Source organism: Argopecten irradians, chromosome 4, assembly GCF_041381155.1.
Source record: "Argopecten irradians isolate NY chromosome 4, Ai_NY, whole genome shotgun sequence".
NCBI lineage: Eukaryota > Metazoa > Mollusca > Bivalvia > Pectinida > Pectinidae > Argopecten > Argopecten irradians.
In genome coordinates, this window is record NC_091137.1 from 21,494,472 (window position 1) to 21,606,819 (window position 112,348).

At 35.4% G+C, this 112,348-nt stretch overlaps 4 protein-coding genes across 7 annotated transcripts; 2 read left to right on the plus strand and 2 right to left on the minus strand.

The window, feature by feature from the left end:
* Nucleotides 1-3,957: 3,957 nt before the first annotated feature.
* Nucleotides 3,958-14,005, minus strand: LOC138322429 (uncharacterized). Its single transcript, XM_069266456.1, has 2 exons — nt 13,447-14,005; nt 3,958-4,721 (listed from the first exon to the last, which is right to left on the minus strand). The coding sequence occupies exons 1-2, from the start codon at nt 13,652-13,654 to the stop codon at nt 4,156-4,158; spliced, it is 774 nt and encodes a 257-aa protein (XP_069122557.1). The 5' UTR covers nt 13,655-14,005; the 3' UTR covers nt 3,958-4,155.
* A 14,316-nt stretch (nt 14,006-28,321) lies between these two features.
* On the minus strand, nt 28,322-57,329 carry LOC138320940 (calcium-binding mitochondrial carrier protein Aralar1-like). Of its 2 annotated transcripts, XM_069264262.1 has the most exons (19): nt 57,253-57,301; nt 57,061-57,129; nt 50,511-50,564; nt 49,965-50,110; nt 49,618-49,733; nt 49,018-49,157; nt 48,339-48,485; nt 47,096-47,237; nt 46,256-46,349; nt 45,883-45,967; nt 45,433-45,526; nt 38,549-38,757; nt 38,149-38,229; nt 37,521-37,661; nt 37,127-37,265; nt 36,718-36,876; nt 36,384-36,474; nt 32,191-35,604; nt 28,322-32,119 (listed from the first exon to the last, which is right to left on the minus strand). In XM_069264262.1, exons 1-18 carry the CDS (start codon nt 57,268-57,270, stop codon nt 35,445-35,447), a joined length of 2,085 nt encoding a protein of 694 aa, XP_069120363.1. In that variant the 5' UTR covers nt 57,271-57,301; the 3' UTR covers nt 28,322-32,119; nt 32,191-35,444. The 2 variants fall into 2 exon arrangements, with proteins under 2 accessions (XP_069120363.1, XP_069120364.1); XM_069264263.1 differs by lacking the exon at nt 57,061-57,129 and having other exon boundaries at nt 57,253-57,329.
* Nucleotides 57,330-57,389: 60 nt separating this feature from the next.
* Nucleotides 57,390-76,205, plus strand: LOC138320941 (histone acetyltransferase type B catalytic subunit-like). Of its 2 annotated transcripts, XM_069264264.1 has the most exons (11): nt 57,390-57,455; nt 60,762-60,839; nt 61,069-61,144; nt 61,422-61,545; nt 62,024-62,165; nt 67,931-68,084; nt 68,914-69,018; nt 70,439-70,545; nt 70,932-71,083; nt 74,198-74,314; nt 75,702-76,205. In XM_069264264.1, the coding sequence occupies exons 1-11, from the start codon at nt 57,449-57,451 to the stop codon at nt 75,870-75,872; spliced, it is 1,233 nt and encodes a 410-aa protein (XP_069120365.1). In that variant the 5' UTR covers nt 57,390-57,448; the 3' UTR covers nt 75,873-76,205. The 2 variants fall into 2 exon arrangements, with proteins under 2 accessions (XP_069120365.1, XP_069120366.1); XM_069264265.1 differs by lacking the exons at nt 57,390-57,455; nt 60,762-60,839 and having other exon boundaries at nt 61,076-61,150.
* Nucleotides 76,206-86,601: 10,396 nt separating this feature from the next.
* LOC138320942 (aspartate aminotransferase-like) lies at nt 86,602-102,050 on the plus strand. Of its 2 annotated transcripts, XM_069264266.1 has the most exons (12): nt 86,604-86,988; nt 89,001-89,135; nt 90,324-90,451; nt 91,388-91,451; nt 92,128-92,167; nt 93,718-93,808; nt 96,017-96,082; nt 96,362-96,475; nt 96,926-97,008; nt 97,537-97,690; nt 98,306-98,482; nt 100,871-102,050. In XM_069264266.1, the coding sequence occupies exons 1-12, from the start codon at nt 86,769-86,771 to the stop codon at nt 100,907-100,909; spliced, it is 1,311 nt and encodes a 436-aa protein (XP_069120367.1). In that variant the 5' UTR covers nt 86,604-86,768; the 3' UTR covers nt 100,910-102,050. The 2 variants fall into 2 exon arrangements, with proteins under 2 accessions (XP_069120368.1, XP_069120367.1); XM_069264267.1 differs by lacking the exons at nt 96,926-97,008; nt 97,537-97,690 and having other exon boundaries at nt 86,602-86,988.
* The last annotated feature ends 10,298 nt before the right edge of the window (nt 102,051-112,348 follow it).

Consider the following 112,348-nt stretch of genomic DNA (forward strand, 5'->3'; position numbering starts at 1 on the left):
CTTAACATGGTAATTTTTCGATTTAAAGCTACCTTCATTTAGAAATGATAATTGTGTTGTCTTAACATTATGCAACCCTACTGGATCTGAATATACCGGCTTCACACCAACGGCACATTGTTGTATAACATAAAAAATGAATTAATTGTCTCGCTAAGACATATAAACAAATTGATCTTTTAAGAGACATTTTTTAAATAGTACATAGAATCCCTTGATGATGGACATTTTAAGTCTAGTTCGTGTGTATTGAATTTTTACTATTTAAGGTTTGACATAATGTGCTTGAACGTTTTAGGAAATGCGCCGCACAGCGGAAAATTTTCTAGAATGAAGTACGAAAAATGTGCAGGAGGACCCTTTTTTCTTTCAAATAAGCATTTTTAGAAAATTTCAGTCGGCAAAAATGAGGAGGGCAAAAAGACATGTTTGCCCCCTCGTCCTGAGGACCGGGGGAGTAGTTGCCCCCCTGCCCCCCCTGCTTCCTACGCCTCTGTTGTGTGAATGAATATTATTATGAAACAAGTATTGACGATTTCAGTTTTACTGTGTGATCAGTATATAAAGTGAAAATCTACAATTTGAAACTTTCTGTTATTTATCGTTTTTCAGAGGAATTGAAATTACTGGGTAGTCTTTAAGGTCACCTGAGACAAAGTCTCAAGTGACCTATTTTAATCGCCTTTTGGCCATCGTCGTGCATTTGTCTGTCGTCCGTCGTGTGTCTGTAAACAATTACATTTTCAGCTTCTTCTCTTAAACCGCTGAAGCAATTTCAATGAAATTTTGCACAAACCTTCTAAGCCATAAGGCCAATCCAAATTGTGAAGTATATGACCCCCACCCCCCACGGGGCTGTGGGAGGGGCCAAAAGGGTTAAAATTGGCTAAAATTGAAAAAATCTTCTTCTCCACTCAGAGATGTGGTAGAATCAAATACTCTTCATAGATAGAAAGGTCTTAAGGCCCTTTACAAAAATTGTGAATTATATGACCCTGGAGTCTCATGTTTCTCCCTGGGGAGGGGGTCAAGTTTACTATAGTTTATATAGAAAAACACATTTATGAACGTTATTTGTTTATTCATCATAGGAAATGAGTCAAACTGGGTTAGAATGATTAGCCTGAAATAGCATTTTAACATCATATCCATATTGGTCCTGGCCGACCCCCAGGGGCCAAAAAGGGGTCAAAATGGTTAAAATTTTAAAATCTTCTTCTGAATTCACAGATTTGATGGAACTAGATACTAGATTGGAAGGTATTAAGGCCCTTTACAAAAAATTGTGAATTTCATGCCCCTGGGATCTCAGATTTTCCCCTGGGGAGGGGGTCAAATTTACTTTAGTTTATATAGGAAAAACACATTTAAGAACATTATTTGCTTAGTTTTTATAGGAAATTAGTCAATCTGGGTTAGAATGATTAGCTTGAGATATCATTTTAACGTCATATCCATATTGGTCCTAGCCAGCCCCCAGAGGCCAGAGGGATGGGGCCAAAAGGGGTCAAAAAGGATAACATTTCTAAACAAAAATCTTTCTACTGAATTCACAGATTTGATGGAACCAAATACTTTTAATAGATTAAAAAACAAAATTTATAAAATCACTGACTGACTTCAAGGGTCTGATGGGCCAATATATAGTGTTTATATGTCTTTGTTTCATTCTGTATCTGAACTCAGGTGACTGTTACAGTTAAGTCCCATAGGCCTCTTGTCTTGTTATCTCCCGCCCAACGAAGTTGGCAGGGGATATACAAATGGGTTCCGTCTGTCCGTCCGTCCGTCCATCCGTCTGTCCGTACGAATGGTTTCCGGAGCATAACTCTAAAACCAGTAGAGATATTTCCACGAAACTTCATACACACATTGGTCTTATGGTCTAGTAGTGCCTTTTGCTATTTTAAGGTTTTCATTTTTTGCATTTTTTCCGTAACCATGGAAACATTGCTGAAAATGTCATATTTTTGTACCAGGTTCAGCATAACTCCAAAACCAGAAGAGATATTTCCACATCTTCATAGACACATTGGTCTTATGGTCTAGTAGTGCCTTTTGCTATTTTAAGGTTTTCCTTTTTTGTACTTTTGTCTGTAACCATGGAAACATTGCTGAAAATGGCAGATTTTTGTGTAAGAATCGTTTCCGGATCACAACTCTAAAACCAGCAGAGATGTTTCCATGAAACTTCATAGACACATTGTTCTTATGGTCTAGTAATGCCTTTTGCTATTTTTAGGTTTTCACTTTTTGTGCTTTTTTTTGTAACCAAAGAAACATTGCTGAAAATATCATATTTTTGTAGCAGGTTCATTTCCGGAGCATAACTCTAAAATCAGCAGAGATATTTCCACTGCATAGACACATTCATTTTATGGTCTAGTAGTACCTTTTGCTATTTTTAGGTTTTCATTTTTTGCACTTTTTCCTGGTTTTTTTCATACACATAAGTCTCCACAATCAAACTTACTTCAGCTTTGATATCTCCATTGGCGGGGGATCTGAATGACTATGTCCTTGTTAATTTTTGATTATGTATCTATTTCTCAATAACTTGGTAACAAGGATTTATAAGTGAGAAGGATTTGTCACTGTCTCTTTACTAAACACACGCGAGACGCCAATGAACTGGGAATAAAAAAAAATTCTAAAAGAGAAATACCAATGTAAAGTTTATTAAATTTCACAATGTTTATATATAGTTTACGCACTTGCTTTAAGGACAAAAGAATTAGAAGAAATGTCTTAAATTTTTGTTTTAAGGATTAACTTGAATAGATTTTTTATGTTATGGAGATATAACACAAAAGTCTTAGTGTACTCTAAATAAACCGCTTCGCGGTTTATGATGAGAGTACACTCAGATTTTTGTGTTATATCTCCATAACATAAAGCATATATTCAAATTAATCCTTATAATTCAATTTACTAAAAGGATAATCTCTTCAATATTCAAAATTCATTTTTGGACTCTTTTGTCTATGAAATCATTATGCCGTCATCTCAGCCAATCAGAAGCAACGTTATATACGGCGACGCCATTTTTTCCCCTTTATGGGCTGATAAAGTAAATTTTTAAGCCAATGAAAATGGTCGTAACAAGCAAAATTGAATTATTAAAAAATACGACACGACATACGGCCGATTTCAGAAAGTAAGATGATAAGCATGGCACCTGCAAGCTACATCAAAGGCTGCACCGGTAGATATCAAAGGAAAATCAGTTGTTGCCCAACGTCATGGCTAGTGCACAAACACAAAAGGTCTTGCAACGTATTCGTCCAACACCCCAAGTGATAAATCCTTCTCACTTATAAATCCTTGCTTGGTAAGGAGACATTTATTACTAATACTAGTGTTCCATTTTGATCTATCAGAGTTACTTCCTTTGGTTTGTCTGTCAGAACTGACCGATAGGTTCGAGTACTAGTAATCATACCAGATGTTGTTATGTTTCAGCCATGCTAGCAGCTATGACATTACCACACAATATCTAGTTGTCATTTCTGATGTTTTCATTCGTAGCCATTTTATTTCTGGTCACTTTCTAATATTTACATTGGAAAAGGACACATCATTATCTTCACAGTCTAATTAGAATTATCTGTTATTTGCTGAAGGTATGGTACCACGATCACATTCAGATGACCCAAAAATTGATTATTTAACTAAAATTAGTTTGATAATTTTGTAGAGTGACAAAGGTTATTGCTCACTGTTAATTAGATAAATCAAATTTCCATAAAACGGGTCGTCTGATGTTTAACATTCCCAATGGCATTCTAAATATAGGTGACAAAACAGCAAAATAATCCTCTCTAAACCTAGATTTACACCAGGAATCTTGTGATGATTGCTGCTGGTTGTTTTGGCAGAAAAGTGTGAAAATTATATGTATATATATATAATTATGAAAGGACAATACGAATCAAGATAAGATGATATGAAAAACTTTATTAGGTTTAAACAAGAGTGTTTTATTGATTTCTGCCCTAAATTTTATCTATCGTCTTGTACACATATAAAAGGAACTGTTATTCCTTACACATTTATATCCAATCTAGTAAAGTCCTCAGGATTTAAGTCTAGATCTGATCACAGACAAATGAACACAGAATAAAAAGCAATGTCATCAGGTACCTATAACAATGTTTACATGTCCTCGGATATGTAAAATCCATATCTTAATTCTTCCTCATCACTCACAGAAGGATGCCGCGCAATTTTTTTCAGGGTTGAAAAAAGGTTGTTTTCACCACAACTTCTTTTAGGCTTACAATGAGAGGAGTCACAGGATCGTTTTCTTTTCTGGTGAGATAGTCTTTCTTGTGAACAGATTTGAATATCAAAGTCAATGGAGTCTGTGGAAGATACAGAAGCTTGAAGATGTGACGAAGGTAATGACTGATCTGGAGAATCCGCAGATGATGATGACGATGATGATACAGATCCAAAAAGACAGTCTAAAGATGATGATAATGACTGGTCAGGAGAGTCCACAGAGTCATACGATGTCAGATCTCCACCTATGTAAGGGTCACACAAGAAGTCTATCAGGGACTCACCATCAGAAAATCCTTCTTCCAGGATACGATCAACTGAGTCAGCAGATGGTGAAGCTATGGGCTCTGTCAAATCATTGGCTGCCAGACTCATCTGATCAAGTATCTCATAAAGGAAGCTGTCATCCTCATAGCACACCATATCCACATTATCATCTGTAATATAAAAATGACATTACTGTTACTAAGATAGTACAAATATGTCTGCTTACACTAATGTGGTAATGTAGAAGGAAAAGGACTGTTACTATGGAACTAGTTGTCATGTTTACACCAAAGTGTAATTTATAAGGAAAAGGACTGTTAATATGGTACTAGTTGTCATGTTTACACCAAAGTGTAATTTATAAGGAAAAAGATTGTTACCATGGTACTAGTTGTCATGTTTACACCAAGGTGTAATGTATAAGGAAATGGGATTGTTACCATGGTACTAGTTGTCATGTTTACACCAAGGTGTAATGTATAAGGAAATGGGATTGTTACCATGGTACTAGTTGTCATGTTTACACCAAAGTGTAATGTATAAGGAAAAGGACTGTTACTATGGTACTAGTTGTCATGTTTACACCAAAGAGTAATTTATAAGGAAATGGGATTGTTACTATGGAACTAGTTGTCATGTTTACACCAAAGTGTAATGTATAAGGAAAAGGACTGTTACCATGGTACTAGTTGTCATGTTTACACCAAAGTGTAATGTATAAGGAAAAGGACTGTTACTATGGAACTAGTTGTCATGTTTACACCAAACTATAATGTATAAGGAAATGGGATTGTTACTATGGTACTAGTTGTCATGTTTACACCAACGTGTAATGTATAAGGAAATGTAATTTATAAGGAAATGGGATTGTTACCATGGTACTAGTTGTCATGTTTACACCAAAGTGTAATATATAAGGAAAAGGACTGTTACTATGGTACTTGTCATGTTTACACCAAAGTGTAATTAGTGCATAAGGAATGGTCTGTTACAGTACTATGGTACTAGTTGCCATGTTTACACCAAGATGTTACACCCAGTATACATAACAGCATTTATTTAATTACTAGAGCTCGCTAACGATTTGTGCATTTGTATTTGGTTCTAAAGACGATACCATTCTCTGACTAAAAGTGTTTTGAGCTACCATATTGCAGCTAAATCAGCCTTAATGGTACATAGTGGAGTTTAAGACACTGGGTTTCCGAGAATGTACTAGGCCTAGATATACATATAGAGAGCTGAGATGTTTATGTTTCTGTCATACCAGTAACAAATGCAGGCAATCGTGCTGATTATTATAATAGAACAAAGGACCTCTTTCACGAACAATGGAAATTTGCCCACGAACCAATTTTATTATAATTAAATGATACATGTAGCAACATTAATGCAAACCCTTGAAATACGGTAAGTTTGTCGTTTAAAAGTTATAATATATATATGGCAAGGTCTATTTTTAGTAACGTTACATAATGATATGAAAATGCTTATTTTGGATCATTAATTGGGAATCTAACAGTGTCAACATTGAAATTAAAGAGCATATTTACATTGAAGAGAGTAATTAAAATGGGATTTAATTCTGTAACTGTGTGGTTTGAGAGGGAAGAGTTACCAGGTTACAGGGTCGATCATGTCACAAACCTACAGTAGTTCAATTATTTGCAGGGCTAACACTTCTGATAGATTAACATTTATGTTAATTAATGCTAACAGTTGTAAAACTCATCACTTTTACATATATATTGTTTTAGATTTTAAGTTTAATTTGGTCGGGAAACTCATTTCTGCATCATTTTAGATTTAGATGAATTTAGATGTTTAACTGAATCTAGCAGTTTTAATAATGAAAATACATGTTATCTGTAAGTACATCATCAAAACTTGATTATATCTTTATTGTCAATAATCATATTTAAATTCCATGTTAGTATTTTATTTGATAATTAGAAAATTAAATAGCTGTACTTAAGGATTAACTTGAATAGATTTTTTATGTTATGGAGATATAACACAAAAATCTGAGTGTACTCTAAATAAACCGTGAAATTATTACGCCGTCATCTCAGCCAATCAGAAGCGACGTTACAAACGACGACGCCATTTTTTCCTTTATGGGCTGATAAAGTAAATTGTTAAGCCAATGAAAATGCTCGTAACAAGCAAAATTGAATTATTGAGTATTAGACACAAAAGAAAGGCTTCGACCATAGTACATACCCGGTATATACATGATGTATATCCCCATGGTAAAGTGTGTGTGGCGATGAAACCGTTCTATTCCATACTATATTAACAAACTTTGAGTTTAGAATTGTATGAATTTTATTAGTAATTTTGAAGTAATCCTTATGTACAAAAACATCTCTAAAAATGTTAATTGGCGGATATGGTATTGATCGTAAGGAGATAATGGAGAAGCAGTCAAACAGAAAATGAGAGTGTCTGATCAAACTGGAAATCATTTAGATGCAGTGTATTACATATACTGTATGTTACTTAGCTTTGTATCATGCATAAATTAATTCATTTGGCTCCACTGACATGTATAATTCATGTTGTGATAACCACATTTCTGAAATGATAAACCTTAAGCCATTTTTATTGATAGTATAATGTGTTTAAGATACACAAAGCTAATTATGAAAAATAAAACTGTGGACCTCAAAAACTTTGACTGTTTCATTAACCTTAAAAGATAATGTTAGTTTTTAAACTGAAAAAAAAATCTTAGTTAACCTTTATGGAATTCATGAAAATTCTGAAGAAAATTAAAAAACTCAAAAACAAATTTCAGTTGATTGATCATAAAATGTTCTGAACAATCTAAATCTTAAACTGCCAAGAAATATTAAATATGGTAGCAAAATTAATACAATTTTGAACGGAAAAAATTTGAATATTAAAATTTTCTTTGTGTTTTTTTTTTTTTTTACACAAAAACATGCAATGGTGTGATTTGATGCCATTACCAACACTTGGAAAGCAAAATATTTTGAAAACCAACAACATTTTACATATATGTACTAATATACTGGATGTGTGAAAATTGCTAAAAACTGGATTCTCTTACATAATAATCTACTCCCACCCATTTTTTTCTAATCTTGGTTGTTATTGTAATTTATATGCCTTTCAGCTTCAAATAAAAACAATATTTCTGAGAATGCAGTTGCAATCATCATCTAGCTTGAAAAGTGAATGATAATGCCCTAAAATTCCAAAAAACTTATTGTGATTTAATATTTTGATTATTCTATCATATATAGGTCATAACATTATATATTGTTGTAACTAATGATTATTAAAGGATTTTTGCAGTCAAAAATGATAATTTCAGTTTATGCTGGAAATGGCTTTATTAGACCGTGTAGAAACCTCTCCGTGCCGCGCGCGACCGGAATAACCTGTAAACCGCCCATATCGAGGTCAAATTTTCTAGCTCTAAACCGTGTGACGTCATAATATAGTCCGTGGCTTATAGCTGTACTATAACAGACGTGCTATCACTTACATAGACGGTCACAGGAAAAGCCGATCAAAGATTTTTTTATGATTACTTTTGAGTGAAGTTAATCGTACAATAACTTTGGCTCAAATATAATAGATAAAAGAGTGAAACTCGATGTTTCAAATACTCTAATTTATGCTCTAATAGCAGGTATCTTCGTGTAATTATGAAAGAAACAGAAATAAAAGTTTCATTTTTTTTTGTCGAAGAGTTCAGCAACGAATAAGCTTTAAATTAGATGATATTTTCCTGTAGTCTGTATCTTTGATACATTGTGAATTGCAAAGTTTGTGACTGTAAAATGAAATTTTGCGTAACAATTTAAGAAATCCTTGATTAAAGCATCAAAGATATGATGCGTGTTGACATACGTACACACCGATGATTGATCATTACAAACATTGTGTTGTGTGTTGCTAACCGAAAAAATCGAGATACATTTATTACAATACCGTAAAACGTTTCAACATGTGGTAGAAAGAATTTACTTTTGATATTATGTAATTATAAAAGATCAAATAATTGAGATATTAAGCAAAACAAACTATATTTTCAGACCGTGCGGTCGCTTTCAATTTTTAATCGATATACGAGTAGATACACCGATATTGTAGATATATTAGCCATGCCTTTGGTTTGATGGTTATGTAATACCTGAACCAGGATGTTGTTTACCTGTACACAACGCCATTCATCGAACTCGCCTGTAATTACCTGGCCGCTGACAGTTTGCTATTCGGTGTATTTGCTATTGTCTTACTGTCAATCAGGTTAGGACATCCGTTTAATTGGATTGTGATTTGAATTATGGAAACCCCGTACATCTATGCTCGAGGTTTTTTATTGTCACCTCCATTTTTAAAATGAAGATGTAAAAGCAAATGGAAATAAAATATTCCTAATCATACCTAGGAATATATATTACATACACATATATATATATATGTCCTACACAGGTAAAACAAAAATGAAAGGTGACTTATTCAGATACAAAAATGGTTCTAAGAACTATTTCAACTAAAGGTTTAACCTTAAAAATTATTCCAGTCTAGTACTGTAATTACGGAATCGTGGCATATAGCAATCTTCCGTAATTTCTAAGGTATTAGTAAAAATTCTAAGCATGTATTTTCACCGTTTCGAATTTAAATGTACATGTATAGTTATACAAGAAGGGTTACAACATTATCACACTAAATATACTTATTTAAATATCATTTAGTATATTTTTAAAAAGGTACAAGATATAATATCTATTTATAATGCCTGTATACAAGTAATTTCAATTTTCACTTGAACACTTTATGTGGTTACTTTTTGGATTATACGATAAATGTTCATATATCATACTATTAAATCTCGGTATGATACAAAACTGTCGACAATGAATATACTAATTTAAGGATTTAGTATAATTTTGAAATAATGAATTGAAATCTACCCTTAAACTGTAATTTAGGAACATATATCAGAAATACCATTGATGTGTTTCTGCTTTTTAGTAAACGTTATGGATAAAGTTTTAAAGGCAACAAAATAGATATACATATTATTTTCGGTATAAGTTCGGTACTGTAACTCCAATATCACGTAACTGATAACCGTCCACATTTTATTTTTACTCAAAAACTGTGCCGTGTTTGCATCGTTATAGCAGAAGTTTGAAATAAAACCACGGATTCTAGATATATTCATGCTAAATTTTGGGATTTTACTCGTAAAAAGATAGTGTAACATTATACTGTTTATTTATTACACTGAAATTTACATCATATGCTATCTCAATCTCAGTCCAGACTGATCCGAACATCATTTTGATATCGCTATCAAATTGGACTGATTATCTATTCTGAAGTATAGATATATACTTGTTTGAATTTTTGAAGTGGTGTAAATGGAATGTTTTGAAACTGAAAATATCTACATTATAAAGCTAGAATAACCATTTACTCGAAAAACTAAATTTGTAGATCTAATGTATACGTATATATGGTGTATACATGTATAGTACTATATTGTAAATCGGTATACCCGAGGAAAAGTGGTATTGGTGTCGGTGTAGTGATATTCTATAAATCATGTTTATCAAATAGGATATCTGTCGTAGAAAATATTTATGATAGTATAATATGGATAAAAATTGACGATAACACGATAGATAGATACATCGTGTTTTGTTATTTCCCTCCCGAAAACAGTGTATTTTATGGAAATGATGAAGTAAGAGATATTGATATGTTTCAAATCCTACAAGATTCTTTAATAAGATATAGTGATCTTGCATGGAAAAGTTTATATTACTGGGGATCTCAATGCACGAACTGGTTGTAGACTTGATATGATAGCAAATGATACTTTAGCTATAAATACTAACCAATCCGCTAATTATGTTTCTGATGATATATGCGATATTACTGAAGGTAAAAATATGGATAAAACATGTACAGTTAATTCTTTCGGTAGAAAATTATTGTAATTCTGTAAAAATACTGGTTTTAGAATAATGAATGGACAACATCCTTGTGACCGAGAGGGAAGTGTTACATTTTTTAATACGAATGGTACTAGCCTTATTGATTATCTGCTTGTGGAGACTAATAACTTTCATGACATAGTAGAGTTTAAGTCTGGAAATTTTGAACCTGTCTCCGACCACGCACCTATATCTTTTACGTTGAGAATAGAACAAATATCTGAAGTAAGACAAATTAAAGATGATATTCATACTAGATGTGTATGTGAAAATATACGGTGGATGGATGGAAATATAAATGAGATAAGACAAAATCTTATGGAAAATATGAATTCATTTAATGATTCACTTAAACCTTCATTGACAAACCCGGTTGATATTGAAAGATGTATTGAACGAGTTGGTTCTATTCTACGTGATGTATGTTTACCGTTGTGTGATGTTTTTACTTGTAATTTACATAAATCTGATGAATGTCAAAGGAAGAAATCAGCATTGAAAGAAGATAAACCCTGGTTCAATGATATTTGTAAGCAAAAGTACAACGAATACAAAAGAGCCTTGTATAATTTTAATAATGAGAAAAATGACAGTAATCATAAAGCGCTTGCAGAGAAAAAGACCGCTTATAAAAAGTATGAAGTAAGACTTAAAAGAGAATATCAACGACATGAAGGTAATAAAATTGGTTCGTAGGCAAATTTCCATTGTTCGTGAAAGAGGTCCTTTGTCTAAATATAACAACATGATCCTCAAAAAATATTTCATATGAAGTATTTTTTATAAATTCATTCCTATGGGTTTTAATCAGCAAATCATGTTTAACAGTGATGTATTACTTTCTGGAAACCATATAACCTACTCCAACAATGTTAGAGGTATAGCATGACGAGACACTTTTGATCATTACGTCGTGTCTAACTTGCACATCAGAAGTTTTTCAATATCGAGATCTAATATTATTGGATTACATATAAACGTGAGCATTGACCGCCCAATTCCGCACGAACTCTTCATTTTCCCTCCGGTCCTAGTTTGTTTTCAATTACACAATAAGATTTATTTCCCTTTGATCGCGTTTATACCATTTCGAGGATCAAAAGTCTTAATTTATATAGTGTTCGAAGAAAATGTTGGATTTTTTTGTCGAGGTTTGCCCTAACAGTTTCGTTAGCAGGCGTTCATTTTACGAATAAGAATTTTTTTCGGTTTCATTTTTCAGGTACATGTACATGTACAAACATGTGTTTCCTTGATGTAATATGCAACCAATACATGAAACATTTTGCATCAATATTATATAGTGAACGCAAAAAAAACCTGTCGAGTCACTTAATTTCCAGTGTCAACATGTGTACATTATAATCATAGATATCTAACGTGACGCTACCCAAATTGGAACAATATTTGAAGATAATTGTGAAAATTTTCTAACATGTGCTTATTGTTAGTTTAGATTGTTAACTGATCATAATTCTGAATCATTAATTTTAAAACTGTTTCATTTTGGGTAGCGTTGCAAGTTGGGTAGCGTCACGTTACGCTCGACCGCCGAGAGAGCATAAACGATAATTGGTGTATAATCGTGTTTGTATATGTGTTAAATACCTCAAAAATACATATAAAATAATTCATTTCCATTTAGAGCATGTACAATCAGTATTTTTAAATCTACATATACGGCGTAGTGCCATGGATTTTTTCGAGACAATTTAATTACTTTTTGGTTCTTTTATCTTGAAAAAATTAAAGCTCAAATTTTTCAAATATAGTAATGGTGCAAATTTAACTTTTGTAACTGAAGAAAAATACATATTCGTCTGCTCCTATTTTTGGTAGAGAAAAAAGTACTATTCGTCAGCGGTGTAGCATCTAAAACACTGACGATAAATTGTTTGGATCATGATATTGTGTCTCTTTATTAATTTCTTTTTAAAAAGAAAGAAAATGCACCTGAACGTGAAAATACTATAATCTTTAGGAAAGCTGGAAAAATGTTTATTTTTATATAAACACTAATTTAACTACAGATATTGTAACGGAAAATTGTACACCAGAAGTCACTGTTAATTAATCAGTGACGTCATATGTTTGTTTCATGTCCAGCCCCGGTTTTACGAAGACTTCGATTTTCTCTAAATCAAATTCTTTATGGATGATTAAGTTATTTCCATTTTTTTTCTTTTTGCGTTTTTAGATTGAAAATTGTGTCTATTATGTACGATAACATATAAAAACATAACTTAAAGTATGCGCATTATAGTTATATACTACGTACCCTGAAATACTACCCAAAGACAAGAAAAAAATCGGGAAAAAAGGATTCCAGAAGTAAATTGAAGTAGACACCCTTTTTGAATTACATACATATTGATATTGGAGTGAAACTTTTCAATTGGAAACTTTACTATACAAAATCTAATGATAATATTTTCAAAGCATTATTTCTGTGAACAATTGTGAATAAAACATGTTAATTTATTTGATCTGTTAATAGCTGTAGCATGTATTAACTGTTTTGCGAACGTTAACCATTAGATTGAAATAGTGTCTGTTATGTACGACAACATATAACCCTATTTAAATTAAGAGCCTCATATACATATAGTATTGGGTTGTAATGGGTAAATCGACGCCCCTGCTCACATAACAATTCTTTTGAAACACATCTTACTTGTATTTTGTTCTTGTGAGAAAGCATATTAAAAATCACTCTTTTTTATTTTAAAATCGGAATAATTCACGGTTTTCGTACGCAGGTTTTCAACATCAAGTTAAAGAACGTCATTCTGAATAATAACAAATAAATAATAAGAAAGAAGAAAAAACACAATTAAAGGGCTGAAATTTACCATATTATATTTTCTAGTGACCAGCGGTGTGAAATGTGTCAATGTTTTTTACTTACCCAGTATGGACGCCAGTTCGTCTTCAGTAGGTGCCAAACAGGGGCTGGTGTCCGTCATTAGGAAACAATCGCACGTGCAGGAGTTCGAGAGATGAAGCTTCAAACTAGGGTATGTTGTGTCTTTGACTGATGTAGAGGACTGGACAGTGTCCACTTCCATGTCGCCTTCCTCGGACAGAAAGGGGAGTAGGCCTAGAGAATCTTCCATTTCCTCCGAGAAATGTGTAGCACCTGTGTCGTTCTGTTACTTCTAATGGACTAACTTCTTACTTGTCAAGTGGTCGTCTGTCACGTGACGGGACTACTGGCCGGAGTCTGACCACCGCGGTACTGGACATCAATCGGTCGTTAGGACACGCGTGTTCCTCTGATGTCAAACCGACGTCCATCACTGAACTGACCACCCGCTGACCGCTAGGTAAGTGCACGATGACCACATACACGGTCTAGTCCACTCCCAATTAACATCAATTAACAGTGGGTAGTTAACGGGACAGCTTTTTGTTTAACAGCTGCCCCGAATTCACTTATAAATTCTTGATCTCACTCAATCGGTCTTTACTTCTAAAAGCCCTTAAGCTGATAGGTACATAGTAGAATACATACAGTTCAATAAACAGATTGTTATCATATTCAGGAGTGAGATCGTACACACAGTAACACAAATAACTTAAACTTACACACATGTTACGTATCTTGGTTTAAAGTGCTTGTTAAAATCATGTATGGACAAATATATTAACAAATGCAATATATATGAGGAGTACAAATCAAATACGTATACAAGATATTTATAATGGTTAAATTATGAATTGATAGTTATTGTACCACAATTTACTTACAAAAAAACAACTTGGAATGATTATGATAAATTTGAATATCACTATACATGAACAAATTTGAAACCCGCAGTATTTTAACAAATAATAAAGTAAATTTTTGTGAATAATTCAACCTTTATTATATAATTATTTGTCGATCTAGGTAAGGACGTATATCGATTACAAGGGACGTAACATCTTTATATACTAACAATGTAAGGGTTCCATGCTGGTAATGGTCCAAAATATATCTACTTGCATGTAGTATGTTTATCATAAGATTTGGAGTTGCAAATTCAATTATTTACGCGCGCGTTTCAAGTAAATTACAAACAACTCGAGTTGCAACAAAGACTGCATCGAAGAAGGGACTTTTTTCGTTTATGATGTAAAATGAATAATGTTTGCCATTAGCATTGCTATTTACAATTGTGTTATCTTTTACTTTGTTTGTCGCATCAAAAGCACTATTTGGGAGATTGGAATATGATGTATACTAAATATTCATTTTGAAAATTTAGAAAACCATTTATCTCTGACTATACATATGTACATGTTTCTGATATGACAGGTAGAATACCGGATAACATTGCGAAGTACAGTAGACTGAAATACGAATTTGTGACGTTGTCCTTCAACTGCACAGCAAAATCTTCGGAAAAATTCTTGGACACGATATCCCTATCAACCCTTTATAATTATATTCTTGATAGCTAACGATATACAATTCAAAATTCCGGTCAGAGTATGGGTATGGAGATATAGACTCGCTAGTCATATAAAAAACAATACATGAACAGTAATGATTTTAGAGAAGAGTGCCAAACAAAACATATATGCAAGTGCTCAAGTTCTCAAATATATTCTGTGATCATTTGAAATCTTTAAATTATTGATATCAAAGAAAGACTAACAAAACATGACATAGACATTAGAATGTTATATACACAAAGCCAATAATTGGCGAGTTGCATGTTGTCTTAGGAGTGGCACACCTAACTAACAGCTTGATGTTTTTCTAATGGTTATGTAGATAATTGTAGATAATTAGGAAAGCGTTAAATTGTTTCCATAGAGAACACTTTCAAAATATTTTTATAATAAAATATCAACTTTTTGTTTCTTTTCACTGAAATAATTATTTCGATTGACCGTTACTTTTCTGCACTTGGCTTATTTTGAATAAAATTGGAATATGAAAAGAGTGCCATGGGCAAAATCTCTGATCAAGCTACTGTGGAAACTGGTAGATGGAATAATATGAATAATCAAAATAGAATCTGTTCTTATCTTGATACCTGCAGTACCCACTATTGTCCTTAGAAAGAATACCAATATTATTAAATTTTCATAGGTAATGAACTCTACAATTATTAAATCGTTAAGAAATTTTGTAAAATCAAAGTTTTGAAAGTTATACTAAAGAGTATAATTTGTCCTTCTATGTTGCATTTGTTGAATGTTGTAAATGTTTCTTTAAACACTGTATTTTGTAAAGAGGCTTAGTACATACTGAAGGATTAGAACAGAGGAATAGGTAGATTACGGTGAGAGATGAAATAACAATCACATATTTAAGCCATACTATCCTACGTAACTATATATAAAAGAATGTTTATAATGATTTCTTCATGACTTTGGTACAGCAGTTGTTGAAAGTTGATACTTGTAAATATGCCTCTATTTTAAACTGGTCGCCATAGAGGTTACGATTATTGTTGCCATAGAAGTTACGATTATTGTCGAACGGAAGTCGTAAAGTACCTGACCCGTTTCGGAAGAGTTCGGACAGGCATTACGTAGTTACATAGCGTTTTCGGAAGAGTTCGGACAGTCATTACGTAGTTACGGTAGTTATATAACGTTTTCGGAAGAGTTCGGACAGACATTACGTAATTACGGTAGTTACATAACGTTTTGGAAGAGTTCGGACAGACATTACGTAGTTACGGTAGTCACATAACGTTTTCGGAAGAGTGCGGGCAGACATTACGTAGTTACGGAAGTTACATAACGTTTTCGGAAGAGTTCAGACGTTACGTAGTTACGGTAGTCACATAGCGTTTTCGGAAGAGTTCGGACTGACATTATGTAGCTACATAACGTTTTCGGAAGAGTTCAGACGTAACGTAGTTATGGTAGTCACATAACGTTTTCGGAAGAGTTCGGACAGACATTACGTAGTTACATAACGTTTTCGGAAGAGTTCGGACAAACGTTACGTAGTTACGGTAGTTACATAACGTTTTCGGAAGAGTTCAGACGTAACGTAGTTACGGTAGTCACATAACGTTTTCGGAAGAGTGCGGGCAGACATATTACGTAGTTACGGAAGTTACAAACGTTTTCGGAAGAGTTTCAGACGTTACGTAGTAGTTACGGTAGTCACATAACGTTTTCGGAAGAGTGCGGCAGACATTACGTAGTTACGGAAGTTACATAACGTTTTCGGAAGAGTTCAGACGTTACGTAGTTACGGTAGTCACATAGCGTTTTCGGAAGAGTGCGGGCAGACATAACGTAGTTACGGTAGTTACATAACGTTTTCGGAAGAGTTCAGACGTAACGTAGTTACGGTAGTCACATAACGTTTTCGGAAGAGTGCGGGCAGACATTACGTAGTTACGGAAGTTACATAACGTTTTCGGAAGAGTTCAGACGTTACGAGTTACGTAGTTACGGTAGTCACATAGCGTTTTCGGAAGAGTTCGGACTGACATTATGTAGCTACATAACGTTTTCGGAAGAGTTCAGACGTAACGTAGTTACGGTAGTTACATAACGTTTTCGGAAGAGTTCGGACAGACATTACGTAGTTACATAACGTTTTCGGAAGAGTGCGGGCAGACATTACGTAGTTACGGAAGTTACATAACGTTTTCGGAAGAGTTCGGACAAACGTTACGTAGTTACGGTAGTTACATAACGTTTTCGGAAGAGTTCAGACGTAACGTAGTTACGGTAGTCACATAACGTTTTCGGAAGAGTGCGGGCAGACATTACGTAGTTACGGAAGTTACATAACGTTTTCGGAAGAGTTCAGACGTTACGTAGTTACGGTAGTCACATAGCGTTTTCGGAAGAGTTCGGACTGACATTATGTAGCTACATAACGTTTTCGGAAGAGTTCAGACGTAACGTAGTTACGGTAGTTACATAACGTTTTCGGAAGAGTTCGGACAGACATTACGTAGTTACATAACGTTTTCGGAAGAGTGCGGGCAGACATTACGTAGTTACGGAAGTTACATAACGTTTTCGGAAGAGTTCGGACAAACGTTACGTAGTTACGGTAGTTACATAACGTTTTCGGAAGAGTTCAGACGTAACGTAGTTACGGTAGTCACATAACGTTTTCGGAAGAGTGCGGGCAGACATTACGTAGTTACGGAAGTTACATAACGTTTTCGGAAGAGTTCAGACGTTACGTAGTTACGGTAGTCACATAGCGTTTTCGGAAGAGTTCGGACTGACATTATGTAGCTACATAACGTTTTCGGAAGAGTTCAGACGTAACGTAGTTACGGTAGTTACATAACGTTTTCGGAAGAGTTCGGACAGACATTACGTAGTTACATAACGTTTTCGGAAGAGTGCGGGCAGACATTACGTAGTTACGGAAGTTACATAACGTTTTCGGAAGAGTTCGGACAAACGTTACGTAGTTACGGTAGTTACATAACGTTTTCGGAAGAGTTCAGACGTAACGTAGTTACGGTAGTCACATAACGTTTTCGGAAGAGTGCGGGCAGACATTACGTAGTTACGGAAGTTACATAACGTTTTCGGAAGAGTTCAGACGTAACGTAGTTACGGTAGTCACATAACGTTTTCGGAAGAGTGCGGGCAGACATTACGTAGTTACGGAAGTTACATAACGTTTTCGGAAGAGTTCAGACGTTACGTAGTTACGGTAGTCACATAACGTTTTCGGAAGAGTGCGGGCAGACATTACGTAGTTACGGAAGTTACATAACGTTTTCGGAAGAGTTCAGACGTTACGTACTTACGGTAGTCACATAGCGTTTTCGGAAGAGTTCGGACTGACATTATGTAGCTACATAACGTTTTCGGAAGAGTTCAGACGTAACGTAGTTACGGTAGTTACATAACGTTTTCGGAAGAGTGCGGGCAGACATTACGTAGTTACGGAAGTTACATAACGTTTTCGGAAGAGTTCGGACAAACGTTACGTAGTTACGGTAGTTACATAACGTTTTCGGAAGAGTTCAGACGTAACGTAGTTACGGTAGTCACATAACGTTTTCGGAAGAGTGCGGGCAGACATTACGTAGTTACGGAAGTTACATAACGTTTTCGGAAGAGTTCAGACGTTACGTAGTTACGGTAGTCACATAGCGTTTTCGGAAGAGTTCGGACTGACATTATGTAGCTACATAACGTTTTCGGAAGAGTTCAGACGTAACGTAGTTACGGTAGTTACATAACGTTTTCGGAAGAGTTCGGACAGACATTACGTAGTTACATAACGTTTTCGGAAGAGTGCGGGAAGACATTACGTAGTTACGGAAGTTACATAACGTTTTCGGAAGAGTTCGGACAAACGTTACGTAGTTACGGTAGTTACATAACGTTTTCGGAAGAGTTCAGACGTAACGTAGTTACGGTAGTCACATAACGTTTTCGGAAGAGTGCGGGCAGACATTACGTAGTTACGGAAGTTACATAACGTTTTCGGAAGAGTTCAGACGTAACGTAGTTACGGTAGTCACATAGCGTTTTCGGAAGAGTGCGGGCAGACATTACGTAGTTACGGAAGTTACATAACGTTTTCGGAAGAGTTCAGACGTTACGTAGTTACGGTAGTCACATAACGTTTTCGGAAGAGTGCGGGCAGACATTACGTAGTTACGGAAGTTACATAACGTTTTCGGAAGAGTTCAGACGTTACGTAGTTACGGTAGTCACATAGCGTTTTCGGAAGAGTTCGGACTGACATTATGTAGCTACATAACGTTTTCGGAAGAGTTCAGACGTAACGTAGTTACGGTAGTTACATAACGTTTTCGGAAGAGTGCGGGCAGACATTACGTAGTTACGGAAGTTACATAACGTTTTCGGAAGAGTTCAGACGTTACGTAGTTACGGTAGTCACATAGCGTTTTCGGAAGAGTTCGGACTGACATTATGTAGCTACATAACGTTTTCGGAAGAGTTCAGACGTAACGTAGTTACGGTAGTTACATAACGTTTTCGGAAGAGTTCGGACAGACATTACGTAGTTACATAACGTTTTCGGAAGAGTGCGGGCAGACATTACGTAGTTACGGAAGTTACATAACGTTTTCGGAAGAGTTCGGTTAAACGTTACGTAGTTACGGTAGTTACATAACGTTTTCGGAAACGACGTTACAATATCGGCTGACTTCGGTTTGTTTGTTCAGTATTTATTTGATTTTTATCAAAAGTTTCCGAATCATTATCGTTCATCTTGACATCGATTTAGACCTGTCTCTGCGTGACTTACAAAACGATTTTTTCCATCTAAATCATGAAAAAATAAGACAGATACGGATATTGGGACTTTGTAGCTGCAATATTGTAGTTCAAAAGGCAAAAAATCATCAGGAAAGATGAATAAGTTACTTTATTTCCCATAACCTTTCAAAGGTTGCGGGGGCATTACAAAACCAAATGGCATTGTATACAAATTGTCCAAAGTCCTCTCCCCCTGGGTATGGAAAATGCGTTTTTGGCAGTTACTTTTAGACAGAAAATGGTGTCGTCTACGCCTTTGTTGTGCCATTTCTTCTATCTCTTTCTCAACCTCAAACTTCTTATTGATAGAGGAACCCGCCTAGGCGGTTAATCATGGATATTTTGAGAAACTATCTTTGTACTTTATAGTATTTCTTTTTAATTGACCACCTTGATTCTCATTCAATATACACAAGATTGCTCCTTAGAGGACTTCAATTTCCGGAATAACATAGTTTGGGTTTTTTTCCCACAGTACTTCCATTAACTTGCACATTTTCGTGCTTTTGATCCACAATTTCATCAATATATCCAAAGTCCGCCACCACAGAATTCTTGTATACTTTGTGCGTTCCATATCGCTAAAGTTCAGAATTCTTTCAAAGGGACATAAACCCATACGAGGGTTTACCAACAGCTTTGGCCAAAGCACCTCATTTTTGACATGAATCGCCTGGTGAAAGGCTCAATATCACTGAATTTTTGTCTACATATTGGTAAATTTCCATAACAATCATCTCCTCACAATTAGAGGTATTAATAATATCCTCTGATAATGAACTCTACAACAAGCTGCTTTGCTGCTTCAGCTTGATATCGGAAACATTGAATTTCGTCTCCATCTAATTTTCCAAGCAATTCTTGTTAATAAGATATCAAGAGAATGCGTGGTCAGAAAATCTAAACCTATATCCCCTGTGTGTTTAATGTTCGCTATCAAGGACTTCTTGTAACAAAATTCTGTTCCCTAAGCCAATAACAAGCTTACATTTTCCAATAATGGTGTATTATCTCCAGTAGCGGTTTATCAAATGTAATTTGAGACCGTATCTAACAAACATTGGAGTTCTTTATACCTAAATTTTGGAAGCAGTTATTGCTTAGAATAACAGTACACCTGTATCCACTAGTACGAAGGTGCAAAGTCTTTATGCACAAACAACAAACCGGTGTGATCCTCTTATTTAATCTGCTCAACTAACATATCTGTGTCCTTCTCCACCTCTTCTAAACTGATTCCGAGCCCTCGAAGTCATAATCCGATAGTTTCCCTGAATCGGAGTGACTGAAAGTTTTCCACCATTTGACTGGGAAGTGGTGGTGAGGGTTGTTGATAGTTTGACCTTGTGGGACAAATGACCTTGACCTCTGTGTTTGGTTCCAATTTGAACCATAAAATTGTCCATAGTCCTGTGTGGTCAAATCTGAACTTTTTTTCCATTATTGGGAATTCAAAACTTTGGTTTATCCAACATTGGAACACTATTTTGATTTATGTGTTTTGGGTAAATTGGACCATTTTGGTGTTTGTTTTCCTTAATATGGATAAACACTTGGTTTTTTTTTACCATTTCCTTCCCATTTACCTATTCCTAGTTTAGATTATGAAACCCGAGTTTCTTTGATCTACTCAAATTTTTGGTAGTTTTGTGTGAGGCTGTGTATGGACTTATTCAATGTCACAATATCAAAGCCCTCTTGATTTCATTTTAGCAGGAGATAGCATTTGGTGTGGCACATCCAGTGCGATCTTCCTCAGAGATCATGTGGTATTGCCTACCTTCCCTTTGCTTATCAGCTAACCTAGACCTTCAGAGCCTGAGTGGACATGTGTGACGTTTCGCTTCATTAAGGTTCTTTTGGTCTCAGTTCCCTGAATCCGTAACACGTATCAAGTCTGGTATAGCATTGAAAGTAATCCAAACTAGGATATTTACATTGATGCTTGCAGCCATAGGTATGCTGGCGAGTCATTTTTTCGGATAAGACTGTAGCATCTCAGAGAGTGTCTCCTCCTTTCCTTAACTCTTGTTTGGATAGTCGACTCTTGTAAACAGAGCGTTCCCAATGACCAAACCATACATTGTACCTAACTAAGTATCAAAATCTCGTCTCCTAGCATTGAGCTCGGTGAGGATGGCTCTCCTCTCTGCACGTTCCAACTTAGGCTTGCTAGCTAGATAGAGAGATTTTGTTGATAGTCCCCACCCATTTATTTTTGCTACTAATTCAAATTGGAACAGATATGCTTCTAATTTTCTCCTCCAGAATAATTGTTGAGGTTTTTTAACACTCTGTCTTGTTTGTTGCAGTGGTCGTGTGTTCGATCCACGACTATTGTCATTATGTCAGCCACTGGTGAACTACAAACATTAGCACTCTGTGTTGCATGAGAAGATTTCATTTCCCTATGAATATGATTAATTCTATACTCTACAAGAATCTACTGTTTCATAGCTATACTATTAATTGTTCTTGTCTAAGCTCCTATTTATTCCCATACATCCTCGATTGTCTTCTCAAAACCTATCAAACGGTTTTGTTTAATTTCTCCATCAGAATATTAGCCTAAACTATTTGCAATTTGTGTAATTTCAAACTTTAACCATTTCTGAGCAGCTCGATTATCACCTCCTTCATCTCTGTACCAGACCATCATTCCTAACCGAATGTTACCTCAGAAATCTGAATCGGACGTCTCTACAGATTTTTATGATTTTCAGTAAAGAGTAACTCAAACTCCAGATTCAAATTTTGTGATTTTTTTGATGCGTGAAACCAGCATTCGTAGTAGCTCTGAGAGCCTGTCACACAAAACAAGAACCACTCCGCGATGAAAATTTAAAAGATGTTTTGTTCATGACACTAATACTTGATGTAGGAAAAAATAAAACCACCAAGATTCAATACCACAGTAATAAAATTTGGTTCAAATGTATACTCACCATGGAGGGGAGTGTATTATTGTTGCATTGGGACTGCTCTATGATATTGGTATTATAAACGAGAAACATCCCCGAAAATTCACAACCAACAGGAACTTTCGGATGGATTTTTGGATTGTGTATGTTTATTTTAAATTTTACGTAATTTTATGCTAATGATCGATTATGTAATGCAAATGTTAGGAAGGTAACTACAAAAAGAAAGTTCTTATAACGCTTAACTGTTTTTTTGTGTTGGTGCATTGACAGAACTATAATCCGACTGATACACTGTAATATTGCGGTTAATAGTATGTTCTGACAATATTGTGTCGTTTGTTTTCGACCCATCTCTTATATTGAAAGGGAAAGGTACTACAAAATACAATGAGATAAGATCTAAATATGTACGACCATCTGTAAAGTGACAACTAAACTTAATTGCCGTGTTGTAACGTCCGTAAAAGTCCGAAAGGGGGTATTAATTGCTATGAAGTTTTTTTGATGGTACCTTCTTATGAATTTCAAAAGAAAATTTGATGTTATAAGTTGTACCAAATAATGGACAAAAGATATGACCATGTTTCATTCAAATCCAAAGCACAACTCAAACGTTAAAATGTTCTGCACGATAATACTCGCCAGCCAATTACTGTTTATCGCTGTCTTGTGAATGTAAAAGAAATCCGATGATTACGTAATGAAATAATGTACCTTTTATCGGCATTCTGGCCATGACCCTATTAGCAAAGAAGTCGTCACAGCAACCCACTGTAAGTTTTTCTAAAAAGGAAACCAAACAACATGTCCCGGAATGGTAAATATTCTTATTTTATTTTTTTTCCGAAAATATTCTTCAATGTAAGTGATATAAGATACGGATATGTTTTACTTATTATTTTTTGTCTTTGAAAAGAACATTGATGAAATGATAATTTAGTAACTTAAAAAAGAATATAAAAAATATTACCCGAGACTGAGATGGTTTCATTGTTGTCCGCAAATTGTATTTCAAAACGAATTTAGATATAGAACATTTAATTACAGGTTATTTCTCAACTTATTATCTTGAAAAAACTTGAAATAATCAATAAAACTTAAATATATTTATGTTAAACTCTAAATTTTCAACACAGCACACTTAAGTATACTAAATTCAATATTTAATGAAAAACCAATTTCTTTATTATTTGGGTGGTGGGATCCTTCATCACGACTAATAGTGTGGCCTTGCACTTTGATTTTATATACCAATTTTAATGTTCTTTTTATGGATTCACTAGACACTGGAAAGTTTACACTTTGACACCAAGTGTAACTTTTCGAGTCGGTCGTATTTCAGCAATCAACCAAGAAAAAGTAATATATAAGGGATTCGGTTCCAAGCCTAGCCTAACTCCATAAAAAACAAAGTCAGAATAAAAATCACTTATGAGTTATTATAATCATAAATCAACAAATACAGTACGGGATACATCGAGATTTACAAAGGTTTATACAAATATTCTTAACTAAACACTGATCTTATATCCCTGAATACATTATTGGAATATGAACATTTCCATAGATTGAGGTGCTTCCATCTTAACTGTGTATAATGTCTCGTCCGAATATGGAGAAAGTAAATACCTACAATATAAAAGCTGATTATAATAAACATTAATATTAATAAGAATATGTAATGGACAGTCTTCCGTCTACAAATATGTTTCCGATACGGAGACACGTTTCCCCGTTTTTCCGCCAACAAACAACACTCATAGCATTTATTCCCCTGGAACATTAAGTTCCCTTTAGCGGAGAAGCCAAAACATCTTTGATAACCACTAATAGGGCATTGGTTTCGAGGAGACACAAGGCTTTCCAAAGTTTTTAGGGCCAGAAGGAGGCGACCACCTCGGGGTACCAGTGGTTTTTTTTTTTTTTGCGGGTATGAAAAAAATTTGCAAACTGGTGTGAATCCGTGTACCGGATTCTCATAAAAGTTTACAAACAAATGTTTTTTTTCTTCATAACCCGATAAGAAAAAAAAAAAAAATAATAAAAAATAAAAAAAAGCAAATTCGTAGAATTTCCATCCCCCGCTTTCAGGACATATTGTAGGTAAATATTATTGAGGTAAGGTTTAAAATTTGTTAAAACATGAAAAAATAAACTGAAGTCTTATTCGGAAGTAAGACTTTTAACTTTGTTACCAAGTTTGAAGAAAATTGGTTAATATTTATTACAGTTATTGTACGGAAGTGGCAGAAAATGACTTTTTTTTTTCTATTAAAGCAAAGGGCCATAACTCTGCTAATTAAAATATGACAAAAGTGGCGATTGAACTTGGCTATGCCCTCAAGGCATTTAACTTTGTTACCAAATTTTAACAATATATTTTAAACATTTGTTAGTTATTACACAGAAACTGCAGAAAAATGACATTTGTCATAAATCAAAGGACCATAACTCTGATAAATAACATCCGCTGAAAAAGTTGATCGAACCTGGCCAGACACTTAAGGTATTCAACCTTGTTACCAAGTTTGAAGAAAATCGGTTAATATTTATTACAGTCATGTATGGAAGTGGCAGAACCTGATTTTTTAAAAATGTAAGCAAAGGGCCATAATTCCGCTAAATAAGGTCCGTTGAAAGTCGCAATCGAACTTGGATGAGTCCTTAAGGCATCTAACCTTGTTGCTAAGTTTGAAGAAAATCGGTTTACATTTGTTACACTTATTGCACGGAAAAGGCAGAAAATGACGTTTTAAGTAATTCAAAGGGCCATAACTTCGCTAAATAAGGTCCATCCACAGTCGCGATCGAACTTGGTCGAGCCCTTAAGGTACTTAACCTTGTGATTAAGTTTGAAGAAAATCGGTTTATATTTGTAATATTTGAATGAAGATCAAGGTCATTTTTTCAAAATAAATATAGTAGCCCTTCCTCCCAGCATAATACATGCCAAATATCAGATCTCTAGGCCTCTTAGTTATTCACAAAAAGTTATTTAAGATTTAAGCCTATTTGACCCCTGTGACCTTGGATGAAGGTCAAGGTCATGCAATTGAACAAACTTGGTAGCCCTTCATCCCAGCATGCTACAGGCCCAATATCAGTAAACTGGGCCTTCTGGTTCTTGAGAAGAAGTCGTTTAAAGATTTTAGCTTTCTTGACTCTTGTGACCTTGACTGAAGGTCAATGTCATTTATTTGAACAAACTTCAAAGTCCTTCATCCCAGCATGTCAGGGGCCCAATATTAAGTCTCTAGGCCTCTTTGTTATTCACAAGAAGTTGTTTATAGTATTTAAGCCTATTTGACCCCTGTGACCTTGAATGAAGGTCAAGGTCAATCATTTGAACAAAGTTGGTAGCCCTTCATCCCAGCATGCTACAGTTCCAATATCAGTACCGTCTGGTTCTTGAGACGAAGTCATTTAAAGATTTTAGCTTTTTTGACCACTGGACCTTGAATGAAGGTCAAGGTCATTCATTTGAACAAACTTGGTAGTCCTTCATCCCAGCGTGTTGCAGGCCAAATATGAGAACCCTGAGCCTTTATGGTCTTGAACAAAAGTCGTTTAAAGATTTTAGACTATTTGACCCTTGTGACCTTGAATGAAGGTCAAGGTCATGCATTTGAACAAACTTGGTAGCCCTGCATCCCAGCATGCTACAGGCCAAATATAAGTATCCTTGGCCTTCTAGTTCTTGAGAAGAAGTCATTCAAAGATTTTAGACTTTTTGACCCCTGTGACCTTGAATGAAGGTCAAGGTCATTCATTTGAACATACTTGGTAGCCCTGCATCCCAGCATGCTACAAGCCTAATATCAGTACCCTGGGCCTTCTGGTTCTTGAGAAGAAGTCATTGAAATATTTTAACCTATTTTACCCCTGTGACCTTGAATGAAGGTCAAGGTCATTATTTGAACAAACTTGGTAGCCCTGCATCCCAGAATGCTACAGGCCAAATATCAGTACCCTGGGCCTTCTGGTTCCTGAGAAGAAGTCGTTGAAAGATTTTAGCCTATTTTACCCCTGTGACCTTGAATGAAGGTCAAGGTCATTATTTTAACAAACTTAGTAGCCCTACATCCCAGCATGCTACAGGCCAAATATCAGTACCCTGGGCCTTCTGGTTCTTGAGAAGAAGTCGTTGAAAGATTTTAGCCTATTTGACCCCGTGACCTTGAATGAAGGTCAAGGTCATTTATTTTAACAAACTTGGTAGCCCTTCATCCCAGCATGCTACAGGCCTAATATCGGTACCTTGGGCCTTCTGTTTCTTGAGAAGAAGTTGTTTGAATAACAAGAGGCCCATGGGCCTTAACGGTCACCTGAAAATTTAAGTCATTTGGACCCCACTGGGCACCACCCCTCAGCCTTTGGGGATGAGACAGGGTCAAAATGACATAATAGCAAAATGTCCTCTTGTGGTTATAATGTGAATCAAAAGTTTGAACAATTTCCAGTAGAAAATAAACAAAATATACCCAAGAAGTGTTCAATATAACCTATAGCAAACTTAGCCTCCTCCCCAGGGGCAAACAAAGAGGCCAAGGGTTATAAAATTCACAATTCTGATAAAGCACCACAATATCTTTAGAACACAAGGTCCAATAATAGCATTATTACAAAGGACATGAACTCTATAATTTAATTACCGTCGAAAAATTCCCTTTTTCAAACTCATCCCAGATATTGTTGATATAAGGCTACATACAGATTTTCATCAAAATCAGTTATCTTGATCACAAGCACAATCATAAAATTAGAACAAAGGGCAATAACTTGTATGTTACTGTCGAATAATTCCCATTTTTGAACTCGTACGAAATCTTGTTGATATAAGGCTACATACAAAGTTTCATCAACCTTGGTTAACATTTACTCAAGTCATCATAAGTCATCATGTTCACAAAGTAAAGTTAACGCACGATGGACAATAGGCTATTGCAGTAGGTCACTATGATGTATGGTCAGGTGACCTAAAAATAGTAACAGTGACCTTGACCTGGCAATCCTGAAACCGTATCTTGTCAAAAATATTATGGTCCTTTAAATTTGTGTGAAGTTTGATCAAAATCACTCGAGGAATGAAGCCGCTAGAGCACTGAAAAGGATTTTCTAAAAATAGTAACTGTGACCTTGACCTTGCAACCTTGAAACTCAAACTTTTTCAGTCCTTTGAATTTGTGTGCAGTTTGATCAAAATCACTCAAGGAATGAAGCCGCTAGAGTGCTTACAAAGAAATTATCTAAAAATAGTAACAGTGACCTTGACCTTAGTCTGGCAATCTTCACACTCAAACTTGTACGAGACATTATGATCCTTTGTCTATGTGTGAAGTGTGACCAAAATCACTCAAGGAATGAAGCCGCTAGAGCTCTGATAGGGATTTTCTAAAAATAGTAGCAGTGACATACAAAGTTTCATCAATCTCGGTTCACATTTACTTAAGTTATCATGTTCACAACAAAAAGTTAACGCACGACGGACGACGGAGGACAAAAGGCTATCGCAATAGATCACCGTGACCTATGGTCAGGTGACCTAAAAAGTTTACGCACGAAGCACGTCTGACGACGACAGACGGTGCATGATGACAAATCAAAATTTCAACAAACAACAGAAGACAAACAATTGTTGATAGGTACAAAATTTACCAGATGTTTTAATAAACAAAATATTGATAATAAACAAATGAAAAAACTTAAAATCCACCTAACAAAACCAGTCTGTATCCTAACTTCTGCAGATTAAATAAAAACAAATTGTTGAGCCCCGATTCCTAGACATATAAAATAATGGTATACATTATTAAATTCAAGGTTTTATTCAACAAATGAGAAAGAGGTCAAAACTTTTAAGCTCATGTTCAAAATATGTTTTACTTATACCAAAAAGATGAAACTGATTTACATCTTACATTTAGAAATTTGTCTTTGATCTATCAGATTTACTTCCCTTATTTTGTTTCAGTCCCTGACAGAGTGAACGAAGGGAGGTTACTCTGACCAGAGACTATTTACACCCGGTCCACCCCAACTGCGAATGATAAATATTATGAAGTTCCTTACCGTCAATCGATTGATTTGTAACACAGCGAGAAATTCTGTACCGTGTAGCGATAAACGCTAACACTCTACCGACACAACGTGGCTATTTTTAGACTCGAGTACTGTCGCCAAATCCACAGGTGAATCGCGGGGCGCTCTGGCTACATCAGCTATACCAAACACAATCGTAAGTGTTACAAATACCGTAAAATCTTGTGTTACTTACACACCAGTGTACTTTGCACATGTATTTTTTCTTATGGCTTTAAATACTGAAAAAAATCTACTATCGGTATATTTTGCGCATTCAAATTTTGGGGAAAACGATGTCCGGGGAACCACAAATTCAGTGTTATAAAGGTGGTAATTTCATTGCAAAACATTCACAATAAATGCTTGACAACTTGCACAAAAAGTGTTGTATTTAGAAGAAATAACATAATATAATTGCACTGTGCTTGTTTTCTTTTATTGGCCACCGTAACTGAAACAGTGAAATATATCTTGCAGAACATGTCAAAAACATTGGCAGTCCGCCGTATTCGATCCGTACACATGTCAATGTCTGGAGATATTACACATGAATAGTTATCAGAACTATTTGAAAATATTATAATTTAGTTACTTTAATATTGCCACAATAAGTTTTAAGTGTGTTTGAGATCATTAACAAACTTTAAAGAGCATTCCGATAGCATTTACGTTGGCTTGCAATAATCACATCGTGAGTGAACTCACTATCTGTACGGCACCAGATCCAAGCTGATGGCTAATTATATATAACAGTACGGTTAAAATGCCACTAACCTTCTAGCTTGTCAGTTTTGCTGTAATAATATTACAAACCACTTATTGAAAATCCTAAATATAGGACAGTTTAGGACTCGTCTTATAAATCCCACGTGTGTTTTGACTTTTTGCACACGGCCTGCAGCCGGGACATGTTATGGCGGTTCCCTACGTAATGAGCATAGCTAGATCTATAAGGAGTTTCATATGCAGTTTTACTAGAAATATGAAGATTTGTTAAAATATCTAAAATAAAGAAATACTAGTCAAGTGAATTTTTATGCAATTTGAAGAATATTTGTTTTGTTTTTAAGTAGATACAGACGCATTGTTGATGATATATAGATCGGTTAAGCTAACTAGCCATTCAGTTTCGTTAAGCTGGATGAGAGGCCCGAGCGTAGCATCCAGTACCAGTTTACCTGTGGATTTGGCGACAGTACTGGAGTCTATAAATAACTACACTCATTCAATACATCGATACAAGTCAGCGGTAGAGCGGTAGGGGTTTATATACACGCATCGTTCGCAGTTGGGGTGGACCGGGTGTAAACCTCTGCTCTGACTAACATGCATAATTGAGACAGTTGAGAGCTTTCCACTAATGTCAAATACAAAAGAAAAGTAATTACCAAATTCCTCTCCTGTTTTTTTTATCGAAAAAATGTTATATAAGGTTCTTTCTGTAAAATCAGGGCTTATTGACTGTTAAAAATCAGCAATTTTATTGTAATCCCAGCTGAACAGTTGTTTCACTATAACTAAAATGATTTGCCGTCTTAAAAGTTCATTCAACTATCCAGTGTGGTATACATATACCCTGCATGGTGTACAGTGTGGTATACATATACCCTGCATGGTGTACAGTGTGGTATCAAATACCCTGCATGGTGTACAGAGTGGTATACATATACCCTACATGGTGTAAAGTGTGGTATATATTTACCCTGCATGCTGTTCAGTGTGGTATCAAATACACTGCATGGTGTACAGTGTGGTATACACATATACCTTGCATGGTGTACAGTGTGGTATACACATATACCTTGCATGGTGTACAGTGTGGTATACATATACCCTGCATGGTGTACAGTGTGGTATACATATACCCTGCATGGTGTACAGAGTGGTATACATATACCCTACATGGTGTACAGTGTGGTATACATATACCCTACATGGTGTGCAGTGTGGTATACATATACCCTACATGGTGTACAGTGTGGTATACATATACCCTACATGGTGTACAGTGTGGTATACATATACCCTGCATGGTGTACAGTGTGGTACAGGGTTGGGGTCAATTACATTGCAATGTAATTAATTACAATTACAATTACTTGGTCAAAACTCAATTACAATTACAATTACTCAGTTTTGTAAATGTAATTAATTACAATTACAATTACATTCAAAAAGTAATTAATTACAATTACACATTACATTTTCTTAATATGTTTTTTATATGTTTATACCAAGGATTTATAAGTGAGATATACATCCTTGCATATATACACATTTGTATAATCTTGCACTTTAGCAGTTATACAGATATAATAAGTCGATATCAGTAAATTCTGATAGAACATATGTTCAATTCACATAAACTGCAAGTTACAATTGAGTATTGGTAGGGTGTATTTGTTTTAAATGTAGATTTTTATTGGACCTAGCAGTAATATTGTCAAATGCGTCAGCTTTATGTACCAGGTATTGATATTTTTTATTGCATTTTATCATCATTAGCATCTCAAAATCATCATCAGACAGTCTGTATCTGTCTGGTCGGAATACTTTGCCAGCAATTAACACTAAACAATCTCTCTACTGGAGCTGAAGTGGCTGGTATAGCTAAGTAGTTGCTAGCTAAAAAAGACGAATTTAGAAATTTGCAAGAATAATCTTTCCAGAACTTTAATGGGTCACAATATTTCTCTGCAATCTTCACTAAAGTCTTCTGTTAAAATTTTCTTGGCAGGGGCAGTGAAGACAAATCTGAGCTATCATCTATATTTTTGCCTTCATTAGATTTGCTAATTAGGTGATCAACAGGTGTTATATAAGCAAGACCTTTGTGAGTTGTAATCACAGGCTTTGTGTTCACAACTTCACACCTCACACCTAGCTTGTATATTGCTTGAGGGGTAAACTACAGGTAAAACAGGTCTCACATATGTTACCTGTTTAAATTTCTACATAGCCAAATAAATGTCATACATTCATTAATCTTGGTAATTATTTAGACATTAGTAAATATATAAATGTAATTGAAAAGTAATTGAAATGTAATTGTTAATTACACATTTTTATAATGTAATTAATTACAATTACAATTACATGTAATTGAAATATTTCTTAATTACAAATTACTTTCAATTACTTGAAAAAATGTAATTAATTGCAATTAATTACAATTACATTTTTAATTACCCCAACCCTGGTGTGGTATACATATACCCTGCATGGTGTACAGTGTGGTATACACATATACCCTGCATGGTGTACAGTGTGGTATACATATACCCTACATGGTGTACAGTGTGGTATACACATATACCCTGCATGGTGTACAGTGTGGTATACATATACCTTACATGGTGTACAGTGTGGTATACACATATACCCTGCATGGTGTACTGTAAAATGTTCATACAATATACCTTACATGGTGTACAGTGTGGTATACACATATACCCTGCATGGTGTACTGTAAAATGTTCATGAAATTGCATGAGCGTATTATGCATTTTTTTTCTATGAAAATACATAAACATAACCAAACATATGTGTGTAATGCAACAAATATTGGTAAGTACAGCCAGCCTTTCAGCTACGCTATCATAACATAAATTGATCTTTTGCATGTAACAACCTATTTCTGTACAGATTAAAAATAATACCACGTCCATGTTTGTCATACAGTCTCAGAACAGGCTCTATTAGATATGTTACTATCTACATTATTGTATATATGTGTTATTCTGTGACACAGTATTACATATATAAAAACAAAGAGAGAAACATATCTATAGTCAACTGTGGTCTCACAAAAGACCGATGCATACCAGCTATCAAAGCCTGCTTATGAAATGGCACCATGCAGGCACAGTTTGACGTTTACTGGCAGCATGTTATCACTTCAACTAACATAGAGCACTCAAGACAGTGATATTATATCTTACTGCAAAAATACTAGTATTTATTAAATGCAATGTAAATGGTAAAGTATTCAAATTATAATTGAAATTCTAAATGAAAATAATTACCAGCACTTGTAGCAAAAGTGTATTTCATAAAGAAAAAGAAAAAGAAAAAAAATGTAATTTTTATCCTCCTCCATAACTCAAACTATCTTTTACCAGATTTATTCTATATTCTTACTTTACTGCAGCACAAAGGCAACCATGCAGCTAGGACACATTTAGCACTTTTCTTATGTATACAGATTCTTCAAAGAGCACTATTGGATTAACAACGAGGGGTGTAAATGGCACCAAGATCAAACTTCAGATAGGAACAATATCTATTGTCCAACAGATAAATATGTAATTTACTAACAAACTTACACATAACATAAATCTTTCTGTACTTAGGTATTGGGGGAACAAAAGAAATTTTGTCTCTGATCTCCCTGAATTAAAGCTAAATTTCCAGACCAGCTTGAGTTTGTAGCTTCACCCATTTAATGTTATTTTGTCTTTGTATGCGGTGATATTTCTCTTGAGAGCATGCAGGTATTAAAGCATTACATTTGTAAGGAAATCAAATAAGAATATTTTCTCACTCAGAATACTGGAAGCACTTCAAATTTAACAAGCATTTGAGAATAATAATGCCAAGATTTCCGGACGGAAACAATAAATCATTCCACATACAAATGTCATTCTTACTTTTAAAGTCTAAAAGTTTTCAACAGATCATTTAAATTATGAAAAGCTTAACATTTCCTTTCAGATACCCTTGTTGCCAATATGAAACTTGAAATTGTCTACCAACCAAACATTGTGGGATATAAGTAGTTAGTTTTATAGTAATAGAGATCTTGGTAATGATAACATTTAAAACAAGGAATTGGACATTGTACATGTATGTTGCGACACTATGGGATAAACATGGGTAACAATACTTGCCCAGTCTCCCTCATTTCATGGCGGGGTTAAAGAAAATGTTCTAAATAGGACACTGTTACATTATGCTTTATCACACCTGTACCCAAAAGGTATGACTTTAAACACTCCAGCACCACATATAAAACTACATATCAAAACAATGAATCAAGCAAAAGCATTAAATTGTTCACCTTTGAACTTGCAGTATGCTTGAGAGGTAATCATACTTATTTAGATGGTTACAAAGCTATATCAGGGGAGACAATTCATCAAATGCATTATTAGGATAAGAAATATTTAGCCTTGTTGTTACAGGCCGTCTGATGATCATTCAGGGTCATTAAATTGTCAGGCATTTCAGGGGTTTGTTCTAAATAACTCAGCACCGGGGCATTCTGAAATATATTTGAGACTTTCAGAGTAATCCTGAAATAAAGTTTAATTTTTCTTTTGTACTAAATACTATATAATAATTTTGTAGTGTTATTGGCACATTTACTTATCACAAGCGCACGGTGGAGTGCAGCAAGTCCACATGTTATACACAAATAAACCCTGGAAAAGTCATTTCATTGCACTTTCCAGTAAAAATAGAGAGCATCAACATAGCAATACTAATTTAAGTATAAGTACAAATGTTATCCAATGGGATATTTTTATCAGTCATTGTTAAATTGAGCTGAACAACTATTATTATCAATATCTACAAACGTAATCTGTCCAAATGAATTGAATGGCGACACACGATGAAAAATTCTATTTTCACTAAAGTGATCTAGTTCCACATCATTCAGATTGATAAAACAGTTTGTGTAGTATAACTACTGTGATCTGTACAAAACATGATATAATGTCACACTGGAGTATTGGTATTAAAACAATTTTACATTCTATTACAATTGTAGGATCAGTCACTTTCCATATTTGCCAGATCTCTTACAATTATCTCCCTTCCTTTCTAACTTAGTATCAGAGCAGTTCAATTAATCTTCCCATCATCTTTAATCTCTTAAAATGTTTATCAGATCTCATAGCTAATCTCCCTCCCTCCACCCCCTAAAACAATCTTTATGTATGCTTATCAAAGCAAGTTACAACCACAACATAATGACTTTCCTGTTTAGTCAATGGCAAACCAAGCTGAACAGAGGAATCAATAAAAAGCTTCTCTTACTATTCCCCGTCTCCCGACCACAAAATTATATTTGAGCAATACAAATGATACCAGTCCGAGTCATAGGATCCACTGGTCGTTTTCTGGTAAACGACGTGCCTAGTTCAAAGCCAACTGAGGATGAATGACCATATAGGACAAGTACTGGAAACAGGCCTGCATTACCATGATATTTCCCAGAACAACTCTGTGCCCTCCCTGTCACACCCCTCTTTATACTGATGTAACAAATGTGGTGACTTGTGTGACTCTATAGCCATGTAACAAGCCCATGTTAGTCACCCTCACATTTCCTGGCCAGTAATCAATAAGATTACACCCAGGATTTGCCTGGTCATCATTTTGTACCCTCTATGATCATAATGGACATCACCTTTCATTGTTACAGTCAGTTTATACAGGTATCACAGGGGTGACAGGTTGTGTAACAAAGATTTATCATCACACTAAATGAAGTATAATAAATAAAGGTTCATTTAAAACCAGTTCCATAAACATGGATTCCATGTCTAAAAATGTTTTTGCATCTTTTTAAAACTACAATGTAGTTGCATTCTCACTTTTCATCCTTTCTCTCAGTTGGTTTCTTTAAAAAAAGTTTTTTGGGATTCTATATATGTATTAAAAAGTTTCAAGATGCTGACGACTTGAATTTTGGTAGACATAGACCAAACTTGGACTCCATTCCATCAAAGGTAGCCTTAGCAAGTCTGTACCCTCCAATGTGATCAGGGTTCCGTGATAACTGTTCCTCCAAAACGGGAGACTTTCCTGCTGAACCTTCCGGTCGCCTGAAGCACAAACACACCATATAACAGTTTGATCACTAATCCTTGTAAAACAGTTTTCCAGGATGTTGCCAGAATGTCTGCCATATTAATCATCTTTAATAACATTAACGTTAACAGACTACAACTACAGTTAAGACAGAAACAAATTTATAAATATTCTATATCTAACAAGGTGTTTTACTGATTGTGATTGCTAATGTAAGACATAGGATTATAAATGATAAGAATTACACTATTTCACGATAAGAATACAGCAATCAATTACTCAGATATGCAAGACTAAGTCATTCTATCACTTGCAACAAAAGTTAATTGTACACATGAAGTATTACTTTGTTTTTCAAATAGATTTTTTTCCTCAGAGGACTTTAAAGTGAACAGTCGGGCAAGGATGGCTAAAGTCGGTAAAAATGGTGTGAATGTATCCAGTATAATTTCTTATGAAATAGAAAAATAAAATCTCTCGCCAAAATCTGTCTGCGTACGATGAAATTAATTTAAAGTATAGGAATCCTAAAACGTCCTCCCGGCTGACTATGTCCGTGGTTACATTTACACACAGCCTCGCTTTCAATGCTTTCAACTTTTCTTTACTTTAATGGTCAGAGCTGGGAAACGTAAGCAGAACTTGGCCGTCGTATTAATATGTGAGAACTTTTGGAAGGCCAATGAACGCATTTAGACTGGTTTTCTTTGCCCGACTATTCACTTTAAATGTAAAATCTACATTCCAGTTCTGTACAAAACTGATTTATTATACAATATATCTAAATACCCACCTGCCACCGAAATCCACATAAAACAACCTTTGTAACAGTTCATATGTTAGCAACGTCACACCAAACTGTGGTGAGGACCTGAATACACGGGCTGTAACAAATAAATACAGAAATATGTCTTGTACATTAAAGACTACACACAAAACATCATCAGATACGATATATATGATTCTATTCAGCACAAGATTTAAATCTATCTAATTTGGGTTCCATACAAAAACCTTTAGATTGAATCAGTATATTTCAACACCAAAGGACAGTATATTTTTTCAAAACATTTTCACTCAAATTTAGTACTTTCAATGCCTGTTGCTGATTTTAAAGTTCATTATACCTGGAGCTCCTTTCCAAAATGCAGCGAATCCTTCTTCAGCATAAATCTTTCTGGCACAGTCTGTGAGACCGGTGTAGACGGTTTGTCCCTTACGAGCCTGAACCTGCAGTCTTGTCTTTATCACATCAGCAGGGGTGGGCAGAGCCGCCGCAGGCATACCTGTATCATACATTAATATTGCTATGTTGATGATACAGTCTCTTATAAATACACTTGAGACGGGTTTTACTAGCACATAAATGTTAACCTTAATTACTTTGCAAACATTTGTACTTTATCAAGACAATGCAGGTTTGAAATAATATATGATCATACAAGTAGGACAGAAAAGTTGTGTATAGATTAGAGTCACTCTGATTATACAATGGAAGTAGAAGTACAATTGTAACGAGGATCTGCTGACACAAACCTGCACATGTAGCTGCCAGCAGCAGTGTACCAGGGGAATTGTAACCATTTTCATCAGCAAAAGCTTTCTTTAAATGTGCATAGGCAGGAAAATAGATAGCAGAAAAGGGTATGTCTCTTAGGAAACAGGCTCTGGAACCCTGAAAACCAACAAGTACATTTTTACTTTCATTTCAAAATCAAAACAAACAAGAAAACAAAAATGCTGCTCTCTGTAAAGGTTTAATATACTTTTTGTTTCCCGAAACAAAAAACTGATATTCATTATAGAGACTAATTATTAAAGCAAAGCCAATACATGAAAGTGAAAGAGAAGCAGATTCCTTGAGTAGAAACAACAGACATGCCCGAGATACACAATATACTCGATAATCAGTGTAGAAAAGTACACAAACCTTGTATAGCCCAAAGAATCCCAGGTCTTTTATAACACTGAAGGCACTGACGCGAGTCTTGCCCACGATTTCACCGGCTACCTGTAGTCGGATCTTTACAATTTCTAAAGGATTGGTAAACATAACTTGTGATGCACCAGCCTGTAATTGAAAATAATCTGGATATAAAGTTATTTTTTTGTTTGTTTCACATTCTTTTTCAAATTCTGACAGAGAAACTGAATCAGCTACATTTACAGTCAATAGAAAGATTTGCCAAGAGGTTCACCCATCACAAATAGTCATTGTGACCAATATTTATGTTGAAATATTACAATTCTTTTATATCATTATTCAATAAAATTCAATTCTGAATCAATTACTATCAACTGCAATACAATTTTTTTTTTTCATTTTTCCTGTTCATTATAACATTATTATTAACACCAATTACTTTATTTTAAGGACTGTCTTTCTTTCAACAGAGACAGACAACAAGGTTTAATTGATTTACAAGTAGGATATATTTGATTCATTTATATATGATATACAGTATCCAATAGATTTATAGCCTAGGTATGATATAAATGTATATAATTGATTTATAAGTATGAAATATTTATATGTTTGCTTTATGATTTTGTCTTACCGTTCCTCCTGCTACACACTCGGCCCAGAGAGGAAGGGTTCCATCTTTGTTCATCAGATTGTCTCGCATAAAGTCATTCATCTATCAGGAACAAATCATTGGTACTAAAACATCAAACCTATCCAATTTCACATGTCCTTTGACTTTACATTTGATAAATGTGTTTCCAAAGACATGGTATGTAATTAAATATATATTTATTCAAAGACTCATAATATATTTAAACAGTTTGGGATTATTGCAAACATAGTTATTGCAAATTTCCCATATTCACATGATACCATTTCCTCTTCACACAATCAACAGCAGACTAACAAGTTCATCATTAACACCATTCCAGGAATCTTGCAAAGCTTCCCTCTTTACTCATATCATCTAGCAACAAGTTTGATGTACTAACCGTCAGTTTGATAGCTTTCTCCGGGCAGACACCAACCAGTTGAGGTCCCAGACCACGGTAAAGTCCCAAGACTCCCTCATGTCGAATAACTTTCTTAAAACAGTCAAAGCTGTTCTTGTACATGAGTTCTCCTACCATCGAGCCAGTACGTTGGTTTTGTATACGAGTCTTCACAAGATCAATTGGGTAGACAGCCGTCGCTCCAGTGGCTGAAAATTAAACACACCAATAACATAAACAAATTAAACATCTAACATAGAATGTGTAATGGAATTAGACCCCAGTGTAAATTTGTACACTACACCTACCTCCAGCTTCAGACCCCAGCGTAAATCTGTACACTACACCTACCTCCAGCTATATACCCCAGTGTAAACCTGTACACTACACCCACCTCCAGCTATAGACCCAAGTATAAATCTGTACACTACACCTACCTCCAGCTTCAGACCCCAGTATAAATCTGTACACTACACCTACCTCCAGCTTCAGACCCCAGTGTAAATTTGTACACTAAACCTACATCCAGCTATAGACCCCAAAGTAAATCTGTACACTACACCTACCTCCAGCTATAGACCCCAGTGTAAATCTGTACACTACACCTACCTCCAGCTATAGACCCCAGAGTAAATCTACACTAAACCTACCTCCAGCTATAGACCCCAGAGTAAATCTGTACACTACACCTACCTCCAGCTATATACCCCAGTGTAAATCTGTACACTACACCTACCTCCAGCTATAGACCCCAGAGTAAATCTGTACACTACACCTACCTCCAGCTATTTACCCCAGTGTAAATCTGTACACTACACCTACCTCCAGCTATATACCCCAGTGTAAATCTGTACACTACACCTACCTCCAGCTATAGACCCCAGTGTAAATCTGTACACTACACCCACCTCCAGCTATAGACCCCAGTGTAAATCTGTACACTACACCTACCTCCAGCTATAGACCCCAGTGTAAATCTGTACACTAAACCTACCTCCAGCTTCAGACCCCAAAGTAAAGCTGTACACTACACCTACCTCCAGCTTCAGACCCCAAAGTAAATCTGTACACTACACCTACCTCCAGCTATATACCCCAGTGTAAATCTGTACACTAAACCTAACTCCAGCTATAGACCCCAGTGTAAATCTGTACACTACACCTACCTCCAGCTATATACCCCAGTGTAAATCTGTACACTACACCTACCTCCAGCTATAGACCCCAGAGTAAACTGTACACTAAACCTACCTCCAGCTTCAGACCCCAAAGTAAATCTGTACACTAAACCTACCTCCAGCTTCAGACCCCAGTGTAAATCTGTACACTACACCTACCTCCAGCTATATAACCCAGTATAAATCTGTACACTACACCTACCTCCAGCTATAGACCCCAGTGTAAATCTGTACACTACACCTACCTCCAGCTATAGACCCCAGTGTAAATCTGTACACTACACCTACCTCCAGCTATAGACCCCAGTGTAAATCTGTACACTACACCTACCTCCAGCTTCAGACCCCAGTGTAAATCTGTACACTACACCTACCTCCAGCTTCAGACCCCAGTGTAAATCTGTACACTACACCTACCTCCAGCTTCAGACCCCAGAGTAAATCTGTACACTACACCTACCTCCAGCTATATACCCCAGTGTAAATCTGTACACTACACCCACCTCCAGCTATAGACCCCAGTATAAATCTGTACACTAAACCTACCTCCAGCTTCAGACCCCAAAGTAAAGCTGTACACTACACCTACCTCCAGCTTCAGACCCCAAAGTAAATCTGTACACTACACCTACCTCCAGCTATATACCCCAGTGTAAATCTGTACACTAAACCTAACTCCAGCTATAGACCCCAGTGTAAATCTGTACACTACACCCACCTCCAGCTATATACCCCAGTGTAAATTTGTACACTACACCCACCTCCAGCTATAGACCCCAGTGTAAATCTGTACACTACACCAACCTCCAGCTATATACCCCAATGTAAATTTGTACACTACACCCACCTCCAGCTATAGACCCCAGAGTAAATCTGTACACTACACCCACCTCCAGCTATAGACCCCAGTATCAATCTGTACACTAAACCTACCTCCAGCTTCAGACCCCAAAGTAAATCTGTACACTACACCTACCTCCAGCTTCAGACCCCAAAGTAAATCTGTACACTACACCTACCTCCAGCTATATACCCCAGTGTAAATCTGTACACTAAACCTACCTCCAGCTTCAGACCCCAAAGTAAATCTGTACACTACACCTACCTCCAGCTTCAGACCCCAGTGTAAATCTGCACACTACACCTACCTCCAGCTTCAGACCCCAGTGTAAATCTGTACACTACACCTACCTCCAGCTTCAGACCCCAGAGTAAATCTGTACACTACACCTACCTCCAGCTTCAGACCCCAGAGTAAATCTGTACACTACACCTACCTCCAGCTTCAGACCCCAGTATAAATCTGTACACTACACCTACCTCCAGCTTCAGACCCCAGTGTAAATCTGTACACTACACCTACCTCCAGCTTCAGACCCCAAAGTAAATCTGTACACTACACCTACCTCCAGCTTCAGACCCCAGAGTAAATCTGTACACTACACCTACCTCCAGCTTCAGACCCCAGAGTAAATCTGTACAATACACCTACCTCCAGCTTCAGACCCCAAAGTAAAAATGTACACTACACCTACCTCCAGCTTCAGACCCCAAAGTAAATCTGTACACTACACCTACCTCCAGCTTCAGACCCCAGAGTAAATCTGTACACTACACCTACCTCCAGCTATAGACCCCAGAGTAAATCTGTACACTACACCTACCTCCAGCTATATACCCCAGTGTAAATCTGTACACTACACCTACCTCCAGCTATAGACCCCACTGTAAATCTGTACACTACACCTACCTCCAGCTATAGACCCCAGTGTAAATCTGTACACTACACCCACCTCCAGCTTCAGACCCCAGTATAAATCTGTACACTACACCTACCTCCAGCTTCAGACCCCAGTATAAATCTGTACACTACACCTACCTCCAGCTTCAGACCCCAGTGTAAATCTGTACACTACACCTACCTCCAGCTATAGACCCCAGTGTAAATCTGTACACTACACCTACCTCCAGCTATAGACCCCAAAGTAAATCTGTACACTACACCTACCTCCAGCTATAGACCCCAGTGTAAATCTGTACACTACACCTACCTCCAGCTATTTACCCCAGTGTAAATCTGTACACTACACCTACCTCCAGCTATAGACCCCAAAGTAAAACTGTACACTACACCTACCTCCAGCTATATACCCCAGTGTAAATCTGTACACTACACCTACCTCCAGCTATAGACCCCAGTGTAAATCTGTACACTACACCCACCTCCAGCTATAGACCCCAGTGTAAATCTGTACACTACACCCACCTCCAGCTATATACCCCAGTGTAAATTTGTACACTACACCCACCTCCAGCTATAGACCCCAGAGTAAATCTGTACACTACACCTACCTCCAGCTATATACCCCAGTGTAAATCTGTACACTACACCCACCTCCAGCTATAGACCCCAGTATAAATCTGTACACTAAACCTACCTCCAGCTTCAGACCCCAAAGTAAAGCTGTACACTACACCTACCTCCAGCTTCAGACCCCAAAGTAAATCTGTACACTACACCTACCTCCAGCTATATACCCCAGTGTAAATCTGTACACTACACCTACCTCCAGCTATAGACCCCAGTGTAAATCTGTACACTACACCTACCTCCAGCTATAGACCCCAGTGTAAATCTGTACACTACACCTACCTCCAGCTTCAGACCCCAGTGTAAATCTGTACACTACACCTACCTCCAGCTTCAGACCCCAGTGTAAATCTGTACACTACACCTACCTCCAGCTTCAGACCCCAGAGTAAATCTGTACACTACACCTACCTCCAGCTATAGACCCCAGTGTAAATCTGTACACTACACCTACCTCCAGCTATAGACCCCAGTATAAATCTGTACACTAAACCTACCTCCAGCTATAGACCCCAGTATAAATCTGTACACTAAACCTACCTCCAGCTTCAGACCCCAAAGTAAAGCTGTACACTACACCTACCTCCAGCTTCAGACCCCAAAGTAAATCTGTACACTACACCTACCTCCAGCTATATACCCCAGTGTAAATCTGTACACTAAACCTAACTCCAGCTATAGACCCCAGTGTAAATCTGTACACTACACCCACCTCCAGCTATATACCCCAGTGTAAATTTGTACACTACACCCACCTCCAGCTATATACCCCAATGTAAATTTGTACACTACACCCACCTCCAGCTATAGACCCCAGAGTAAATCTGTACACTACACCCACCTCCAGCTATAGACCCCAGTATAAATCTGTACACTAAACCTACCTCCAGCTTCAGACCCCAAAGTAAATCTGTACACTACACCTACCTCCAGCTTCAGACCCCAAAGTAAATCTGTACACTACACCTACCTCCAGCTATATACCCCAGTGTAAATCTGTACACTAAACCTAACTCCAGCTATAGACCCCAGTGTAAATCTGTACACTACACCTACCTCCAGCTATATACCCCAGTGTAAATCTGTACACTACACCTACCTCCAGCTTCAGACCCCAGTGTAAATCTGTACACTACACCTACCTCCAGCTTCAGACCCCAGAGTAAATCTGTACACTACACCTACCTCCAGCTTCAGACCCCAGAGTAAATCTGTACACTACACCTACCTCCAGCTTCAGACCCCAGTGTAAATCTGTACACTTCACCTACCTCCAGCTTCAGACCCCAGAGTAAATCTGTACACTACACCTACCTCCAGCTTCAGACCCCAAAGTAAATCTGTACACTACACCTACCTCCAGCTTCAGACCCCAGAGTAAATCTGTACACTACACCTACCTCCAGCTTCAGACCCCAGAGTAAATCTGTACAATACACCTACCTCCAGCTTCAGACCCCAAAGTAAAAATGTACACTACACCTACCTCCAGCTTCAGACCCCAAAGTAAATCTGTACACTACACCTACCTCCAGCTTCAGACCCCAGAGTAAATCTGTACACTACACCTACCTCCAGCTATATACCCCAGTGTTAATCTGTACGCTACACCTATCTCCAGCTGTAGACCCCAGAGTAAATCTGTACACTACACCTACCTCCAGCTATATACCCCAGTGTAAATCTGTACACTACACCTACCTCCAGCTTCAGACCCCAGTATAAATCTGTACACTACACCTACCTCCAGCTTCAGACCCCAGTATAAATCTGTACACTACACCTACCTCCAGCTTCAGACCCCAGTGTAAATTTGTACACTAAACCTACATCCAGCTATAGACCCCAAAGTAAATCTGTACACTACACCTACCTCCAGCTATAGACCCCAGTGTAAATCTGTACACTACACCTACCTCCAGCTATAGACCCCAGAGTAAATCTGTACACTACACCTACCTCCAGCTATTTACCCCATTGTAAATCTGTACACTACACCTACCTCCAGCTATAGACCCCAGAGTAAACTGTACACTACACCTACCTCCAGCTATATACCCCAGTGTAAATCTGTACACTACACCTACCTCCAGCTATAGACCCCAGTGTAAATCTGTACACTACACCCACCTCCAGCTATATACCCCAGTGTAAATCTGTACACTACACCTACCTCCAGCTATAGACCCCAGAGTAAACTGTACACTACACCTACCTCCAGCTATATACCCCAGTGTAAATCTGTACACTACACCCACCTCCAGCTATAGACCCCAGTGTAAATCTGTACACTACACCCACCTCCAGCTATATACCCCAGTGTAAATTTGTACACTACACCCACCTCCAGCTATAGACCCCAGAGTAAATCTGTACACTACACCTACCTCCAGCTATAGACCCCAGAGTAAATCTGTACACTACACCCACCTCCAGCTATAGACCCCAGTATAAATCTGTACACTAAACCTACCTCCAGCTTCAGACCCCAAAGTAAAGCTGTACACTACACCTACCTCCAGCTTCAGACCCCAAAGTAAATCTGTACACTACACCTACCTCCAGCTATATACCCCAGTGTAAATCTGTACACTACACCCACCTCCAGCTATAGACCCCAGTGTAAATCTGTACACTACACCCACCTCCAGCTATATACCCCAGTGTAAATTTGTACACTACACCCACCTCCAGCTATAGACCCCAGAGTAAATCTGTACACTACACCTACCTCCAGCTATAGACCCCAGAGTAAATCTGTACACTACACCCACCTCCAGCTATAGACCCCAGTATAAATCTGTACACTAACCTACCTACCTCCAGCTTCAGACCCCAAAGTAAATCTGTACACTACACCTACCTCCAGCTTCAGACCCCAGCGTAAATCTGTACACTACACCTACCTCCAGCTTCAGACCCCAGAGTAAATCTGTACACTACACCTACCTCCAGATTCAGACCCCAAAGTAAATCTGTACACTACACCTACCTCCAGCTTCAGACCCCAGAGTAAATCTGTACACTACACCTACCTCCAGCTTCAGACCCCAGAGTAAATCTGTACAATACACCTACCTCCAGCTTCAGACCCCAAAGTAAATCTGTACACTACACCTACCTCCAGCTTCAGACCACAAAGTAAATCTGTACACTAAACCTACCTCCAGCTTCAGACCCCAGAGTAAATCTGTACACTAAACCTACCTCCAGCTATATACCCCAGTGTAAATCTGTACACTAAACCTACCTCCAGCTACAGACCCCAGTGTAAATCTGTACACTACACCTACCCCAAGCTATAGACCCCAGTGTAAACTGTACACTTAACATACCTCCAGCAACAGACCCCAATGCAAATCTGTACACACTCTCAAGAACTCCTAGTAAACTTGATCGTTCCTTCCCTTGCTCCAAATTTATTTTTTCCTGGAAGAGTTGAATGCAGTCACTACATCACTGGACATTTAAGTATCATAAGCTTCTCCAACTATATAACATTCCTAGATGGTGTAGGATTGCTTTTGATCAATCAAATTCAGAAATAGATTTGATGAGATTTTTATGCAATGTTAAATTCACACCAAAGATATTTCACTTTTTTTTGTATATGCAAATGAATTTGGCAAAAGGCAAAGTAAAGCCTATATGAGCCATCTCTAAACGATATGATACCACACATACTCTGACAAATACCATACAAATTACAGTTGTATGTCTGGTATAGACAATGAGGATTTAGGCTTTCCATACAAACTACTGATTACAAAATGATTAAACAATACCTGTGCAATAGCCATCTGAATTGTAAATGGAGTTTCTCGTCCCTTCATTGGTGAAATTTGGTGAAGATCTTCATATGACAACCTCCTGTTGGAGAATATATCAGAATATTGATGGTACACAGGTACATGTTTGGTAAAAATGTCAATAGCTATAAAGTCACTAATACGTCAGGTGTATTCACAAATAACTAAACCCATCATAAAATTTTTCCCATCCTCTTCAATTATTCACCTCCAATTCTATAACCCAATTGTGTTTATTGTACATTTATTATATACCTCAATGGTGTGTAGACTATACATCAATTCTATACCCTCAATAATGTTTACACTGTACACTTTATACCCCAATGTTAACTGCTGTCCACTTTACCCTCTCTGATGCTTCAGTCCGACCAAATGAAAAAGAATATCCAGTTCAAGCGGTGTGATCTGAGAATATTCCTGGGCCTGGTAAAGCATTTCCTCTGAAATCAAAATGAGTTTTATCACACAACTAGCCAGTACAGCCATGTCATAAATATCGATGGACACATGTAATAACACTATTGTGACATCACAGGTAGTTTTGACATCATAATCTATATATGAAGTAACATGATTGTCTCAGAAGACAGAAATGTCACATCTGAGCCGTATTTCTACTGTTTTATAGAGACAAAATCTTAAGTTTTACTTATATTTCTATTATTAAAAGTTATGCGATAAATAGAATCTTACATTCATGACTATGTGATATGATTTATCAAAATCATTACATAATCTGATATGCCACTCACCTTAAGGCTTGTGCCAAATCGAATTATTGAGCTCGTTTGATAAATTTCATATCACATAGCCACTTATGTAAGCTCATCTATTTATATTACTTCTATCTAAATTGTCCCTTTAATTTATATAGATTACGATAGTGCTTTCCTTATGTGGCCTGTGATTGTTTATGTGTGTTGGCCTCAAAGGCCTTTGGATACTTGGGTATCAACAGGCGGAAATCAAGACACCTTCGCTATACTGACACGAAAAAGGGTATCTCATAATATAGCATTTTCTGATGTTAAATGATTTTATCACATAACTATGCAGGTTTCACTTTGTAAAGATCCTGTGATAAACTCCATAGCAGTTGATAATTGTTTAAAGCCAATTTATTTGAATTAAGAATACAAATAATGGAGGCCTAACCAAATATTCCAGAGATTTATTTCTGACTGACCTTTAGTGACCTCTTTACTGGTATCACGTCGTGTAGCAGACATGTAAATCTTCTTGACAAGTTCCATATTGTTCAGCAGTGAGATGAAGGCCATGAAGAAGGAGTAGCTCACTTGTCTATGTTTCTCCCCACCAACTGTTACCTAGCAACACATAAACATATAAATGTGAGTATATATAGGACTATTTATAAAATCAAATTTTTACAATTTGTATCACAGCATATGCTTCCAGCAGGAAAATCTGTCTATTCTTAGACAGAATCAAAATTCATCTGGTAAGATTACTTTACCTGCTTATACCAAAACTTTTCATCAGAACTAATTGCCATTTTCTAGCAAATACATAACAGCAAAGCATACTGGATTACATTACTGTATATAAAAATGAATTTTATTTTACATCGATTACGAAACAGTTTATAAAACTTATGCAAATCACTTTCGATGGCCCGTATGTAAGCGCGCGAGGGATATTAGTGTTGGAGGAAACTGGAGTGCCCGGAGAAAACCAACATGATCTTGCAGGTGACCCCTAACCTTTTCACGTCCGTGCCGGGATCTAACACCAGCCGGCTAGGTGAAAGGCATGTGGCTTAACCACTACACCACCCCATCATCCATGAGTGTATATCGTAAACTTCACTTTAATTGGTACACAATCAATGTTTTCTTGATGTCTTGTAACCAGATATAAATAAATAAAGGCTTTCTGGACATCATCTTCACATGGTCCAGAACATTTCACGTTCTATGAAATTTCAGCAAAATTAGTCAAGCCATTATAGGAAAGTGATATTCCAGTATACCTCCAAACTTCATTTCAGGAGCTACATTGATTTTGTTCCTTACTGTGATTTTCACTGACAAAGTTTGAATATGAACTCAATCTAATTAAAATAAGACTTGTAATTCTGCTCAACGATGATACTCTACGTTACGCTTGGCTCAAATACAAGATCTAATAATGTCTTGTTCAGGGTCACCTCAGCATGACCCTTACGGTTTGCCAATCAGCATGTTGCCTACAAAATCTTCTTGTGTTTGATTCTCAAGGAAGTATAAACGGCTACTAGCTACATATGGTATGTCTAGAGATGTCCTGATTCTAGGCCAGAGGTCATGCTGAGGTGACCCGAACAGGGCATTGTTAGATCTTGTATTTGAGTGTAACGTAGGCTATCATAGTGGAGCGGAATTACAAGTCTAATTTAAATTAGATTGAATATGAATTTTGTTGCTTACTGTGACAAGATTTTCCTTGACAAAGCTTGTGAGAAGATAACTCTTAAGTGACACCATAATCTCCTCAAAGTCCTTGGCATTAATGTAGCCTGTACTCTTCTTGTCCAGTCTGCGGAACGCTTGGAGAGCATGCTCATCATGAAAATCCTAAAATAAAAGACAAATGATCACCAATCATGATCATTTTTCATCAACATCCCAAATTAAAGCACAACTTCATCATCAATTTCATTCTTTTTCTTCAAAATTGTTTCCAAATAAATTCCATGATTCAGTTTGAACTAAAGGAATAACTTATATTTGGAACTCACACTTTAATTTTATGGAGGCCTTTGAAAAATTACCTTTAAATTCATGTAATTAATTAAATTCAGTTTTTGTCAAATCATTTCAACTGCAATTCACTTTTGCTGCTGGTCCAAAAAATTTGTATAGGCCCTTCACTAAGAGAAAGCCCACATGGTACAATGCAACCCTGGTCACATTGTTTAAGTCATATGTGCTGTCACTAGAATTACAATACTTGCCCAAACTCAAAAATGTTTGCAAACTTCTAACATTGTAGTTGATTGTGAAAAAATTTATCTTTGACTTTAAGTACAGCAGAAATATTACTGAGAATGACTTTTACCAAAATCATTAGATTCCAAATCAATTGAAATATTGTCAGTTTACTTACATGGATCATTTGGGTGAATTCAGGATACGTGACTTTTCGTTCTTTGTCTTTGCCGAAGTGGAGCTTGATGAAATCACAGTCGAAATCAAAAGGTATCTTTCTATTGAGGGTTGTATGTTGAATAATTTCTTCAAATTCACCTACAAATAGTAAGCAAATTCCACTGATATTATTTATCAGTATATCCAATAGGAACTTTTAAGTGAGAAATGGTTCAATCATTTTGAACTAAAATGACAAGAATTTTGAAATTGCCTTTAAAATTTTTACTCTTCATCTAATTTGATAAGAAATGAATGATTGTAGTCACTTTTTCATCTGACATGTTATATTTATATCACATTTATCTTCATAAGACTACTGTCTGAAGTATTGTATTTAATTTTTTTCAACTTTCGTTATTTTTGCAATTGATCTCTTTCTGTAAATAAATTTATATAAGAGTCATAGTTTGGCACAAAATCCAATTTGTGTTGATTAAAGGATTTATGATGATCAAACTCATAAGACCATATTATATAATGAATGGTATGGAATAGACAGGCTAGGACAGACACAAAATATAGCATCATGTAAGCCCGCCTTGTTTTAAACACTTACCACAAGAAATAAATCCATTTCCATTTCTGTCAAAAATTTGGAAGGCAAGAGCATACATGGAGTCTGGCAGCCTCAGTAGAGATTCAAAGGCCTTGAACTCTGCAAACGAGATCTTCCTACAAAACAGACAAACAATAGTCTATCAAACATCGTAACAAATATAAACCTTTAAATTTGTCCAAGCTAGTAGAATAGAATCCTTAATGGGCTTGTAAAATGTGCTTCCTTGATTAATTTTACAGAATTCTGGCCATATACTGTATAATTGTCCCAATAACCTTTAACCTTAGAATTCACTAGGGTACATTATTGAACCTTGTAATCACAAGTAAACAGTGAAGACCTACATGTTCCGGGAGGTATCCACACTGGACCCAAACAACTGTAGTGTGTACTCATCATAGTCGTCACCACGCAGAATCCCCAAGTAACTGTGGATCAGGTCCGAGTAGGTCATATACTCCTCCCCTTCTGGTGTCTTACTGCTGGCATACTGTGGGAGATCAACTAAATTATTATAGTCACTACAGATATCAAGGAAATGTTTTACTGTAAGCAAAAGTATAACAGAAGACTATCATATCTCACTACAGCATACTGAGGAAAAAGTCCTACATGGTCAACATATTAAGAAAAAAAGAAATCTGCAAACAATAGTCTTCAAGTCTTAGTAAAAATAGTCATAGTCATAGTTATAGTAAAAAAAACAGATATTGACTATCAGTACCACATACTAATTTATGTGGTTGGAATTAACCATAACCATTACCCAAGTTTGTAATTTTCCTTCAATCATTTATAACAAGTTATACAAAATACATATTCAGACTTTCAAATACAATACAAATATTTTTCATTCTCATATGTTAAGAATCATAGAAATATTTTCCAACCTTTAAAAAGATTTGGCGGAGTTCATCAGTTTCTGCTCCTTTAAAAATCTCCACCTACAAAACAACCAATACCAGAACTGCAGTTTAAAGTCAAAAACAGAAGGGTATTAGAAAATGTGTATAGACTTAGTTTGTTTTTCAATCATATTCATTTACCAAACAGTAAAACCAACTTTTCAATAATATTTGATGAAATAAAATGGGGAAATGGTATTCATGGTATTCCGATGAGTAGATAATGAAAGTTGTTTTTGTTTTACATCTGTAAATAGTACGATTTGTCCTAGAGAAAAACGATAAAGACACAGATTGGGGGACCAAGAACAAGACGTAGATCTAGACTGGCCATGCCACCAGACCCTAAGTTAGTGATAAAAAGTTATTAAAAACTAACAACATAGATTATTATTCCCAAGTCTGAAACTTTGGCTAGAACAAGACATGTCAGAGAGACAAAAATTGTCCACACTGCTTTTAGTAATGTTTTTAATATTCTAGAAACAGGACCAGTCTATATTAATATATTATAAATGTGTATCGCTCAGAATACAGCTGCTTCAATAAAAATTCATGACAATATGGTCATAAAATCACTCAAGCAAATATGTAGCACAATTTGGTCCTTCACAAAATAGTCTTTATTCGGTTGTACATGCTCTATATATTACCCTTTATGTTAACGTTACACAGCAAGATTCCATTAAACCAACATGTGATATTTATAATTATATATATATATAAACTTCACAAGGCTACACAGCTTCATTACATATGATCTCAATCTCACTTCAAATCACTTTCAACAGCTGTTATAACCCTTACAAAAAGTGCTAGTTATAGTTGCTGAGTATAAAAATATTCTACAGGCTTAATCATGCAAAAAATCCTATAGAATATTTGATGCATCAGAATGTTGCAAAAGCTTTCTATCCACAAATCACAAAATAACATTCAAACATCTGAAAGAAAGTGTATAAATAATTTATTAATGTGTTGGTGTTTAAATATCGAATATCCTATCAGTGTAATTGAAACATATATAGTTGATGGTTTAACCATAGCAATCATATCATTTACGTGTTCTATATGGTTACTTTATAACATAACTCTGAATGCAATTTAAAGAGGTAATTTTCTCAATTTTTCCAGGGACTGTATCTTTTGAATTGGAAAAATACTTTTCTGTTACTCCTTGGAACATGTATATTTTAAAGATATTCATTTAACTAATCAGAGAAATATACACATGAAATTAGAAAAATACAGTAAGCATTCTCTAAGAAAGGAACCTTTAATTTATTCTGTCTAAAAGTACCTGAAGTGTCACTGATTTGAGTTTTTTATTTTACGTCCAATCAACTAACAGCCAGGGTCAATTCATAATCACATTAGAATGTGCCAGGTTAAGGAAGTGAAAAAATACCCAAATGAAAAACTACGACTATGGCTATATTGGCTACGGTCAATATTGTAACTTGGTTTAAAACTCACAACCTTGAGGCTTTAAGTAGTGTTTTTTTTAATAAAGAACAATTCTTATTGATAATATATTATTAAATTAGAGATAACTGATGCTTTTCTTATAAAATTCTGAATCTTAAAGATTCAGAATTTTATAAGAAAAGCATCGGTTATCTCTAATTCGTAGATTTTCATTTGGGTACTTTTTCACTTCCTTAACCTGGCACATTCTAATGTGATTATGAATCGGGAAAGTTGGCAAGTGTGATCTTTATGTAATGAAGGAGACTTATATGTAAATAGGTAGCCAAAAATTCCAACATGCTTCAAATCCAGACCAAATATGATGTTTGAGGACATTCCAATGAAAGGTAGCTGTAAATGAGAAGTTGAACTTGAAAATGGTAATACATTTTGTATGTATAAAATGATTGGATTGGTTCCTAAATTAATGGTTGGCAATGTATGATAGATGTATGATCACAATAATGATGATACATAATAACTGACATTTTATCAAATTCCTATCAACAGTTGATCATAAAACTTAGTTTCATCATATTCAAAATATTATGTTCAAAATATTATGTTCGTAGTTGCTGGCATCTAGTCAAGTTCAAGATCATCAATTCGGAGTTCATTTAATTGTATAGAAAAGCGGTGTAATAAATCTATCAGTATGATGTCTCTGATGTTACTTAAGTTTACGAAAACAACACAAAATGATGTCTCTGATGTTACTTAAGCTTACGAAAACAACACAAAAAGATTAATGTCCTTATCTAACTTTCAATATTTGAGTTAAAGATGCTCCATTGCCGACAGACCATAAATGATACTCATCATTTGAACAATAATTGGTGTTTAATCGCATATATGTATGTCTAATTAACACAAAAAATAATATAAAATAATTTATTTTGTTTTCGGTGCATGCGCAGTCAGAACTCATTCTATATAGAACATAGTGCCACAGAATTTTTTACGGGATACAATTAATTATTTCTAATATTTTTATCTTGAAGTAAAATTAGAAGCTCAAACTTCCAATGGTTGCATTGTAATGGTGCAAATTACATAACTTTTGTAACTGAACAAAAATACCAAATCGTCTGATCCTGTTTTTGATAGTGAAAAAAATACAATTTGTCAGCGGTGGAGCATCTTTAAACAAACTTTACACAAACAAATATCTTTTAGTTTGTTGAAGCACTGGAAAGTAAATCTATTTAGCTAGTTCTTGGTTTAAAGAGACAATTCACTCAAACTAATTCTTTTACATAACCAAGAAGCAAAATATGGAATAAATGTATTGTTCAACATTTCTTATGGAACATAAAACATAAAATATTGACAAATTCCACATCATTGTCTAGTATTTCAATTGATACTTTTGTAATTACAAATCGTTGATCAATGCGATTAAGCAGGTATAATATGTACGCTGTATCCATATACCCAAGCCAAAGTCACGCATGTTAAACAAATGGACTACATAACCACTGAGGAGGTGATAAAATGATTTTTAGACAAGATAATTCACCTAATAAGGTAAACACACTACTGTCAGGGCGATTTGAGCAGTTCTAGACAAAAGTTGCATTACTCTACGAGTAAGGGACAGGGTTCAGCATACAAGATGTTCGACCACAATGTGTAATGGCGGACAGCGAGCGAGTTTGAACATTTCACACGCATTTCACCACCATGGGCCTTTCTGGCACATCACAATAAAACCGACTGATCTAATTTCAATTAGAACTAGGGTTTTCCCCCCGATATATGTACAAATTTTTATGTTCTCTTAGACCGAATTGTCCCTTTAAATATATGAGTCACTTGTGTTCAATGTCGTTCAGTAATATATCAACTTTGTTTGTGTTTAATATAAAATTACTTAAGAAAATAGTTTTAGGCAACAGAATCAGTTAACTACATGCAGTTTGTGACGGTAATAGACACCTATATATAGGTATAGTAAATTAATGGAACACAAGAACATTGTCATGCACAAGATAAATGATAAACATATGGGAGGCAATAATTCATGCATTGGGATAATGAACAGAACAGGAGTAACATGCTTTTAACATTCATAAATGAAGAGAACAAATATATCTAGCATACAATATCAAGATTCTGGGTAAACCAATTGCAACACAACATTAATATTCAAGGCAATAGGATCTTCACTCATATTTAAGCTTGATATATATGCAATATGGACTTAGGGAAATGAAAATGTTTTTGTTGAAAAATGGGAATGTAAAACTAGATTGATAAGTTTGTAGAGTTGTAAAAGTTATTAGCTGCATGTTATAAATCCTACAGTTATCATCACATTATTAACAATTTAATTGAAATAAATGAAATGTTATTTTTCAAAATGCAGATTGTATGTTTCCCACCTTCTTCCTAATTACCACAACTTAGTTGACTATCACAACACCACACGGCAAAATACCGAAATGGATCTCAATAATAACATATGTTATAAAGGGTGCATTGGTTTGGTGATGACTGTAATCTGAACCTGATCTGATGTTTTATAGAAACTTATTTTTAAAGATGCTCCACCGCTAACAAATTGTATTTTTTCACTATCAATAACAGGAACAGGGATTTTAGTATTTTTCTTCAGTTACAAAAGTTGCCTAATTTACACCATTATCACCAATGAAAAGTTTGAGCTTCAAATTTTACTTCAAGTTAGAAAAATAATTAATTGCATCCCGAAAAAAATCTGTGGCATTATTTCCTATATGGAATAAAGTACTGATTGCGCATGCACCAACGGCGAAATAAATTATTTTATATTATTTTTTGTGTTAATTGGACATATACGTACACGAATAAACATCAGTCATTGTTCAAATGATGAATATCATTTATGCTCTGTCAGCGGTGGATCATCTTTAACATAGTGGGGCCTTTAACATGGACAGTACATCTTTAACATAGTGGGGCCTTTAATATGGACAGTAATGTATAACAACAGGTTCATACATAATCTGATTTCATTTTAACTTATTTCAGTCATATTAAAAGTCAGTTTTTCAATTAAGGATATGCTAGGATTTGGACACATGCAATGAAATTAATTAATCAAACGTAATTTCAATGGTAGCGATGCTCAACCAAAGGGCAGGTAACTCGTCTTGGTATCTCCGAAACGCTTGAAAACACGTACCCTAAATAATGGGTTTACTATCCGGAAGATTTATGTGTCCTAACTGTTCTTTACAAACGCAAAAGTGACACCAATCTGTTCATTCGGAATCCTTGTGGTTTAACCTCACTTTATATGTTAGAAATGGCAGAGGGGTAAGATACGGCGATTTATTGAAAAATTGAAATACTGTTACTTCCTTGAATTCAGCCGAGTCAAATGCCCTTACTGTTCTAGTTGTAATATTTAACCATTTCTGTATTTTTTAGTATATAATAATACATTTGACAATCCCGGGAAACATACGAAAATGTATATTTTTTCGAGATGGGGTCAATGACAGTAGGCGCGCTTAATTCCAAAATGGCGGCCTTTCGAAGTGTCAAGAGCTCGCTCAAACCCCACCAGGCACACATAATTTCTATTTTCTCGACAGTTTTATTTATATGGAAACCGTCCGTTTGAGTTTACAAATACATAAATCTAAGTTATTTTAACACTATTTTAACAAATTTAACGTTTACCATAGCATTTTTTTAACCAGAGAAACCCCTTTTGGAAGCAGTGCCAGAGCCAGAGCAGGGGTTAATGAAGTACATGTAAATGAAAAAGTGCTGGACGTAAACAAATAGTTATAAAGTAATTTCTTTTCAGAAAATTTGCAACAACAACAACCCTTTTGAAAGAGTGTATATGGGGGGAATGTAAAACAAGGGAAGGGGTTATAGTTGTCCATTTAGATTGTTGTTTTGTATATTTTTAGGCCTAATAAAAAAAACTGTGTTTCCATTAACTTGCAAAAAAAGAGGGTCGGTAGGAACGTAAAACAACACGAAGGTAAATGATTTTAGAAAGCAGGTGATTAGTTTTCCTGGTTATTTTATCTGTATGGATGTCCCTAAAACCACTATGTTTTATATACATGTACTTTGTGCAATTTATGCTTTTAATACCAACATTGCTTTCCTTTTGATTGATATGAAAGACAGCCAAGTATTACATACATTGTTGTTATAGCATTCAGCAATGAAATATCTTATAAAAAATCTCCAAATGTATGATTCATGTAAACAGAAATGATTATGGATTATGGTTATGTTATGCCTGGTAGGAATCCATTTTCACAAGACCTATTTGAGAGCGACAGTGATGTCACACTCCCACCAAGCCCTTGCCCTGCACTGTTACTGGACTTATTAAATAATATAAGCTGTAATATCTTGCAGAAAAAAATGAAAGAATGATCTGCTTTTAGTAGAACATTGCAGTTGGCATATATATATGCAAAAAGTAATAGCAAAATCCTATTTAACTTCCGAGGATGAGCGAGGTAGTACATGTTTTTTTCAAATTTAACAAAAAAGCAGTTTTGGGAGGTTGGATTTTCGTTTTTTCAAAAATGTATAAAAACTTCGTTTTTCATCCAATTTTCAATCTGTTTGCTGTGTTGTGATCAGAAAGACAAGGCAAACAATATTAGATACAGTTTGACTGCATAAAGTCATAAAAAAAATATGGTTGAGCATTGCTATCAATGGATTCTGTTTTTAATTTAAGACTTCATTTATGTTATCATATCTATATGAAAAAATGAGTGATGAAGTACTGCAAAATAAAACTTCTACATAAAGAAAAAAACATAACAAAAGGAAGACTTATACAATTATACTGTTATCATTTATTGATGCTACACGATGTAAATTCGTCTGCATTTCACGTGTAAGGGGAGGTAACTCAGTGCCCTTCAAAGACCTTGGAAAATAAAAGTTGCAATAGTTTCACCACAACTAGGCTCCTATATCAAATGCTAGATAAAAGTTCAAACTACAAGAACATACACCAGATTGTACAGGAGATGCATTTAAGTGGTACTTTCAGACCATATGCTAAATATTTTCCCTGCAAACCGGTAAGTTTTACCTGCTTAGATTCACATTCTGCTTTTCTCAAAAAGGGCCATAATTTCGAAATGAAACCAAAACCTTCATTCTGAAATAAACATAATCAACAAAAAACGATGATATGATATTACAATAAATTTAAAACACAGATCACTGTTGCAGGTTTTGTCATGCTAGAAAAACAAAAATAAATGTGTGGAAAAAACCTTACTTCTCTCGTCGCCGCCATGATTCGTGTGCTACAAGGGCATCACGTGAAACCTTTCGTTTGATTGGTCGGTTGGTGACCTTGCGAATGTGAATGCGAAAGTAGATAGATTTTTCGATTTCTTTGATCGATAAAATTAGAGAAGCTCGAATTAACCGGAACCGGAAATTGTAATTCTTACGTCGCGGGATCTACGAAAATGGCGGGTAAGAGACAACACGAAACAAACAACGTTTAGTTAACTACGAACTAAGTGCAAACCGTCTCGCTTTTAATCACTTATAAACTTATTCTTTGAATATTTCGTCTCTGTAATTGGATAAATAAACCCACTATTTCAAGATAATAGTGAAAGCCGGAAAACTGCGCAATACACATGTATGTACTGTACACAATCATACAGTACCCACTACCCAGTGTCTCAAATATTTATATTTTCAAATACTTTCATTTGTGGGAAGTGGTACAACCTGCTCAAAATGACCTGTTATCCCCTTCTTCCTGATCTTAGTTGATCTAACAGGAAAGTCCATTTACTGACTGCCTACAGCAGGTTGGGGACCATCCCGTATATGCAGGATAGTCCTGCATTTGAGTAATAGTCCTGTATTTGAGGGATAAATTTGTTACTCAAATGCAGGATTATGTGAAATGAAAATGGATAAAGTTGTTTTAAAAATTTGTATCAAAAAAGGGCGTCATCATTTTCAGATACCCATATAACTAATTGAAAACTTTATGTATTTGTTTATGAACTATTGAATTCTATTATCTCACTTTGTAATAAAGTGACAATTTAGGTGCTCTCCATAGACTACAGTGTATAGCCATCAGGGAAATTTAGTGCAAATGTCATGGTTGATTGACTTTTACCTGTGTTCTATTTTTAGCCCCATAGTAAGCAATAGAGGTGATTTTGTTTGTGACTTTTACAAACATTTAGATGATGAAATTTGTTTCCATTTGAGTTATAATGTGGAAAGTTGTATTAGTGATGATGCCATATAAAAATTATGATGCCCTTTTTTGATGACAATGTTTAAATCAACTTTATCACTTTTCATTTCATAGAATCCTGCATTTGCGTAACAAAATTATCCCTCAAATACAGGACTATTACTCAAATGCAGGACTATCCTGCATATACGGGATGGTCCCCAACCTGTACAGTACTCGCCCTAAGTAACCATAATAATGATATCAAGTAAATGTTGAGATCTAGAGATTCATATTAATCGGTCCCGTCGGACTTAGTTGGGTTGATCATCCGGTACATTCTGGCCACTACATTTACTAATCTCCTCTTACAAATTATTTCGTTAATCAAACGTTTTTGATGAAAACATTGGTCAAGATTATAAAATGAGCATTATTGAAGTACAACTGTAGCGGGTAGGGATGAAACAGTAGATACTCCACGGTACGGTACGTATTGCGGTATAGAGTGGACGGTTCAGTACATGTTAAACATAACAGATGATTAAGGCTATGAACTCGGTGTAAACATTTGAGAGATGCTCCAGCATCTGTAACGGCAAACTGTTCAACTCCATGTTTATTGAATTCAAAAATCAAAACTTCACTGCAAATCGTCTGGAATACAAGTTTGTCAACGCTTTCACAAGAAAGAGAGGCCCTCTGATGACACATGATATCATGTTTAATATATTTTCACGCTTATACGGAACATCACTGAGTATAACAAGTTTGTCAACGCTTTCACAAGAAAGGGAGGCCCTCTGATGACACATGATATCATGTTTGATATATTTTCATGCTTATACGGAACATCACTCAGTATAACATATACAGCATGCAGCTACCGTGGCGTCTTTTATTCTAAAACCAAAATGTTTCCAAACTGCAGAACGGTACGATGCTGGAGCATCTCTTGCTGGAGCATCTCTCAAATGTACAGACGATGCCTCCTCCATTTTCTGTCAAAACATTGATTTTATGTAAGACGGCTTGTGATTAGGTTACAATGATGTCCGCATGACCAATCAGAGACTTGTTGTTATCTGACTTGTGTAACCGGCGGTCAATGAAAATGACACCCATAGAAAACCTTTCCACCCACTGTGCATGTACCGTACTTTCAAGTTTGTGTTAACAATACCGTGTACCAAAAAGAGCACGTAATACCGCGGTTCTACTACACCCCAGTATACTGTTTCACCCGTAGTAGCGGGAAGTGGTGTTCCAATTAATCGAGTTCGATGATTATCGTTGCGCGAGCTGTTTGATCAATAAATCGAGTAAGAAATCTGTAATCGAGTTTTGTCGGAATTTAACAGACTATGATAAACCAAATTATAAAGTTAGCTGATCAGTAAAACGTTAAAGATGCTCCACCGCTGACAAATGGTATTTTTTCACTATCAAAAACAGGAGCAGACGATTTGGTATTTTTCTTCAGTTACAAAAGTTACTTACTTTACACCATTACCAACATTGAAAAGTTTGAGCTTCTAATTTTACTTCAAGTTAAAAATATGAAAAATAATTAATTGCATCCCGAAAAAATTCCACAGCACTATATCCTATATGGAATGATGTACTGATTGCGCATGCACCAACGGCAAAATAAATTATTTTATATTATTTTTTGTGTTAATTAGACATATATAAACACGATAATACACCAATTATTGTTAAAATAATGAATATCATTTATGCTCCGTCGGCGGTGGAGCATCTTTAAGATGAGCATGATTTGTGAAGAAAATAAGCGACATGAAAACATGACAGCACAGAGAGGCCTTTTAATTGCGATCGTAAGCCTTTGAAGGAAATTTTTATATGAGACTTGTTTATACATCAAGGAATAAAATAATTGATTTTAATTGATCCTTGATTGGTTAAATTAAACTGATGATCGACCATGAAATTTCAACCGATTCTCAACACTAGTAGCGGGATTGCACTGGGTAGATCATTGTGACCAGACAGTTCAGCGTTAGAACATTTGAGTTTTGTTTGGATGTCCTGGGTTCGAATCCCGGTCTGGCTGCTACATTTACTCCTATCCTTTTACAAAATTGGCCCCCAACTAAATACCCACTGTGGTGGTATAAGTGTCTTGTATGTCTTTGAGGGCGAAGACTTTGCTTTGAAGAAGAAGGGAGGAATGTAGTGGGATTGGACTGGGACGATCATCGGTGACCAGGTAGCTCAGCGTTAGAGCATTCGGGTTGTGTTCGGAGGTCCCGGGTTCGAATCCCGGTCTGTACGCTACATTTTCTCCTCTCCTGTTACAACAGGAAAGCGTTATTGAAGATGTAGCTGCCAGACTGAGGTTCAAACCGGGAACCTCCATACACTACATGTAAATTGATGCTCTACCAATTGAGCTGCCTGTTCACTGATTGTGTTCAGTCCAATCCTGATACAGAAATCTTGAGTAAGTAATGCCTCACTGCATTAGAAATTAGATACTGGAGTAAATCTGTTACATTTTTTATCATATTTGTGTTTATGGTGTAGCAAATATGTCACTTTTTCTGTTGTAGGTACTAGTATATCATTTATGAAAGACAGACTTGAGGCCTTCAAGTGTTCTGCGAATGAAGCTATACACTTCAAACTAGGTAATTAATTACTTGTGAATCATGATAAAGTATAGAAAAAAAACTTTGGTAAATTAACCAAGGAAAATTCAAAATAAGTAACCTTTCAAAATCCCTTATGGTACCATATATCTGCTCCCTTATTTGTAGTGTATGTATTAGATCAAATTTAGTGTATTGTGAATTTTACCTTCAATTTTATTTCAAACTTGCAGCAATTACATTTTTGTGCTTGACTTGCTTTTTTCAGTAAGACAGCAGTCTGACACAGAAGATGATTGTACAACCTTCCTACCAGATATGACTCACCAACTGTTTGGAGACCAGTGAGTGTAAATATTTGGTGTTGTTCAAGGAAAACGGTTGACATGATCACAATTTAATTTTGTTATTAGAAATAAACCCAGGCAGACAGTTACATTGTATACCTTATTAACTATTAGCCATAGAATATTTAAAAAAAAAAAATGATTAATTTTATTTTAAATTCAATAGTCTTATATCAAAAAGAAATTTGAAATACCTATTGTGTTTTTCTTCTGTCATGGCGGTATCATTTTAAAAACTATTTTAACCCTTCACATATGTAATGTTTGTTCACAGGGAGAGTATATTTGGCTACAAAGATTTAGTTGTTGAAATGTTCTACAGTGCTGCCAGACTTTCAACCTATGTAAACATGAAATACTCTGATAAAGTCACACCACAGAGATTCGATGGAATACAGGTAACCTCCAATATTGTGTATTGTTATTATAACTGGCTGTCAAGTGGCCATCTTTGATTTTGACAGAAAAGTTATCTTTTTCATATTTATTTATTTTTTTATCCCTAGATATGGCTGTAAAATTTTGATTTTTATATGAATTAATACAACAGAGTAAACATACGGTCATCTTCAAAATACTCATCTTTTTGATCATTCATTGGTAAATACTAAGATTCCCTTTCGATAAATACAGGGGTTTCCAGATACCAGAACAATATGGGTTGATTAGTCCCACCTTCTGATGAATGTGAAGGTCACAAAAATCACAATCACCCTAAGATAAGACTTATCGACGGTAAATTATCCTGTACCAATACTATCAAGGATCTCAAAACCCCTGTATTGTTATTTTATCTCACTATATTGTTAAGCAAAAGTTAAGAGTTATGATCATGCTTTCTGGCCATTCTTGATTCAATATACTATTTTTTCACAGCCAGACAATGTGATGGGCACACTGAACAGAAAATTGCCTCCAGGTTATATCACCAACAAAGACATGTTCTTAGCCTCCCTGGAAAAAGACGCATCATTTAAACCATATGGAGAAATGATGCATAGTTATAAAGTCATTAAAGGTAAAGTAACACATACCAGTTGTAAAACTGCATAGAAAGATATACAGTTATAAATCCATAAACGTTACAGTAATACAAATTAAAACTACATAGAAAGATATACAGTTATAAATCCATAAAGTTACAGTAATACATATTAAAACTACATTGAAAGATATACAGTTATAAATCCATAAACGTTACAGTAATACACATTAAAACTACATAGAAAGATATACAGTTATAAATCCATAAACGTTACAGTAATACACATTAAAACTGCATAGAAAGATATACAGTTATAAATCCATAAACGTTACAGTAATACACATTAAAACTGCATAGAAAGATATACAGTTATAAATCCATAAACGTTACAGTAATACACATTAAAACTACATAGAAAGATATACAGTTATAAATCCATAAACGTTACAGTAATACACATTAAAACTGCATAGAAAGATATACAGTTATAAATCCATAAACGTTACAGTAACACACATTAAAACTGCATAGAAAGATATACAGTTATAAATCCATAAACGTTACAGTAATACACATTAAAACTACATAGAAAGATATACAGTTATAAATCCATAAACGTTACAGTAATACACATTAAAACTACATAGAAAGATATACAGTTATAAATCCATAAACGTTACAGTAACACACATTAAAACTGCATAGAAAGATATACAGTTATAAATCCATAAACATTACACAGATTAAAACTGCATAGAAAGATATACAGTTATAAATCCATAAACGTTAAAGTAACACACATTAAAACTACATAGAAAGATATACAGTTATAAATCCATAAACGTTACAGTAATACACATTAAAACTGCATAGAAAGATATACAGTTATAAATCCATAAACGTTACAGTAATACACATTAAAACTACATAGAAAGATATACAGTTATAAATCCATAAACGTTACAGTAACACACATTAAAACTACATAGAAAGATATACAGTTATAAATCCATAAATGTTACAGTAATACAAATTAAAACTACATAGAAAGATATACAGTTATAAATCCATAAACGTTACAGTAATACACATTTAAACTACATAGAAAGATATACAGTTAACTCCATAAACGTTACAGTAATACACATTAAAACTACATAGAAAGATATACAGTTATAAATCCATAAACGTTACAGTAATACACATTAAAACTACATAGAAAGATATACAGTTATAAATCCATAAACGTTACAGTAATACAAATTAAAACTACATAGAAAGATCTACAGTTATAAATCCATAAACGTTACAGTAACACACATTAAAACTGCATAGAAAGATATACAGTTATAAATCCATAAACATTACAGTAATACACATTAAAACTACATAGAAAGATATACAGTTATAAATCCATAAACGTTACAGTAATACACATTAAAACTACATAGAAAGATATACAGTTATAAATCCATAAACGTTACAGTAACACACATTAAAACTGCATAGAAAGATATACAGTTATAAATCCATAAACATTACACAGATTAAAACTGCATAGAAAGATATACAGTTTAAATCCTAAATCCATAAACGTTACAGTAATACACATTAAAACTACATAGAAAGATATACAGTTATAAATCCATAAACGTTACAGTAATACACATTAAAACTACATAGAAAGATATACAGTTATAAATCCATAAACGTTACAGTAATACACATTAAAACTACATAGAAAGATATACAGTTATAAATCCATAAACGTTACAGTAATACACATTAAAACTACATAGAAAGATATACAGTTATAACTCCATAAACGTTACAGTAATACACATTAAAACTACATAGAAAGATATACAGTTATAAATCCATAAACGTTACAGTAATACACATTAAAACTACATAGAAAGATATACAGTTATAAATCCATAAACGTTACAGTAACACACATTAAAACTGCATAGAAAGATATACAGTTATAAATCCATAAACGTTACAGGACACACATTAAAACTGCATAGAAAGATATACAGTTATAAATCCATAAACGTTACAGTAATACACATTAAAACTGCATAGAAAGATATACAGTTATAAATCCATAAACGTTACAGATACACATTAAAACTACATAGAAGAATATACAGTTATAAACCATAAACGTTACAGTAATACACATTAAAACTACATAGAAAGATATACAGTTATAAATCCATAAACATTACAGTAATACACATTAAAACTACATAGAAAGATATACAGTTATAAATCCATAAACGTTACAGTAATACACATTAAAACTACATAGAAAGATATACAGTTATAAATCCATAAACGTTACAGTAATACACATTAAAACTGCATAGAAAGATATACAGTTATAAATCCATAAACGTTACAGTAATACACATTAAAACTACATAGAAAGATATACAGTTATAAATCCATAAACGTTACAGTAATACACATTAAAACTGCATAGAAAGATATACAGTTATAAATCCATAAACGTTTCAGTAATACATATTAAAACTGCATAGAAAGATATACAGTTATAAATCCATAAACGTTACAGTAATACACATTAAAACTACATAGAAAGATATACAGTTATAACTCCATAAACGTTACAGTAATACACATTAAAACTACATAGAAAGATATACAGTTGTAACTCCATAAACGTTACAGTAACACACATTAAAACTACATAGAAAAGATATACAGTTATAACTCCATAAACGTTACAGTAATACACATTAAAACTACATAGAAAGATATACAGTTATAACTCCATAAACGTTACAGTAACACACATTAAAACTACATAGAAAGATATACAGTTATAAATCCATAAACGTTACAGTAACACACATTAAAACTACATAGAAAGATATACAGTTATAAATCCATAAACGTTACAGTAATACACATTAAAACTACATAGAAAGATATACAGTTATAACTCCATAAACGTTACAGTAATACACATTAAAACTACATAGAAAGATATACAGTTATAAATCCATAAACGTTACAGTAACACACATTAAAACTACATAGAAAGATATACAGTTATAAATCCATAAACGTTCAGTAATACACACATTAAAACTACATAGAAAGATATACAGTTATAAACTCCATAAACGTTACAGTAACACACATTAAAACTACATAGAAAGATATACAGTTATAATCCATAAACATAACATTAAAATCATAGAAAGATATACAGTTATAAATCCATAAACTTACAGTAACACATTAAAACTACATAGAAAGATATACAGTTATAAATCCATAAACGTTACAGTAATACACATTAAAACTGCATAGAAAGATATACAGTTATAAATCCATAAACGTTTCAGTAATACATATTAAAACTGCATAGAAAGATATACAGTTATAAATCCATAAACGTTACAGTAATACACATTAAAACTACATAGAAAGATATACAGTTATAAATCCATAAACGTTACAGTAATACACATTAAAACTACATAGAAAGATATACAGTTATAACTCCATAAACGTTACAGTAACACACATTAAAACTACATAGAAAGATATACAGTTATAACTCCATAAACGTTACAGTAACACACATTAAAACTACATAGAAAGATATACAGTTATAAATCCATAAACGTTACAGTAATACACATTAAAACTACATAGAAAGATATACAGTTATAAATCCATAAACGTTACAGTAATACACATTAAAACTACATAGAAAGATATACAGTTATAAACTCCATAAACGTTACAGTAATACACATTAAAACTACATAGAAAGATATACAGTTATAAATCCATAAACGTTACAGTAATACACATTAAAACTACATAGAAAGATATACAGTTATAAATCCATAAACGTTACAGTAATACACATTAAAACTACATAGAAAGATATACAGTTATAAATCCATAAACGTTACAGTAATACACATTAAAACTACATAGAAAGATATACAGTTATAAATCCATAAACGTTACAGTAATACACATTAAAACTACATAGAAAGATATACAGTTATAAATCCATAAACGTTACAGTAATACACATTAAAACTACATAGAAAGATATACAGTTATAAATCCATAAACGTTACAGTAACACACATTAAAACTACATAGAAAGATATACAGTTATAAATCCATAAACGTTACAGTAATACACATTAAAACTACATAGAAAGATATACAGTTATAACTCCATAAACGTTACAGTAACACACATTAAAACTACATAGAAAGATATACAGTTATAACTCCATAAACGTTACAGTAATACACATTAAAACTACATAGAAAGATATACAGTTATAAATCCATAAACGTTACAGTAACACACATTAAAACTACATAGAAAGATATACAGTTATAACTCCATAAACGTTACAGTAATACACATTAAAACTACATAGAAAGATATACAGTTATAAATCCATAAACGTTACAGTAATACACATTAAAACTACATAGAAAGATATACAGTTATAAATCCATAAACGTTACAGTAAAACACATTTAAACTACATAGAAAGATATACAGTTATAACTCCATAAATGTTACAGGATACACATTTAAACTACATAGAAAGATATACAGTTATAAATCCATAAACGTTTCAGTAACACACATTAAAACTACATAGAAAGATATACAGTTATAAATCCATAAACGTTTCAGTAACACACATTAAAACTACATAGAAAGATATACAGTGATAAATCCATAAACGTTACAGTAATACACATTAAAACTACATAGAAAGATATACAGTTATAAATCCATAAACGTTACAGTAACACACATTAAAACTACATAGAAAGATATACAGTTATAAATCCATAAACGTTACAGTAATACACATTAAAACTACATAGAAAGATATACAGTTATAAATCCATAAACGTTTCAGTAACACACATTAAAACTACATAGAAAGATATACAGTTATAACTCCATAAATGTTACAGGATACACATTTAAACTACATAGAAAGATATACAGTTATAAATCCATAAACGTTTCAGTAACACACATTAAAACTACATAGAAAGATATACAGTTATAAATCCATAAACGTTACAGTAATACACATTAAAACTACATAGAAAGATATACAGTTATAAATCCATAAACGTTTCAGTAACACACATTAAAACTACATAGAAAGATATACAGTTATAAATCCATAAACGTTACAGTAACACACATTAAAACTACATAGAAAGATATACAGTTATAAATCCATAAACGTTTCAGTAACACACATTAAAACTACATAGAAAGATATACAGTTATAACTCCATAAATGTTACAGGATACACATTTAAACTACATAGAAAGATATACAGTTATAAATCCATAAACGTTTCAGTAACACACATTAAAACTACATAGAAAGATATACAGTTATAAATCCATAAACGTTATAGTAACACACATTAAAACTACATAGAAAGATATACAGTTCGGGACGAATAATTTTAACATTAAAGGTTCAGTAAAACAGATTGAACTGTATGTTATTTAAGATTATATAGTAACAGACAAAGACTAGGATGCTTAAGGTTATTGGGTCACTTTAAACTTGTGTTCATTAAATTTTTTACCATTACAGTTTGATTATTTTGACAATCAAATGTTGGAATAATCACCGATAATATCAAATGATTATTACTGTTGATATTATATTTTATGCTCCATTCTTGTATATTGTGCATGCTATCCTGTTCCAATTTAATTTCTTCTCTTTTATTTTCAGACAATCAGGAGAAAAACTTTGAGATATATAAAACAGACATAACAGCTCCTGGATTCAGAGAATATCACGAACTGTTACAGACATTCATCCTCTTTTTTATCGATGCTGCGTCCTATATAGATGTGGACGATGACAGATGGATGTTCTATTTGTTGTGAGTGTGTATACTATATTGTATTCTATTTGATTCCCATTTTTTCTGTTTTTACCCAAACAAAAGTCATTGATTAAATGATAGCAAGACTCGAAAACAGGGTAGTAAATCAGATGCATTTTCGATGAAGTCCACTTTTAGCAGTTTTATTGAATTAAAACTTTTTGTCTTAAAAATACCTTGCCGGTGCAACTGAAGTAGGGGGACTATAGATTTCATCGCCTTCTATTTGTCTGTGTGCATTGCGTCATTGCTCTTACTTCTTCAATTCTTAAATGATTATGAAACTTTACATTTTTTTAGATATTTAATAATCTTGGACATGTTTGAATTTCAAGATGATCAGATAAAGGTCAATGTCACTGTTACTCTATTCAGAAAGACATTGTTTGCACTCCAACTGCTTTGTTCTTTAAGGATGATAAGTTGTGAGAACAGACAGGGGACATGTATTGCTTTTTCTCAGTATGGTTAACTAATTTTGTATTGATACGACTATAGATTGTATCAATCAGCCACTTATGATTATTTCACTTTTCAAAATTTTGTAATCATATCTAACATCACATAGCCATGATGCACACTGTTCTTTTGAAAATAACTGGTTATGTGGTACCATGCTAAAAATCTTTCAAGGATTTTGAATCCTGTTTTGATTAATTATTGAGAAAAGTTCAAGAATTTTGGGATATTGTGTTGAAGAATACTTATATTTTTATGACAATGATGCTATGAGACAAAATGTTACCAATAAGAAGATTTTGTAATATGCTAGAAACTCTACAGAATATTTGCTGCTTTATTGGTGAATTGTTTTGATACATTGTAGGTTTGAGAAGTACAAGGTAGATGGAAACCCAGCTTATGCTATAGCAGGATACATGACCGTGTATAATTACTACGCCTATCCAGAGAAAGTTCGTCCCAGAATAAGGTAATCAGCAACATGTTGGTGTTTTATTGTAAAGTTGTGGTGTCAAAGTCAAACACATATCTATATTTACACTTGCTAGGCTTGTTCACTATACGCAAGTACTAGCCGATTTTGTTTACCATAACTGCATGGTAACATTGAACTTTGAACTTGCTTATGAAAATGTTCTATGTCACGTAAAGGGGCTACTTTTTTAAAAGAAACAGATGGCTTTGTTTACATTTTGATGCAACATTACGTGTAAATTGTTGTTTTTCATAGAATTTTGGAAAAATTTAAACAATACATATATGTTTTATATTTATATATGATACAAACGTTTTATAAATTAACAATTGTATAAAGAAACTGGAAAAAATATCCCGACCAGTGCGACATGCAGTTCTTTCATTTTTGTTAAAAATGATGGATGTCAAATGTAAACATTAGCCTACCTCTGTGTCTGTGTTCGTTCTATGATCGAGTCTTTTGGTGGACGGGCGTGAGACCCTCTGACAGAGGTCAGTTATTAACATATCATATTGTCTTTGTTCTTTGAGAATTAAATCGTGTGATAGTGTATTATAAAACATGCAACGCTTAGTAATCCACGTGTTGACATTTACGCCTCACCACAAATACATTGTATCCATCGAACACAAGTGAATCTATCAATGGCGATGGATCTAAGCGTAGATTATATAATCACATGGCTCCCAAGGATGTAGGCCTAATATCGTCAAGTCAGATGACAATCTCAAACACATTGAGCTACTTGAACAGCAGGGTTTTGACAACTTTGGCAAACTCCAGTGTGTAAGCGTGCATCAGCTTCGCCTCGCTGCACAATAACGGTCACTGAGTTCACACATGTGGCTGAGTACAAATACTTCATGTTATTACGCTATATTTTAACTTTTAGCAAAATTGAATATATATTAAAGTTCTGATCTGATTAAATAAAATTATCTCTGAAATTTACTTTGTTTGTCAGGTTTATTTTACACTAAAATATTGAACATTTTTTTCGTCACGGATGAATAACTCTATCTTACGTGAAGAGTCATCATTCACTGTTCAATTGAGTAAGCTCCTCCCACTTTTGACCGACTTCTATTGAATAATTACGTCACTTTCAAATGACGATTGTATTGCATAAAACATAAATAAAAAGTCGTGTGAGTGTAAATATAGGAATTGGATTTCGCTTTTATGTTAACCATGCTTGTATGGAGCCATTCCTCTAAGAATATATTCAATATAACGCGCCCATAGAATATATTCTTACAGTAATTGCTCCATACAAGCATGGTTAACATAAAAGCAAAATCCAATCCCTATATGTGTTTGTAACTTGATTGTTGTCTGAAATAATGCCTTTGAATAGGAAATGTATGGTCACCATGCCTACTAAATTTTCTTCTTCTTTTTTCAATTACAGCCAAGTATTAGTTTTACCGCCTTTCCAAAAACAAGGTCATGGAGGTCACCTAATTCAGACATTTTACAATGATTGTTACACTAGGTCAGAGGTCATGGATATTACAGGTAAAATGTGAAAGAATTGTTGACTTTCAAGGTCACATTGTTCATTTAACTTTGATAATCCTTTTGCAAAACTTGTATTACCCTTATAATATGTGTGAGTATGACACATGAAATTATTATCATTTTTCCCTGTTTTAGCAGTTAATTAGCATATTTTAACAAGAGACCTTAATTAGTATATTTTAACAAGGGAACAATGGTTATTTCTAATATAAATCACAAGGACTTAAACAACCTTTATTTAAAAACATTCAAATTGCATATCTAACCAGAAAACAAAGATTATATATATATATAAGATTTGAATATGAATGTTATGATCAACTGATATGATTTGGGAAGTGATTTCTTCTTTTCAATCTTTGAGTGATGCCTATTTACTTCAGTTGAAGATCCTTCAGAAAATTTCCAGAGGTTACGCGACTTTATTGATGCAAGGAACTGCATGAGGCTGACCAGTTACGAGACTTCAAAACTCAAGGACGGCTTTACAGAGGACATGGCGAAGGAAGCTAGAGAAAAGCTCAAGCTTAACAAAGTAAGTAATTGTCAGCTTATCAAATTAAGTGGAGATTTATAGAATCATAGATGTGTCTTTAATTGGACAAGAATCAACCCTAAAGTAACGAGTTTGAGTTTGACATATAGATATAAAGGATGACTGAATTACCATATATGGAAGAGACAAAGTTCCTGTGCGAGTTATTCCTCTTGTAGTCATGCACATGATGGGAATTGATTGTTCATGGAAAGTGTGATTCATGAATGGCATTCATTTACTAAGCATAGCAACCTGTAGTATCCCCTGCGAGCCACAGTTTTGATAATACATTTTCACCGCACACCATTTTGGTGAAATTCAGCGTTTTTTAACAATAATGATTAAAATCTACTGTTTTATTTTACAGCTAATACAAACAACCAGGACGTTATCAGACATTTTATTTTTAATCTGATGTTTTGGAAAAAGCATTTGAATTAAGAGTTGTGATAATCAGAAACATATAATACAGAGGCAGATGTGCCTTTGTATGTGCTATATGATAAGGATATGTTGATTTAAAATCATTATTGTTCAAAAACACTGCATTTCCGGAAATCAGCATGCTAAGAAAATGTTTATAATTTATCAATACTCCTGGAGGATTTGATTTTAAAATAATATAACCAAAATTGTAGTTCACAGGGGAAATTAAGGACAGTGCCCCCTGAACATACTACAGGTTGCTATGCTTAGTAAATGAATCCCATTCATAAATCATACTTTCCATTGACCAATATGCGTACAAATCACGTGCATGACTATAAGGGGAATATCTCGCACAGGAGTCTTCTCTCTTCCATATATGGTATATTCAGTCGGCAGGGCTTTTTCTTGGGTCTCTCAGGGGTCGATATTCGGCCCCATTCCCAATGAAATTTAGGTTAAAATTTTCCCAATTTCATAGATTTTTCCCCAATCTGAAAATATTTTAGATTGCCCTAATAATTGTCCCACCACTTTTCGGATTTGCAATCGAACGCACCCAAAAAAAGGCGGCCATGACAGGTGAGTTGACTGGCCGAGAATGCAGGTAAACTAACCAAGATACAGACGCAAAACAGCAACCAGGCATGAAAATTGGATTATGAATGGCAATCACCAATTAATTAACACCTCCAGCACAATATCCGAAGTCCTGTCTGTAGGTATTTTGGGCACATGGCCCACCTCAGTTTGGTATGGTTAGCGTGCTATGTCAGTCAATGAGTGACAGCCTAGTGTTGAGGTTTCGTCTGCAATTTCATCGGTCAAACATAAGTTGTAAATTGAACATTTTGTTTAAATCCATACTTAGTGTAATATATTTCATTTTCAAACTTCTTTTATAATTTACAGAGTGTATTTGCCATAATTTCTGCGTTGTTCAGATACCTTTGTGTTTTATTAGGTCATCTGACCCTATTGCCATCATACACCGTCCGTTGTCGTGCGCCATCCGCCATGCGCCGTGCGTAAACTTTTCATTCAAACGACTTCCTCTCAATAACCAAAAGGCCCAGGGTACTGATATTTGGCCTGTAGCATGCTGGGACAAAGGGCTACCAAGTTTGTTCATATGAATGACCTTGACCTTCATTCAGGGTCAGAGGGGTCAAAAAGGCCAAAATCTTTAAAAGACTTCTTCTCAAGACCCCGAAGGCCCAGGGTACTGATATTTGGCCTGTAGCATGCTGGGATGAAGGGATACCAAGTTTGTTAAAATAAATGACCTTGACCTTCATTCACGGTCACAGGGGTCAAATAGGCTAAAAATCCTTTAAACAACTTCTTGTGAATACCTAACTGGCCTAGATACCTGATATTGGGCCCATAACATGCTTGGATGAAGGGCTATTAAGTTTGTTCAAATGAATGACCTTGATCTTCATTCAAGGTCACAGGGGTCAAAAAGGCTAAAATCTTTAAACGACTTCTTCTCAAGAACAGAAAGGCCCAGGATATTCATATTGAGCCTGCAGCATGTTTGGATAAATTGCTACCAAGTTTGTTAAAATAAATGACCTTGACATCATTCAAGGTCCCAGGGTCAAATACGGTAGGCTAAAAATCCTTTAAACAACTTCTTGTGAATAACTAAGAGGCCTAGAGACCTGATATTGGGCCTGTGAAATGCTGGGATGAAGGTCTACCAAGTTTGTTCAAATGAATGACCTTGATCTTCATTCAAGGTCACAGAGGTCAAATTTGCTAAACAAAAGTCTTTAAACAACTACATTGTGTTGTGCTAATAGTCAGATGACCGTTAAGGCCCATGGGCCTCTTGTTCAAATGAATGAACTTGATCTTCATTCAAGGTCACAGAGGTCAAATAAGCTGAAATCTTTAAACGGCTACATTGTGTTGTGCTAATAGTCATGACTGTTAAGGCCCACGGGCCTCTTGTTTAGGGCAGAATACTTTTCTATTTATAAACGTTTTATATAACATCATGCAGTTTAAATTACATATTAAAGATAAATTTTGTATTCTCTCCTACTGAACATGGACTTAATGAATCTTTATTTCCCTCTATATATTTTGAATGGAAGGACAATAAAGAATTAATAAGATTGGCTATTTTCAATGGGAGCACCTAGATAAATCTAGGTACTATTAGTATCTGTCATTGAAGACAAAATAAAAGAGAGATAAAATGCATATTTGATCATTTTATTGCCTTTTGACAAAAGAACATTTACGTCGATATGCCGATGAATTTTCCCAAATTCACACAGGGGCCTTTTCCCAATTTACCTAGAAAAAGCCCCGGTCGACCGGACATAAGGATATTTGAGTGATTGATTCATGTTCTTAAAGAGAGAGAAAAATATATATATATACTCAAGCATCCTGGGTTATAAAAAGAGGGGTATTACCCATTCTTTACAATTTAGATACATTATTTGTTTTATTTCTAAGTAACAAAAAATTAACATCATTATTGTGATTTCATAGCTATGTAGCTATGACTGAGATTTCTTTTCCCTTTGGATACCCGATGAAGAAGTTGTTACTGAACACTTTCTACCAGTATACACAAAAAAGACTTAATTGCCTTGGTTTAAACAGAGTTGTTATAGTTGTCAAAAAGGATACCAGTTGATTTATATTCTATTTTGATAATTTCAGAGACAGTCAAGAAGAATATACGAGATCCTCAGACTGAAAGCTACAGACACAAGTAATAAGGATATGTACAGAGCCTATAGGCTGGATATCAAACGGCGACTGAATGCTCCCTTTCAGGTCAGTGATCTAACTGATCTTATGATAATAATTAATATACGATGGACCCCCTATAATCTGAACGCCGACTAAGAACACAGAATTTAGCAGTCCATATAGGGATTGGATTTCGCTTTTATTTCAACCATGCTTGTATGGAGCAATTCCTCTAAGAATATATTCATTAAGGGGTGCGATATGTGTCTGAGATTGTCATCTTACTTGATGATAAATAATCTATGGTAGATTCATCAATAGAAGGAACAACTTGTATTCGATGGATACAATGTATTTGTGGTGACGAGTAACTGTCAACACGTGGATTACTAGCGGTGCATGTTTTATAATACACATGATTAAATTCTCAAAAAACAAGAGGATATGTTCATAACTGAACTCTGTCAGAGGGCCTCACGCCCGTCCACCCCAAGAGGAAATGTTTACATTTGACATCCATCATTTTTTTTAACATTCAAGCAATGCGTGTCACCCTGGTCGGGATATTTTTCCCGTTTCTTTATACAATTGTTAATTTAAAAAATGTTTGTATTATCTATAAATATAATACATTTATGTGTTGTTTACATTTTCCGAAATTCTATGAAATAACAATAATATACACGTAATGTTGCGTCAAAATGTAAACAAGGCCATGTGTTTCTTTTAAAAAAACGTAGTCCCTTTACATTGCATGGAACATTTTCATACGCAAGTTCAAAGTTCAATGTCACCATGCAGTTATGGTAAACAAACTCGGCTAGTATTTGCATATAGTGAACACACATAGCAAGTGTAAATATATTGAAATGTCAGGAAACAATTTACCATAGTGTTACATATTGACTAAGAACCTAGAATTTAGCAGTCCAGAAAATTTGTAATCCAGTCGGTTATGCTGGGAACGAAGGTGTCCAGATTATGAAGGGCTCGCTGTATAGGAGCTAGAGTTATTAATTTGGGGTTTTGTACATATATCATAGTGATATATATAATAATGCTAATTAAGCAAGAATATCATGTTGACTGAAATCGTAACCCAACAGCATGAACACTTATCTACTAAATTGCACATAGCCTAAACACGGTTTATGCTTCTGTTTTAGATGTTGAAAGTGTTAAAGTGTATCCATAAACGTGGTGTAAACCACATGGGCTTATAACAAAATAAGTTTACGGAGGGGGATCAGCATGCTGAGTATATATTTTACTGCATATGTTCCCCTAGGACACTAGTTGTGCATATTGAGGGTAAAAGGAGAGATCATTTTTTGGTTGGCACCAAAATCCATTATCTTATTTGAATGCGTTTTAACTTGCATTGTCAGCTTTAAGACATATTTCTACCAGGAAGTGATTTTATTATAAAGTATCTGCACCCCTGAAATGCTTGATGTTTTTACTCCCACAGAAAAAAGGCCGCGACTTTGATAAGTTGGAGAAAGTGTTACGCCCAGATGAGCTGTCAGCAACATTGAGTTGTTTGTCCAAAGAACAGAGACTTGCATACCTTGAGAATTCATTTCAAGAAAATTTAGAAATGTACCAGCATGTCATCGAACGTCTGAACATGGCTATATAGGAAAAAGGATAGAGGGAGAGAGACTTACCATTAAACTTTCCAACATGTTACACAGGTATCAGGAATTCAGGTCAATTTTATCTGAAAGATAAAATTTTCCTGTGCATACATATTACAGGATAGAAGTTTGAGGGAAAGTAGTACAATATATTATTAAACATCTCGCAGTGAGTGAAGGTGAATATAATGCATTATTTCTCTCTCAACAGAGTGCTGAATCACTTTTCCTGTTAAAATGGGAGAGTGAATGATTTCATTTCAGTGTTAAAAACAGTATGACTGTTTGTCACTGATAAGTCTCCTGGTGTTGTATCACTGTGGTTAACTAAAAAGGATTTTATTTGTGTCAGATAGTGATAACTGTGTACCAAGAATAGTGTCAAGCCAATACAATAAAGATTAATTGTAGGTATGGGAATTCTCCTGAAACATGGCTGATACTGCAACTTATATATGCTACTCACGTGGAATGGTAGTTTAGTAATATTGCATGGTTAGCATTGTTTCAAAAGCAATTAATGATGGTATTAACAAGAATGAATATCAAATGTTCTAAATTAAGGAAGACAGTACTCACAAACAATTTGTTATGATGTTTTAGTATTAAACTCAGGCCTTTGTTGAAGAAAATCAATTGTTATAGAATGTTGTATTGTGATTCCATGTGCAGCATGACCACCAGCGATAACCATGGTAACCAATGTGGTAGTCTGTAACATGTGTTGTAGGTTTAGATCATTAGTGTCTGAAAATCTTCAGATAACTTTGATAGTCATGTTAAAGGTCAATCATAATTTGATAGTCATTAGTCAGGTTAAGGGTCAAACTTAAGCCAGCCAATCAGATGTTGCTTGTCTGGTCATACTTTAGCCAGCAAATCAGGGGTTGATAGTCACTATTCAGGTTAAAGGTCAAACAGCAAGAGAAACAGATGTTTGTAGTCATGAGTCATTTGGATTAAAGGTCAACCTTACAGTCAGCTTATCAGGTGTTTAACCAATGCAAAAATTCATCACTACTAATATGGCTAAAAATAAGCCTTGGTCATGCATTTATGGCGGCAAGGACTTTGAGAGAGATCTCAACATAAAGTCAGTGTATGGAGCTAAGGTTGATACTTCCTAGTGGATATTTCAGTCCATGTGTACTTTTGTCTTCCTGTTTGTATTACCACTGATGTCAGGCACGAAGCTCGACCTTAATTTTCAAAGTGCTAATTTTATTTATTGAATCGTCTACTGCATTGAGTAAAATGATTGTTGATGAACAAAAAAGAGAAATAAAAGGGAAAAAAACTTCTTTAGTTTTGTCTTCTTTTGATTCTTTTGCCTGTTTCCAGATGCATTATTTAGTGGTCTTTGATTGTATTTTCCGGTTCATTCCAACAGACTTAAGAAAATCTGATAGCATTCATAAGAAATTGGAGATGACATTGAGAATAAACACGAAAAAAAAACCATTACCAGTGCTCTGGACCATTTCATTTTCAAAATGGAAGAACCACAACTTGTTCTAGAACACGTCATATACATTAGGAAAAAAAGAACGTTCCATCAAACTGAGGTCAGTGGCTAACAAATTGATACCTAGGAAAATTGTATTGTTATGTTTTAAACTAATACCTAGGAAAATTGTATTTGTTGTGTTTTAAAACTAACAACACTAATCGTCCATTGACGTTGTTTCTTTGAGTTAAACATGACAGCCAAATGCTATTTGGTGTTTTGACAACCAACTGATGTATTTGTCATTTTTCCTAACACTATTTATACGGTAGTTTTGCCCACCATCTTCAGATGGTGGGCTGTTCAAATCGCTTTTCGTCCGTTGTCCGTCCGTCCATTAACAATTCTTGTTATCCCTATTACTCAGAAAGTACTGGATCGATCATTCTCAAATTTCATATGTAGGTTCCCCTAGGACCCTAGTTGTGCATATTCCGTTTTGGGACCGATCGGTCAACAAAATGGCCGGCAGGCAGCCACCTTGGATTTTTAGCCCACCATCATCAGATGGTGGGCTATTCAAATCGCCTTTCGTCCGTGGTCCGTCGTCCGTCCGTCCGTCCGTCCGTCCGTCCGTCCGTCCGTCCGTCAACAATTCTTGTTACCGCTAATTCTCAGAAAGTGCTGAAGGGATCTTTCTCAAATTTCATATGTAGGTTTCCCTAGGACTTTAGTTGTGCATATTGCATTTTGGGACCGATCGGTCAACAAGATGGCAGACAGGCGGCCATCTTGGATTTTGATAGTTAAAGTTTGTTACCGCTATTTCTCAAAAAGTGCTGAAGGGATCTTTCTCAAATTTTATGTACAGGTTTCCCTAGGACTCTAGTTGTGCATATTGCATTTTGGGACTGATCGGTCAACAAGATGGCCGACAGGCAGCCATCTTGGATTTTGATAGTTAAAGTTTGTTACCGCTATTTCTCAAAAAGTACTGCAGGGATCTTTCTCAAATTTCATATATAGGTTCCCCTAGGGCCCTAGTTGTGCATATTGCATTTTGGGACCGATCGGTCAACAAGATGGCCGACAGGCGGCCATCTTGGATTTTGATAGTTAAAGTTTGTTACCGCTATTTCTCAGAAAGTACTGAAGGGATCTTTCTCAAATTTCATATGTAGGTTCCCCTAGGACCCTTGTTGTGCATATTGCATTTTGGGACCGATCGGTCAACAAGATGGCCGACAGGTGGCCATCTTGGATTTTGACAGTTAAAGTTTGTTACCGCTATTACTCAAAAAGTACTGAAGGGATCTTTCTCAAATTTCATATACAGGTTTCCCTAGGACCCTTGTTGTGCATATTACATTTTGCGACCGATCGGTGAACAAGATGGCCGACAGGTGGCCATCTTGGATTTTGACAGTTAAAGTTTGTTACCGCTAATTACTCAAAAAGTACTGAAGGGATCTTTCTCAAATTTCATATATAGGTTTCCCTAGGGCCCTAGTTGTGCATATTGCATTTTGGAACCAATCGGTCAACAAGATGGCTTGGATTTTGATTGTTAAAGTTTGTTACCGCTATTTCTCAAAAAGTACTGAAGGTATCGTTTACAAATTTCATATGAAGGTTCCCCAAGGACCCTAGTTGTGCATATTGTTAATTGGGACCGATCGGTAAACAAGATGGCCGACCGACGGCCATATTGGATTTTGATTGTTAAAGTTTGTTACCGCTATTTCTCAGAAAGTACTGAAGGGATCTTTCTCAAATTTTATGTGTAGGTTCCCCTTGTACCCTAGTTGTGCATAGTACCTTTTAGGACTGATGCATAATGCCTTTCGGGACTGATTGGTAAACAAGATGGCCAACCGGCTGCCATCTTAGATTTCATTGTTGAAGTTTGTTACCACTATTTCTTAGAAAGTACTATAGCGATCTGTCTCAAATTTTATATGTCATGTGTTTGAAAAAGTTTGAAAAGCAGGGAAAAGATCCCTCTTTCCATTGTCAGACATAGATCTTTCTTTGGTGGGCACCAAGATCCCTCTGGGATCTCTTGTAATAGTTAAAGTTTGTTACCGCTATTTCTCAGAAAGTGCTGAATGGATATCTGTCAGATTTCACATGATGGTTCCCCTAGGGCCCTAGTTGTGCATATTGCATTTTCTTGGGACTGATCGGTCGACAAAATGGCCGGTAGGCAGCCATCTTGGATATTGATAGCTAAAGTTTGTTACCGCTATTTCTCAGAAAGAACTAAAGGGATCTGTCTTAAATTTCATGTGCAGGTTCCCCTTGGTCCCTAGTTATGCATACTGCATTTTGGTACCGATCGGTGAACAAAATGGCCGACAGGACGCCATCTTGGATTTTGATAGTTATAACGTTTGTTACTGCTATTTCTCAGAAAGTACTGAAGGGATCTGTCCAAATTTCACATGCAGGTTCCTCTAGGTCCCTAGTTGTGCATATTGCATTTTGGGACCAATTGGTCAACAAAATGGCCGGCAGGCAGCCATCTTGGATTTTAATAGTTAAAGTTTGTTACCGCTATTTCTCAGAAAGTGCTGAAGGGATATCTGTCAGATTTCACATGTAGGTTCCCCTAGGGCCCTAGTTGTGCATATTGCATTTTTGGAACGATCGGTCGACAAAATGGCCGGTAGGCAGCCATCTTGGATTTTGATAGCTAAAGTTTGTTACCGCTATTTCTCAGAGAGAACTAAAGGAATCTGTCTTAAATTTCATGTGCAGGTTCCCCTTGGTCCCTTGTTATGCACACTGCATTTTGGTACCGATCGGTGAACAAAATGGCCGACAGGACGCCATCTTGGATTTTGATAGTTATAATATTTGTTACTGCTATTTCTCAGAAAGTACTGAAGGGATCTGTCCAAATTTCATATGCAGGTTCCTTAAGTCCCTAGTCATGCTTACTGCATTTTGGTACTGTTCAGTGAAGATGGCTGACAGGACGCCATCTTGGATTTCGACAATTGAAGTTTGTTGCCGCTATTTCTCAGAAAGTAATGAAGGGATCTGTCTCAAATTTCATGTGCATGTCTCCCTTGGGGTCTGGTTGTGCATATTTCTTTTTCGGACCGATCGGTGGACAAGATGGCCGACAGGTACAAGATGTAGCTAGCTTAGATTTTGATACTGTTATACATCTCAGAAAGTACTGAAAGGATCTTTCTCAAATTTCATATGTAGTAAAAATTTTAAAAGTAGAGAAAAGATCCCTCTTTCCATTGTCTGACGTAGATCATTCTTTGCTGGGCACCAAGATCCGTCTGGGATCTCTTAATGTAATCGGATTACATATATAATGATCAGAATCCTCTACTATTTCTATGGCAACGGTCATTTAAACAAGTGATGTGTCAAATAACTCGAATAACAGGTTAAACTAATCAATCATGATTGAAGAAAATGACCCGAAAAAGTTAAAACCTACAGAGACGGCGATAGGAACATTCCATTATCAGAACGCCCAATTTTTGAAGCAGAGGCGCAGCTCCTGAGTTCGCTTTGGATATCGGGGAACAGAAAGAATGAAGTGCAGGATATTGGAAGAAAGCTAAAACTGGATTTAGCTGTAGCGTATGAGAAATGACACGGACTCTCAAAGATATTGTGGCAGTTGTTGAAGAAAGTATGGAGTGAAGGGAAGATACCATCATGTTGGCAGAAGACAGACGGATGTTTCGTTCCCAAGGACGGTTTTCCCTGCTGAGCGTAGAAGGCAATATTTTCTTTGTGGTATTGATGAGGAGAGAGAATGAGCATATGGCATTGTACATGACAAGAAATGGGTATATATATAGACACATCAGCCCAGAAAGGAGGAATCCCAGGCATACATTCGAGTATCCTAAGCCAGACGAGGGAAACTTGGTAGTGTGGCTAGAATGTGCGAACGCTAATGAACTGATAACACATCATCTGATTGAAGTAGCCCTAAAACACTACTTGACCACATTCGGGGATTACTATGAAGCTACCTCGACGGAATCCAGCGCTTCAAATATACTGTTGGAGAAGCTACTTCAGAACATCTGGGAAAAAAAAGATATTGACTGATATATCTGCCATTCTCTTTATCATGGGAATAGGCTGCAGGAGGGGGGGGGGGAGGACAGAGTCGGTGATACATCAGCCATTAATTAGGGGGTTTTATGATGACTGTAGAGAGCATAAGTCCCAATGACAACGATGTCATTAAAGGCAAGTCAATTTGATGCAAGGTACTGCGGAAAGGGAAAGTGAAAGGGTCAGTAAAATTGAAATTATAAGTAGTAAGGGCAGGAAATCCCTTTGAACAATCAAATTAAGTGTCTTGGAAAATGGATACCTGAAACATGCAGAAACCAGCCAAATGGGGGATAATAAAAAATGACATGTCTTCTAGGTAAGTTCAAGGCATGGGCTACTGCCGAAACCTATCTGGCCACTGATGCTTAATGCAGTTCCTATGACAACTGGTAGTTTTTCTACTACCGGGCTCTATAGTCGTACATCAGCACTACAGCTACAGCTTTCATCTGTTATTGAAGAGTTTTAGGTCAAAGGTCAGACAAGCAGGAATCCAGACCAGGACAAGCAGGAAATGGTTCACAAGCCGATCAGTGGAGCAAGCAGAGGGTGCAATGAAGCTTTGTGCAACATGTTGGGGACAACAGCCGGGTTTTGAGCTATCGCATTTCCAAAGATGGGAAGATGAAGGGAGATATCGGAACTTAAGCTAGAGGAATTGAGCTTGGCTCACGGGGGAATGGACGAGATGGAAACGACAAAAGCGGAAACTGACATGGACTGATCTATGGCGTTAATCACCAGTGAGGACATGATACCGTACCATCGCCAGCAAATATTCACAAATGGGGAATCTACTTGTCAACTATACCGAGGACGAGGTACCATCAGTCACATCCTTTTAGTATGCAAAACAACACTGACTCAGGGACACTACCGATGGATGCATGACCACGTGCTCTGTAAATTTGACATGGAGGTGGAGGGGGGAAAAGTCATCAGAATAGATCGCCCCATCAGGTGTGTAAAAGAAGGAGATATGGCATCCTTGATACTCCAGGGCCTCCGATCACTTACGATCTCTATGTAGAGATCGTAAGTGATCGGAAGCCCTAGAGTATCGAGGATGGAGATATGGTGACCAATAAACTAACAAGCGGTAAATGCATTATTAATGGGGTACAATCACAGGAGATGAGATTGGACAGAGAGAAGAACTTGGTACTCCAAGGCGTAGTATACCACGTGACGCCCTTTTGCGGCGTTATGGTTTGCCGAATCCAGGAAGATGATAGTCATTTACTGACTATTCCCTGAGAGAAGCAGTGAGTAAGAGCAGACCAATGAGAGGTAGAGGAATATATATGCAGACCTGATGGCGCACTTGGCTATGATGTTCCAGGACAGGGATTGAAACGTCCACCATGTGTGGATTTAGAAGGTATAGCGCCACATCCCTGCACGTGATTATGCGGTAGCGTTATCTCTTTGTGTCCTATTTGTATTACTTTTAAGTATTCCGACGCGTTTACATGTATTTTATCTACACTATGGACGCGCAGCGTTATCACTTAAAGAGCCCCAACTCTATCCCGACAACACGAAATGTTTTATATGTCAATATGATTCACGGGAATTTTCTCCTCAGCTGAAGTCATCGAGTCCTGCTAAAACGTGACGTCATATCGACTTCCCCGTTTTATGATATATGCATTTTTCCATGCTCGTGTCAACAGTATGTATTGTGAGTAATTCTTTACTGAGAATTTATTGCTGTTTTATATTGTTATTTCCTTGTCTGCTTCAGGGATATTACATTTTAATTAAAAAAAATAGAATAACTGAAACTGTTTGCAATGGCAATTATATATTTCACACAACAGTAAAACAAAAGGCTAAACCTTACACTCTCATTCAGATGTAGGCCAAATGAATGAATCTGTTCTATACTAGCGGGACAAAGCAGTATCTCGTTTCAAGAGATACCAAGTAAATAATTAGCAGGCATTTTTTTCTGTTAGTATATATATAAAAACACGTGGCTTATTTTGGTACTTGATTCGGAAAGCCTTGATGACTTGACAAAGCTTCGTCATCTCGGCTTGCATCAAACTAAACATTGTATTGGAAGATACTGCAAAGCAAAGGTGAGTTGAGATATTTTGGTAGCGTCTCACCCATGTGTGTATTTACGGTAAAGGGATAGCGTCACATAGATATGTGTATTAACGGTAAAAGGGTAGCGTCACATCCCTGTGTGTATTTACAGTTAAGGGGTAGCTTCACATCTCTGTATTTAGAGGATATAGCGTCACACCCCTGTGTGTATTAACGGTATAAGAGGTAGTGTCACGTCTCTGTTTGTATTTACGGTAAAGGGGTAACGTCAGATCCCTGTGTGTATTTATGGTAATAGGGACAGCATCAAATCTCTGTGTTTAGAGGTAAAAGAGTCATATCCCTGTGTGTATCAACAGTAAAAGAGACAGCGTCACATCCCTGTGTGTATTTACAGTAAATTAGGTAGTGTTATATACATGTGAGTATTAAAGGGACAATTCACTCAGGCTAATTCTTTACATAACCAAGAAGCAAAATATGGCATAAATGTATTGTTCTACATTTCTTATGAAACATATAACATAAAATATTGACAAATTCCACGTCATTGTTTAGTATTTTAATTAATATCGTTGAAATATCAAATCGTTGATCAATACGATTAAGCAGGTACAATACGAACGCTGTACCCATACCCGAGCCAAAGTCACGCACGTTAAACAAATAAGCTACATAACCACTGAGAAGGTGATAAAATGATTTTTAGGCAAGACAATTCACCTAATAAGGTAAACACACTACTATCAGAGCGATTTGAGCAGTTCTAGACAAAAGTTGCATTACTCTAAGAGCAAGGGATAGGGTTCGGCATACAAGAAGTTCGACCACAATGTGTAATGGCGGAATCGAGCTAGTTTGAACATCTACACACATGTCACAACCATGGGCTTTTCAGGCATATCACAGTAAAACCGACTGATCTAATTTCCATTAGAACTTGTTTTTTCCGATATATGTACAAATTTTAATGTTCTCTTAGACTGAATTGCCCCTTTAAAGTTGTATTTCTGGTAATTTTCACTGTAACGATACATTGCTTAAACATTTGATATTTGAACATGCACATGTAACTTATTGATTAAGCTCCCCAAAAGAATATGTCGGCGTATAAGAGCGCCGAAATCTAGGGATCATATATTCCTGGTTTTGAATAGAGCGCCTTCACTCACCGCCATGTTCAGTACCTTCGGCTTTTGTCGGCATTCCGAATCGTACCACGTGACTTATGTCTACACGTCCTGCACGTGGTGATCCAGGTAACTAGCGTAAGCGCACATGTGTTTGTTTACGTTTTCCTTCTGGCTAACATGAGCAATTCGTGCTGGTATAATCTAATTCACACATTGCCGTAATTCAATATTGTGTGTATCAAATATTGTAATGTGCAAGCATTATTTTCTTTGTAGATCCAGTCCGCTGAGGTCGACCGCATGTTTTGTTTATGAAAAAAAATTGTTGACATTTGGTTTCACAACTCTCGTGTTACTTCGAGATTGTCGCGACGATGTTCGGAAGAGTTCGGAATGATTCGGCATCTTTTGAGTTTATTTTTGACGTGTACACGTTAAAAAGATTTTTTACTTCTATAATCAAAAATACTTCCAGTGCTGCAACTTTATAAAAAGTGGTAAAAGTAGAAAGTTTAAACCTCGGACGGACGGGGAAAAATGTGTATAACAGTTTTCACTATGACAAAAAGAGCGAAAGTGATAGACCACAGGGACCTGGCACGAAAAATTTTAACCAATGATATACATATATATATTATAGTATCAAGGGTATGAACTCGGCGGTCGAGAAAAACGGACCTATTTTTTTAAAACCGTGATTATTTTAATAAATGGGTTCTATACAACATTGACGGATATCTTACCTTAAAGAGAAATAATTTATCTTTCCATTGAGTGCTTGATGAACAAAATTGGCCAAGTATTGACGAAGTTATGGATTGATGAATCGGGAAAATTACGAAAAATATGCTAGGTAGACATTTCCCTGTCCGGTCGAAATGTCGTCTCGGCTCTAATGGGTACCTCAAAAACCAAGCCAAAATCACAAAATCTACGCTTGTGGTGGTAAACAGTACCCATAACTGTGTTCATCCACAATCTCCTTTGGAGGTGTCATGACCCGTACTTTGTAGAAACTCCATTTAGGCCTAAACATCGTGTAGCTCACTTACATGTACTTTAACCGTCACCGCCATGTTCATTTTTCTCTCGGAACGCTTCTCGACTTTACATATCGTGACTACATTATGCAAATTATGTTATGTTGTGCTTGTCCGTAAACTCGAGAAGCGTTCCGAGAGAAAAAATGAACATGGCGGTGACGGTAAAAGTAAGTGAGCTACACGATGTTTAAATGGAGTTTCTACAAAGTAAGGGTCATGACACCTCCAAAGGAGATTGTGGATGAACACAGTTATGGGTACTGTTTACCACCACAAGCGTAGATTTTGTGATTTTGGCTTGGTTTTTGATGTACCCATTAGAGCCGAGACGACAGTTCGACCGGACAGGGAAATGTCTACCTAGCATATTTTTCGTAAATTTCCCGATTCATCAAGCCATAACTTCGTCAATACTTGGCCAATTTTGTTCATCAAGCACTCAATGGAAAGATAAATTATTTCTCTTTAAGGTAAGATATCCGTCTATGTTGTATAGAACCCATTTATCAAAATAATCACGGTTTTAAAAAAATAGGTCCGTTTTTCTCGACCGCCGAGTTCATACCCTTGATACTATAATATACTATATGTATACTATTGGTTAAAAATTTTCGTGCCAGGTCCCTGTGTGATAGACCATACAACTTTAACGGTAAAAGGGACAGTGTCAATATATGTGCTTAGAGGTAGCGTCACATTCGTGTATTTACGGTAAAGAGGTAGCGTCACGTCTCTGTATTTAGAGGGTATAGCGTCACATCAATGAATGAATATATGGTAAAAGAGGTAGCGTCACATCCATGTGTGTACAACTTATAGTAAATTGGTAGTGTCACATCCCTGTGTGTATAACTTATAGTAAATTGGTAGTGTCACATCCCTGTGCGTGTATTTATCCCTATGTGTATTAGCTTTAGGTATACGGGTAGCGGTGCATTCCTTTCTGTATTTACAGTAAAATGGTGTCGATTCGGGTTATCGCGTCCTTTGTATTTGAAGTGCCTCTATATGTCAACACATGAGGGTGGGTGGCTCTGCCTGACGTATATGGTTCGATCATTGCTTGTCCGTTATCTGTATCGCAGCTAGCACACAGTCTGAGGGAGAAACGTCAAGATGTCCGACGGTTCTGTGGGTGAAGGCTTGGTGCGGACAGATTTGGAGGGATATGCTCCGGCATCCAACCTTTCCTTTAACGAGAAAATCCGGAAGTTAATAGACCAAGGACAAAAGGTTTATCATTTCGCTTTTGGACAGTCGCCATTTCCAGTGGTGGAGATAGCAACACAAGCACTAAAAGAACATGCTCACCAAAACGCCTACCTCCCTGTTGCTGGTGGGTATACATGTGTGTTAAGGCGTGCGTGGTTTTTTTATAAATAGATCTAGCTAGCTGTATCTTACTACTGGTTCCTTGCTCTGTGAATCAATGTTAATTCATGTTTTATCGCTTTACCCTGCACGTAACCTAATCAATTACCGTAAATAATTCTAACGTGCCCATGCGTTATGACGGATTTTTGTATGACGCCAGGCTCATTATTCCTTAAACCATATGCTCTGATGAAATGGAGAAATTCCATGTAAATTCAATCAATAACTAAGGCATTCATTTATTTTTACTTGATTAAACTGAGGTTATTTTCCTTTACTAAAGTATGTATGTCTAGAGCATTTAAACTACTCTTAGTATCCACTTAAACTATTTGTCGTGGATACACAGACAAACCACAGGCGTTTGGCTCTATAGACATTTTTCTCTCTAAATATATGTAATAGAGAAAAAAAATATGTCTTCAGAGCCAAACGCCTGTGGACAAACCATGTTTATAAATTCATAATGTACCTTTATGGCAAGCCAATTTAACATTTATTAAATACACGTATTAAATCGAATTATATAAGATATCTTATATAATTATATAAGATATCTTCTCATATCTATATAAGATATATATATTATAAAAATATCTTATATAGATAACTTAAATGAGATATCTTATATACGATATAAGATATATTATATAGGATTGATTAAAAAAATAAGAAATATCTCATATATTATATAAGATATCTTATAAAGTATATAAGATATTTTATATATTAAAGAAGATATCTTATATATTATATGAGATATTTCATATACTATATGAGATATCTTATATATCAATCAAGATATTTTATATATATTCAGTGAAATTAAGTATCGACATTGCTCTTCGAATAAATGCCATGTTGGCTTGCCATATACCTCGTATAAAATACCGCGTGCCAAAAGTAATCAATGAAAAGAATAAAAAGTATGTTTCATTCGTTTTGGCGTTGTGTCATTTTTAGTAAAGACATTGGGTGTCCTGCGAGGGTGGTTATGAAGTAACTATCCCGATAAAGCTGTTAACCTACATTCTAAATGTATACCTTAAGACCCAAAATAGCAAGTTTCATCAGAACACGCTCTTGCTATCTTGCTTAACCTACATTGCCCCCCTCCACGGTGTTCAGATCACTGAGGATATACCCGTACTAACTCTGTATGCTATAATAGTGACAATCTGTATATGTAAGATGTTCATGCTCTGTTACCTCTCTCCACGGATCGCTGGCCAGGCGCTTAAGAAAGTGACACGATAGATAAAATAAAAGGATGTTGGGGATGTTTTAAAATCGAGAGATAACAAATGGTCCGGTAGGTTTATACAAAATTATAGAAAACCACTTGCAAAAAAATCGATAATTGTTCTCCTGTGCTAGTACAGGATATTCTGAATACACATAAACTTCATCCTGGTGTCACGAAGCCTGTGATACATCATATTTTTAGTGCGTGTCTCTTGATTGATTAGATCAACGTCCTTTTAACAGCTTGTGTCTCATGGTATAGCTTTCTAGGTCGATTTTAATTCGCCGCCTCTTACCAGCAGAATCCATTATCGGTGAAAAGAATCCTCCATAGTGACACACACATAAACCTAACCCATAAATGTTCGGCGTTACTGCCGACCAGAATAAAACCAGTATCGTAACAGCAAATCCCTATAATCCCTAATTATTGTTGACATTAGCCTGAAATCCAACTTCTACAATCAAGAAAGAAACATTGACCGTAGATATTAACAGTGATTGCGCATTATTTCCAACCTAAAACGAGTTATTAAGCAGAGGTCCCAACGTCCTTGATCACCTAATATTGCCCACATTGGAATGAAATATTAAACCCAGGCCTAATTCCTACATAATTTCCGCCAGTATTTCTGAATATTGGCATGGAGACATCGTATCAGGCTCCGTTTTACCGTTGTCATATTAATTAAATGATATATATATTAACGATTTTTTTATTTCTTCAAGGTTTGCTTGAACTGCGTGACGGTATCAGCAAGTTCCACGCCAAGTATGACGACATTGCCGTTGATCCCGACAACATTATTGTAGGTCCCGGCAGCAAGGAACTGATATTTCTTCTCCTTCAAATATTCAACGGAGGTAAGTACCCATGGCGTAATTATCCCCATCCCTGGTAATGGAGGTAAGTACTCATGGCGTAATTATCCCCATCCCTGGTAACGGAGGTAAGAACCCATGGCGTAATTATCCTCATCCCTGGTAACGGAGGTAAGTACCCATGGCGTCATTATCCCCATCCCTGGTAACGGAGGTAAGTACCCATGGCGTAATTATCCTCATCCCTGGTAACGGAGTTAGTACCCATGGCGTAATTATCCTCATCCCTGGTAACGGAGGTAAGTACCCATGGCGTAATTATCCCCAGTACCCATGGCGTATTATCCCATCCTGTAACGAGGTAAGTACCCATGGCGTAATTATCCCATCCCATACCCTGGGTATCCCATCCTGGTAACGGAGGTAAGTACCCATGGCGTAATTATCCCCATCCCTGGTAACGGAGGTAAGTACCCATGGCGTAATTATCCCCATCCCTGGTACGGAGGTAAGTACCCATGCGTAATTATCCCATCCCTGGTAACGGGTAAGTACCCATGGCGTAATTATCCCCATCCCTGGTAACGGAGGTAAGTACCCATGGCGTAATTATCCCCATCCCTGGTAACGGAGGTAAGTACCCATGGCGTAATTATCCTCATCCCTGGTAACGGAGGTAAGTACCCATGGCGTAATTATCCTCATCCCTGGTAACGGAGGTAAGTACCCATGGCGGAATTATCCTCATCCCTGGTAACGATCACAACAAGTGAGAGGGTATTTCATGAGAAACACTTGAAAGGAGTACTTGACCAATAGAACACACCTATCACATATCATATCAATCTATACGAAGTTCATCTTAAGTAGTAACCTTTGTAACATTCATACGTTGTCAGATGCATCAAATACATAACTCAGAGTGCTTGTAAAATTGCAAACAGATAAATTCATTGTATGTAACTGGTGGACAGTTGATAGAAATCACTGGGGACTATTTATAAACTGGTCATGTATTTTGCAGATTCACCATGTTTATCACGTCTGCACTAAAAGTATTAAAAAAACTAACGACGGCAATTAATGGAATATTTAAAAATTGAGCTAATTCATTAAGATGAACCATTGTCTGCCTGGATGAGTTTCCCCTTACATCATTAGTACCTGATCAGATAACCTGCGATTTTATACCTCGACTTGTTGATATTATAAGAAGTCTCTTCCTTGCAGACGTGATTGTGATTTCACCCTCCTGGACGACGTACAGGCCTCAGACCAAGTTAGCCCATCACAAGGCCTTCGTAATAGACACCAATCTAGAAAACGAATGGAAGATCACGCCAACTCTAGTCCACCAGGTACGCTATTAAAACCATTATTTACCTACAGATACACTAAGATAGTATCCTATTAGAGTATTATAAACATTAATATAAAACATAAACAGACGAACAAATTGATTTTATTTATTGTTAATGTAATGTTAAACATCAAGTATTAATGTTATTTACTGTTAATGTAATGTTAAACATCAAGTATTAATGTTATTTACTGTTAATGTAATGTTAAACATCAAGTATTAATGTTATTTACTGTTAATGTAATGTTAAACATCAAGTATTAATGTTATTTACTGTTAATGTAATGTTAAACATCAAGTATTAATGTTATTTACTGTTAATGTAATGTTAAACATCAAATATAATGTTATTTACTGTTAATGTAATGTTGTTGTTACAGTTCATTTGACAACATATAGAAAATACCGTAATAAAATGATCATAAATGATGATAGAACGTTTAGGCCGTGACGTTTATCAGATTAAAGCCAGATAAGTTTATCGTCCTACATTTCGGCTATCGCTTTCTCTCTACATTTTGAAAACAAAACCCACAAAATTTTTCATTTTCGGACTCATTCCGCTGCGGAGCATTTCACAGAAAAGGTTTGCCTTGTAGAGTTCACTTTCGAAGTTGGATAAACTCGTTTAACATTACATTAGTGTCTGTTTTGTTTCCATCTTGTACTTAAGCAACCGTTTATTTTCTTCTTGAAATTTTGGCGACTGTATTATTTTCAGCAACTATGTTTACTAGTTTACTAGGATTTTAACGACTGTTTTGCTGATATTTTAACAAATGTATTATGTATTTAATATATTCATCTTCGATGTTCGGTTGTAAAGATATAGACTTATTGGAGTTGCTCAAAAGCCATCATCGATATATATTAAAACTTTTAAACCCTTTACAATAGAGACATTGAATGTGTTTATCCTCCTTCACTTAAACAGCTGATGGAAAACAACACAATGAAAAAGAACAGATTGTTGATCTTCAATAACCCTGACAACCCAAGTAAGTATACTGATAGTTATAACCTCGCTCAGACTTCTTCCCCTGTTTTCAGAGAGAAAAAGAGCTTCATCATTTAAACATTAATTTCTCTTCTCTTTTGAGTTTCATAAAATTTTGTTACCAAGAGATATAATATTTTCTATGATAATCCTATCTATGTTCAATATCATTATATTTCTCATTAACTACTAAAATGATTCTTGTCCAACTCAGTTAGTTTGATCTTCAAGTGTACACTATCCAGTATCTCAACTGGTCGCACGTCATCTGATTGTAAATCTAGTTTCAAATGAGGTTAGAGGCATTGATATTTACAAACATAGATTTAGTTTATACGAATCTTTCACGTTTCCTCGGGAAAGATTTGTATAACAAAGGGCTTTTATGGATATGATAGATATAACTTAATAGTCTGACAAAGTTTAAATAATAAAATTAGCATTGTCTTGGTCTTTTGTGGGCATAATTATTGAACGGTTATGTCATATGTTTTAGAATATATACCCGTATTTAGTATTACTATTTACATATAAGAGATTCAATAAACTTCATAACTTATATAAATAACTTATATGTTGTGTTGTGTACATTGGATTAGACACGTGTGTTTACATAGTCGTTGGTTATAAGTGATTTCTGATTGGATTGGTGTGTTATCATGCAAGTCTATTTTCAGCTGGAACCGGTTATAGTCGGAAAGAACTGAAAGCGCTCAGGTAACACCGAAATTGAATAACCATGAACAATGTAAAGGTTAGAATCATGCATAACGTTGGGTTATGATTGCAATAATTACTAGAAAACACAATCTGATTAAAATACAGGTCCTTATTATCACTTCGTTGATAGGAGGATCTGACAACATCCCATTAGGGGTCACGTTCTGGTGACCTTTGGAAATGGCCAATCAAATTGCTGCTGCCAGAATCTTGACTGGGGACGAAATAGATTGAAAAAAAACTGTCAGAATTATTTTTGGGTATATAGTCATCTTGCCCTAAGAGCACAACAAAACTAAATGTATATATATATACTGGGACGAAATGGAGTTAACAATTGACATAACAATGTGTAGAAAATGCATTTGATCTGAAGTACACGTGGCAAAAATGTCATCCGAACATGACCCCTAATGGGATGTTGTCAGAACTTCTATTGAACGTAGTGGTTATGTGGATCTGTATTTTAAACAGATTGTAGAAAACATTGAAGGCCTAAATCTAGGGTAGGCTTCGAAACAAGTTACTTCACTTATTTGATGGATATTGAAATTTGTCAAGTTCCTGATGACTAAGCAGGGACGCACAACCATATTTCATATACATGTACAATGTGCATCTCTATGCTCAAGACTTCCACCACCATTCTCATCGGCAAAAGTGTTCACGTGGAGGTTTTAGAACATTTTAATATGCTACGAACCACCCTTGATTTCTTTTCTGGAATCGCCAAAACATTGCCCGTCTTTTACATCAACACGCCCATGGTACTTCTGCACAGGTGTGCTAAAATCTCATATTATTAACAGATTGTTTGGCTTATTAACGATAATAATTCGGTTTTTAGATTCTTTAAAAGAAATAATTCGGTTAAGAAGGGGTTATCTATCGTAAGTATCTTTTCGGTTTACTAATCCCCAAGGTGCAGTGAATAGGTATGCAATTTTGCTGATACAGTTAAATATTACAGGGTATGTGCACCCTGTGATTATTTCTGTTTCTGTAATTTATCAATATACATAATATCTGGACCAGAGTTTACAACAGATGAATGTGACATCGGTAATGTCTACGTTTTATTTGGGTTAATTAAAAGTGTGGCGGGATTGGATTTGGTCGATCATCGGTGACCAGGTAGTTCAGTCGGTAGAGCACTCGACTAGTGCTCGGAGGGTCCCGGGTTCGAATCCCGGTCTGGCCGCTACATTTTCTCCTCTCCTGTTACAAAAGTATATTGCAGTCTAAATTACATACAATGATATTAGGACGTACAGTCGACTTTATACTTCCTCGGTCCCATGTGCTTGCGACTATACCTGGGACCAAGGATTAGAAATTAATGTCCATTGACGACATCGCTGCTCGTGACGTGAGAGGAAGGTACACTTCATACTTGACAAAATCAATACTCACCTGGTTTCTTGCATTGACGTTTTTGTTCCTTGTTTTTATACGTTTTATAATCGGTCTCCCATTGGCCTCGAGTGGTCTTCGCATAACTTCTGCGGAGTTTGAATCATGTAAAAGTAGTTTTTATTTATTTACAGTGAGGTTTTCCGTGAATACAATATTTTGGTGTTGAGTGATGAGATCTACGGCCGATTACATTATGATCAGAGTCACGTGTGTATGGCACAGGTAAGTTTCGGTCCTTTATTGTTAGCTAGTTGGAACACTTTTGGAAAATAATTGTAAAAAGAAACATTCTACCGAGTGTTTGAATCGGGAAGTTTTCCTTATACATGTATTTTATAAATACATATGTAGATACATATTCAATTTGCATTTCATCTTTTGTAAAGATAAGTTGCATATGTATTTAGAAACAGGGCTTTGAAGCATGCCTGATTTTCAGGACATTAGGATTCTCCAAATGGAACACATCCTAAATATAGTTCAGTTATATGTACTTATATCTAGAAACAATATCAAGTATCGATTTCAGTCATATATTTATATTTACACTTGCTAGGCTTGGTCACTATACGCTAATACTAGCCGATTTTGTTTACCATAACTGCATGGTAACATTGAACTTTGAACTTGCGTAAGGAAATGTTCTGTGCAACGTAAAAGGACTACTTTTTTAAAAAAGAAACACATGGCTTTGTTTACATTTTGACGCAACATTACGTGTATATTGTTGTTTTTCATAGAATTTTGGAAAAATGTAAACAATATATACATGTTTTATATTTATATATGATTCAAACAATTTTTAAATTAACAATTGTTATAAAGAAACGAAAAAATATCCCGACCGGGGCGACGTGCTTTCATTTTTGTTAAAAATGATGGGTGTCAAATGTAAACATTACCTCTGTGCCTATGTTCGTCCTACGATCGAGCCTTTGGGGTGGACGGGTGTGAGACCCTCTGATAGAGGTCAGTTATAAACATATCCTCTTGTCTTTGTTCTTTGAGTATTTAATCATGTGTATTATAAAACATGCACCGCTAATAATCCACGTGTTGACAGTTCCGCGTCACCACAAATACATTGTATCCATCGAACACAAGTGAATTTGTTTCATCTATCGATGGCGATATGGATCTAAGCGTAGATTATATAATCACATGGCCCCCAAGGATGTAATACCGTCAAGTCAGACGACATCTCAAACACATTGAGCTACTTGAAAATCGGTGTTTGCCAACTTCGGCAAACTAAAGTGTGTATGCGTGCATCAGCTTCGCCTCGCTGCACAATAACGGTCACCGAGTTCACACATGTGGCCGTGTACAAATTCTTTATGTTATTACGCTATATATTAACTTTTAGCAAAATTGAATATATATTTAAATTTCTGATCTGATTAAATAAAATTATCTCTGAAATTTACTTTGTTTGTCATGTTTATTTTACACTAAAATATTGAACTTTTTTGTCGTCGCGGATGAATAATCCTACCTTACGTGAAGCGTCACCATTCGCTGTTCAAATGAGTAAGCTCCTCCCACTTTTGACCGACTTTTATTGAATAATTACGGCACTTTCAAATGACGATTTTATTGCATAAAATATAAATAAAAAGTCGTGTGAGTGTAAATATAGGGATTGGATTTCGTTTTTATGTTAACCATGCTTGTATGGAGCAATTCCTCTAAGAATATATTCAATATGGGGCGCTAACGCGCCCCATAGAATATATTCTTAGAGGAATTGCTCCATACAAGCATGGTTAACATAAAAACGAAATCCAATCCCTATGTGAAAAAACTCAGCTTTTAGCAGTAGTTTTTCTTGTTTTAATTAAAACGTGTTGTGTTTTTCGGTTTGTTGCATGAGGTCATTTCCCGGATTTTGTTTTATCTTCTTATTCAATTACGTATTAGATATTAAGCAACAGGGAATGTGTATATAATGACACAATCACTTTTATTTATATGTTCGGGACAATGTTTTTATGTATTACCTAGTTTTTATTAGTAAGGCATATTAATTTTTGGTTGGAACAGTCTGTTTGAGTAAAGTGATACTTTTATTGAGGCGTTTGGAAGATAGTTTGTACATAGGTGATTCTACTTATTGATTTTGTTTTAAATCTACATGTATTATCAATCTTCTACATATCAAAATCCTTTTTTTAAAAGATGAATACTAATACATCATTAGAACCTTGAAATTATAATGTATGAATGATTGGATAGCATCATAAAGTATTTCCCTTTAGTATATTGAAGACGAAAAATCCTATTTATAGATAAAAACGAAAATCATCGTGAGTAAACAATAGCTTATTTAAAATAAAAACATTGTTGTAATTGCCCTATGATTTTTCCCAATCAAATTCCAAAACAAGGAGAAGCGTAAGACATTAAAGTAAAATGATTTTCATATTACAGGTTTACCCAGAAGGGACCATTTTATGTACAGGGCTGTCAAAATGGGCTAGTGCAGGAGGATGGCGGGTAAGTTAGCTGTACATGATGGAGTAGGATTGCAAACTGAGGATTCTTGTAAATATGATATTTTATATATTTCAAAATTTAAATAATTTATACTAACTCTTATTTTTCATTTTTGCCTCTATACAACAATTAATTACAGTTACCCTGGTATAGAACTTTAATGATAGATTATTTGTTCATAAACATAGTGGAATATTTAAATCCGTTTGAATTTTTCGTGCCAAAAATATTGTTTTACTTCGATCATCAGACATAGTGGGTTTTTTTATCTGTTTACAGATTGGTTACCACATTTACCCGCCCCAGTTATCTCCCCTGAAGAAGGCGGTCCAGAGCGCTGCCAGTCACACCTACTCCTGTGCGCCAGCTCCCATGCAGTATGCAGTATCCCATGTAAATTTTACTTCATATTTTCATCATTTGGTATCAAAATTGACTGCATGCTAAAAACCGTTGTGATCTTTTTGATTTATAATTTTTGTATTCCTGTGTATATAATAAGAATTTTTGAAGTAAAGAATTACCCAGTAGTTCTTGAAATCGTGTGCTGTGTGAATAACAAATAAAATCGAAATATTTGATAACCGAAATTTCTGGATTAATGTTACTAGGTATTTTTAAGTAAGAGTTAAAAAAAACATCTTGAGAGACTAAGATTTCTCATTTGAGGCAGCTAATAGAACATGTACTGTGCTTCAATTGTTGGAGAATCTTTTCATTATTATTTTGTTTAAAGTTTTGTAATGTACAGTTATCTATGAATGTAGTACAGATTGTTTACACATCTGATGACAAAGATCCATTACTACTCACGTATCTAGTAAAACGACATGTGTGTTGTAGTTGTTTACGGATCTAGCTGCCTGCGATGAGTATATCAAGCATTGCTCAAGAATTATGGGAGTGGTTGGAAGCTACTCTCAACGGTATATGATTTATCCCACTTACCTTGTCCCGTGTTCTTCCAGTGTTTTGATGGATGCGTTTCCTCTTTATTGTCTCAGATTTTATCTACAATGTAAGATGATATGTGAAATTATTTTATAAAATGTTTCAAAAGGTCAATCATCTGTTGGTATTAGTTAGGGAATCTATAATATCCATATTCGAATTTCGAACTATATGACCCATTATCTATACTAAAATCTGCTGGTTAAGCCAATCATATGGCTTATTCTGTTGTAAGCAAGACTGCCAACTTTATGTGTTATCGACAACTTCTTATGACAGGTGTTACTTTCACACTGTTATGGTATGTTGTTACGTACATGTACACTTTTGGTAACCACGACGACATTGCATTCTTACTATCACCGCCTAAACGTTTGCTACATACGAAAATATGCTATAATCGATTACATACATGGAAATAAATCTAATACCTATCATATCTAAAAGCAAAATGCGGCATTCAATTTCAAGCATCAATTACGTAGTTGAATATTATTTTGTAGAGAACTTGTCTCTGTGGGAGTGAAAGTAGTACAGCCAACAGCTGGTTATTACATTTTCCCCGATTTTGGTGTTGTTAAAGATAAGCTTAAAACGAGAGGTATCGAAACATGTCAACAAATGTGTGACGCCATCTTTGCTGAAACTTCTGTGGCGGTAAGATTTCATATAGATTAATAGAGAAACTGTAGTTGTTATTGTTAAACTTTAACTGTTTAGTTTAACTTTAGCTTTCAGTTGTCTATTTGGTGACCAAATAGTTTCTTTGTTGGTAAATGAAAATCGTGGTCATTAACTTTTACCAGCGTCAACTTTAGTTTTTCCCTTTAAACATCATACATCTAAGGCATTCAGAAGCATATCCACACTTTCATTTATTACACTGCAACCAGTATGAAGCAATGGAATATTTTCTTGTATTGTACAGAGGTGTTAATTAGTTCATTAAAGTGAAATCTTTGAAAAATTGTCTCTTAATCAATATTCGCTTGTAGAATCCGATTTGCAGAAGGAGCAAAAATGTGGTAAACTTGTTTAGTTTAATTTATGTTGAATTTAGATAGATCGTGTACTTCAAAAAGAATGTGGACATTGATGTTACCTAATGACTTTGATTTTCCCCTATTCAGAGGTTAAAATCCTGTCGGAACAATTAGGATCAATGACATTGATGTGTCCCTAAGACAGTATATTTTCGTATTGTGTAGTCTGATTTAGAACAGACGTTTTAGGTGTCGATATGTTATGTGTCTTTTGTTCAATCTGTTGTAGCTGATGGCTGGAGGGCCAGCTTTTTTACGTCCGGTGGACGAACTAACAACACGCTTGTGTTTTGTTCCATTTGATGGGACACGTGCTCTGGAAGCCAGTCGGGCTCTTGGACTGGACGTAACACTACCCGGGAACTTCGTCAAGGAATACTGTACACCTGTGTATGAGGGCATACAGGTAAGACAATGATGGAGTTAAGGAAATGATGCTGTCAAGATGATTTGAATGAGACAATGATGTAGTATGGCAGATTCTGTTTGGATACAATAATTAGTAGTTAAACTGTTGGCTATATTGTTCCATTCACGCAGGTATTTAAAGTGCATAGTCGGGCAATGAAAACAAGTATAAATGCGTTCATTGGCCTTCCAAAAGTCCTTACATATCAAAATGACGATCAAATTGTGCTTACTTTGTCCAGTTTAGACCATTGAAATTATGGACAGCCCCATATAAATTTAACACTGTTCTAAAAATAAATTCTGAAAGCGAGGCTGCATGGGAATGTCAACACGGATATAGGCAGCCGGGAGGACGTTTTAGGATTCCTTTACTATAAATTAATTTCTTCGCGTGCAGAGCGATTTTGTCAGGATATTTTATTTTTCTATTTCATAAGAAATTAAACTGGATATATTAACACCATTTAAACCGACTTAAGCCTTTCTTTGCCCGACTATTCACTTTAAACTATTTTACGTTCTATTTTTATGCCAGACTGTACAGTCATATGATTTACATAATCATGAAAATGCCACATAACAGCAATTAAAATGTTAGGTTACTGAAGCGAGGATCAGTATAAAATGTTAGGTTACTGAAGCGAGGATCAGTATAAAATGTTAGGTTACTGAAGCGAGGATCAGTATAAAATGTTAGGTTACTGAAGCGAGGATCAGTATAAAATGTTAGGTTACTGAAGCGAGGATCAGTGTAAAATGTTAGGTTACTGAAGCGAGGATCAGTATAAAATGTTAGGTTACTGAAGCGAGGATCAGTATAAAATGTTAGGTTACTGAAGCGAGGATCAGTGTAAAATGTTAGGTTACTGAAGCGAGGATCAGTGTAAAATGTTAGGTTACTGAAGCGAGGATCAGTATAAAATGTTAGGTTACTGAAGCGAGGATCAGTATAAAATGTTAGGTTACTGAAGCGAGGATCAGTGTAAAATGTTAGGTTACTGAAGCGAGGATCAGTGTAAAATGTTAGGTTACTGAAGCGAGGATCAGTATAAAATGTTAGGTTACTGAAGCGAGGATCAGTATAAAATGTTAGGTTACTGAAGCGAGGATCAGTGTAAAATGTTAGGTTACTGAAGCGAGGATCAGTGTAAAATGTTAGGTTACTGAAGCGAGGATCAGTGTAAAATGTTAGGTTACTGAAGCGAGGATCAGTGTAAAATGTTAGGTTACTGAAGCGAGGATCAGTGTAAAATGTTAGGTTACTGAAGCGAGGATCAGTATAAAATGTTAGGTTACTGAAGCGAGGATCAGTGTAAAATGTTAGGTTACTGAAGCGAGGATCAGTGTAAAATGTTAGGTTACTGAAGCGAGGATCAGTGTAAAATGTTAGGTTATGAAGCGAGGATCAGTTAAAATGTTAGGTTACTGAAGCGAGGATCAGTGTAAAATGTTAGGTTACTGAAGCGAGGATCAGTGTAAAATGTTAGGTTACTGAAGCGGGGATCAGTGAAAAATGTTAGGTTACTGAAGCGAGGATCAGTGTAAAATGTTAGGTTACTGAAGCGAGGATCAGTGTAAAATGTTAGGTTACTGAAGCGAGGATTAGTGTAAAATGTTAGGTTACTGAAGCGAGGATCAGTGTAAAATGTTAGGTTACTGAAGCGAGGATCAGTGTAAAATGTTAGGTTACTGAAGCGAGGATCAGTGTAAAATGTTAGGTTACTGAAGCGAGGATCAGTGTAAAATGTTAGGTTACTGAAGCGAGGATCAGTATAAAATGTTAGGTTACTGAAGCGAGGATCAGTGTAAAATGTTAGGTTACTGAAGCGAGGATCAGTGTAAAATGTTAGGTTACTGAAGCGGGGATCAGTGAAAAATGTTAGGTTACTGAAGCGAGGATCAGTGTAAAATGTTAGGTTACTGAAGCGAGGATCAGTGTAAAATGTTAGGTTACTGAAGGCGAGGATCAGTGTAAAATGTTAGGTTACTGAAGCGAGGATCAGTGTAAAATGTTAGGTTACTGAAGCGAGGATCAGTGTAAAATGTTAGGTTACTGAAGCGAGGATCAGTGTAAAATGTTAGGTTACTGAAGCGAGGATCAGTGTAAAATGTTAGGTTACTGAAGCGAGGATCAGTGTAAAATGTTAGGTTACTGAAGCGAGGATCAGTATAAAATGTTAGGTTACTGAAGCGAGGATCAGTATAAAATGTTAGGTTACTGAAGCGAGGATCAGTATCGTACATTTGTGTGAATATATTGCCTATAACATTAGGAGGATAAACATTTTTGCATATGACATGAATGAAAAATAAGTTAAATTTTATTGTCTTCTGGAAAATGTTTCTTTGCTATATTTCAGTAACCTGTATATGTCTTTTTCAGATCTTGAAACAATGGGTAACGAAACAGCTTGAGTCATGAATAGAGAAGTCCATCGATTGACAAAGGAACAATACTTTAAGATATATCATTTTTGTTGTGCTTTTAAATTCGAAAGCGATAACTTTCTAACTGAGGATCTTCCCTGAATGTTTTCTTACTTTAGTTTACATATCCTTTATTGGTCCTAATTATCAAATAGTTGTTGTAATGTCAGAGAATTAATGTGAGATCGTGCTTGTATCGTTGGCTGAGAACTTTAGAGTAAGAGAGTATCTTGAGTGTTAAATGAACACTAAATGTTTTAGTGTGCGTACCATACACAGGTATTTGTGGAGATGAACAAGGGTTTCTTTTCTTGTCGTAAGTTGGGTAAGTAATAGATTTTGCCGAGAGCATTATTTTCATTATAAGTATAGATTTACATCAGGAGTGGACCCCCATACAAATCACGCAATAATAACTAGTTGGTCTCGCGATCGATTGGTGGCGTATGTTGATATCAAACTTATCAGCTTATCTTGTGCAATTGAAAATATCTTTAAGGATTAAAAAGATCTCGCATTGTCATCCCCGGCCTAGTAAATTTATATATTGTTATATGTTTTGATTATATGTTTACATGATTTGTGTACATGCACATGTTTTTGTAAAAGTTTATTTTAATACAAGTGTATGTATTAGTTAAGTTTCTTTCTTTGATTGTAACACTTGACAATTAACTATTTTAATATTCAGGGGTCAAAACTGGTTACGGCACCTAAAGAATATGTAGCATTACACTTTGATTATAGAAGAACTCCAGTCAAAATAATGCTTTTTAAAAACGTGTGAAAATAAACTTTGTATCTTTACAGCTGGTAAAGTACTGGATCCTTCTCGTCAACATAAAAAGTATGACAGTTTATATATGTACTAGTGAGAAATCCGGTCCGTAGTTTCAACGGCCATTTGGGTCTGTTGAATCTGATACATGTGATGACATGCGCAGTGCTTTTGTAGAAATCTTCCGTAACATCATTATAGGAGATTTCAGAAAAGATGGCGATGACGTCACACAAATGAACATCCGGGCGCTCAAAGGTACAACTCCTATATCTGTACACATAAACATTGAGGGAACACAGCCGCTTGCGATGTTTGTTTACATTTTATTGTAATAAATAGTACGACAATCCGAGAACTATTGCGTTATTTACATTTCGAAAAGTGTAAATAAAAATATTTTACAATAATTTACAATTTTAAACATATGGTATTCATATATTTTACTCTGTTTATACTCCATTTTCGACCGCCACGAGAAAACACGGTCGCCATTACGTATAAACATTGACAGATATATTGCAAATATCAATTTGAAATTACATATTAAATTCAAAGTCACCCAAAATATAATTATAAGCAATTACTGTTTTCGAAGGGTTTCTTGATAAAACACCTTACGATGTGTGATTAGTACAAAATTAAACATTTGCTTTCGTAGATTACCCCCAAGCCCACGGCAGCCATTACAGTACAACCGAGAACCCGAATTTCGCCCGTTTTCAGTGTCATAAAATTCCGTATTCTGGTTAATATTTTTGTCATCAATTTTGGGATTTAGTTTATAACATACAAATGAGTCAGTTTGTAGGTTCATTATATCATATTTTTAAACAAAACTTTGAGTATTTAGGATTCTCGAAGCCGTGCGCAATGTATCCTGGTCGGCATTTACGTACAGTACTACGATCTGTAATTTATATCAATTTAAATGAAGTCTACCTAATATGTATTCAAATTATATAAAATTAATACCATTTCAATTGGAGACTTAACACAGCAGTCCATGGCATAAAAGCGGCTGAAAATGAAATATTAAAAATGAAATATGCAGCATGAAAACTGAACGATTTCACCATATATTATTTTTCGAGATCGGCAGCCATACATGTACGTGTACGTGTAACACAGTAGTTGATACAAGGGCATTCCATTAAAACAACATGTACATATTAAATAACGAAATATATATATCTTAAACAAGTACTTTTTTAGATAAAAGTGTTGGTAATCATTCATATGATTTATTTCCCCAACAATGCTGTGGCCTGCGGTGATCTACCAGCGATGAAGCCATACACGAGCGGCCGTGGTCTGGTCAGGTGGTTCACGTTTTGTTTATTCATGTTTAACAGAAACATGATGCATTGAAATAAATCATTTATTCATAAACACCTTTTTCACAACCTCAATTTATACGTATGAACAAAATCGGAAACGTGTGATTTCGATTTAATTCTGCTCTGCAGTGTAGTATGAGAGCGAGGTTGTAAGAAAAGGGGTCTGACATGTTCTAATGACATTTAATATGTTCCTGAATCACATTCTGGCTATTGGGAACATGTCAGGTTACCCACAAAATCGCCTATCTTTAAGTGGCTTAAACTGAAACAGTATTTCCTTGTGTAAAAGTGAAAATTTGAATATGTGGTGTGAAGCCGATATCTTCAGATCGAGCAGGTTTGCATAATGATATGACGACACAATTATCACAATTATCATTTCTAAATGCAGGTAATTTTAAATCGAAAAAATATCATGTTAAGAACGGGCGCTCGCAAATTCATCAAAATGCATCGTAACACTCTAAATCGCAATATTTTTCCCGGGAAGATCCCCGGACCCCCAAAACACCAAAATCTCGCGCCTTTGGGCGCTCGTAAATTCATCAAAATGCATCGTAACACTCATCTTAGCCATTCTAAATCGCAATATTTTTTCCCGGGAGAGACCCTCGGACCCACAAAACACCAAAATATCGCGCCTTCGGGCGCTCGCAAAATTATCAAAATACTGTAAAAGTCATTTCAGCCATTCTAAATCGTAACTTAGTATTTTTTCCCGGGGGAGATCCTCGGACCCCCAAAACACCTAAATCTCGCGCTTTCGGGCGCTCGCAAAATCATCAAAATACTGTAAAAGTCATCTCAGCCATTCTTAATCGTAATATTTTTCCCGGGATGACTCCAAACACCAAAATCTCGCGCCTTTGGCGCTCACACGCTAATTCGGCCAGTTTGTGTATTCGTTAATATCCTTTTAGCGACCCCACTGTCTATAAATGTGTACAAGGATTATATTAATGATATATGAAACAGTATATGAAGTATATATGGTTAATCTTCTCCTGTAGGTGCGGGGGGGGATGTACAAAATATTGAGGACCTTTGCCGCCCCACCCCACCCCACCCCACCCATTACGCCATTGTATATAGAATGAGATTTCGTAGCATTTAAAACCAGAAACTAATTTCTCCCTCGAGCATCATTCGGAGCACTTCGGAACACATTTTAGAATCAATCGCAATGACAGATGGCACTGAAAGGGAGAATTCTGCTGTTTGGTTGAATTCAACGATGTATTGAAAACATAGAAGCAGTTAATTCCCATCACTTTAGTTGTCAATTCGAACATGGCGACAATAAATATATTGGCTATAATGGTGACCTATCTATACATGCATACTTTTGTGTAGCTCAACCAAACGCTTGATACTGGCCACAGGGACTTGTAACGTAGGTTGTGAGAAAGTCTGTTGTGTATACATGTGCACTATATAATATATAAAAGGACAAGACCAACCAACGACTCGCTTGGAAGAGGTACACCTGCCTCTACAAAAGTCGCCCGTATTCCGTCAAACATGGATAAATATGTACATATAATACCAATTCATTCTTAAATAAATTTTCGACATAGAAAACACAACTTCAATCACGATATAATATATTAACATACCTTTATTTCACTATGAACGTGGAAATTTTGCTTGTCCACTGAAATCTAGGTTAAACACGTTTGAGTGGATATTGTGTACCCCATACCCGGACCCGAACTGGAAACCCCATATACACAGTGCCTGTATACTAAAAGCTACAATATTAATGTGGTAACGGTAAAGTAAAGATTAGAGTCTCGACTTAAGTTAGATTCTTCAATTAATGATACGTGAATTTCAAATAAAGGTACTTCTAAGAACCTTAACCATGGAACTTAATTTATACAGAGTCTGGGTACAGAATTTCAGTGCAGTAGCGGGTAAGGGCGAGTACACTAAAAAGGTACCCATCATCAATTACAATATGGCGGATTATACGAACAAGAGTCGAGTGCTGGATAAAAAAAGTGTGATTCCTCGCTTATAGTTGTTGGATTGGATTAATGAAAGCGTTATCGGAGATAGCCTATTTGTATTTGCAATGGGAAAATATCACCAGAAAGTGAAATGAATGCATACAAAATTTGTTACAAGAGAATATGAGTGCCTTTGACCTAGATTTCACTGGACAGGCTACTCCCATAACATGAGAGTCGACTGGTCAGCCGTTTTTTTATCGGTTGTTATTTTGCTGACTGTCGACTCTCATTTCCGAAGGCCTATTTCTTTGATGCAGCTTTCGACGTCAGATGAAAGCGGAAGGAAAAGTGCAATAATATCAATATTTCTTGCTCTAACAGTGATAACATTGATGTGTACTTACAGTTTAGGTATTAATTATCCCATTTATCTAGGAAACCCATAATTTGTGGCATCATAAAATAGTATTTTAGCAGATTAGATATGATGAATCCCTTCTGTAACATTTTGACCTAGTTTTAAATATGGCGGCTGGTTACTACAAAAAACGGAACGTGAATTCAAGCGGGCAGAATGCAAGTAAAAGTAAAGGCAGATCAAGCGTTTTGGGGACTTTGCAATTCGTTTTTTCTATTTACCGGGCGGATCGCTTTCATCATGAAGTTTTGTCTGGGTCATGAAAGTTTACGTTAGGAGATGTAAATATTTGTTTTAAATGGATTTTACGGCTGATTTTGTCAAAAAAATTGTTGATTGATGAAAAAGAGGTAGGTATTTGACATTGATGACGATTTAAATATGATTTAAACGTTTTATATTGTCACAATCCAAACTTTGAAAATGTTACCCTCAGCATCGGGTAAATGGCCTATCGGAAGTTAGAGGTTAGACACGACGTAATGTTCCAAAAGTGTCTCGTCGTGCTATACCTCTAACATTGTTGGAGTATGGACAGGCATAACGACAGTGAGGATATCTGACTGCATTTTCCACGTTCATAATGAAATAAAGGTATGTTAATATATTATTTCGTGTCTGAAGTTGTGTTTTCCGTATCGGAAATTTATTTTAGAATATATTAGTATTAAATATATACATATTTATCCATGTTTGACGGAATACCGGCGACTTTTGTAGAGGCAGGTGTACCTCTTCCAAGCGAGCCGTTGGTTCCCTTGTCCTTTTATATAGTATATAGGCCTAGTACACATGTATACACAACAGACTTTCTCACAACCTACGTTACAAGTCCCTGTGATACTGGCGTAGCATGCGAAGCCAACAAGAGTCTGGCTGAACGAGTAGTAGTATACTTTACAGCAAGATATCTTATATGTTAAATAAGATATCTTATATAATATATGAGATATCTCATATACTATATAAGATATCTTATACTTCAATCAAGATATCTTATATATATGCAGTGAAATTATGGATCGACTTTGCTCTTTGAACAAATGTCATGTTTGCTTGCCATAGCCTTTTGCGTGCGAAGGTAATACTTACGCGTGCGAACGTAATACTTTTGGGTGTGAACCAATACTTTTGCATGTGAATGTAATAATTCGTCTCTGGCACCATTCAATCCCTCGACTATCCTATGATGCAATAGTGCCCTCTCAACAAGGCCATAATAGATCATTAGTAAATTACTCAATGATGTATTTTTGCATTCACACGCAAAAGTATAACGTTCGCATTTAATAGTTGCATTCACACGAAATAACTTTTTATTTATCATGTCCCTTTCCCAGCCACCTTACTATTCTTATGTAATATGCACCAAAACATCGGACAAGTGCACCTGAACAATTTATTTTCAACAAAACACATGCAATTCAAATAATATCTCATACTCTAGCAAGATGACCAAAGGTAATAAATTGTAAATATCTTGATTTAAGATCGTTTGGGCTTCGTTAACCCTGCTAATGACACAGATAATTAAAGCAGACAATGTAAGCAGTGAATTAAAGGGGAATATCATTTCATTGTGTAGGACATCCTCGATACTCCAGGGGTTCCGATCACTTACGATCTATAAAGATCGTAGGTGATAGGAACCCCTGGAATATCGAGGATGTGTGTAGGATGGGCTAGCGTCATTGTACCCAAATTGATACCAATATACGCATATTTCATACAATATTTGTTACTTGGCAATTTCCACTTTTTTCCATGTTCTTACTTACAAACTTTATTTTGAAACTTTGATTTTTAATGACAATGTGTATATTTTCTGGTAGGACGAATGATAGCAATCTAGAAACTTCCGGTTGGAACCAAATTGATACCCAGCTAGTAATGTAGAAACTTCCGGTTGTAACCAAATTGATACCCAGCTAGCAATGTAGAAACTTCCGGTTGTAACCAAATTGATACCCAGCAAGAAAAAAAAAACCCGCATAACTGCAAGCAAAATCAATATATATATTGCGGCGAAAAGACGAATAGACGAAAACTTAAACACGTAAGACGAAAGTGATACACGCTAATTAGCGACTTTGATTCTCGTCTTTTCGCCTTCAAAAATTAACAAACCTGATTTTTCGTCTTTTCGTCTTTTCGTCCCGAAAAGACGAAAATTAACAAACCTTAATTTTCGTCTTTTTGTCTTTTCGCCCCGGAAAGACGAAAATTAGCAAACCTTATTTTTCGTCTTTTCAAATTAACAAACATAATTTTCGTCTTTTCGCCCCGAAAAGACGAAATTTAACAAACCTTACTTTTCGTCTTCCGGTCCGGTGTAGAAGTCATTTTGAAATCTTTTTATCTTAATATTGACTTAAGCATCAAAGTAGTTTATGATAACAATCGATTTATTAAATTAGTATTACAAGTATCTTCATCAATTACTAAGATTAGAAGTTTTAAAACATGAGTCAACATATATGTTTACAGCATTTACGTAGATTTCTCACACGAGGCATATATACGGTGGCTGATTTATGCCATTTCGTTTTTTCGTCTTTTCGCCCCGAAAAGACGAAAATTAAATATCTTAATTCTCGTTTTTTCGTCTTTTCGCCCCGAAAAGACGAAAATTAACAAATTTAAATTTCGTCTTTTCGCGGCGAAAAGAACGAAAAGTCGAACACGAAAAGACGAAATTGAAGCACTCTAATTAGCGCCTTTAATTTTCGTCTTTTCGCCTTCAAAAATCTCGTCTTTTCGTCTTTTCGTCTTTTCGCCCCGAAAAGACGAAAATTAACAACCTTAATTTTCGTCTTTTCGCCCCGAAAAAATACAAATTACAGATATACTTTGTCATCTATCATATACGACGAAGATTATAATGTAATTTCTAATGTACAATTATGATGAAGACCATGTCGTGTATGTAGTCAAAATGTCTTTTCAAATAATGCACAGTATATTGTACCTACTGGTTGACTGTTCTAATTAACTGTATTTGAGCAATTTCTTGGTACAAGTCCTTCCTTTAAACTCAAAGTCTTCACAAGTTGTCTTTCATAAATTATTTTGTTAACAAGTTTATCCGTGGTTCAAACGCTTTCAAATATTACCCGCCGACAACTTTTTTTTTTAAAGTTGTGTAGGGGAGGCAACTCCTCTAAGTGCTTGTTTAGCATCTTAAGTTCATTATGGTCCTAAATATACACGGCAATGTTTTGATAAGCGTTATTGCTAAAGAGGGCGATAAGAACACAAAAAAATAAGATATTAATGAATTTTAAAAAATGGATCAATCACACTAAAGGATTTGCGGAATGATGAATCTGTTAGTGGCACGTGGCATATGCCACGTGTGAGAAATCTACGTAACTGCTGTAAACAAACATGTTGACTTCTGTTTTAAAACTTCTAATCTTAGTTATTGATGAAGATACTTGTAATACTATCAATTTAATAAATCGATTGTTATCATAAACTTCTTTGATGCTTCCATATTCAACAATTAAGTCAATATTAAGATAAAAAGATTTCAAAATGACTTCCACACCAGACCGGAAGGCGAAAAGACGAAAAGACGAAAATCAAGGTTTGTTAATTTTCGTCTTTTCGGGGCGAAAAGACGAAAAGACGAAAATTAAGGTTTGTTAAATTTCGTCTTTTCGTCCCGAAAAGACGAGAATTTTGAAGGCGAAAAGACGAGAATCAAAGTCGCTAATTAGCGTGTATCACTTTCGTCTTTTCGCCGCGAAAAGACGAAATTTAAATTTGTTAAATTTCGTCTTTTCGGGGCGAAAAGACGAAAATTAAGGTTTCTTAATTCTCGTCTTTTCGGGGCGAAAAGACGAAATGGCAGAAATCAGCCACCGTACATATTCCACGTGCCACTAACAGATTCATCATTCCGCAAATCTTTTAGCGTGATTGATACATTTTTTCTAGATTCATTAATATCTTATTTTTTGTGTTCTAATCGTCCTATTTAGCAATAACGATTATCAAAACATTGCCGTGTATATGTTAGGTCATAATGAACTTAAGATGCAAAACATAGTACTTACAGGAGTTGCCTCCCCTACACAACTTGAAAAAAAAAAGTTGTCGGCGGGTAATATTTGAAAGCGTTTGAACCACGGATCAACTTGTTAACAAAATATTTTTATGAAAGACAACTCCTGAAGACTTTGAGTTTAAAGGAAGGACTTGTACCAAGAAATTGCTCAAATACAGTTAATTATAACAGTCAATCAGTAGGTACAATGTACTGTGTATTATTTGAAAAGACATTTTGACTACATACATGACATGGTCTTCATCATAATTGTACATTAGAAATTACATTATAATCTCCGTCGTATATGAAAGATGATAAAGTATATCTGTAATTTGTAATTTTTCGGAGCGAAAAGGCGAAAAGACGAAAAGACGAAATTTAAGGTTTGTTAATTTTTGTCTTTTCGCCCCGAAAAGACGAAATTTAAGGTTTGTTAATTTTCGTCTTTTCGCCCCGAAAAGACGAAAACACGAAATTTAAAGTTTGTTAATTTTCGTCTTTTCGCCCCGAAAAGACGAAAAGACGAAATTTAAGGTTGGTTAATTTTCGTCTTTTCGGGGCGAAAAGACGAAAAGACGAAATGGCATAAATCAGCCACCGTAGATAAATGAGGTAAACTTTATACAAAAAATCAGTTTAAGATGTCTTCTCAATTAGGATATCAATTTGGGTACAACGATCTTCTTATTACCCATAATTGTAGAGAAATTAGAAAATAAAATACTTCTACTCAGAAAATATTACACCAATATACCTATCTTACCTGCAACCCGGGCCCGGCACCATAAAACTTTCTCAGACAATTTTTTTTATTCAAGCATATGGAAAATCATATACTTGAGTAAAAAATCTGTCTGAGAATAGTTTTATGGTGCCGGACCCAGGCACCGTCGAACTCTCCTAAGTGCAATAGCGTGAAACAATGCACTCGGATCAAACCCTTCTGTTTCTGTTGTTAACTTATTCATTAAACCTTGTAGTTTGTAATGAAGAAATATCACGATGAACTACATATGGGTTGCGGTTCCCTTGCCTGTCACCTAGTTAACAAAATACATTGTTGTGTCCGGTCTTCACAATGGCGTGTAATGAAGTCAAATTACGAAAGCAAGTTCATTTTAGAATGTTCCAGATACAAAGAAGCTCGAAGATGATTTTTACATTCACTACCCTACAAATTACTCTGCTTTTCACGAAAACAAATATAATATGTACATGAAAATACATTTTCCTTCTTAACAGTCGAGAACACACTAAAAACATTTTATGTGATAAGTGCGATGGGCTATGCTATGGGTAAGAAAATGTAATTACGACCAGTCACGTTAAAAATGATTTTTTAAGATGTAATTTCTGTAGAATTACAATTGTCATGTTCAGCATAATGTAATGAAGAATTTCTAAGACATGTTAATATGTTTTGTACCAAAAGTGTTGGAATTTTCCAGTATTTCTCCAGTACAGTATAAATAAGTAGTTTCCGGGGCATTTAACAGGGAATGTTTGAAGTGACCTATGAGAATGGTAGTTTTGAAACTGCCATCAATTATGTCTTTTTATAGGAACATAGAGGAAGCAAGTTGGGAATTCTGCAGTATTCGTACAGTAATGTCGATGGCAGAATTTCCCAGTACATATGTATTGGTTATGTAAGAATACATAAAAAATATCGAAAATATCACTGTTCCTGTATCTGCTTTCTTGAAGCAAACACGGTTAATTCAATGTAACTGACTCAGAAATCCTACCGTTTATAGTAATAAAAACTGACGATTCGGATTGTGAAAATTGCTATGCTTCTCGAACAGCTATCCGAAATACAAGTATAGAGACAGTAGGACTGTTCAATCTAAACGGAACTACTACACGATGACCACACGGTATGGTTGTTCAGAAGGGACAAGCGTGTCCTACTGTTACGTCCGTATTCAAGTTTACAAAACAATCCAATATATATATTATTATTTCACCCCATATTGAATATAAAATATGTTATGACAATGCAAGATAGAAGATAGTTTATTGTTAAAGTAGCTCTATATGCACAAATAAATATAAAAAAAAAAAAAAAAAAAAAAAACAATAAAACAAAATAAAACAAAACAAAAACGAGGTACATAAAAATGTAATTAGGAAAATCGTATAATGGATACGATATATCGTTTTTGTATTCGGATCATGTCCGTATCTGTCCATATAGGCGTCCATTCATAGGGCGGATAAAACGCCGAGTCCGGAGTGCAGGGATAGTCATTGATTTTTAATTTATTTCATGAAATTACGTTACTCACCCTGAAGATTACAGAGAGATCGGACGCCCACTTCTGTACGTATCATTCTAAGTCATTTGGATCTACATAAAAGTAAATGTGGGTGATTGATAGATCCTTTGTTTTTCTTCGAAGTTTTATAATTTTAATTACTTACACTATTTATTTAAATAATTATATATTAATTACAATTAAAGGATAAATCGTAATTATATCAACGTTATATGTTACAGGATTAAAAGCTATATGTAAGGTTATTTTTCTTCCACTTACAATGATAAACTTGATTTGATTAAAATTGTATCCTTATACTTCTAATTAAACAATGTCGTACATGCAGCATCAATACATGTACAGTAGGCCCTACATGTATATATATATACATATGTCCTTTTTAATTATGATAAAAATCTTAATTTTCTGAGCACCGCCTTAAATTAAACCACCGTAAATCTTCGTTAAATACATATACATATCACTAGTCTATAATAGCTAGAAAGGAGCATAATTATTTAATCTCTTGATTTTATATGTATAACTAATTATAGAAGCAATGCTTCAGTAAACGCATTGTCGGTAATATTAACGAACATAATATACTTAATTCCAATACACT

Coding starts and splice junctions, on each gene's coding strand:
- LOC138322429 (XM_069266456.1), bottom strand. CDS start 13,654: ATGGAAGATTCTCTAGGCCTACTCCCCTTTCTGTCCGAGGAAGGCGAC. Junction 4,722..13,446: donor CGAACTGGCGTCCATACTGG/GTAAGTAAAAAA, acceptor TTTATATTACAG/ATGATAATGTGGATATGGTG.
- LOC138320940 (XM_069264262.1), bottom strand. Junction 50,111..50,510: donor TCCGCCAAATCTTTTTAAAG/GTTGGAAAATAT, acceptor GATCTCCCACAG/TATGCCAGCAGTAAGACACC. Junction 48,486..49,017: donor AATTCACCCAAATGATCCAT/GTAAGTAAACTG, acceptor CTTTTATTTTAG/GATTTTCATGATGAGCATGC.
- LOC138320941 (XM_069264264.1), top strand. Junction 60,840..61,068: donor AGCTATACACTTCAAACTAG/GTAATTAATTAC, acceptor TGCTTTTTTCAG/TAAGACAGCAGTCTGACACA. Junction 61,145..61,421: donor CACCAACTGTTTGGAGACCA/GTGAGTGTAAAT, acceptor GTTTGTTCACAG/GGAGAGTATATTTGGCTACA.
- LOC138320942 (XM_069264266.1), top strand. CDS start 86,769: ATGTCCGACGGTTCTGTGGGTGAAGGCTTGGTGCGGACAGATTTGGAG. Junction 93,809..96,016: donor GTCACGTGTGTATGGCACAG/GTAAGTTTCGGT, acceptor TTCATATTACAG/GTTTACCCAGAAGGGACCAT. Junction 96,083..96,361: donor CTAGTGCAGGAGGATGGCGG/GTAAGTTAGCTG, acceptor ATCTGTTTACAG/ATTGGTTACCACATTTACCC.